A 129,606-nucleotide genomic window follows, 5' to 3' on the forward strand; every position below is an offset into this window, starting at 1 on the left:
AGACCTCAGGGCCTGCTCCCAGGGCCTCAATTTCCGAGTCACACCGTGTATCTGCCTGCACGCTGGGGGCCTTGCAAACACATTCCTAGGTCAGCACAGTCCTGCCCATGTAGAAGGAGGCTGCGGAATGCGTCTGAGGAGGCTGGGTGCCATGCCATTGTACCTGCCCGAGGGCACCTCACAACACCCAGAGGACCCTAATGTAACAGTAACCTTTACTCTTACCCCTAATCCTAACCCTAAACCTAACTCTAACACTAAACATAAACCCTAACCATACCCCTAACACTAACTGTAACCCTAAATACTAAACCTAACCTTAACCCTAACACTAAGCCTAACCCAACCCTAAATATAAGCCTAAACCTAACCACAGCCCTAGCCCTAGCCCTGACGCTAACCCTAAGCCCTAATCCTAAACCTAACCCTAACCCTTACCAGAACCCTAACCTTACCCAAACCCTAACCCTAACCCTAAACCTAACTTTAATCCTAACCCTAAACCCTAACCCTAACCCTATCCCTAAAGCATAAAACTAAACCTATCCCTAAAGCATAACCCTAACCCTAAGCCTAACCCTAATACTAACCCAAAACACTAACCCTAACCCTAACCCTAAACTTAACCCTAACGCTTACCAAAACACTAACCCTAAAGCTTAACGCTAACCCTACCTCTAACCCTGTAAACCTAACTCTACCCTAAACCTAACCCTATTGCTAACCCAAAACCCTAACCCTAACCCTAAATCTAACCACAACCCTTACTAAAACACTCACCCTAACGCTTAACCCTAACCCTATCTCTAACACTTACCCTAACCCTAACCCTAACTCTACCTCTAACCCTAACCCAAACCTTTCCCTAACACTAACCCTAAACTTAACCTCTAACCCTAACCCAAACCCTTCCCTAAACCTAACCCTAACCCTAACTCAAAGCTTAGTCTTACCGTAACTCTTACCCTAACCCTCATACTACCCTAACGTTAACTCTAACCCTAGCCAAACCTAACCCTAACACATTCCTAGGTTAACGCAGTCCTGCTCATGAGGAAGGAGGCTGCAAAGTGCATCTGAGCAGGCCGGGTGACACACCAGGGTCACCTGGCCGAGGGCACGTGGAACCTCAAATGGGCCCCTACTCTAAAACTAACCCTATCCCTAACCCTAAACACTAACCCTAACCCTAACCCTAACTTTAACCCTAACACTAAATGTAACCCAAAACCTAACCCTAACCGTAACCCTAACCCTAACCTAATGCTAACTCTAACCTTAACCCTAACCCTTAACCCTAACCATTACTCTAACACTTACCCTAACCCTAACCCTATCCCTACCACATAACCCTAACCCAATCCCTAAAGCATAGCCCTAACCCTGACCCTAACCCTAACCTTAAACCTAACCCTAACCCAAACCTTAGTCTAATCCTAACCTTTACCCTAATCCTAACACTACCTTAACGTTAACTCTAAATCTAACCCTAAACCTATCCCTAACAAATTCTTATGTTAGCACACTCATGCCCATGAGGAAGGAGGCTGCAAAGTGCATCTGAGCAGGCCGAGTGATATGCCAGGGTCACCTGGCCGAGGTCACTTGCAACTACCCATGGGAACCTACTCCAAACCTAACTTTATCCCTAACCCTAAACGCTAACCCTAACGCTACCCTAACTTTAACCCTAACACTAACACTAACTGTAACCCTAACTTCTAATGCTAACACTAACCATAACCCTAATGCTAACCCAAAACCCGAACCCTAACTCTAACCCTAAACCTAAACCTAATGCTTACCAAAACCTTAACCCTAACCATTAACCAGAACCCTAACTCTAACACTTACCCTAAACTACCCTAACCCTAACCCTAAACCCCTAACCTAACCTTAACCCTATCCCTAAAGCATAAACCTACAACTATCCCTAAAGCATAAATCCAAACCTAATCCTAACCCTAACCCTAACCAAAACACTAAGCCTAACACTTAACCCTAACCCTATCTCTAACACTTACCTTAACCCTAACCCTACAATAACCCTAACCCTAACACTAACCCTAAACTTAACACTAACCCTAACCCTAACCCTAACTCTAACATATTCCTAGGTTAACGCAGTCCTGTCCATAGGGAAGGAGGCTGCAAAGTACATCTGAGTGGGCCGGATCACATGCCGGGGTCACCTGGCCGAGGGCACTGGAACTTCCCATGGGCCCTTACCCTAAACCTACCCTATCCTTAACCCTGACCGCTAACCATAACCATAACCCTAAACCTAACCCTAACCCAAAACCGTAACCCGAAACTCAACTTAGCCCTAACCCTTGCCAAAACACGAACTCTAACCCTTAACCCTAAACCTAACTCTAACACTTACCCAACCCTAACCCTAACCCTATCCTAACCCTAACCCTTACCCTAACCTCTATCCCTAACCCTAACCCTTCCCTAACCCTAACCCTAACACAAACCTTAGTCTTACTATAACCCTTACCCTAACCCTAACACTATTCTAACGTTAGCCCTAACCCTATCTCTAAACCTAACCTTAACACATTCCTCAGTTAATGCAGCTCTGCCCTTGGGGAAGGAGGCTACAAAGTGCATCTGAGCCGTCTGGGTGACATGCCGGGGTCACCTGGCAGAGGGCACGTAGAACCTCCCATGGGCGCCTACACTAACCCTAACCCTAAGCTTAACACTAACCACTAATCCTAGCCGTAATACTAACCCAAAACACTAACCCTAACCTTAACCCTAAACCTAAATCTTTCCAAAACCCTAAACCTAACCATTAACCATAACCCTAACTCTAACACTTACCCTAAGCTACCCTAACCCTAACCCTATCCCTATCCCTAAAGCATAACCCTAACCCTATCCTTAAAGCATAACCCTAACACTAACCCTGAAACTAACCCTAACCCTAACACTAACTCTATCACCTAACCCTATCCCTATCCCTAACCCTAATGCTAAACAAAACCCTAACCCTCACCCTAGTCAACACGGTCAATAACCCTAACCTCTAACCCTAATCGTAACCCTTCCCTAACCCTAGCCCTAAACCTAACTCTAAACCTTACCAAAACACTAACCCTAACACTTAACCCTAACCCTAACTCTAACACTTACCCTAACACTAACCTTAATGCTACCCTAACCCTAACCCTAACCTCTAACCCTAACCCTAACTCTTTCCTAACCCTAAACTTTACCCTAATCCAAACCTTAGTCTGATCCTAACAGCTACCCTAACCCTAACACTACCCTAACGTTACTCTAAACGTAACCCCAAACCTCACCCTACGAAATACCTAGGTTGATGCACTCATGCTCATGGGGAAGGAGGCTGCAAAGTGCATCTGAGCAGTCCGGGTGACATGCTGGGTCACCTGGCCGAGGGCACATGGAACCCCCCATGGACACCCACCCTAAACCTAACCTTATCCCTAACCCTAACCACTAACCCTAACACTACCCTAACTTTAACCCTAACACTAACGCTATCCGTAACCCTAAATTCTAACCCTAATACTAAACATAACCCTAATGCTAACCCAAAACCCTAACCCTAACCCTAACCTTACCAAAACCCTAACCCTAACCATTAACCAGAACTCTAACTCTAACACTTACCCTAACCCTAACCCTAATACCCTAACTCTAACCCTAATACTATCCCTAAAGCATAAACCTAACCCTATCTCTAAAGTATAACACTTACCCTGTCCCTAGCACTAACCCTAAACCTACCCATAACCCTAACACTAACCCTAATACTAACCCTAACACTAACCCTAAACCTAACCCTAACCCTTACCAAAACACTAACCCTAACGCTTAACCATAACCTTAGCTCTAACACTTACCCTAACTCTAACCCTACTTTAACCCTAAACCTTACCCTAACCTTTAATCCTAACCCTTACACTTCCCTAATACTAACCCTAACCATAAATCTAATCTTACCCCAAACTTCAGTCTTACCGTAACACTTACCCTAACCTTAACACTACCCTAACGTTAACTCTAAACCTAACCCTAACACATTCATATGTTAACACAGTCCTGGGAAGTTGGCCATGAAGTGCAACTGAGCAGTCCAGTTGACATGCCAGGGTCACATGGCTGAGGGCACGTGGAACCTCCCGTGGGCACATATCCTAAACCTCACCCAATCCCTAACCCTAACTGCAAACCCTAACCCTAACCCTTACCGTATCCCTAAAGCATAACCCTAACCCTAACACTAACTTCTAACCCTAACCCTAATGCTAACCCAAAACCCTAACCCTAACACTAAACCTAACCCTACCAAAACCTTAACCTTAACCCTTAACCCTAACCATAACTCTAACACCCTAACACTAACTGTACCCTAGCCCTAACCCTAAACCCTAACCCTAACCCTATCCCTACCGCATAACCCTAATCCGATCCCTAAAGCATAACCCTAACCCTGACCCTAACCCTAACCCTAAACTTAACCCTAACCCAAACCTTAGTCTAATCCTAACCCTTACCCTAACCCTAAAGCTACCCTAACATTAACTCTAAACCGAACCCTAAACCTACCCCTAACAAATTCCTAGGTTAGCGCACTCATGCCCATGGGGAAGGAGGCTGCAAAGTGCATCTGAGTGGGCCGGGTGACATGCCGTGGTCACCTGGCTGAGGACACGTGGAAATATCCATGGGAACCTACACCAAACCTAACTTTATCCCTAACCCTAACCGCTAACCCTAACCCTACCCTAACTTTAACCCTAACACTAACACTAACCATAACCCTAACTTCTAACACTAACCATAACCCTAATGCTAACCCAAAACCATTACCCTAACTCTAACCATAAACCTAACCCTAATGCTTACCAAAACCCTAACACTGACCATTAATCAGAACTCTAACTCTAACACTTACCCTAAGCTACCCTAAACCTAACCCTAATCCTATCCCTAAAGCATAAATCTAACACTATCCCTAAAGCATAACCCTAAACCTAGCCCTTACCAAAACACTAAACTCAACAGTTAACCCTAATCCTGTCTCTGACACTTACCCTAACCCTAAACCTACACTAACCCTAACCCTAACCCTAACCCAGAACCCTTAACCTAACCTTAACCCTAACCCTAACTTTAACCCAGAACCCTTAACCTAACCCTAATCCTAACCCTAACCCTAACCAAAACACTAACCCTAACCCTAACCTCTAACCCTAACCCTAAGCCTTTCCTAACCCTAACCCTAACACTACCCTAACGTTAACTCTAAACATAACCCTACACTTAACCCTGACAAATTCCTAGGTTAGCACAGTCATGACCATGGGGAAGGAGGCTGCAAAGTGCATCTGAGGGGGCTGGGTGACATGCTGGTATCACCTGGGCGAGGGCATGTGGAACTTCCGATGGTACCCTACACCTAACTTTATCCCTAACCCTAACCGCTAACCCTAACACTAGCCTAACTTTAACACTAACGCTAACCTGAACTCTAACTTCTAGCCCTAACACTAACCATAACCCTAATGCTAACCCAAAAACCTAACCCTAGCCCTAACCCTAAACCTAACCCTAAATCTTACCAAAATCCTAACCCTAACCAATAACCCTAACCCTAACTCTAACACTTACCCTAAGCTACCCTAATCCTAAACCTAGACTCTAATCCTAACTCTATCCCTAAAGCATAAACCTAAGACTATCCCTAAAGCATAGCCCTAACCCCTAACCCTAACCCTAAACCTAAACCTAACCCTAACTCAAACCTTAGTCTGATCCTAACTCTTACCCTAACCCTAACACTACCCTAACGTTAGCTCTAAACATAACCCTAAAACTAACCCTAACAAATTCCTAGGTTAGCGCAGTCATGCTCATAGGGAAGGAGGCTGCAAAGTGCATCTGAGCGGGCTGGCTCACATGCTGGGGTCACCTGGCTGAAGGCACGTGGAACCTCCCATCTGCCCCTACCCTAAACCTAACCCTATCCCTAACGCTAACCACTAACCCTAACCCTAGCCCAACTTTAACACTAACAGTAACTCTAACTTCTAGCTCTAACACTAACCGTAACCCTAATGATATCCCAAAGCCCTAACTCTAACCCTAACCTGAAACCTAACCCTAACACTTACTAAAACCCTATCCCTAACCATTAACCCTAACCTTAACTCGAACACTTAACCTAAGCTACCTAACCCTAGCCCTAAACCCTAACCCTAAACCTATCCCTGAAGCATGAACCTAACACCATCCTTAAAGCGTAACATTAACCCTAACCCTAACACTAACACTAACCCTACCCTAACCATAACCCTTACCCTATCCCTAACCCTAACCCTAACCCTAACCCATAAACCTAACTGTATCCCTAAAGCATAACTCTAACACTAACCTTAAGCCTAACCCTAATCCTAGCCCTAATAATAACCCAAAACCCTAACACTAACCCTAAGACTAACCCTAACCCTATCACTAACCCTATCACCTAACCCCAACCCTAACCCTAACCTCTAAACCTAACCCTAACCTTGAATTCCCGAGTCAGAGTAGTGTGTTTCTCTGCACTCTGAAAGGCTTGCAATCACATTCCTATGTCAGCGTGGTCCTGCCCATGGGGATGGAGGCTGTGCAGTGCGTCTGATGGGGTCGGGTGCCATGCCACTGTCTCCTTGTGAAGGGCACCTGGCACCTCCCATGGGCCCTACCCTAAACCTAACCCTAACCCAAACCCTAACCGTAACCCTAACCCTAAACCTAATCTGAACCCTAACCCCTAAGCCTAACCCTAAACCTAATCCCTAAACCAAAACTGCTGGGAGCCAGTTCATGAGATCCCACCCATGACAGAGTCATGAGGAGAAGGCCTGATGAGCAGAGCAACTCAGGCCTCAGGGATTCTCAGAAGGCTGCCTCAGCGCTCATCTTAAAGATGATATCTATCTTTCTAATAAGCCTCTTCTTATTTTCTGTGACTTAGGTAGAAGGCCTTTCCTGATATCTTCCTAAATAGATCAGTCTGAAACCCTGATTGATAGGGCCCCCGAACGGTGGCACCCTATTAGATTATCTAGGATACAGAGTATTTTAATCTAAACTCCTCTTGCTAGCATATTAGTTTGTTTAATAAATAAGCCTGTGCCTTTGGAGCTAATGTGCATGACTGCTCCTTAATAATAAAACAGCACTGAACGCCTCTGCGCAGAAAGCCCCAATGGGCACAGAACCCTTCATAGAAAAAAAGCCTTGTTAGGAAATATAAGAAATATTGCTTTATGAAACTGTTACTTAGTCTATATTTACTCACTATGTTTTTACTCTTAACGTTTCTAGCCTATATAATAAAAGCATAATAGTTAGAAATTTATATAAATAAAAGTTTAGCTTTAATATAAATAATAAGACAATTGATGATTCTTACTTAGAGCTGACCTTCAGCTTGCTGTACTATGACTTTATGGAGCCACATTCTTTTCTGTTAGGCTCAAGGTGTAGGATAGATTACCAAAGACAGGTTTTACTTTGTACTTTGAAACTTTCTGTTAATGAATTCTTTCTTTGTCATAATCTACTGTGCCTGATACAAAAGTGTTCTGGCTGATCAATCCTTATCAATAAAGAGTCACAAGATGTTAGCAGGCCTCCAGGCCGGAAGATGATGTAGATAACTTGAAACTTTGGTAATTAGGATATGCAAATAGTATCCTGGTTTTGATAAAGGTCAAAATTGCTGACCCATTAAACTGATTTGGTATGACTCTACACTTTACATTTGCTTCTATGTACCACTAAAAATATAAAAGCTGTCTTAAAAACAATAAAGTCGGGAGACACTTGGAAACGCTAAGACTCGCTGTGTCTTCTCATTCACATCGCCAACGCCGTCCATCCTGAGGGAACTCTGGACCAGCTGGAGCAGGACTCCAGCACAAAACCTAACCCGAAACCTAATCCCTAACAGTATCCCCAAACCTAATCCTAAAACATAAACCCTAACCCTAACCCTAACTCATAACCCTAAACCTAACTGAAACCCAAACCCTAGTCTAACCCTAGCACTAACACTAACCCTAACCCTAACCCTGGCCCTAACCCTAACCCTAAACCCTAACCCTAACCTCTAACCCTAAACCTAACCCTAACCTCTAACCCTAATCCTAACCCTTCCCTAACCCTAACCCTAACCCTACACCTAACCCAAACCTTAGTCTAATCCTAACCCTAACTCTACCCTAAAGTTAACTCTAAACCTAACCCTATCCCTAACATTAACTGCTAACTCTAACCCTACTCTAAATTTAACCCCAACATAAACTGTAACTGCAACCCTAACTTCTAACCCTAACACTAACCATAACCCTAAAGCTAACCCAAAGACCTAAACCTATCCCTAACCCTAAACATAACCCTAAACCTTACCAAAATCCAAACCTAACCCTTAACCCTAACCCTAACTCTAACATTCACACTAAGTTACCCTGTCCCTAACGCTAACCCTAAACCCTAACCCTAACCCTAACCTTAAAGCTAATCCTATCACATAACCTTAACCCTAACTCTAATGCTAACCCAAGACCTTAACCCTAAACCTCAACCTAAACCTAAGCCTCAGTTCAGTTCAGTTCAGTCACTCAGTCGTGTCTGACTCTCTGCGACCCCATGAATTGCAGCACGCCAGGCCTCTCTGTCCATCACCAACTCCCGGAGTCCACCCAAACCCATGTTCATCGAGTCGGTGATGCCATCCAACCATCTCATCCTCTGCCGTCCCCTTCTCCTCCCGCCCACAATCCTACCCAGCATTAGGGTCTTTTCCAATGAGTCAACCCTTCACATGAGGTGGCCAAAGTATTGGAGCTTCAGCTTCAACATCAAACCTTCCAATGAACACCCAGGATTGATCTCTTTTAGGATGGATTGATTGTATCTCCTTGCAGTCCAGACTCTTGAGAGAGTCTTCTCCAACACCACAGTTCAAAAGCATCAATTCTGCGGCGCTCAGCTTTCTTCACCGTCCAACTCTCACATCCATACATGACCACTGGAAAAACCATAGCCTTGACTAGATGGACTTTTGTTGGCAAAGTAATGTCTCTGCTTTTAAACATGCTATCTAGGTTGGCCATAACCTTCCTTCCAAGGAGTAAGCATCTTCTAATTTCATGGCTGCAGTCACCATCAGCAGTGATTCTGGAGCCCAAAAAAGTAAAGTCGGACGCTGTTTCCACTGTTTCCCCATCTATTTCCCATGGAGTGATGGGACCAGATGCCATGATCTTAGTTTTCTGAACGTTGAGCTTCAAGCCAACTTTTTCACTCTCCTCCTTCACCTTCATCAAGAGGCTCTTTAGTTCTTCTTCACTTTCTGCCATAAGGGTGGTGTCATCCGCATATCTGAGGTTATTGATATTTCTCCCGGAAATCTTGATTCCAGCTTGTGTTTCTTCCAGCCCAGCGTTTCTCATGATGTACTCTGCATATAAGTTAAATAAGCAGGGTGACAATATACAGCCTTGACGTACTCCTTTTCCTATTTGGAACCAGTCTGTTGTTCCATGTCCAGTTCTAACTGTTGCTTCCTGACCTGCATACAGGTTTCTCAAGAGACAGGTCAGATGGTCTGGTATTCCCATCTCTTTCAGAATTGTCCACAGTTTATTGTGATCCACACAGTCAAAGGCTTTGGCATAGTCAATAAAGCAGAAATAGATGTTTTTCTGGAACTCTCTTGCTTTTTCGATGATCCAGCAGATGTTGGCAATTTGATCTCTGGTTCCTCTGCCTTTTCTAAAACCAGCTTGAACATCTGGAAGTTCACGGTTCACATATTGTTAAAGCCTGGCTTGGAGAATTTTGAGCATTACTTTGCTAGCATGTGAGATGAGTGCAATTGTGCGGTAGTTTGAGCATTCTTTGGCATTGCCTTTCTTTGGGATTGGAACGAAAACTGACCTTTTCCAGTCCTGTGGCCACTGCTGAGTTTTCCAAATTTGCTGGCATATCGAGTGCAGCACTTTCACAGCATCACCTTTGAGGATTTGAAATAGCTCAACTGGAATTCCATCACCTCCACTAGCTTTGTTCATAGTGATGCTTTCTAAGGCCCACTTGACTTCACATTCCAGGATGTCTGGCTCTAGGTGAGTGATCACACCATCGTGATTATCTGGGTCGTGAAGATCTTTTTTGTACAGTTCTTCTGTGTATTCTTGCCACCTCTTCTTAACATCTTCTGCTTCTGTTAGGTCCATACCATTTCTGTCCTTTATCAAGCCTATCTTTGCACGAAATGTTCCTTTGGTATCTCTAATTTTCTTGAAGAGGTCTCTAGTCTTTCCCAATCTGTTGTTTTCCTCTATTTGTTTGCACTGATCGCTGATGAAGGCTTTCTTATCTCTCCTTGCTATTCTTTGGAACTCTGCATTCAGATGAGAATATCTTTCCTTTTCTCCTTTGCTTTTCGCTTCTCTTCTCTTCCCAGCTATCTGTAAGGCCTCCTCAGACAGCCGTCTTGCTTTTTTGCATTTCTTTTCCATGGGGATTTTCTTGATCCCTGTCTCCTGTACAATGTCACGAACCTCTGTCCATAGTTCATTAGGCACTCTGTCTTTCAGGTCTAGTCCCTTAAATCTATTTGTCACTTCCACTGTATACTCATAAGGGATTTGATCTAGGTCATACCTGAATGGTCTAGTGGTTTTCCCTACTTTCTTCAATTTAAGTCTGAATTTGGCAATAAGCAGTTCATGATCTGAGCTACAGTCTGCTCCCGGTCTTGTTTTTGCTGACTGTATAGAGCTTCTCCATCTTTGGCTGCAAAGAATATAATCAATCTGATTTCGGTGTTGACCATCTGGTGATGTCCACGTGTAGAGTCTTCTCTTGTGTTGTTGGAATAAGGTGTTTGCTATTACCAGTGCGTTCTCGTGGCAAAACTCTATTAGCCTTTGCCCTGCTTCATTCTGTACTCCAAGGCCAAACTTGCCTGTTACACCAGGTGTTTCTTGACTTCCTACTTTTGCATTCCAGTCCCCTATAATGAAAAGGGGCGGCGGCCGACAGGGGCTAGGCCGGGCCGGGGGCCGGGGGCCGGGGGCCGGGAGCCAGGGGCGACAACCGAGAGGGGCTAGGCCGGGCCGGGGGCCCAGTGCCGGGGGCGGCAGCCGACAGGGGCTATGCCGGGCTGGGGCCCGGGGCCGGGGGCGGTGGCCGAGAGGGCCTAGGCCGGGCCGGGGGCCAGGGGCTGGGGGCAGGGGTGGTGGCCGACAGGGGCTAGGCCGGGCCGGGGGCTGGGGGCCGGGGGTGGCGGCCGAGAGGGGCTAGGCCGGGCTGGGGGCTGGGGGCCGGGGGCGGCAGCCGACAGGGCTAGGCCGGGCCGGGGGCCGGGAGCTGGGGGCAGCGGCCGACAGGGGCTAGGCCGGGCCGGGGGCGGGGGGCCGGGGGCGGCAGGCGAGAGGGGCTAGGCCAGGCCGGGGGCTGGGGCCGGCAGCGGCAGTGGTGGCGGCAAGAGGAATTACCCAAGGCCCAAGGTAAGAGAAACCCAAGTAAGACGGTAAGTGTTGCGAGAGGGCATCAGAGGGCAGACACACTAAAACTAAAACTACAGAAAACTAGATAATCTGGTAACATGGACCACAGCCTTGTCTATCTCAATGAAACTAAGCCATGCCATGTGGGGCCACCCAAGACGAATGGGTCATGGTGGAGAGGTCTGACAGATTTTGGTCCACTGGAGAAGGGCATGGCAAACCACTTCAGTATTCTTGCCTTGAAAACCCCATGAACAGTATGAAAAGGCAAAAGGATAGGACACTGAAAGATGAACTCCCCAGGTCAGTAGGTGCCCAATATGCTAATGGAGATCAGTGGAGAAATAACTCCAGAAAGAATGATGGGATGGAGCCAAAGAAAAAACGATACCCAACTGTGGATGTGACTGGTGATAGATGCAAAGTCCGATGCTGTAAAGAGCAATATTGCATAGGAACCTGGAATGTTAGGTCCATGAATCAAGGCAAACTGGAAGTGGTCAAACAGGAGATGGCAAGAGTGAACGTTGACATTCTAGGAATCAGCGAACTAAGATGGACTGGAATGGGTGAATTTAACTCAGATGACCATTATATCTACTACTGTGGGCAAGAATCCCTTAGAAGAAATGGAGTAGCCATCACGGTCAACAAAAGAGTCCAAAATGCAGTACTTGGATGCAATCTCAAAAACGACAGAATGATCTCTGTTCGTTTCCAAGGCAAACCATTCAGTATCACGGTAATCCAAGTCTATGCCCCGACCAGTAACGCCGAAGAAGCTGAAGTTGAACGGTTCTATGAAAACCTAAGCCTAACACTTATCAAAACACTAAAACTAAACCTTAACCCTACCCATAACTCTAACACTTACCCTAACCCTAACTGTACCCTAACCCTAACCCTATCCCTAAAGCATAACCCTAACCCGATCCCTAAAGCCTTAACCCTAACCCTGACCCAAACACTAACCCTAAACCTAACCCTAACCCTATTGTTAACCCTATTACCTAACCCCAAACCTAAACCTAATCTCTAACCCTAACCCTAACCTTGGATTCCCGAGTCAGAGTAGTGTGTTTCTCTGTGCTCTGAAAGGCTTGTAGTCACATTCCTATGTCAGCGTGGTCCTGCCCATGGGGGTGGAGGCTGTGCAGTGTGTCTGATGGGGTCGGGTGCCATGCCACAGTCTCTTTGTAGAGGGAACCTGGCACCTCCCATGGGGTCTAAACAAAACCTAACCCTAACCTAAACCCTAATCGTAACCTTATTGCTAATCCTAACACTAACCCTACCATAACCATAACCCTAACCCTAAACCTAATTTGAACCCTAACCCTTAAGCCTAACCCTAAACCTAATCCCTACCCAAAATCAAACCGAAACCTAATCCCTAACAGTATCCCCAACCCTAACCCTAAAATGTAAACCCTAACCCTAACCTGTAACCCTAAACCTAACCTAAACCCAAATACTAGTCTAACACTAGCACTAACACTAACCATAAACATAACAATAACCCTAACACATTCCTAGGTTAACGCAGTCCTGCCCATGGGGAAGGAGGCTGCAAAGTGCATCAGAGCAGGCCGGGTCACATGCTGGGGTCACCAGGCCGAGAGCACGTGGAACCTCCCATGGGCCCTTACCCTACTAAACCCTATCCCTAACCCTGACCGCTAACACTAACCCTAACCTTAACCCTAACACTAACACTAACCATCACCCTAACTTCTAACCCTCACACTGTCCGTAACCCTAATGCTAACCCCAAACCCTAACCCTAAACCTAAACCTAACACTAACCCTTACCAAAACACTAACCCTAACTCTTAACACTATCCCTAACTCTAACAATTACCTAACCCCAACCTTAACCCTATCCTAACCCTAACCCTAACGTCTAACCCTAATGCCTCCCTAACCCTAACCCTAAACCTAACCCTAACCCAAAACTTAGTCTAAACCTAATCCTTACCCTAACCCTAATGCTATCCTAACGTTAACACTAATCTTAACCCTAAACTTAACCCTAACAAATTCCTAGGTTAGTACAGTCCTGCCCATGGGGAAGGAGGCTGCAAAATGCATCTGAGCAGGCCAGGTGACATGCCGGGGAAACCTGGCCGAGGGCACGTGGAACCTCCCATGGCCCCATATCCTAACCCTAACCTTAACTTAACCCTAACACAAACACTAACTGTAACACTAACTTCTAACCCTAACACTATCCATAACCCTAATGTTAACCCCAAACCCTAACCCTAACCCTAACCCTACCCCTTACCAAAACACTAACCCTAACCATTAACCAGAACTCGAACTCTAACACTTACCCTAAACTACCCTGACCCTAAACCTAAACCTTAACACTAACCCTATCCCTATCCCAAAAGCATAAACCAAACCCTATCCTTAAAGCATAACCCTAACCCAATCCCTAAAGCATAACCCTAACCCTGACCCTAACACTAACCCTAAACCTAACCCTAACCCTATCTCTAATCCTATCACCAAACCCCATCCCTAAACCTAACCTCTAACTCTAACCCTAACCTTGAGTTCCCGAGTCAGAGTAGTGTGTTTCTCTGCACTCTGAAAGGCTTGCAATCACATTCCTATGTCAGCGTGGTCCTGCCCATGGGGATAGGGGCTGTGCAGTGGGTCTGATACGGTCCGGCGCCATGCCACAGTCTCCTTGTGAAGGGCACCTGGCACCTCCCATGGGCCCTACCCTAAACCTAACCCTAACCCAAAACCTAACCCTAACCCCAAACCTAATCTGAACCCTAACCCCTAAGCCTAACCTGAAACCTAATCCCTAACCCAAAGCCTAGTCTAACCCTAGCACTAACCCTAACCCTAATCCTAACACATTCCTAAGTTAACAAAGTCCTGCCCATGGTGAAGGAGGCTGCAAAGTGCATCTGAGTGGCCAGGGACCATGCTGGGGTCACCTGCCCAAGGGCACATGGAACCTCCCAAGGGCCCTTAACCTAAACCTAACCCTATCCCTAACCCTGATCGCTAACCCTAACCCTTAACCTTAACCTTGACACTAACACTCACTGTAACCGTACCTTCTAACCCTAACACTCTCCATAACCCTAATGCTAACTCAAAACAATAACCCTAAACCTAAACCTAACCCTAACCCTTATCAAAACACTAACCCTAACCCTAACTCTAACATTAACCTAACCCTAATCTTAAGCCTACCCTAACTCTAACCCTATCTTCTAACCCTAACACTTAACTAACCCTAACCCTAATCCTAACCCTAACCTAAACCTTAGTCTGAACCTAACCCTTAGCCTAAACCTAATGCTACCCTAACAATAACTCTAAATCTAACCCTAAACCTAACCCTAACAAATTCTATATTAGCACAGTCCTGCCCACGGGGAAGGAGGCTGCAAAGTGCATCTGAGGGGGCCAGGTGACATGTCGGGGTCACCTGGCCTAGGGCACGTGGAACATCCCATGGGCACCTACACTAAACCTAACCCTAACCGCAAACCCTAACCCTAATACTAACCGAAAACACTAACCCTAAACCTACCCCTAAACCTAAACCTAAACCTTTCCAAAACCCTAACCCTAACCATTAACCCTAACCCTAACTCTAAAACTTACCCTAAGCTATCCTAACCCTAACCCTAAACCCTAACTCTAAACATATCCCTATCCCTAAAGCATAACCCTAACCCTAACCCTAACACTAACCCTAAACCTAACCCTAATCCTAACGTAACACTATCACCTAACCCTAACCCTAACACTAACCCTAAACCTAACCCTAATCCTAATGTAACACTATCACCTAACCCTAACCCTAATGCTAACCCAAAACCCTAACCCTAATGCTAACCCTAAACTTAACCCTAACCCTTACAAAAACACTAACCCTAACACTGAATCCTAACCCTATCTCTAACACTGACCCTCACCCTAACCCTACCCTAGCCATAACCCTAACCTCTAACCCTAACCTTAAGCCTTCCCTAACCCTAACCCTAACCCAAACCTTAGTCTTACCATAACCCTTACCCTAACCCTAACACTACCCTAAAGTTAACTCTCACCCTAAACCTAAACATAACCCTATACATTCCTAGGTTAATGCAGTCCTGCCCATGGGGAAGGAGGCTGCAAAGTTCACCTGAGCGGGCTGGGTGACGGGCCAGGTTCACCTGGCCGAGGGCACGTGGAACCTCCCATGGGCCCCTACCCTAAACGTAACCCTATCCCTAAACCCTACCACTAACCCTAACCCTAAATTTAACCCTAACACTAACACTAACCATAACACTAACTTCTAACCCTAACACTAACAGTAACCCTAATGCTAACCCAAAACCCTAACCGTAAACTTAACCATAACCCCTACCAAAACACTAACCCTAACCCTTAACCCTAAACTTAACTCTAACATTTACCCTAACCCTAACCTTAAGGCTACCCTAACCCTAAACCTAACCCTAACCCTAATCTTAACACTAACCCCTAAGCCTAAACCTAAACCTAATTCCTAACCCAAAATCTAACCCAAAACCTAATCCCTAACAGTATCCCCAACCTTAACCCTAAAACGTAAACCCGAACCCAAACCCTATCCCATAACCCTAAACCTAACCTAAACCCACACCCTAGTCTAACCCTAGCACTAACCCTAAACCTAACCTTAACCCTAACCCTAACCCTAAACTTAACATATTTCTAGGTTAATGCAGTCCTGTCCATGGTAAAGAGGCTGCCTAGTTCATCTGAGCTGGCCAGGTCACATGCCAGGGTCACCTGGCTGAGGGCACGTGGAACCTCCCATGGGCCCTTACCCTAAACCTAATCCTAACCCTTACCAAAACACTAACCCTAACCCTTAAACCTAACCCTAACTCTAACACTTACCTAACCCTAACCTTAACCCTACCCTAACCCTAACCCTAACCTTAACCTCTAACCCTAACCCTAACCCTTCCCTAACCCTAACCCTAATCCTAACCCTAACCCAAACCTGAGTCTAAACCTAACCCTTACCCTAACCCTAATGCTACCCTAATGTTAACTCTAAATCTAACCCTAAACCTCTGTTCAGTTCAGTTCACTCGCTCAGTCATGTCCGACTCTTTGTGACCCCATGAATCGCAGCACGCCAGGCCTCCATGTCCTTCACCAACTCCCAGAGTTTACCCAAACTCGTGTCCATCGAGGCGGCGATGCCATCCAACCATCTCATCCTCTGTCGTCCCCTTCTCCTCCTGCCCTCAATCCTTCCCAGCATTAGGGTCTTTTCCAATGAGTCAACTCTTCGCATGAGGTAGCCGAAGTACTGGAGTTTCAGCTTCAACATCAGTCCTTCCAATGAACATCCAGGACTGATCGCCTTTAGGATGGACTGGTTGGTTCTTCTTGCAGTCCAAGGGACTTGCAAGAGTTCTCCAACACCACAGTTCAAAAGCATCAATTCTGCAGCACTCAACTTTCTTTATAGTCCAACTCGTACATCCATACATGACCACTGGAAAAACCATAACCTGGACTAGATGGACCTTTGTTGGCAAAGTAATGTCTCTGCTTTTCAATATGCTATCTAAGTTGGTCATAACCTTCCTTCCAAGGAGTAAGCGTCTTTTAATTTCATGGCTGCAATCACCATCAGCAGTGATTTTGGAGCCCAAAAAAATAAAGTCTGACACTGTTTCCACTGTTTCCCCATCTATTTCCCATGAAGTGATGGGACCAGATGCCATGATCTTAGTTTTCTGAATGTTGAGCTTTAAGCCAACTTTTTAACTCTTCTCTTTCACTTTCATCAAGAGGCTCTTTAGTTCTTCTTTGCTTTCTGGCATAAGGGTGGTGTCATCCGCATATCTGAGGTTATTGATATTTCTCCCGGAAATCTTGATTCCAGCTTGTGTTTCTTCCAGCCCAGTGTTTCTCATGATGTATTCTGCATATAAGTTACATAAGCAGGGTGACAATATACAGCCTTGACGTACTCCTTTTCTATTTTGGAACTAGTCTGTTGTTCCATGTCCAGTTCTAACTGTTGCTTCCTGACCTACATACAGGTTTCTCAAGAGACAGGTCAGATGGTCTGGTATTTCCATCTCTTTCAGAATTGTCCACAGTTTATTGTGATCCACACAGTCAAAGGCTTTGTCATAGTCAATAAGGCAGAAATAGATGTTTTTCTGAAACTCTCTTGCTTTTTCAATGATCCAGCGGATGTTGGCAATTTGATCTCTGGTTCCTCTGCCTTTTCTAAACCAGCTTGAACATCTGGAAGTTCATAGTTCACGTATTGCTGAAGCCTGGCTTGGAGAATTTTGAGCATTACTAACCCTAAACTTAACTCTAACAAATTCCTAGGTTAGCACAGTCCTGCCCATCGGGAAGGAGGCTGCAAATTGCATCTGAGCTGGCCAGGTGACATGCCGGTGTCACTTGGCCGAGGGCACGTGGAATATCCCATGGGAACCTACACTAAACCTAACCCTAGCATTAACCCCAACCCTTACCACTAAACCTAACCCTAATGCTAACTGAAAACAGTAACCCTAACCTTAACCCTAAACCTAAATCTAAACATTTCCAAAACCCTAACCCTAACCATTAACCCTAAACCTAACTCTAACACTTACTCTAACCCTAACCTTAAGGCCACCCTAACCCTAAATCTAACCTCTAATCCTAACCCTAACCCTTGCCCTAACCCTAACACTACCCTAACATTAACGCTAAATCTAACCCCAAACCTAACCCTAAGAAATACTTAAGTTAGCGCACTCATGCCCATGGGGAAGGAGGCTGCAAAGTGCATCTAAGCATGCCGGGGGACATGCCAGGGTCACCTGGCTGAGAGCACATGGAACCTCCCATGGGCACGTACCCTAAACCTAACCTTATCCCTAACCCTAACCGCTAACCCTAACCCTACCATAACTTTAACCCTAACACTAACACTTATCGTAACCTTAAATTCTAACACTAACACTAACTGTAATCTTTTAAAAAAAAAAAATTCACATTTTATTTAGGTTGAAATAAACTATACAAAATTTATTTTCTTCACCAAAAATAACAGCAATATTTTCTGTATTATTCCTAGATAAACTACAAAACACTTATTTTTGTAGGTTTTCTAGGCTTTGCTTGTAAATCAAGATGAGGCAGTAGATACAGTCATGGAAAAGACAGAAAAAAACAAGACAAATCTGTTGTCAGTATCCATGGCCTCTGATCCTTCCTTGACCATGAAACTGAAGTGTTCAACGTATACCTGCCAAAAAGCTTACGAAGATGTAGGCTCAATAAAAGAATGTAAACAGCAATAACCAGATGTGGAAAAATGACAGGCTCTTCCATTCAAATTTTAACTTGTTGCTTTAACTTCATTTGATAAAGAGAAAACCTACACTGAAATCCTTGTTTGACAAGCTTACAAGTTTCTCTTATAGTCTGATAATTTTCTTAACTGTCCTTTGAAGATTTTTAATAGCTTACTTAAAACTCCTACTATTTAAAAGTCAGTCATGAGCTTCACTGTAACATTTTACAAAATGCATTCCTTCCTCCCATACCTCCTCTAATTTTATTTTTTCAAAGATCTGATAACTTAATACCTGACAATTGGATCCACAGTGATAAACATAATGTCTAAAATCACTTAACTAAAACAATTCCAAAGTGCCATTAGCAGAGATAACATACAACTGTAACACGGTACTTTCAATGCTATCTTCTGGAAGAACAGTTAGATCTCCAAAGCATGGGCATTAGAACAGGCCATTTAAACAGGCAGATTATCAATGACTAATGTACTCAATGGGAGGCCTACAGGTCAAGATATTCAGTGATTAAGTGGCCTACCCTTACAACTTTTCTTTAAGATATTTTTAAATTTCTTACAATTTTTTTTTCAAATATCAAATATAAGAGAAAGTCTAGGTTAAAAGTCTCTTAGGTATTTTCAATGGTTTCTGAATTATCTGTAGGAAGCTCTGACTTACTTGTATAGAGTTTGATATATGTATCCACCATTAAATCCAAATCATGTTTTATATCAAAATTTATGTTAAGCAAAGCCAAGTTACTTGACCTCTGATCTGTCAAAGTGTTCCTCAAGTATGCTTTGAGATGCTTTTGCCCATTTTCATAGCATTCATTCTCAACTTTCATCACAGGAAGAATACATAGGACCTTCAGCAATGCATAAACATTAGGAAAAAACTTGATGTCTGGTAGATGAAGGGCTTCATAAATAGTGGATGGAAGTTCTATATCTTTCCCTCTGTGTTTCCATTTGATTCTCCAACAATGCAGCTCAGCAGAGAGTGTGTCAGGATTAGGTAAGTCACTTCAGTACATGTCAGCATGGTGCTCCTCTGACGTATTGAATTTGAGCTGTCCCATGACAGAGGGTACCAGGGATAAGCACTTAAGAGCTCTGAGGTGCTGTTCTGAGAATATATCTTTCAGTTCCTGAATAATGTGTTCCACAGTTGGAACACTGAGAGTTTCTTTATAGTAACTCTCAGAGGTTAGCTGAGATTCCAGGTTACTGTGCTGAGCTCTGCGAAATTTCCCTGGGAGTTTCATCTGAATATCAAGTTTGGTTGCCAAATTTGTGGCTTCCTCAAACCAAAATTCATGATAAACTTCAATATTTTCCATCACTTCATTTAGTGAATGTAACACTGCAGTCAAGCTACTGGCTGCAAAAAAGACATCAGAGGTTTGCCCTTGAAGAATTTTCCCAAAGGCTCTTGTAAAAGACAAAACATTTTTAAGAACAACAACAGTAACGATGAAATCAAAATCTGTTACCACATTACAGAGCACAAATGCTCGGCCAGCTATATAGTTTTTCCATCTAACATTTGTATCACTATTTATACCATCTAAACATAAAACAAGTGCTTGTAGGAGGTCCACTAAGATTTCAAAAGCATCATGCCTGCCTGTCCACTGAGAATGGCAAATTTCCTTCAGTTCTTTGCCCCTTTCTTCACTGTTCTGAAAGAGGACAGAAATTACATTTTCAAGCTCTAAAAGCAGTTGTGGTGATCGATGAAAAAAAGAACAAACTTCCTCAATTATTCCTAAAGCGACAGATACTCCCATAGCAGGCACTGATTTTGCCAACCACATATTTAAGGCACAGGAAGAGCAGAGTGTGTAGATAGCTTGGGGATATTTCTCTAAAAGTCTAGAAGCAACAACTCTCCTTTTGTATGAAAATCCACTAGACACAATGTAAGCCTGGCCGCCACAGTACTCTATGTTTAATCCCCATTTCTCAGTTATTGTAGTGTGAAATTTCACAGCCAAAATTTCTGCATCAGCTTCATAAGGCAGGAAGCCTACAAATTCCTCTCTCAGGTTGTGAGCTTCGTCGACAAACCTCACCAACACAGGCAGGTGCTCTTCCCCTGCTATGTCCACCACATCATCAGTGATGATGGAAAAGAAGTGAGAATCTCTCACTTCCCTGAGGGTTTCTTCCTGAATGCAGCTCTCACAGATTTCCAGCATCGGTTTCTGCTGTGTTTTGGAACAGAACAATGTGTTAACTGCTGTTGTCTCAAAGCGCTTTCTCAGAACCTCTTCCCCAGAATTGATTCGGCACTCCAGCAGTGCTTGGAAGTTATCAGGAGTAAAAAGGCCTTCTGGGATTTCATCAGCTTCATGTCCATCCAGAGGTATGTTTTGTTTTCCCATAAGAATCAAAATTTCAAATAAAGATTTTAAATATTTTTTATTTTCCTTCTCTTCAAGAGTTAAAGGTAAAATGTCTTCATCCTGCTCTTCACCCCCTTCTTCTGCGCTGGGATTCTGAGCATTGCTGTTGTTTATTTCCTTATGTTTTGGTTCCTGTTCAGAAGTTTCATCAATTTTTTTCTGTTTCAGTGTCCTGATTTCATCTTCACTCAATTCTTTTATTCGTTTTCTGTGTCTACTATGTGGATTATTCAAATGGCTGGTAAGATCGAATATTGTTGGTATGGCATTATCTCGAAGAACTGTCCTGTAAGGACTAGTTCTGCAGATCATAGAAGTTTCAAAGTGTTTGGCATACAATCGATAATGTTTATTTAGTTGATCAGGTGTTTTATCTTCTAGATCTGCTCTCCTACAGTTCTCCACCCACTTCTGGCATCTGGCCGGATCCCGCGGGAACCTGAAGAAAGCCAGGTCCGACTGCGTGCTCTTCCGTGTGCGGTTGGGGGCCGCGCAGAAGTTCGGCATCATTGCCCGCCGGCCGACCCAGCCCTCCCCTCCCTGCCTCCTCAGGGCAGCCTGCCCACCCATCAGGGCCGGGGAGGGGAGCCTAACGGTAATCTTAAGGCTAACCCAAAACTCTAACCCTAAACCTAAACCTAAACCCTAACCTTAACCATTAACCAGAACCCTAACTCTAACACTTACCCTAAGCTACGCTAACCCTAACCCTAACCCTAAATCCTAACCCTAACACTATCCCTAAAGCATAAACCTAACCCTATCCCTAAAGCATAACCCTAACCCTAACACTAACCCTAAACCTAGCCGTAACCCTAACCCTAATACTAACCCAAAACACTAACCCTAACCCTAAACCTAAACCTAACCCTAACCCTTACCAAAACACTAACACTAACCCCTAATCCTAACCCTATCTCTAACACTTACCCTAACCCTAACACTTCCCTAACACTAACCCTTACACTAACCTCTAATAATAACTCTTAACCTTCCCTAACCCTAACCATAAGCCTAAAGCTAACCTTAACTCAAACATTAGTCTTACTGTAACCCTTGCTCTAACCCTAACACTACCCTAAAGTTAACTCGAACCCTAACCCTAAACCTAACCATAAACCTTACCAAAACCCTAACCCTAACCATTAACCAGAACCCTAACTTTAACCCTAAGCTACCCTAACCCTAATCCTAAACTCTAACCCTAACCTTAACTCTATCCTTAAAGAATAAACCTAACACTATCCCTAAAGCATAACCCTCACACTAACACTAACCCTAACACTAATACTAACCAAAAACACTAACCCCAAACCTAACCCTAAACCTAACCCTTACCAAAACACTGACCCTAACACTTAACCCTAAGCCTATCTCTAACGCTTTCCCTAAACCTAAACCTACCCTAACCCTAACACTAACCCTAAACCTAACCCTAACTCTAAACCTAACCCTAACCCTTAGCAAAACAAGAACCATAACACTTAACCCTAACCCTATCTCTAACACTTACTCTGAACCTAACCCTTCCCTGACCCTAACCCTAACCCTAACACTAACCCTAAACCTAACCCTAATCCTATCGATAACCCTATCACCTAATCCCAACCGTAATCCTAACCCTAACCTTGAATTCCCGAATCAGAGTAGTGTGTTTCTCTGCACTCTGCAAGGCTTGCAATCACATTCCTATGTCAGCGTGGTCCTGCCCATGGGGATGGAGGCTGTACAGTGCATCTGATTGGGTCGGGTGCCATGCTGGGGTCATCTTGCCGAGGGCACCTGGCACCTCTCATGGGCCACCGGCGAGGTGTGGCACGCCTGCCCTGGGCCTGCCCAACTCTGATGCGGGGAGCAAAGCTAGCTCTGGCAGAAAGAAACAAACAGCCACGGGATGCCATGAAGGCAGTTGCTGGGCCACCCCGCATGAGGCCTACCCAGGGGAAAAATGCCAGTCGGGGTCCCTAGGCCCGGGATCCAGGCAGGCGCCCAGGGTGTTCTCCCTACAGGATCTGCGCACAGTGCAGACAGGCCTAGTCTCCCGGGCTCAACCCTGCAGAGCATATGTGATGGAACAACCGTGTGGAGGGTGCCTTGATGTTCCCTGGGAGTGTGGGAGCCCTCCATGTATGTGGGGCCGTTGGGGCCCTGGCCACCGAAAAATGGCCTCGCAGCTGGTGCTTCCCAGCCGTAGGTGACTCTCAACCCGCAGGCGGCTGGGAAAGCTATCTTCCTTGGAGGCACGAAAGGCAGCCCCAGGGAGTGGGTTTTTCAGGCCTCTCTCGTGAAGCAAGTGTGGGGCTCCTCACACGCCAGACCTCTGGGCCTGCTCCCAGGGCCTCAATTCCCGAGTCAGGCCAGGGTGCCTGCCCACACTCTGGGAGCCTTGCAAAGACATTCCTAGGGCAGTGCAGTCCTGCCCATGGAGCAGGAGGCCGCGCAAGTGCGGCAGAGGGGGCCAGGTGCCATGCTAGGGTCCCCTGGCCGAGGGCAGCCAGTACCTCCCATGGGCCCCCGATGAAGGGTGGTGGGCCAGCCCTGGGCCTATCCCGTGCCACCGCGGGGAGCAAAGCTAGCTCTGGCAGAAGGAAGCAAACAGCCTCGGGATGCCACTGCAGGCATTTGCTGGGCTGCACCGTGTGAAGCCTCCCCAGGAGAAAAATGCTGGTAGGGGCCCCTAGGCCCGGGATCCAGGTGGGCGGCCTGAGGGTACCTCTCTTTTTGCCTCTGGGAAGTCCAGGCATCCTTTGGCGTTGCCAGGGGGCAGCTGGGGTTCCCCTCAAGTCCCTGCAAGGGAATTGGGCCCCATGTGCGGTTGGTGTTTACTCAGTGACCTTTCATCTTGTGGCCAGATCTGACGTCTTGGGGCCTCCTCTCGATCCTCAGTAGAGGAGACAGGCCTCCTCTTGTGGTGGGAGGGAATGTAGGGATTTCCGTTCAGTGGAGGCAGGGGAGGCGGCCCCCTCTCGACAGGAGGGAGGGAAAGTGGGGCTCTACTCCAGCTGCATCTGGAGACTTGGGATTCCACTACAGTGGGGACAAGCATATCTCGGGGAACCTCTGGGGCCGCCTAAAGGGAATCAAGCCTCCTTTTAAGTGCCAGAGGGAACTCACGATTTCTCTCGGGGTACCACAGGTGCAAAGGGCCCCCTCTCGCATTGAGGGGAATCTCGTGGACACTCTCGCATTGTGGCATGAAGATCAGTGTTCTCAGATTGGCACGGGTATCTCGGGGGACACCTGGGTTGCACGCGAGGAGTCAAGCCCCCTTCCAAGCCAGTAGAGGGGCTGGGGGATTGCTCTCAACGCCATGCAAGGGAAAAGGGCCTCATCTTGCGATGGGTGTGGAATCACGTGGGTTTTCTCGAGTTGCAGTGGGGGGCTCTCGAGTTGCAGCAGATACCATGGCCAGTCTCCCCTGTTACCCCAGCGGGGTCGAGGTGCCTCCTTTCGAGCAGTGAGGGGACGGGGAAGCCTCGGGATTCCTTAGGAGTTGCTGCAGTGCCCTGGTTCCTCGTCAACCATTGAGGCAGGACACTCGGGTTTCCCCTCAAGGGGGGACGGGTATCTCTGGGAACCACTGGTGTTTTATAAAGGGAGTCGAGAGGACTCAGCCTTTCTCTCAGGTCACTGCAAAGGGAAATCGGGCTTCATCTCACGTGGAGGGTCGAAGCTCGTGCTTTTCCACAAGTTGCAGTGGGAAGCTGGGTGTGCCTGTCTCTCGCGTTCCAATGGGGGGCACCTCAGGGAACCTCTCTTGCCTCTAGGAAGTCCAGGCCTCCTTTGGCGTTGCCAGGGGGCAGCTGGAATTCCCCTCGTGTCGCTGCAAGGGAAGTGGGTCCCATGTGCCGTTGGGGGGTTACTCAACGTCCTTTCGTCTTGGGACCGAAACTGGTGTCTTTGGGCCTCCTCCTGAGCCTCGGTTGAGGAGACAGGCCTCCTCTTGAGGTGCGAGGGAAAGTAGGGATTCCCGTCAAGTGGAGGCAGGGGAGTTGGCCAATGTCTCGAGAGGTGGGGGGGGATGCGGGGCCCCTCTCGAGCTGTGTCTGGAGACTCAGGCTTCCACTCGAGTGGGAACAAGGGTCTCTCGGGGAACATCTGGGGCCGCCTAAAGGGAGTCAAGCCTCCTTTCAAGTGCCAGAGGGAACTCAGGATTGCTCTCGAGGTGCTACAGGTGCAAAGGGCCCCATCTCGCATTGTAGGGGAATCTCATGAATGCTCTCGCGGTGTGGTGCAAAGCTCGGCATTCTTCTCAGGTTGGCACAGGTAACTTGGGGACACCTGGGTTCGCACGAAAGGAATCAAGCCCCCTTTCAAGCCGGGAGAGGGACCGGGGGATTGCACTCAACACCCTGCAAGGGAAAAGGGCCTCATCTCACGATGGGCGTGGAATCACATGGGTTTTCTCGAGTTGTGGTGGGGGGGGCTCTTGAGTTGAAGCAGGTACACGGACCAGTCTCCCCTGTTACCCCAGCAGAGTCGGGGTGCCTCCTTTCGAGCGGCAAGGGGCAGGGGTAGCCTCGGGATTCCTCAGGCGTTGCTGCAACATCATGTGTTGCAGCACATGTGTGGCTCCACATCAAGCATTGAGGCAGGACACTCGGGGTTCCCCTCGAGGGGGTACTGGTATCTTGGGGCACCTCTGCAGTGGCATAAATGGACTCAAGGGGACTCAGCCTTTCTCTCAGGTCACTGCAAAGGGAAATGGGGCTTCATCTCGCGTGGAGGGTCAAAGCTCATGCTTTTCCACCAGTTGCAGCGGGAAGCTGGGGGTGCCTCTCACGTTCCAATGGTTGGTGTATTAGGGAACCCCTCTTGTTGCCTCCATGAAGTCCAGCCCTCCTTTGGCATTGCCAGGGGGCAGCTTGGGTTCCCCTCGAGTTGCTGCAAGGGAATTGGGCCCGATGTGCCGTTGGGGGGTTACTCGGTGACCTTTCATCTTGGGGCTGGAACTGACGTCTTGGGGCCTCCTCTTGAGCCTCGGTAGAGGAGACAGGCCTCCTCTTGAGGTGCAACGGAAAGTAGGGATTCCCATCGAGTGGAGGCAGGGGAGTCAGCCCCCCTCTCGAGAGGAGGGGGGAACCTGGGGCCCCTCTCGAGCTGCATCTGGAGGCCCAGGGTTCCTCTTGAGTGCAGACAAGGGTATCTTGGGGAACCTCTGGGGCCGCCTAAAGGGAGTCAAGCCTCCTTTCAAGTGCCAGAGGGAACTCAGGATTGCTCTCGAGGTGCTGCAGGTGCAAAGGGCCCCATCTCGCATTGAGGGGGAATCTCGTGAATGCTCACGCGGTGTGGTGCAAAGCTCAGCGTTCTTCTCAGTTTGACACGGGTAGCTCGGGAGACACCTGGGGTCTCACGTGAGGAGTCAAGCCCCCTTCCAAGCCAGGAGAGGGACCGGGGTATTGCTCTCAACGCCCTGCAAGGGAAAAGGGCCTCATCTCGCGATAGGCATGGAATCATGTAGGTTTTCTTGAGTTGCAGCGGGAGGCTCTCGAGTTGCCACGAGTACCCCAGCCAGGCCCCCCTGTTACCCCAGCGGGGTCGGGGTGCCTCCTTTTGAGCGGCGAGGGGCAGGGGCAGCCTCAGGATTCCTCAGGAGTCACTGCAGCACCCTGGGTCCTCGTCAAGCATTGAGGCAGGACACACGGGGTTCCCCTCGAGGGGGGATGGGTATCTCGGGGCACCTCTGGAGTGGCATAAAGGGAGTCGAGAGGACTCAGCCTTTCTCTCAGGTCACTGCAAAGGGAAATTGGGCTTCATCTTGTATGGAGGGTCGAAGCTCGTGCTTTTCCACGAGTTGCAGCGGGAAGCTGGAGGTGCCTCTCGCGATCCGACGGGGGGCGCCTCAGGAAACCTATTCTGTTGCCTCTGGGAAGTCCAGGCCTCCTTTGGCATTGCCAGGGGGCAGCTGGGGTTCCCCTCAAGTCTCTGCAAGGGAATTCGGCCCCATGTGCCATTGAGGGGTTACTCGGTGACCTTTCGTCTTGGGGCCAGAACTGGCATCTGGGGGCCTCCTCTCGATCCTCAGTAGAGGAGACAGGCCTCCTATTGAGGTGCGAAGGAAAGTAGGGATTCCCGTCGAGTCAAGGCAGGCGTGTCGGACCCCCTCTTGAGACGAGGGGAGGAACGTGGGGCCCCTCTCGAACTGTGCCTACAGCCTCAGGGTTCCACTCGAGTGGGGGCAAGTGTATCTCGGGGAACCTCTGGGGCTGTCTAAAGGGAGTCAAGCCTCCTTTCAAGTGCTAGAGGGAACTCAGGATTGCTCTCAAGGCACTGCAGGTGAAAAGGGCCCCATCTCACCTTGAGGGGGAATCTCGTGGATGCTCTCGCGTTGTGGCCAGAAGCTTGGGGTTCTTCTCAGGTTCAGACGGGTATCTCGGGGATCACCTTGAGTTGCTTGAAAGGAGTCAAGCCTCCTTTCAAGTTGCGAGAGGAACCCGGGGATTGCTCTCAAGGCCCTGCAAGGGAAAAGAGCCTCATCTCGTGATGAGCATGGAATCATGTGGTTTTTCTCAAGTTGCGGTGGAAGCTCTCGAGTTTCAATGGGTACCTCAGCCAGGCTCCCCTGTGACCTTAGGGAAATCAGAATGCCTCCTTTTTAGCTGTGAGGGGCAGCGTTGATACTCCTCAGGAGTCGCTGCAGTGGAATGGGTCCTCATCAAGCATTGAGGCAGGACACTTAGGGTTCCTCTCGAGTTGCAATGGATATCTCGGGGAACCTCTGGAGTGGCACAAAGGGAGTCAAGCTTCCATCCAAGTTTCGAGAGGGAACTCAGCGTTTCTCTCAAGTCACTGCAAGGGAATCGGGCTTCATCTCGCGTTGAGGATCGAATCTCATGGTTTTTCACGAGTTGCAGTGGGAAGCTTGGTGTTCCTCTCGAGTTCTGACATGGGACCTCAGGGAACCTCTCTTGTTGCCTCTGGGAGATCAGGCCTCATTGGAGTTGCCAGGGGCAAGCTCAAGCATATTGCCATATGGGCTTTTCTGTCCAAAACTGATCAAGGCGTCAGACAACTCAACCTCCAAAAGAGAAACAACCCCCGATGAGTAAAGTGGGCAGGAGGCCTGAACAGACACCTTCATTCAAAATAAAGGTAGAACAGACAGATACACAGAAGCACAAGGTAGACAACAAATCAGTGGCAGGGCAGGGCTGGGCTGGGCTGGGGCTGCTGGGGGTGGGGGAGGAGGTGGGGGACGGGCTCTTCTGCAGCTGAGAAAAATGTTGGCAGACTCAGAGATATCAGATCTCCTCACCTGGCGCCTCACAGAGAAACCACATCCCTAGGGAAAAGAGTCCTGTGATTCCCTTGGAACACTCCACCAAAGATTTCCCATTCAACCCAACCCAGCAACTCCACGGAGTGCCCACAGAGGAGGGGACAGAGAAGATATGAACGTGTGTGTGTGTGGTATCTACACCTATACCTAGGTAGACATCCATACAAACACAATGACAGAACTCTCTGTGTGCCTACGCCTGTATCTATTTATGTGTGCACACGCAGACACCCACACACACACCCACACCCACACACACACCCACACACAGGAATGGGACTCAACCCCCAGAAGGAATGAAATCTCACAGTCTGCAGGAACTTGGAGAGACCTTAGAGGGTATTATGCTAAATGAAATACCTCAGATCAGTCGTTTCCATGCAGAATCTATCAAACGAGACAAACAGAACAAAACAGAAGCAGGCTCATAGATACCACAAAGGAACACATGGGTGGTGGCCAGAGGAGGGAAGGGGGGAAACGATGGTGGGGGTGGGGTGGGGGAGGGAATGAGTGAGTGCCACTGGTGAGGGCGACAGATGAAGTGGTGCAACCTTCCACTTATGAAATAAATGAGTCACGGGCAAGTCATGATACCAAATGTCATTTGCTGTGACACCAAGTAGTGATGGACAGTCACTAACTAGACGTATCCTGGTGATTGCTGTGTCATGCACGACACTAAAAAGTCGTCTGTACACCTGAAAATTAATTGGGGGGGGGAGGGAAGAAAGAAGGAAGGAAGGAAAGAAGGCAAAAGAAAACGTTGTCAATCAGTTAGACGTCAATTTGAGAAGAGTGGACTAGGGAGGGAGAGAAACTAGGGTGAGAAGGAGGAGGAGGAACAGGAGGAGGAGGAAGAAAAAGAGAGATTGCTTTGAGGGGGAGGGGGAGATATAGGATCCAAAGAGTGGTCAGGACAGTCAGGTGAGTGCCATAGGGAAAGGAAATGAAGCCAATGAACACACCCCCCAATGGTGGTTTTGTTCAGTCCAAGATCAAGATGTGGATAGCATGGTGTCCTCCAGCACACAGCGACACACAGGCCTCACTTGGTGGGGGAGTTCAGGATAACCCTGAAAGCTGAAGCTGAAAAAAGAAGCCGTCACGTTCATCCATGGCTGAAAAGTACCACGGTCTCACAACATTCAACAATCCTATCAAGCCATTGAAAGACTCTCTCACTCACTCGCCGTTAAAAATGTAGAGAACAGAAAAGGAGCGAAACAATGGTGGATGGATGGATGGATGGATGGATGGATGGATGGATGAATTTCCATGACAGTCTGATTATGGAAAACATTGACAGAAAAGCATCCAATTCACTTTTGGAAATAATCTGTCTTGCCTTCTGGGCCTGGTGTCTTTCCTATATCTGAATGATTCCCTCCCCCACCCCCACTACCGGCTTTAAGATCAGCCTCCAAAAGGAAGCCCTTTGTGCTCTCAAGGTCCCGCCGGAGCTATCTCTTCAGAGCGCCCTTCTGAAGGGGAATGTTTTCACCCAAGTCATCGCCCTGAAACAGCCTCAGCCTGTACCCCCCTCGCCCCACCCCGCCGCCTCCCTCCTGCTCCTCCTCCTCCTCTGAACTCTTGAGCTATCCTCCCACTGGCCTATCACCCCAGACGGTAGCAGTGTTGGCCTAGGAATGCGCAGGTGTCTCCTAACCGCATCCAAGTGGACTTCCACTGTTTCTCGGCTGCATCGTTCTAGGACAATTTTTTCCTGGTCTTTTCCAAGAGTGAGGGAGATCCGGACAGGCCGAGGCCAGGCGGGGTGGGGGTGGGGGAGCGTGCATGTGGGGTGGAAGGGTGGGGGCAGAGAGGAGGAGGAGGAGGAACACAATTCCCCAGTGCCAGTGCATACCTGAGGCCTGGAAAACAGATCACACACCAGGCTGGCTCCGAAAAGGAGATCGGTCATGAGACCGGGCACGTTTTTTCTTTACAGAGTCACTGCAGATCGAACAGGCAGTGGCAAGTTTTGGGCTTCCCACAGTTAGACCTGTTCACCCATCGTGGAAACAGGTGTCTGAAACACCGGGGTTAGGCTCTCGGTGCGAGGTCCACAAGCCGTAGCCATTGAAATGCGTGCACACTGGAGCCGCTGCACAGAGGGAGAATTCAACCGGCTCCATGTGTTCTTCCAGTGAGTAGGCCGGGATCTCAGGAAGCACAGAAATCCAGAGAGTTGAGTGAATCTGGCCGTCACGCTTTCAGAATCCAAGTGAACCAGAAATGAGGTTCACTCACGTGTGGATTTGTCTTTCCATAGGGTGAATCCTCTCTTTGAGCAGATGAGGGTTCTGGGGGCAAAATGGAGCAGAGAGGACAGAGAGTTCCCTTAGGTCCCCTGCTCCTCCTGCTCCCGCTCCCCAACGGTCCTAGGAACATCTTGCACCAGATGCGTGTGCTGGCCACACCCCATCTACACCGAGATGTCAGTGTCAGTCCTCCTCGTCCTGAGTCCCCCTGTTTGCCCTCACCTTCATGCCTGGCATTGTCCGTTCTGTAGGTTTGTATTGGCATCTTCCCTATAGAAGATCCAGTGGCATCTTCCCGGATCAGGGATCAATCGAAAACACCCTGTCCCCTGCCTCATTGGCAGGTGGATTCTTCACCACTGGACCACCAGGCAGGGAAGTCCCTTCACGGCCTTCGAAAATCATCCACCCTGAAACATTAAATGTCGTCATCCAAATCATTGACCATCACGACTGAAATGAAGGAAAATATGTTAGTTAAAGAAAGTCTTTAACTCCTCAATGCTTGCCTTAGAACCACAAAGGCCCCCCCCCTCTCTCTCTCTCACACACACACACACGAACAGAGGTGGGCTCCATAGTCCAAAAGAAACCAACTTTTGTGTTTATCCATCCCACTTGTTGTGGCTGTCGTGCCGTCACTAAGTCACGTCCGACACTCGCTCTGTGACCCCGCAAGAGAGTTCTGGAAAAACATCGACTTCTGCTTGATCAACGATGCCAAAACCTTAGACTGTGTGGATCACCACACACTGTGGAACGTTCTTCAAGACATGGGAATACCAGACCCCATGACCTGCCTCCTGAGAAATCTGTATGCGGGTAGGTCAGAAAGCAAAGAAGAACAAACGAGCTTCTGGGTGAAAAAGTCAAAGAGGAGCTCGAAAACATTGGCTTCAAACTCAGCCTTCAGAAAACTAAGGTCATGGCACCCTGTCCCATTCCTTCATGGCAGATAGATGGGGAAACAATGGAAAGAGTGACAGGCTTTCTTTTCTGGGGGCTCCAAAATCACTGCATATGGTGACTGTGGCCAGGAAATGAAAAGACGCTCACTCCTTGGGAGAAAAGTCACGATCCACTTAGACAGCATCTTCAAAAGCAGAGACATGACTTTGCCAACAGAGGCCCATGTCGTCAAAGCTTTGGCTTTCCCAGGAGTCACGTATGGATGTGAGAGTTGGACTCTAAAGAAAGCTGAGCGCCGACGAATCAATGCTTTTGAACTATGGCGTTGGAGAAGACTCTCAAGAGTCCCTCGGACAGCGAGAAGATCCAACCAGTCCATCCTAAATAAAGGCGACCAGTCCTGGATATTCATCAGAAGGACCGATGCCAACACTGAAACGCCAATCCTTTGGCCACATGACATGAAGAACTGACTCATCGGAAAAGACCCCAATGCTGGGAAAGATTGAAGGTGGGAGGAGAAGGGGACAACAGAGGATGAGATGGTGGGACGGCATCACCCACTCAAGGGACGTGAGTCGGAGTGATCTCCGGGAGTCAGTGATGGACAGGGAAACCTGGCATGCTGCAGTCCATGGAATCACAAACAGCTGGACACAAGTGAGCGACTGAACTGAACTGAACTGACCTGACCTGAAGCGTCTTTCAGACGTTGATATAGAAATCAATGGGGCTCTGCCAGGTGTGGGATGATAGGCATCCAGGATTCCTTCACCCAGCCCTCCCTCCCTTTGTTCTCCTACTTTGGACGTTTCAATGGATCGTCCATAGGTTCGATTCACCAGCAAGGAGAGAAGCGAAGCGTGCATCGTTTCTGTTTTCCAAGTTCAACATGACACATGACACGGCGGCAGGCGAGGGGCGAGCCCTCTTCACGAAACCAAGAAACTGTCGGAGACGTGGCAAAACCTAAAGTCTATTTTCCTATTGGTTTGAGGACATAGAGGCCATCTAGAAAAGCAACTGTACTATTGGGAAGGTGTGGGGTGGGGGGTGAGGGGTGGAGGAAGGGGAGCACCTAAAAAGAGGATGAGAATATTGGCAATCCTTAGACACAGAAACATCACACGAATGGGGGCCCATTCCTATCGTTTTCCCCTGGGTGTGAAAGATACTTTGCCTCCTCTCTCCTGGGATTTCATCTCCCCAGCAACAACGGTTAGGCAAGCTTTCAGGTGTGTGTGGCGGGGGGCGGGGGGGGGGGAGAAGAAAACTTTCAAGTGAAAGGAGGGAGAGCAAAGGTCACTGAACAATCTGACAGCTGCCTTCCTTTTTCCAGACCAGTGACACGTTCTCCCAAGTTGCCTGGTTCCAGAAAACGCCTTTTGGAAACAGAATCCTTGAGGCTTGCAGAATCCTTAGGAATCCTTTGATGAGCTTCCCAGCCAAGCTATAATATAGGCAGCATTCTTCACCTGAAGCCAAAGCAACAGACTCCAAAGGGTCATGTCAAAGAAGCTGATCTAATACGGAACCCAATGTCTTCTTCTCTAGGACACTTCTAGAAGCAGCAAGAGTGCCAGTTTGTAAGAACCGAAGGTCAAACCGGCATGATGTAAACCCAATGATGTGTGTGGTCAGAGGCCCATCTAGATTCGAACTCCAGTTCACGGAGGGGAGCAGTGGGAACAGGAGTGTGGACTGCGAGTCCACACTCCTTTTCCCACTCCTCCTGTCAATATCTGTCCCGTTGAAGGTGTATAGGAACCTCATGACCTGACTTGCGTGGTGAACTGTCGCCAAAGACAAAGAATTCCTACAGCCAGACGTTTGCAACCACGAACCCTGTCCCTCCATCGTCTGGCCTTTCAGAATGCTACGTGGAACACTTTCAAGAAGTTTGGGGCCTGGAGGTGTGGGCCCCTGAATCCTCCTCGCTCGACCCTGCAAGAAAACATTCTGTGCCTGCCCCACATGCTGACTTTTCGGTGGATCGGACCTCCCAGGGTGCCCCTGCACCTGGCACCCTGCGACATCCCAAGAGATCCTATGGAGAAACATCTCCGGCCACTCACATGGCATCTGCACCTCTGGTGAGTGACCCTTCAAACCTCCACAGAAATATGTGAGAACAAATGCTTCTTCACAATCTGGGTCACCTCATAGGATCTGTGAGTTCCTCCGGTTCAGCACTCCCTCGACTTAGCTGTGGTTTTGTTTTTTGTTCTGTTCTGTGTCTGCTTTCTGACCCGCATGATCTCTCTGGATAGGGCACCCAAGAAAAGCTAAAAGAAATCGAGTCTGTGTGAATACTATTCATGCATCAAGTGGGCATATCAACGACCTCTAACGTGGATCAATAAAAATGGCCATTTGGTGTTCATGAATGTAGATGACAGCACCTACAGGGTAGAAAGATATATGAAGGATTCCTTTATTCTTGGGGGAGGGCAGGGACAGATTGTCACTTCCCTAAACTCCCTCCCACACACACATGCACAGGGCTGGCTCCTTATCTCACCTGCCTCGGATGTATTGGCATGTGCACTTTACAAGACGAGGATTTGGAATGTAGTGGGAAACAGGAAGAGCAATCCTTAGAGCATGGAGTTAGATTGAGGACTATGTGAGCTTAGAACATGGTGCACTGAGCGACCCTAAAAAGGTCAAAAGATGATCCAGGACCTGGGCAGGATCATGAATGAATGTCCATGGCCCCATGTCTAAATCACGACACTAGTTCACCTCTGTTAAATAGGATGTGTTCTCTTCTCCTATCTTGACAAACACAAATCTTTATACCTGTCTAGGTACAATGATGGTTTCTGTATAACTGTCAGCAAAACATCACCATGGACTTAGATCTGGAGTTTTGCATGTCAGGCAATGCTTATGTGAGTAATACAGTCAGGTATAACATCCATATCTGTATTTGTATATATCTATAATGATACTTCATATAACATATTTATTGATTTCATTTAAAAAAATTACTAACAAGCTGTTAGACTCAGTGTCTTCACATAGGGTTTCTGTGTGTCCTATTGGCAGGACAGCATACTCAGTCTGTATCATAGAAGCAGAGATACCGCAGGAGTCCCAGGAACGTGAACCTTGTTCCAGGAACTGGACCTTCCAGAAGCCTGGGAGCATTGAGTAGGGCTGGGCTGCAAAGGAGGGAGGGGAGAGAAAGCTATTTCTCCCAGTCCTCTGAACACCCAACTTGGATCAGTTCTCGCAGGAAAAGGCAGCCACCCATGAGATGTGGGACTACAGTAGAGCCATAGAGAGACTCACAGGATTGTGTTTTAGTCCATTTCATGTGAAAATCTTTATCTGTTAGGCCAGGGGCAACTGGAACATTCAGTCAAATTCCTAAAGCCCCACTCAGACTTGGAGGCAAACAACAAGTTTGACAGGATATATTTGAGATGAAATAGAACTGCACATGGCCAACTAGCATCCTCACGGAAGTACCACAAAGCCAGTCATCTAGCTCCTAGATGACTGTCTCCTAGACTGAGATTTTAAGCATCTCAGAAATCCACACCTGGAGCTCCCTGGTGACATCAAGACTAGTGTACTGTCCTTGGCCCTGAGAGGGTTAACAGCTAGGCAGGTCTCCTGAGGGAGGCCAGAGTTCCCCAAAGGCAAGAACAAGCATTTTCTACATTCCATTGCTTTAGCCCTATAGGAGGCTTCTTTTGATCCTATGTTGCTATGACAATTGGTTCTATCAAAAACTTTTTTCCAAACCTTGAGCTGATAATTGCCCAACCAAACAATACTAGTCAAGTGGGGATATCAATGATCTCTATGTGGATAAATAAAAATGGCCATTTGGTGTTCAGGAGGATCATTTTGTTTTCTTACTTACATCTTACTCATGGAAATGCTTTTCTTAAGCTATGTCAATGAATACTATGTATCTCCTTTGGAGGTCTGTATTCCTTCAAGACTTATGTCAACTGTTTTATGGATACAATATATCTCACCCAGAGACATCTCATCCAGAGATGACTCCCCTTGTACAGATATGTATGTTGTGGGAGAGAAACCTCATGCAATTCTCTCAGTCTTGGGGTGTTTATATCTGATCAACAGCTTGCTAATGAGTATAAGATGCCTTGCTAAAAACTGGGTATCTTTTCTGCCCCCTTCTGATGTCTATGTCAGAAGCTTTCCCTTTCCCTTTTATACTTTAATTAAACTTTGCTACACAAAAGCTCCAAGTGATCAAGCCTCATCTTGTCCAGGATGAAAATTCTCTCCTCCAAAGGCCAAGAATCCTGGTGTCACTCACAGCTCACAGCAGCAACCTTTCCCCCCAGCCCTCAGTCCCTCTGCCTGGATGTGCACATGGGCAAGAATGGGAGTGGCCATGTGAAAAGTTGGCAAGGCCAGCTCTTGCTGTCCATCCTGCTCAGCTGTGAGACTGACAAACTGACTCCAGGATCTGTGGAACCACCCCAGACACATAAGAGCAGGAAAATGGATGCAGGCATTTGTGGCGGGATCCTGTGCTTGAGCAGGTGTCCCTTGCCCTCTGCCAACAGGAAGGCACAATGCGTGGCCTGGCCTCACTCGTCCTTCCCCAGGACTCCCACTCTGCTCTAATGCCCCACTTCACAGTGGGGTTTGGTACCACCCTACACAGACCCAGAACCTTCACAGTATTTGGATGCCATTCCCTCTTATCTGGAGGACAGAGGGCAAATAAGAGCTGAGATCAAGATCAGAATTTCCCCAGGACTTGATTCAGTGTTTCAGGGTAATGATGATATGTCACCAGTGGGCTGAGTACCAGATCTTGGGGACAGAAGCAGCTTAAGGAATGTCTTTCTTTGTGTGTTGGTGACATGCAGACCCTTCTAGAATGTGGGTCCCATGGGAAGGGCCCTTTTATGCTGGATCTGGAGTGAATTCCAGGGAGCAAAACCTACTCTTTGCTTTGTATTTTGCCATGGAGTTTGATGATGTTTCTGAAGAATCTCACCAGGATACCAGGATCTGCCAATACTGTAAGCTAAGTAAGGTCCTGACCCATCCCCTGTCTCCACCCTCCTCCACTTCCTTCACTCAGACTGCCACCATCTCTGCCCTGACTAGGCATTTAATGACTTTTCTGGCCTCTTCACTGGCCCTGTTCACTTGGTTTCCACGCTGCTTATAGTGCCACCTTCCTAAAAGGCAAATCATCACCTTACTCCCTTATTGGTATCTGCATGGCTCCTCCTGGCTTCAATAATAACATTGAAAGTACATACAAGTTGTGTCCTTTTTCCAGGCCTGATGTTTTAGAAACTCTCCAATAAAAAGTGGTGAAGTAAATACATCAGTCAAGAGTTTGGGATTAGGGTTTCCCTTGTGGCTCACTGGTAAACAATCCCATGTCCATGCAGGAGACATGGGTTTCATCTCTAGTCCATGAAGATCCCACATGCTACAGAGCAACCAGGCCCATATGCCTCAGTTATTGAGTCTGTGCTTTAGATCCTGGCAACTGCAAGTGTTGAGCCCACACCCAGCAACTACTGAAGCCCACGTGCCCCAGTGCCCATTCTCCATGAAAGGAACCACAGCAATGAGAAGCCCAGACACACAACCACAGAGCAGCCCTCTCTCTCCACAAACAGAGAACAGCTTGCACAGCAATGAAGACACAGCACACCCCAAAATAAATGAATAAACAAAATGATTTTTTAAAAACTACAGTCTAAGATTGGATGCAATTGGCCAATACCTAGTACTGTCACTTGGGAAACTTACTGAATCTTCTGTAGATAAAATAGAGAAACCATAGCTCACTGTGCCATCTGAAGTGTGAGAAGCTCTCTGTAGAGTGCTGAGAGCACATTTGAGGTGTAACCAGAGGTGACTGTGAACTTTACTGTTATAATTAAGTCCTTCACAGTTTGGGATCTGGAGATCGGCCCATGAGGACCGGCAGACAATGTGTGTCCATCCCTCTCAGCTCACTGCACATTCACTGGTCCAGTTGTACTGTGCTCCCAGCATCTGCCAGCATCTTCTAGGCCTGTATCCCCCATTTTGCTCCATTAACTTTGAATCATCCTCACCTCTTTTCTGACATGTTCTCTTTTCTGTTAGAATATTTCTGGCTCCCCAGGCACAACTTAACATCTTTCTTCTCTTCTAATAGCACTCGTCTTGCTGAAATAATTATATTTTTCTCTGCTTTGTTCCCTAAGTAGTCTGTAATCACTCCATTCATCTGGGGATTGACTGCCACATAGGCAAGCCCGGTACATGAAAACTTTTGTTAAGTGTTTATTGAATGACTTGCCAATTGCAGGCGGCTTGTGGAAGTTTATGAGCCATGGAAACCTGGCACTGTGGCGGACACACCCTCCGGTACCATAGTGTTCATGGGAGTGTTTTTGTTGCAGTTTTAGCTGTATTCCCTAATACATATGCAGTAGCTTTGATTCAAATTGCATATATTTGAAAATAATGAATAATTAATTGGATAACCTCAGAAGGACTTAGAAAATAGTAGTGGTTAAAAAATTATTGATCCTTCCAACAATCTCACTTCTGGGTATACATCCAAAGAAAACAAAAATAGAATGTCAGAGAGATATCTGCACTCCCATGTCCATTGCGGCATCATTCACAATAGTCAAGATACGGAAACAGCCTAAGTGTCCATCAAGGGAAGAATAGATAAAGAAGATACATGATACAGATAGAGATAGATTAATAGGTAGATATAGATGTAAAATTTAGCAACACTAATGAAGAAAGTCTTATAATGTGATAGCATGAATGTTACTTAGGGAGTGATGCCAAATGAATAAGTCAGGTAGAGAAAGAAAAATAGTTTCTAATGTCACTTACATATGATTGCAATCTAAAAAAATCAAAACTATAATAACAGAGCAGCTGGGGGAGGGAGCAATGGGAAGATTTGATTTAAGGGGAAAAACCTTCATGTATAAGGTAAGTATGTACTGTATAAGTAACAAATAGTATTGTGATTATAATTAATAGTATTATTATTATTATAGTATTATAATATTAGAAAGTTGCCATGACAGTTGACATTAATAATTCTCTTCACCTACAATTGAAGAAGGAAATGGCAACCCACTCTAGTATTCTTGCCTGGAAAATTCCATGGATGGAGGAGCCTGGTAGCTACAGTCCATGGGGTCGCAAAGAGTCGAACACGAGTGAGTGACTTCACTTTCTTTCACATAAAAAATGATATTTATGGGTTGTGATAAAGCTATTAGCTACTGCTTTGATGGTAATTATTTTGCAACATACAAGTGCATCAAGTCAACATTCTGTACACGTTAGAACTAAGGATGCTATATGCCCTTAACTAAGGAAACTATATTTCAATACACGTGGAAATTAAAAAAATAAAATCACCTAGTTTTATTATCTTTCAATTAATAGTTTTACTTGGGGGCCTTAGATATTGCAATTCAGGGACACAGATTTCAATAAAACCAAGAGAGTGTTCCACAGGAAAGAGTCAAGTGCTTAGAAAACAGAAACTCATGAGACTGTAAAGCCACCTGAGAGCAATTATGATTTGCTGTCATGCAAAAAAGGAAATATTTCTTCTTAAAGGGTAGACTGTCACAAGTTATTTCGGGAAAGGGGAGGGTATAATAGGTATTTTGAATTTCTGAAACACTGTTTAGATGATCTGGAGGCCTCTGTTAACACAGTAAGTGCTCAAAGTTTACCTTCCATCCAGACTGAGACACAGACCTCTTCCTCAATGGCCTCCCCTTTCTATTTTGGGAAGCTCTCTTAGAAATGCTGATTCCATTTTGATTTTTCTCTCACATGTCATACTCTTTTGCATTTAAAGACATCATTAAATAATTTTATAAAGAGATCTGGTTTATATTTTGAGATTATTAGAACTAGACATTATCACTATCTGTTGTGTGGTTTCAGGCACTAAAAACCAATATGGGGATAAATTCAAAATCTCTCTTTGCTATAGAGAAAGGCTGTGTATGGCAAATGATGCCACAGTGCAGTCTAATTGGGAAGTCTGAAAAACAGATGGTATATTTCATGTTCTCTAATAACCTCAGCTTAACATGAATGAAACAATGAAAATACAGTAGAACTTTCCAAAGATAATGGATAGCATTTTATTCAGGTAATACTACATGTGAAAGTAATCCACATAACTGGAAATATAGCACTTTCATGTTTTTTCATTATGGTCTATTTTCCAGATGTTGAAGATGACCTTGATGCAAAATACGAAGTCATGTGCCTGAAGCATGGTGAACATACCAAAATGTCAGTTTAAAGCAAATAAAAATTTATTGCAGGGCTAGGCAGAGATGATGGGTGACACAAGCCCAAAATACATGGAACTTCTTGAAGCATTTCATCAAGTATTTTTCTAGGCAATGTCCGAGAGTGGCCTGGTTAGCTGTTGCAAACCTCTTGGTGTGGGAACAATTTATTCCTGAAGTTTCCACATACGTCAGGTCATGATATTCCTGTAAACCTCCAACAAGATAAATATTATTCTCCATTCTGCACATTTCTATCTGTATATGAATGGAAATGTATTAGACTCTTAAAAGTCTGAGCCTTGACAATGGGTGTGCCCTGTATGTCTCAGGCTATAGGCAGCATACAGAAACTGAAGACATCAGGGATAGTGTATAAAGGTTAAAGTAAAATAAACAGACCTAATACAGAGGCAGACTTATTCTTCTTTGCTGCAGCCTCAAGGTAAATGCTGGGGGTACCCAGTCTATTCTTGAGAAGAGGAAGTGTTTACTTGAACTGTTGCCAGCAATGCAGCTTCTCCTCTACTGGAGTTGAAACTGAGATTTAGTTCTTGCAGCTAATTAGTTCTATTTCAGAACATCTATCAGGAAGTATCTTAATAGGTTTTTTTGTCATGTTCCTGAAAATATGCTAGAGAACATTTGGTGCAGTTCTTGTACCCAGTGACTGGGAAAATTAAGGTGGCACTAGAAATTATACCTTTGGTTATATAGTATCTTTCCTGGAAAATAAGATGCTCTTAAACTCTAATTGTATCAAACAGTAGCATGGATAAGAATTGCATTATCCACAAGTCTCAGTAAAGCTGGCTTTCCTTCTCCTTTATTATATACATTGTTAACAAAATTTTAGAATTAGACACTTGATTGCAACAAAGAGGCATTCTATGTGGGGTTTCTTTGGACTGTGGCCAGCAGAGGAGCAGAGCTGATTGGTTCGGGCCCTGGTCCTGCTTCTCCTAGGCCTTTCCTCACACTTGATCTTGGATGCTCTGGGGTAGGTTGTATCTGCAACAAACACTAGATTTGTCTGGAAGCACTGAATCCTCTGGTCAATGACTTTGTTTCCAGGAGTGTCTCATGAGTTGACAATGATTTCCCATGGGGGAATCTGTGTCACAGGCTTACCAACCATACTTTTCACGTGGTTCATGAAAAGCTCACCTGTCACCTGTCAACTCACCACCCATATGAGAGTCAGCACCAACACCCCCAGAAGAGCTGAGAGTCAAGAAGGGGTTGCATGGAAAGAGATTTGTGTGCTTGGTCCTGGTCATGGTTATAGACAGAAAGTATCAAGGAGGAATAACTCCCAGAATAAGTAGGCTTGCTCTGAGTGCAAAATAGTGAGAAGAGGCTTCACACTTGGAGGATGGGTCAGAGCTTTAGCCACAGGAGAGTGAAAAGGAAAGCCCTGGGAAAGGGCCATGGGGCAAGGGACAGTCTGAGCCCAGCACCAGTGGTGAAGGACAAGGAGGCACCTTGAAAGAAAGTGCTGTTTGGAGGTTTGTGGTAAAAACACAGGGTGCTGCTAAAGATGAGGCTTGTGGAACCCAAATAGTAAAGAGGAGCCAGAAACAGTCCAGGAAGGATGAGAATCCTGTGTACTGAGGACCTGCACTTCATCAAGCCCACAGCAAAGGATGCTGTCTAGATTAAAACCAAGTCACTAGTGCAAATGCCACTCAGCCACCTCCTCATCTACAAGGCCGACAGACAAATGGTGGGTGAGGTGCGTTTAAAGTCTAGGTGGACAGCACTCACATATCCGGCAACCACACAGCAAATACATGCTTTGAAAGAACCAACAATGAGCTGATAGCTTTTTCTGGATCTGCCTATAACCAAAGATACCGCTGCATACTATGGATCTGGACTCCTGTCTCACATATCCATTAAGCCATCAAAAAAGTACTGTTCATGCTACCTCTCAGGCCAGAAATGACACTTAAAGTGTAACGTGCTCACAAAGTCCTCAGAGATTCATGGATTTGAATCGAGAATTTCCATTTACCTTCATGATTCATTCATGCTCTTACCACTACTATCACACGGGTCAGACACGAGGAAGTTCAAGTGAATTAACTTGCACACGTGGGGATGGAGTTAGCTTTCAGCACATGGATATTTAGACATTTCATGGTAGTATGCCAGGTATTCACATCATATACCAGATATTGACCTAATTTGATAATAAGAGAGCTCAGGCCTCAAGCATAACTTCAGGCAGAATTTCCCTCCAACAAAAATAGTTCAGATGAGCTGGCAGCCCAAGAAAATGAGCAACTGCCACTAACAGAGTGGGACAGCTATGGACTCCCTCCACGGGTAGACCTCCTGCCAAGCCTTCCTCCTCAAGGGCCATTATCCAGCCTGTGGGCATCAGCTGAGGAGAAGGGGAGGTGGGCGCCCCAGAAACCAGCCACACTTGAGTCAGTCTCCCAGGAGCTCTAATTCCAGCTCTGGACACTCACTTCCAGGCACGGATTCTCACTCCAGCTTTCATATGGATCCCAGGCCCTTCTTCAGAGAAGTTCTTCCAGATGAGTCCCCAGATACCACTGGGCCTCGTTCGACCTTGCTGGACTTCCCTTCCCTTCTGAAGCTAGGTTCCGTCTCTTTCTTTACAAAACTTTAGGTCCAAAATAGATTTTTAACAATGACTTTCCATTCCCCTTTGTTTTCACTATTACTCTGACTACTTGCATTTAATTCCACACACCTTTAGATTGCTTGTGACACTCCAGGCCACTGAAAAAAGAGAATTTCCATTCTGAGCTCAAAGATTCTCAGGCAGCATTTGGACCTTGCCTCTGCTGGAGACAGGAAGGTGGCAGGTGACCAGGACCACAGAGAGCACCAAGGGCAGAGCAGACGCTGTGCCCCTGAGCAGTGGTGCCCAGCTCTCTCTCATTGTCTGCAGAGGGTCTGCAAGATTCGGGGGGATTCCTGATGCCCCCACCATGCTGGTGAGCTATGTCATCTCATCAGGAATCTGACCTCTCATCAGTTCAGGGTTCCAGTGATTAAGACCCTTTGCTTTCATTGCAAAGGGTACAGGTTCATTCCTCGATAGCAGAATCTAGATCTTGTATGCCTCACAGTGTAGCCAAAAAAGTATATTTTAAATATAAAAGGGCCAAGCATAAACCTATTACTTTCCCTTTTCATTATTATGATAATCTAATTCTCTTCGAGGCAACACAAATGTTTCTTACTAACTAGAAGAGTCATGTTGCAGAAATTATAAAGAGAAAGAAAGGGAATTACTGCATGATATCTCACTACATCCATCTCTAATCCAACGTATGAAAAATCAAGGAAGTCCACACAGAGTATCATATTTAGATAGAGCTTTCTACTTTGAGACAATAGAATTAAACTCATTAGAACTAAGTTTTCCAGTATGTGGCTCTTTTGAAATCATGCATCCAGACAACAATTCTGGAAAATATGATAATTCAGAATTGAGTAATCAATGAAACCAACATTCTATCAGTCAGGGGGACTTTTTGGATTGCCTAAGTCGGAGAAGGAAATGGCACCCCACTTCAGTACTCTTACCTGGAAAATCCCATGGACAGAAGAGCCTGGTAGGCTGCAGTCCATGGGGTCGCGAAGAGTCGGACATGACTGAGTGACTTCACTTTCACTTTTCATTTTCATGCATTGGAGAAGGAAATGGCAACCCACTCCAGTGTTCTTGCCTGGAGAATCCCAGGCATGGGAGAGCCTGGTGGGCTGCCGTCTATGGGGTCGCACAGAGTCGGACATGACTGTAGCCACTTAGCACTTAGCAGTTCTAGGTTCTAAATGTTATCAAGCCAGACACAATCTTCACAAATTTTCCATAAATCTTGTAATATCTTTTTTTAAATTTCAACTTTTTTGAGGTATAATTGACATATAAAATTGCAAGAAATTAAAATATGACTGTGGTGATTTAATGTGTTTATGGTGTGAAAGGATTCCTCACCCAGTTAATTAATATCATCACCTCACATATTTCATTTTTTTTTCTTCCTTCCATGTTTCCTATTTAGATTTTACCTTCTTAAGATTTCATTTATACAAAACATGTCAAAAATATTGCCATGTTTTATATTAGATCCTCAGACTTTATTCATCTTATAGCTGAATATTTGTTCCCTTTTACCAACCTCTCCCCATAGCCCTAGTAACCAATTTTCTACTCTCTGTATGAGTTTTACTTTTTCATGGATGCAATATCAGAGCCAGTCCTGAAATTTCCTCCAATTACAGTTCCTTCTCAGAGTCATCAGTCCATTTTGTGTTATCTTTCATGTTTTACAAAATTACTCCCAACCAGCAATGGAGCAGGTGTGGCAGGCAATGAGCCAAGATTTACAGGGTGGCATCCATTTACTGTGGGAATTAACCATGGCATTGATCAGTCTATCAACCTAGAAAGAGATAACTAGACATTGCACAAAAATTTGCTTATTTATTTGTAGAAGTTTGGCGTTAAACTAAACCCATAGAACTGGTATATAAATTCAGTCACAAAGGGAAATTACATGTTTCCAAGAACATATGGGATATATTTTTGAAGGGTAACATGGGGTTTTTTAGAGCCTAATGACTTCTTTCTCTTTCCTAAAACACCAGTCTCCAACTGTGCCCTTTATGGTATAAATAGACATAACAGACCATCACCATGGTAACAAACATTCCAATGGTGGCCTGTGTTAAAAAGGAAGCTCTGGTCATAAGAATTAAAGTATAGAAATAAACAGAACAGTGATGCCAGACCTATGATCTTACTTAGCATATTTTTTGTTTTAGTTATGTTGAAATTTAATGACAAAAACTTTATATTAATACAATCTTTAACAGAACGCAGGCTTGTTTAATCTCATTACTTGATCATTACGACAAAGTCAAAGTGGAAATCCTGTGCACTCTGTGAAGTACATTTGATGGAATATTTAAAAGGTCACTCATCCAAGAAAAAAGAGCTTTGAACCACCAAGACATGATGTGCAAGATCAAAAACAGCCAGCAGTTATGGCCATGAATGGCTTTGTGTGAGACCCTCGGGGATTCACCACTAGTAAGTAGATGCATTTTTCATTCTGATCTCAGCTGTGAGAATGTGATTGATCCTTCCCATCATCTAGTTGTTGTCTGAGGAGCTGGGTGAATCTAAGCATGTGTTGACTCTGTCCATTGGGTGGAAATCACAGATCTCAGTGAGGTTATGAATGGGAGCAGGGGCTCCTTTGATGCAGTGAAACAGAGAACACATTGATGATCAACTTAAAGATCAATAGAAAGGGGTTTGAAACCTCCCAGAAGGCAATTACAATACTTTGTAAAAATTTGGTGTAATTATTTGTTCTGGCATTGAGTCACCAAGTTTAAATGGTTCATCTCTGAATGCTATTTCTGTAGTTTGAAAATGTATCTTCAATCTAGCTGCATTCCCTCTGTTAAAGTGAGAAAATGGGCCCCAAATCGGGTTGATTATGTTAAGCCCCATGTCAACAATCTGAGATTGAACTTACGTAGAGATTCAGTTCTCTCAGAAATGAAATCTTCAACCACTCAATCAGCAATCTCCTGATCAGCACTTGTTAGGTTATCTGAGAGGCCACTTCCCTCCCCTAAACGAAGGTAAACTTGCATTACTAACCAACTTGCTGCCTAGTGTAGCTTCTTTGCTTCTCCCTTTTGCCTATAAAATCTCTTGCCTTCTTTAGTTCTTGGAGCTTCTCTCTGTCTGCTAGACACAATAGTGCCAGACTCGTGAATCACTGAATAAGGCCAACAAGATCTTTAAAATATACTGAGTTGAATTTCCTTTTTAAACACCTTGAAAATATTCAAATAATTTTTAAAGGTACAAAGCATTGCTATATAAGTATGTGTGAGAAAAAAAAATCTGTAAAAAAGCTACAGGTTAAGTGTAATTAATCTGCTGCAGCACTTTTACATGAATGAAGGCTCAGGACAAGTCTTGGGAAAAAACAAGATATGAACTTGGCCTCCTGGGGAATGATGACCAGAACACAGGAAGCAGACAGAAAAGCTGTCCGTGTTAACCATGAATTCCCAGAACACAGACCTTGTTGAAATAAAAAGGCCTCTGTTCAAGGCTTGTTAGAATTGCAGCCCAAGGACTTGTTGTTTAGTCACTAAGTCATGTCTGATTCTTCTGTGACCCTATGGACTGTAGCTCACCAGGCTCCTCTGCCCATGGGATTTCCCAGGCAAGAATACTGGACTGGTCACCATTTCTTTCTCCATGAGATCTTCCAGACCCAGGGATTGAACACATATCTGCATTGGCAGGCAAATTCTTTAGCACCGAGCCTCAGTGGAAGCCCCTAAGAAGTTAATACAAGTAAGCTGCATACTGCCATACTATACAACTAATTGAGCCTCTGTGATTCACCAGGAGGCAGACAGACTGAGACCACGGTGTCCTCAGCCAGGACCCTGACCTGGCCTGCCCTGAGCTGTCCGGGCACCCCTCTCCCATCCTCTCCACTTCTCTCTTCTTCCGTGACTCCTTCCACACACACTGCTGTGCTTTGTATCCATCCCAGCTGTGTGTTACCACTTTTTCCATAACTGAGTGGCCACAGAACACATGGCTCCAGGTATTCTCAATGTCAGACTGGATTCACTGATTTAGGGTGAGGAACTGCTGTGTCTTTGACACGTAGGATGTCCCAGGGAGGCAAGGGGACAGGCAGAGTCAGGGTGAGATGACAGGAGACAGTCCTTGAGGAGATGCTGACAGGGCACAATGGCTGGCCCCTCTTCCAGGGAAGGTTGGCACCCTTGTTGACTGAAGCAAACTAAAGCAACCTGGGTCCTGGGTTCTGACCTCCAGCAGGTAATGACCTCAGACTTTGTCTGTTTTGTTAGAAGTTTTCAATCAGGTTGTGGATGGGGCTAACCTGGAGAGGAAAAGCTTGTGAGAACAAAGGGGGACCCGGCTCCCTTCTCCTCATCCACTCACACACTCTGACCGCACCAGCCCCTTTCCTGTTCTTTGAAATCTCGGAGCACTCTTCTGCCCAAAGCATACCCATTTTTTTCTGTGTCTTGCTGAAATGTGCTTCTCCTCCAGCAATAAATGGCTCATTTATTCCCTGTTTTCCTGGCATCTACCAAAGTTTCCCCTCCCTAGAGGAAATTTCCACACCACCATGGAAAACATCAACCCTGTCTCTCTCTGTCTCCTGGTCCTGTTCAGTCTTTTCTTGAATCTCTGCCAGTCTCCAGAGGGGGAATCTTAAGGCCAAGGCGGGGCTGTGGGTGAAGGGGAATGTGTGTGTGTGTGGGGGGGGTGCCAGTGGAGTGGTAAATTCTCTCCACAGGCTTTGCTACAATGGAAGCTGCTTCCCTTCAGAAACAAGGCATAAATATCAATTCCAGGTCAATTGAAGGTTAAAGATAAATATATAATTGGAAGCCTACCTAAGATAATATTGAAGGGAAATGTGCCATCAGTAAGAACTTTTCCAGATAATTGCTGGAGGATTCAAAAAGACATAAGCGAGAATTTCATGTAAAGTGAAAGATGGACGTCCAGTGAAGATTTTAAAAGGTGTTCGATCTCATTAGTAGCCATTTTACATACAAACCAAAGTCACGGTGAAACACCATTTCACACCTCACAGCTAGACATATATTTAAGAAAGGCGATGAAGCACTGTTTACAATAGCCAGGACATGGAAGCAACCTAGATGTCCATCAGCAGACGAATGGATAAGGAAGCTGTGGTACATATTCACAATGGAATATTACTCAGCCATTAAAAAAATACATTTGAATCGGTTCTACTGAGATGGATGAAACTGGAGCCCATTATACAGAGTGAAGTAAGCCAGAAAGAAAAACAACAATACAGTATACTAATGCATATATATGGAATTTGAAAGATGGTAACGATAACCCTATATGCGAGACAGAATAAGAGACACAGATGCATAGAACAATTTTATGGACTCTGAGGGAGAAGGTGAGGGTGGGACGTTCTGGGAGAATAGCATTGAAACATGTATATTATCATATGTGAAACAGAACACCATTCCATGTTTGATGCATGAGACAAGGGCTCAGGGCCGGGGCAATGGGATGACCCAGAGGGATGGGATGGGGAGGGAGGTGGGTGGGGGGTCCAGGAAGGGGAACACATGTAAACCCATGGCTGATTCATGTCAATGTATGGCAAAAACTATTACAATATTGTAAAGTAATTAGCCCCCAACTAAAATAAATAAATTTATAAAAAAAAAAAAAAAGAAAGGCGATGAAATGGGTGCTTGAGATGAAAAAATTGCAGGACCCATCCCTATGGGGTAATGGCGCTATCAGCTGGGGGCATTACCTTGTGCAGCTGGGTGCGGGCAGCCCCAGAATTTATTCATCCTCTTCAAGGCATCGAGCAGGCACACATGAATCGTTTCTGTGAGTTAAAGTGCCAGAAACACGCAATTATTCATTAACAATATATTGGATTGATTCCGATATATTTAAAGTACAGACTGTTAAATAGCAAAGATAAATAAGCTGCATGAAGTAACATGGAGAAATCGCAGAAACCAAAATTGGAAACAAAATGACAATCACATGACAAAAGGATAATCACTATGTGATTCTACTTATACAAAGTACAAAGAGAGGAAAAGCCGAATATTGCTTAGGAATGCATATGCGTGTGGGAATCTCTGCTCAAAGCAAGGAAATGTCAGAGAGTTGAGATACACAGAGGAAGTAGAATGTTTTATTTCTGATTGTGCATAGTGAGAATATTTTTTTCTATACAATTTATCTGTGTACCTAGGTATAACATAGATATCTCTTAAAAGTCATGCCATATAGAACATAAACTCCAAGTGGTGTTTAACTATAAAATTTGATACCATAAACTTCAAAGAGAAAATATAAATTTGTATATGATCTTGAGATGGGGAAGACCTTTCAAAACTGCTATGAACTGATCATGTCCCCCACATCCATCTGTTGAAGCCCTAATCCCATTTTCAGAATGTGACTGGACTTGCAGATGGGCTTTAAAAGGGGAACAAATTAAAATGAAGCTATTAAGGTGGCCTCTAATCCAATCAGACTGTGTCCCCATGAGAAGAGAACATTTGGGCCAACACGGAGAGCCAGGGCTGTGTGCCCAGGGGGAAGACACACTGAGGACGCCGCTGTCTGCAGGGCAAGGGGAGAGGCCTCAGGAGGAACCACATGACCAGACATTGGATCTTGGGCTTCCAGCTTCCAGAGATGTGAGGACATAAATTTCTGTTGTTTCGCTCCCCTCCTTCCTCCCATCCCAGTCTGTCCTATTGTTATGGCAGCTGCAAGAAATGATACATTATCATTATTTGGAATGTCAAACACCAAAGGAAAGATTAATGGGTTTTATCACACAGCATAGTTCAACAGTTACAAGTTGTGGGGAGAGAGCAAATTAGCCCAAACGGCATGGTCAGGCTCTCACACCCACCGGTTGTAAATAGTGACCCTGTGATGGCTAAGATCATTTACAGCACTGTGTGTGCACAGCAGGAGGTACTTGCTTGGCCATGGGGCTGCTTCGTGCAGTGCACAGACACGTGCTCCACCTGAAGAGCGGACACATTACTGCTGCATTATGGCTGCATCCACTGGGTCAACCACGAGAGGAGACAATGTAGTGTGTCTGCTGCTGTGGCTGCCACACCAGCCAGGAGAAAAGAAACACATCTGCATTTCCTAAGGCTCCTTGAGTTTCCTTAGAGCATTTTAGCTCACAACTTGTCTACCATGGGCTCAGCGAACAGTGCAAACAGTGTGATACGGAAAGACAGTTGGCACTGTGAACAGGATCAGCAATCAGTTCAGTTCAATTCAGTCCCTCAGTTGTCTCCGACTCTTTGCAATCCCACGGACTGCAGCACACCAGGCCTCCCTGTCCAATACCAACACCTGGGGCTTGCTCAAACTCACGTCCATAGAGTCAGTGATGCCATCTAATCATCTCATCCTCTGTCATCCCCTTCTCCTTCTGCCTTCAATCTTTCCCAGTATCAGGGTCTTTTCTAATGAGTCAGTTCTTTGCATCAGGTGGCCAAATTATTGGAGCTTCAGCTTCAGTGTCAGTTCTTCCAATGAATATTCAGGACTGATTTCCTTTAGGATGGACTGGTTGGATCTCCTTGCTGTTCAAGGGACTCTCAAGAGTCTTCTCCAACACCACAGTTCAAAAGCATCAATTCTTCGGTGCTTAGCCTTCTTTATAGTCCAACTCTCACATCCATATGTGACTACTGGAAAAAACCATAGCTTTGACTAGAGGGACCTTTGTTGCTAAAGTAAAGTCTCTGCTTTTTAATATGCTGTCTAGGTTGGTCATAGCCTTACTTCCAAGGAGCAAGTGTCTTTTAATTTCATGGCTGCACAGTCACCATCTTCAGTGATTTCGGAGCCCAAGAAACTAAAGTTTGCCACTGTTTGCATTGTTTCCCCATCTATTTGTCATGAAGTGGGACCAGATGCCATAATCTTAGCTTTTTGAATGCTGGGTTTTAAGCCAACTTTTTCACTCTCCTCTTTTACTTTCATCAAGTGGCTCTTTAGTTCTTTGCTTTCTGCCATAAGTGTTGTGTCATCTGCACATCTGAGGTTATTGATATTTCTCCCAGCAATCTTGCTTCCAGCTTGTGCTTCCTCAGCTCTACCTTTCTCATGATATACTCTGCATATAAGTTAAATAAGCAGGGTGACAATATACAGCCTTGACGTACTCCTTTCCCAATTTGAAACCAGTTTGTTGTTCCATGTCTGGTTCTAACTGTTGCTTCTTTAGCTTCATATAGATTTCTTGCCACATCCAGCACAGCAGGTGAGAAAGACCTGAAATGGCGGGAGTGCGTAATGAAAAGACAAGCACATATAACCTGGCAAGTGGGGGAATCAGGGAGCCCTTCTACTCTCCATAGCAGGAAGACAAAATGGCTCATTTCAGCTGCACTTTTATTGGTAGAAGTCACATGAGACCATTAGGGAATAGCTATACTGGTGAGTTTGATTAGTGCAGGCTCTGCTGTTAACCAGGAATATCATGTTTTGTTTCCCTGGAGATGTATGCAGGGGCAGGCAGTGAAGCGGAGCAGGGAGCACACCCCACCCCAAGAATGTCTGTCTGCATGCCTACTAGGACAGTCACGAGGGCGCAGTGTGCACACCCTTGAGTCATGGGGCAGGTTCTGGTCTCTGCTCCACCAGGCTGCAACAATTTCTCAGGAGGTAGGTTAGGGGGTCTGGTATTCCCATCACTTTAAGAATGTTCCATTGTTTGTCGTGATCCGCACAGTCAAAGGCTTTAGCATAATCAATACAGCAGAAGTAGATGTTTTGCTGGAACTCTCTTGCTTTTTCGATGATCCAACACATGTTGGCAATTTGATCTCTGGTTCCTCTGCCTTTTCTAAATCCAGCTTGAACATCTGGCAGTTCTCAGTTCACATACTGTTGAAGCCTGGCTTGGAGAATTTTGAGCATTACTTTGCTAGTGTGTGAGATGAGTGCAATTGTGTGGTAGTTTGAACATTCTTTGGTATTATTTTTCTTTAAAGATAACTGTCAACTCAGAATGCTATTTATAATATATGTGGCAGAAATCTGATATTCCTAATAAATAGCATCTACAAATCTGTAATAGAGTGAACATTCCTGCAGAAAAATTGGCAAGATAAACTGGAAAGTTGAAATTAAAAAAATACAGTAAATAGAAAATAAAAAAAGAAATCTATACAAATTAAGACTGGGACATAATTTCCTATTCATATTTAGACAGAAAAATTCTAATATAATATCACACCAGTTAGCAAAGACTATGGCTTTCATCCATGCAGATCTGTGCACTATGCCTTTTCCCTGCTTGCCGCCCTCCCCCCGGCCTTACCCAGCTGACATCGCAGGATCTGAAGTTGCATTTCCTGTGGGTGGAGGGTCACTTTCCTGGAGGATGGCAAGGATGGTGTGGATTCCTCTGAGGACCTGACCCCTGATTAGCTCTGGGATGGGTCTCTGCACCCTGAAGAAGCCACCACATGATGGAGAGGAGCTGGAATAGTAGCTCTGCACATGGATGAGGATGGAAAGGTGGCTTCCCTCCCTCCAGGAGACACAGTAGGTAGTGGTGACTTGGTGGATGATGAACTGTGCCCAACTAATAATGCTGCTCACAACTAATGGGTGCCCTGCATGTGGCAGGACAGGGGGCACATGGATAGAACAGTCTCATTCACTGCTGGTTGCTGGGGACACCAACATGAAGGCAGTGTGTATGCATGGAGGCTGGGCATCCTGGGCGGAACCTGATTCCTTCACACCTTGGGCAGCACTCCATAGTTTGTGCTCTGTTTTGCTTTTGTTTTGAGTTTTCAGATTTCTGTCATGTGTCTAGTACAGTTTGTTTTTGAATGTTGGTTTCTAAGAAGGGTCAGTTCCATTATTGCTCTCTAGAACCTGTCATGGTTTCCTGCATCCCAAGGGTCAAATTCTGACCACAGCCTGTGCTAAGGGCCTGCAAGCTAGAAATGGTTTTCATAATTTTAATTTTTTTTAAGAAAATATTTCATAAGGCATAAGAATTATATGACAGTCAGATCTATAAATAAATATCTATAAATAAAATATCTTTTTGGCCCACAGCCATGCTCCTTGATGTATCTTTTATCTGTGGCTGTTTTTCTGCTACCATAGCAAAAATAAGTATATGCAAAACAGGTCATGTGGCAAAATCTTAAATGTTTACTATTTGCCTTTAAGAAAATTTTGCCAGCCCTGACTAAAGAACTAGTAGTATTTTCTTAACACTATATGATGAGACATTTGTTAAATAAGCAGTTAATTTTTTAGTGAATTTTACCATTTGAAATAAACCTTTTTGGGTAAGTATAAAACTGGTTACATTACTCTCAGTAATCTTCATTAAAATAAAAGCTAAGACACAAGAATTGCAATTATTCTTGTGCTGGGGAGGGAATCTACCTGTTGCCTGCTTTCATCTAAGAAAAAATTGTTACCAAAAGAGTATGTGGGGTCCGGCTGCTCACCACTCAAAAGACAATAAACAGGCCAGTTTGGTGAAAAGAAAAGTTTGCTCTATTTCTAATCTGGCAATTGAGGGGGGGGGGTGTTGGCGGACACTTCTCCAAAGGCTGACACGTACGCCCCTCACCCCCAGCAAGCAAGGGGCGACAGCTTTCATGGACAGAGCACAGTCATCTCTGACAGTCATCTTCAAATTGGCCATTAGTGGTCTGAACAGCAGTATCTTAGTTGTTTTAGGTACAGTTAATCTTCATTTCCAGGGTCCATCTCTTCCCATTTCTCTGTGGCCAATTCTCTAAATTGTGGAAGCTTATATGTTGGATACAGTCCGGTCATCATGCAGTTAACTTCTCCACCTGATGTTCTAGTATCTGTAAGACAGCTCATAGGATGTGGCTCAGAATATTATCTATAACCCTTGAGAAATAAATAAAGATCCTTGACTATGCTTAATGACTACATTATTACTATTTAGTCTCCTTTGACTGTTTTCCTTTGTTTCAGCATTTCTCACTTCTCTGGTTAAACTTACTCTTTGATTAAAGTTTCCCACAGACAAAAGGCAGGCAAAGGACATAGTGGGTGGCAGGGGCAGGGTGAGGTGGGGGCAAGGACCATAGGGTCCTGCCCCGTTTGAATCCCCCCTTTTCTTTGATACTCCTCAATCTTGAGGAGGGACCAATACAGAGTAAGAAAGGGAATAAACTTTCATTATACCCAAATACTTGAAAATTACTGGACCTATTACAATGAGGATAATAATCAAAATGCCTCTTTGTATTATTCTGTCTTAATGAATAAAGCAGATGTAGAGTGTATGTTAAATAAGCCACAAACAGGCTGTTTTGGTTAACCTAAAGTTCATATTCAGAGCAGGCAATGGCACCCCACTCAGGTACTCTTGCCTGGGAAACCCCATGGACGGAGGAGCGTGGTAGGCTGCAGCCCATGGGGTCACGAAGAGTTGGACACAACTGAGCAACTTCACTTTCACTTTTCACTTTCATGCACTGGAGGAGGAAATGGCAACCCACTCCAGTATTCTTGCCTGGAGAATCCCAGGGACGGAGGAGCCTGGTGGGCTGCTGTCTATGGGGTCGCACAGAGTCGGACATGACTGACGCGACTAAAAAGCAGCAGCAGCAAAGTTCATATTAAATGATGTATAGGCCAGAATGACTTCCCCATACCTCAATATATGAAAATCTCTTCCATCATTTTCCCCTTTTAGTTGTAATTCCTTCCATAGGAAGCAATGATAATCAATATATTTTTCCAACATTGCCAGAGTGGCTCTTTGGCTGCTCTGGGTCCATCCATGTCCCTTGGTTCTAGGCCTCTTTTTTGTTTATAGATTTGCCTAGTTGTCCAGTGGGAGAAAATTAATTATATATCATGAACAGGCTCAGAAGAATGTTGTTAATAGGGAAATGTTTTATAGGCCATATATTTTATCATCTATACCCAATTGTCACACAACAATATACATGTGCTTTAAGCAGTAAACATAAAGCCAGCAGTGCTACACATCATGAGTAGTTATACTTTGTGACAACTTCAATGGACAATTTTTCCACCCTGAACATTAAGGTCAAAACTATGACTAGAAACCAATTACTTTCCATTAGAAGTCTCTGTCACCAAAATCAGATCAATATTCCAGGAGAATTCTGCTCTCTTAACAGAGAAAAAGAACAAATTCAGTCTTGCATCAGTTTACTGCTAATAACAAAATTCATATACCTAATTAAATTCAGTCTAATCTTAATCCTGACAACATACAAAAATCTTTTCTCAAAGTTTCTTTTTCACAAGCCTTTTATCATTTCCTACATCCAAACAAATTTGTCCTGTATTTCTTCATCCAGAAACCAACAACTGTAGGAAAAAACTATCATTTTTCTTTAATAAAAATATCTTTTCTTTGCCACCAACACATATCTTACTTGTTTTACACATGGAAATGTTTCCCTTATCATTTTTACATATCACAATCTTTGCCCCTTGAAGCCTTAATGAAACCAAGTGATTCAAATATTACTCCAGCATTTTTTTATTGGCAAACTCAAGAACATATTCTATAATCACTAAAAACAGACATGTTTTCCATAGCATAAATTTTCTTCAGTAATACAACATACAGGTTTAATAAACCAAAACATCTTTAGTTTCCCTCTTGTCTTACAAAAGTAAGTAAATTTAGATTTCTTTGACTTGCAAGTGCTCATATTTTTAAGGCCAATTAAACAGAGCTTCTTTACAAATTAACCTCAGCAATATTATACAAAGACAAACACACATGTTGAGACACACAAACATTCAGACAGAGATCTCTTTGTTTCATCTTTTAACATTTCATGAATTAGGCATTGCAATTAAACTTATCAGTTTATGGATAATAGAATAACCAAATTTACATACTTATTCTTAAAAGGCTTCCTTCCTTTTTCTTTTTTTTTTAACTTGAAGTTTTACCCGATTAACCAAAGGCCAAAGTCCCAGGCAAAGTGAGCTGTGTTTGTATTTCAAGGAGTTGATAAGAGTTAACTTCAAGATTTCTCCTAGGCATATTTTTATTTTCTCAGGAGCTGGGAAAACTGTTTTATCAAGCTAGCTTTCCCTAACTGCATATATAAAAAAAGAACCAGTTTTTGTGACTTTCAAGAGTTTCATCTTAGCCAATTTTCTCTGAAGTTTAAAAAATAATGTTGCCATTTTGTTGTTGCTCAGTCACTCAGTTGTGTCCTACTCTTTTTTGACCCCATGGACTGCAGCACACCAGGAGTCCCTGTCCTTCACTATCTCCTGTTGCCATACCTTAACCCAAAAACTCATCTTTCTTTTTCTTAGATATAATTTTGTAGCTAAAATTTTTCTTAATTAATTGAATCTTAATGAATTGCCATTTTACATAAGGCAGCAAGAATACCAATTGCACAAATGAAATACAGTCTCACACACTGAATGACAGATCAGTCACAAACCCTCTCTGAGGGAGACCAGTACGGAGTCCCAAATGAACAGTCCTCACGGGTAGCTATGTTACTGAATTCACAAGCCCATGTGCCTGGCGCACAGTGAGGCCCATCAATACTAAACATTATAATGAGCTTGGAACAAAGAAAGGTTTATTACAGATTCATACAAGGAGATGGGTCGCTCATGCCCTAAGAACCCCAAAGTTACTGAAACCTTTCAGCAAGCACCTTTAAAAGAAAAAAGTGAGGGATGGATGTGGTTAGTTGTTGCAGGCTTGTTGGGGTCAGAACCTTTGTTCTGAGGTCTGGTCATGGTCAGATAATTATGTTCCTGTAAATCTCTACCAGATGAATGTTATTCTCTGTCCTGACAAGAAAGGACAAGGTCCCAAGGCACATCTTTCACCCTCCAAGGTCCCAGTCCTGGTTAAGAGGAAGCAGATCTCAGTTGGCAGCTCCTTCAGGGCCAGGTTTCCACAGTCTGCTCAGCTGTCACCCCTGAGGGAGCCAGGCACCCAACCCAACTGGCCCTCAGTCTCCTCAGCTGCCCAAATGGGGAGACCAGGTCCCACAAAACTGACTCATATGGATGGCCACTACTATTAGGTTACAGAGACAGGGGTGAGGGAGATGTTCACCACTGCCTCAAGAGCTGGGCCAAAGCCAGTGGAGGCCTTAGTGAGGGCTCTGGAGCCCTGCAGGGTGTAGCCCTTACTCTGTTTATGGGCCCTTCAGCTCACCCACGGACCCAAGGCTGGGGAATCTGGAGGGCCTACTGGAGAAGGCCTGAGTCTACCTCTTACCTCACTCTCCACTTGGTGACCAGGACCCCACTGACCCTTGACTGAATCGCTTCCCCAGTGGTCCCTTACTGACAGTTACCAGTGGGCAGGGACCGCTGTGGTGCTGACCAGTAGCTGAGAAGGACAACTAACAGTCACTCGTTGACAGTTGACAGTTGGTTGCTTGTGGGCGGGGCCCACTGAAGCACAGAACAATGGCTGTACAAGACCTGTTGCCTAGTAACAGGGTTCAGAGTAATGAGGCATAGCAACGGTGACCTGCTAAGGGCTGCGTTCATCCTGCTCTGTGTGTTGTCAGGCGTCAGAACCAACTGGTAAAAACGCCTAAATAGCAATCAGTGCTCACAAATGATCCTCAACATCAGACACACATCAGAACCAACTGGCAAGAAAGCCCAAATAACACTAACACTCACACATGGGAAGGTTGCACGCATGCACACCAGTGCACAGTGGACTTACCCACTCTTGGGGCTTGTCAGCTCCTCCCAAATGCAAGTTTCCATTTCGCCAATAAAAAGCATAAATTGGCTGCCAGTGCCAAGCAGGGGAGAAACAGAGAGGATTTTCAAAACAAATGCTTTTGATAGCTGCTAGGAACATCCCCCAAATCCCCTACTAGGGGCTAGCTAACCACAGGCAGCAGACTCATACACTGTCATGGCCATAGATCTCCCCTGGAAAACCCAGGAGAGCCAGGTGCCCTGAAAGCACAGGAGCCAGCAGCAGCCAGCCCCATCCGGGGTGCCAAAATCTGTTACAAAAGAGTAAGTATGGTGTCTGGTTGCTCGCTTCTCAAAAGCCAATAAACAGGCCATGTTGGTGGAAAGTAAAGCTTCTCTATTTCAGATCTGGCAACTGGGATGGGGAGAAGGTGGCAGACAATTGTCCAAAGGCTGACATCTCCCCACCCCCAACAAGCAGGGGTGAGAGCTTTTATAGATAGAATGGGGTGGGACTACAAGTAGAAAGAGCACAGTTATGTCTAACAGTCATCTTCAAATTGGTCATTAGTGGTCTGACCAGCATAATCTTGGTTGTTTTAGATACAGTTAATCTTCAGTTCCAGGGTCCATTTATTTCCATTTTTTTTTGTAGCCAATTCTTGGAATTATGACAGCTCATGCCCTGGGTACAGTCTAGTCACCATGTAGCTAACTTCTCCCACCTAGTGTTTTAGTATCTATTGGACAGCTCACAGGATGTGGCTTGGAATATTATCTATAGCCCTTGAGAAAGGTCCATCTAGTCGAAGCTATGGTTTTTCCTGTAGTCATGTATGGATGTGAGAGTTGGCCTATAAAGAAAGCTGAGAGGCAAAGAATTGATGCTTTTGAACTATGGTGTCGGAGAAGCCTCTTGAGAGTCCCTTGAACTGCAAAAGATCCAACCAGTCAATCCTAAAGGAGATCAGCCCTGAGTGTTCACTGGAAGGACTGATGCTGAAGTTGAAACTCCAATACTTTGGCCACCTGATGTGAAGAGCTGACTCATTGGATAAGACCCTGATGCTGGGAAAGATTGAAGGTGGGAGGAGAAGGGGACAACAGAGGATGAGATGGTTGGATGGCATCACCGACTCAATGGACATGAGTTTGGGTAAACTCCGGGAGCTGGCAATGGACAGGGAGGCCTGGTGTGCTGCAGTTCATGGGGTAGCAAAGAGTCAGACATGACTGAGCGACTGAACTGGATTGAACTGAGAAAGAATTAAAGATCCTAAACTATGCTTAATGACTACATTTAGTCTCCTTTAACTGTTTTTCTTTGTTTCAGCATTTTTCACTTCTCTGGTTAAACTTATTCTTTGATTAAAGTTTTCCATAGACAAAAGGCAGGTCAGAGGACATGTTGGGTGGGGGGCAAGGACCATAGGTTCCTGTTCTGTTTCATAATAGCAAACTCCTGTAACTGGATTACAGCTCACATTTGGATTAGCATCAAACTACAGAAACTGCCAGGGCTTCCCTGGTGGCTCAGTGGTAAAGAATCCATCTGCAAGGCAAGAACTGCAGGAGTCGCTGATTCGGTCCCTGGGTCATGCCCCCTGGAGGAGGGCATGGCAACCCACTCCAGTATTCTTGCCTGGAGAATCCTATGGACAGAGGAGCCTGGTGGGCTATAGTCCATAGGATCTCAAAGAGTTGGACATGACTGAAGCAGCTGAGCATGCATGTACACACAGAAACTGCCAGATACTTCTGAGAAGCATCACATCCCTTCAGTTTCCTCTGGGATGCATCTGGTAGAGCCTTCCTTGTTGGATGAGTCCACAGCCTCATCCTTGAAGGTCACTGATTCCTACAAACATGGTGGATGTTCTGGCTTGAGTGGCACCATTGTTCATAGTATGCAGAGGTGACGGTTGATGGTGACAGCACTAGGGAAAGAGAGCTGTGTGGGTCAAAACTAAACTCTGTTTGAAGGCAAGTCCAATATATCTCTGGGTGACTGCTCATATGCCTTTCAGATACATCACAGACATGTGCACACTCTGAATCCACAATAACTTTCATGAAGAAGAAACATCACATGAAGAGTAGTTTGAAACATCTGGAAATTCCACAGCAGAATGATAATTTTAACTTCCTGACTGGTGATTATAAAATTTGTACCTGGGAGTTCATAAATATGCTCTATTCCCCACAAAGTTTAATTAAATTCACAGACTAAGCACGAGGCAAACAATATCCGTGTTCTGCCACTTAGCTGTGACTGTGAGCAAAATTCCTCAGTATAAGCATCAGAATTCTCAAGTGTGAAATAGCTTCACAACCTCTTGAGACACTTGAGTGACTGAATGATCTAATAGGTAAGAGCTTCTTACATAACAAAACCCAGTTAAAGCCACAGGTATAGTAGTCTCAAGGTTCTCACCAGAGAACCTCGATGTGATGTCTAATGCTCTGCAGGATGGAGCAGGCTTTCTGCGGGTCTGAACTTGGGAAGTGCTGCCCTTATCACTTCAACACACATCAGTCATTCTTCACAGACAGTCATTCAACAGACAGATTTTCCTCCTCAAGCCAGTGATCCTGGGGCTGCAGAACTGAAGGGGGGTCCCAGCCTGACCTCTCCTGTGAACTGAGGGCTCTTTTCCCTTCTGTTCTCTCTGGAACCTACAGCTCTGATGATCCTTTTTCTCCTGCCACTTCCCCATCTCCCTACTTGGAGTAACAGGAGATTCTAGTTGGTTCAGGAGATATTTTCTGCATTAGCACTTGCCCACCCCACAATCCTCCCAGAGATGCTGAATGTCTGAGCTAGTGGTCAGAGCCTGGAATGCCTCCTGGATACACTTAGAAGACTCGGTACAAGTGGAGATACCTTTCTAACCACTGAAACGAGAGTTATCATTTCCGGAGAAAGAGCAAGTCCCCAGTCACACAGAGATGCATTGCCAAGAACTTAGCTGTTAGCTGTTTCCCTCTGTATCTTATCTCAGAGTCAGTATGTTCTCTAAGCAAGTGAACCTGCGGAAATAGAAGAAAGCCATGAGACTTGAATCTTATTTGTAAATTCCAGGCCTAAAGTCATGAATTCTGAAATCTTTACCAGGGTGTGAACTACCAGTGGGGCACCAGCAAACGTGAAGTTTTCTAAGAGGAAAGGGGAGAAATCTTGTTTCCCAGAGTCAACACTAAGAAGGGTTTGGCTACTGCTTCTCACAAGGGAAATAGTGAATCAAATTTATGTATGGGGAAACAAAAATCAAAGAGCTTTTATAAAAGTAATTAACTAAAGCTATTTGAAGTTCTTACTCAGGTTCTTACCTGACCCCAAATGCTTGGAAAACCTCGATTGAATTGATTCCACTCCCTTAATATCTGTGTCAAATTCATGTTTATGTCAAATTCAATGAATTAAGTCATTTCAACATATAGTTATGAAGACTAACACTTTTCATATACTCCTGACCTTTTATCACATCTGCTGATCAAGATTCCAGTCCTGGATGACTTCACATACCTGCTTTTCCATGGCTGAATCTAACTAGCATCTTAAACCTGGGGAAGCTCACAAACCTCCCAATACCTTTCAGACAGCTCTTGCCACTTTACCAAATCTGGATAATTAAATCTTCTTCTATGCTTCACAAATATTTCAGAATTTTTTTGCATATCATCCAATTTTTAAACATTCTCAGTACTTCCCTGACTTTCCACAAAAGGAATCACTTCTACTGCACAGGTGAATCAGATAATTTGAGGAAATTCTTCAGTTCATTGTCACAAAGTTGACAAATATGCCTGAATTCAGACTAAGTCCACTTTCTCCTATCTTACTCTTTTCTCTCCTCCATCCTTGAAACTTTATAAATGAATTGTATTTTAAGTATTATTTACTCTGGGACTAAAATATAAACATTTCAGAACTCTCAAAAATATCTTCCTTGAAGAATTAATGTTAAAACATTAAATAATGACTTTATGAATTAATTAACAAACCAGTTAATAAAATGTTCTATATTTTCAATATATTCATTGTACTTTAATAAGCATTTATAATTTATAATTGCCTATGAGATCCTTTACACGAGTTTACATAACTTCAATAAGCTTCTAGTATGGAAGAGAAATGTGTACGGTAGACAGATGTAGAAGATCTGAGTGACACTATTCATCTTGATATAGTCAACATTTATAAAGAACTCTAAGAACTGCAAAGTAAAATAGCATTTTAGAAAGATATTCTGGCCCACAAAAAGGCTCAATAAATGTCAAAGCATTGAAATATTACAAATTATTCTGAGGGTTAAATAAGATCTTGACTTGAAGGGCTGTGGGGGCAGGCACAGAAGAAAGCTGCTTGCCACTCACCCCTCCAGCTATGTACAAGGGAAGGTAGATTCATTTGGAATCATTGGGTCTGTGTGGATTGAGGAGCATGGAGAAATAGAAACAGGCCATGAGAAATGAAAAGGATCCAAAGCAGGACCAGAACCCAGCACAATGAGTGACCACTCTGGGGCCCATTTAAACAACTGACCTAATAACTGCAAATCACATATTGGGATTACTGGGATTGCTATGTGACTACATATATGCGCTGATACATCATTATCTCATGCAATTCTCCACATAGTGATAGATGTGATAACATTGCTGTCTCTGCTTTAGCATAGTGAGGCTAGAGATGGTTATATGGCCTATTCACCACTACACAGGTAGGGAAGTGCAGAGCTGGGATGGGAATGTGTGTATAATTCAGAAACAGCTTGTGTGTTTCCTATCAGCAACCTCATGTCTGAGTAGATAAACCACAGCTCACACAAGTACCTTCTAATTCAGGTTTGGGGAAGGAACAATGAAAAGTCTCCCACTTACTACTCTTCTTGCCATCTCTTCTTAATATCTTTCTGATTCTGTTAGGTCTATACCATTTCTGTCCTTTATCAGGCCCATCTTTGCATGAAATGTGCCCTGGGTATCTCTTATTTTCTTGAAGAGATCTCCAGTCTTTCCCATTCTATCGTTTTCCTTTAATTTCTTTGCATCGATCACTGAGGAAGACTTTCTTATCTCTCCTGGCTACTCTTTGGAGCTCTGTATTCAGATGGGTGTATCTTTTCTTTTCTCCTTTGCCTTTAGCTTCTCTTCTTTTCTCAGCTATTTTTAAGGCCTCCTCACACAACCATTTTTGCCTTCTTGCATTTCTTTTTCTTGGGGATGATTTTGATCACCACCGCTTGTACAATGTTACAAACCTCTATCCATAGTTCTTCAGGCACTCTATCAGATCTAGTCCCTTGAATCTACTTGTCACTTACACTGTATAATCATAAGGGATTTAACAAGTCATACCTGAACGGCCTAGTGGTTTTCCCTACTTTCTTCAATTTAAGTCTGAATTTGGCAAATAAGGAGTTCATGATCTGAGCCACAGTCAGCTCCTGGTCTTCTTGGTGACTGTATAGAGCTTCTCCATCTTTGGCTGCAAAGAAGATAATCAGTCTGATTTCGGTATTGACCATCTGGTGATGTCCATGTGTGGAGACTTCTCTTGTGCTTTTGGAAGAGGATGTTTGCTATGACCAGTGCATTCTCTTAGCAAAACTGTTAGCCTTTGCCCTGCTTCATTTTGTGCTCCAAGGCCCAAACTTGCTTGTTACTCCCTCTATCTCGTCTTCCTACTTTTGCATTCCAGTCCCCTATAATGCAAAGGACATCTTTTGGGAGGTGTTCTAGAAGGTCTTGTAGTCTTCACAGAACTGTTCAACTTCAGCTTTAGCATTAGTGGTAGGGGCATAGACTTGGATTACTGTGATATTGAATGGTTTGCCTTGGAGATGAACAGAGATCATTCTGTCGTTTTTGAGATTGCACCCAAGTACTGCATTTCATGGGACGGGCATGTCCTTTCCTCGGGAAGACAGCTCAAATCTCACGGAGAGAAGGGCTGCACCCATGCAAGCTGGGGCTAGGAGCCCTTGATGGGGATGATTGGTATGAGTACCCGCACTGCTTAATATAAAAGGAGAGTACGTGGAAAACAACCATTAAAAGGAACTAGGTAGGTAATTTCTAGTACAACTACACAAGGCAATCATCAATTTTTGTGGCTGGGGGTGGGGACTCCCCGATTAAGGAAAGAGGTCAGGAAGTCCGGGTCTGGGGAGTGGAGGTTACTACACCTCACCCCCTGGTTCCGGATCTACATGACAGAGACTTTTAGAGGCTGGGATGACAGCGAGCAGCCTGGAGGTTGTAGCAGGAGAGGTGCCCACCTTTATTTCTAGAGACACTTATCTTTCTGATTCCAGAGTCCCAGTCACAGGGAAGCTTGTTTTCTGCGTTTTTTTTTTTTTTTCCAAAATTCTTTTAGCTGTTCTAGTATCTTTGCCTTTCCATCTAAGTTTCTTCAGAAGATAATGCATATTATTTTGAAAAACACCATTGGAAGTTCTACAACTTATTATCATTGAACAGTTTCACTGTCAACTTCTTTGCAGTACCTATACATCTACTTCATTTAATACCAATAACAAACACAAATTGATAAGACTGCCTTGTGTAGTTGTACTAGAATTTAACCAACCTAGCTTGTCTTAATAGTCGTTTTCCAAATACGTTGCTTTTACATAAAGCCAAGTTGACCTCAATTTTTTATTGGGCATACGCATTTGCAAAAATGTTCTCTAGGTACTTATCATTGGACTCCGTGAAATATGTAAAGATCAGTTTGTAGTCGTTTCTTCTCTTCTGTATGATTTCTGGACTTAAAAGTTCTTTGCAATAATCAAAACCACAATGAGGTATCATTTCACACCAGTCAGAATGGCTGCTATCCAAAAATCTACAAGCAATAAATGCTGGAGAGGGTGTGGAGAAAAGGGAACCCTATTACACTGTTGGTGGGAATGCAAACTAGTACAGCCACTATGGAGAACAGTGTGGAGATTCCTTATAAAACTGGGAATAGAACTGCCATATGACCCAGCAATCCCACTGCTGGGCATATACACCAAGGAAACCAGAATTGAAAGAGACGCGTGTACCCCAATGTTCATCGCAGCACTGTTTACAATAGCCAGGACATGGAAGCAACCTAGATGTCCATCAGCAGACGAATGGATAAGGAAGCTGTGGTACATATTCACAATGGAATATTACTCAGCCATTAAAAAAATACATTTGAATCGGTTCTACTGAGATGGATGAAACTGGAGCCCATTATACAGAGTGAAGTAAGCCAGAAAGAAAAACAACAATACAGTATACTAATGCATATATATGGAATTTGAAAGATGGTAACGATAACCCTATATGCGAGACAGAATAAGAGACACAGATGCATAGAACAATTTTATGGACTCTGAGGGAGAAGGTGAGGGTGGGACGTTCTGGGAGAATAGCATTGAAACATGTATATTATCATATGTGAAACAGAACACCATTCCATGTTTGATGCATGAGACAAGGGCTCAGGGCCGGGGCAATGGGATGACCCAGAGGGATGGGATGGGGAGGGAGGTGGGTGGGGGTCCAGGAAGGGGAACACATGTAAACCCATGGCTGATTCATGTCAATGTATGGCATAAACTATTACAATATTGTAAAGTAATTAGCCCCCAACTAAAATAAATAAATTTATTTAAAAAAAAGAGAGAGAGAGAAAAAAAAAAGTTCTTTGCAAGGACTCCACTCTGAAACTGCAGAATATAAATTCACGCATGCTTTTCCCAGTACTTTCATGGTTGCTGCTTCACAGTCCACTCTGTCCCGTGAGCAGGGACCAGGCACGATCCCTGGGCTGCCTGTGCGCCCGCTCCGCCGGGATCACTGGGGCTCGTCTCCTTCGCGGGAGCCTCCCGGCCAGGCACTTCCAGCTCCCCGATGGGCGCGTTTTCTCTGCGGCCCAGGTCGCGCAGCCGCGGCGTGTTGTGCGGGCTGGGAGCCGGCTTTGAGGCAGACGTCCGGGGAGGCGCTCAGGCATCTGAGCGGCTCGGGCTGTTCCCTTCTCGACAACAAGCCCACGACCGGGATCCGTCCCGGGGACGTTCCGGCCGTGATCCGGAACCACCGGACGCCGCCTTGAACTCGTTCCTTCCCACCAGGCTTCCCTGGTGGCTCAGACGTTAAAGCGTCTGCCCGCAATGCGGGAGGTCCGATCCCTAGGTCAGGAAGATCCCCTGGAGAAGGAAATGGCAACCCACTCCAGTACCCTTGCCTGAAAAATCTCATGGCTGGAGAAGCCTGGAGGGGCACAGTCCATGAGGCCGCAAAGGGTCTGACACGACTGAGAGATTTCACTTTCTTCCCGCTGGAGCTTCGGCGCTCTGCGCGAGGGCTGAGCCTTCGCCGCCCGCCCGGAGGGAGCGTTCCGGGAGCCGGCGGCGAAAGTCCCGGGAGTGGCAAGAACCGGGACACCTCCCTCCTGTCGCTGGAAATTGAGTTGGCAGTTCCACGGGGAGGGATCGCAGCCATTTTACGGGTAGTAATTGTGGCCACGTTCCTGAGTTAGGTGATGGCACCCGCCCGGGGCGGCCAGTGCTCCTCGCCTCTCTGCCAATGCGACGCTCTCCTCCTGTGATCACAGGCCTGTCTGCCGGGTGTCCCGCTGGCAAGTGGCCCAGAGAAAAGCAGTGAGGCGGACGTACACATCCTTACCCTGTTTGTTTCGTCTATCCTAACCCCCGTCGTTCACCTCTCCCCTGGAGCGGGGACCGGCCCGAATGCGAAACTAGGAGGGACTGGAGATCGATCCCAGACCCCCGTTCTCCTTCCCACGGGACCGCGGCGCCCCGACCCGCAGGTGGCCCAGGGATGCGCCCTCGCCCCTTGGGGGCCCGGGTCCATCCCGGTGCCATCCTGGAAGTTCACTGGCAGGCACTTTGGTTTTTCCAGCTCGACCAGAAGCGTTCTCCAGCTCCGCAGACAGGACGCCTCGCATCTCCGCTGGGAGCGCCCCCCGTCCCCTCTCCCTGGGGCTCCCTGGGCCCGACGCTTGGGCGCCAACCACACACACAGGCCCCCTCGACGCGGGTGACAGCGCGGGCTAACGGGGGCGCTCACGGTGTGCTGGCGGTTCTGCCGGGGCCTGTGGTCAGCTGCTCGGATGTTGGGGAATCGGAACGGGTCTGCACCGTTCCTAGGATGGTCGGCAAGAGAGCTGAGTCCGCCGCGATCCTGGGCGGGCACGGTCGGCAGAGGTGTCGGCAGAGGTGCCTCCAGAGAAGCTAGGCTTTCTGGAGAAGGGGAGAAGCCTCCATACGCGTGAGTGGATGTCACACACTTAGGATCATGATTTTGAGCTTCATCCGTGTTTCAGCCTGTGATTGGTTTCGCTCATCTAGGAAGTGTCAATTTTGTCATTAACACAGACAAAAATCTATCTTTAAAAATGAGCTACAGAGAAAATTTACTATCATGATAATTTTATGCATTGCTGGTCCACGGCCTCACACCCTGCTTTCCTGCAGAGTCTCAACTCGTCTTACCACCCTAGCGCCACCATCAAGCTCCGTGGACACAAGCTCTGCGCTGCTGCCTTTTCTCAAAACCCCACATGCCATCCACCCTGACCAGGACACCAATGGGTGCCTCATGACGGCGGCTAAAGAAAAGAGCTCTTACGCAAGGAGTTGAGGGATGATAGTGGCAAGTGGAGATGAGAGAGGTGGCAAAAGTCTGAGCATCCAAGTCTTCTAACCAGGTATCCTCCAAGTGGTGTGGCCATTGATGCCACCAGGCTGGGAACCCTGCCAGCCAGGCTTGACTGCCCAGTGTGCTCTGGACCCTGGCCTCCCCAGGTTCCTGTGTGTGGGCTGCTCCTGACACATTTTTAGCCCTGTGTGGGCTATACCCTCAGCCTGGGAGTTTTTAGCCCCAGGGAGTTTGTGCTAACTTTTAAAAGGAGAACATTGAGAACTGTGAGTTGGTTTACTGGAGCAAAATGAGGACACTAGCCCAGGAGCTAGCATTTCTGAAGGCACTTAGAAACTGCTGCAATGAGAAAGGGGAAGGTCAGTAAGTGACCGGTGGAGGGGAGTACATGCAATCAAGCTCATTTATTGGGCAGGTTTCAGCTAGTCTCATGGATTACTGCTAGTCACCAGAACTCACCATGAAGGATTTTTGTGCTTTTCTGAATGAGACACAAGAATGGGGCTCATAAAATTATCTCTTGAAAATGTTCTGAAGACAAGTTCTGCCCGCTTTTCTCCAAGCACAAAGTACCTCCTTGCTCCTTGTAGAGGTACAGGGCAAGTGCCAATCTGTAGCTGACAGTGCACATTCCGGGGATGTGGCCCTTGGTGTCATTCTAGGACCACCCACCCTTTTCCCACTCCAGCTTCCTCCATCAACATTCTTCCTCCATGTTGCGGAGTTGGGGGTTCATGGACAGTGTCAGGGGACAGCAAGAGCTGTAGTATCTTACAGTGGCCAGAACTCAGCCGAGTTTCCCTTCTGGAAGGCTGTCTGGCAGAGGAAAGCTGTCAGATTTAGGAACTGAGGCTCCAAAGGGACAAATTACTTGTCCTGAATCGTTAAGAGGGCTTAGAGCTGAAGTCTGGTGGCCTCTAAATCTGTCGCCAAAAGACAGCCCATCTAAGGACAGACCTTGAATTATAACTATCAGGTGTACTTACCAGGTAGATTAAATACAGGGCTCAGTGGTAAAGAATGAGCCTGCCAATGCCAAAGCCATGGGTTCAATCCCTGGGTCAGGAAGATCCCCTGGAGAAAGGAATGGCAGCCCACTCCAGTATTCTTGCTTGAGAAGTCCCATAAACAGGCGCCTAGTGGGCTATATAGTCCATGAGGTTGCAAAGTATCAAAGACAACTGAGCAACTAAACAACTTGACTAAAAAGTCACCAAAGATTTTGCTTTGAATTGTTGCAATACAGTATGCTAAGTACAAGAGATTGGTAACCAGACTTTAATGAGCTACTTAAGTGAAACTAAAAAGCAAAACAGACTAAAAAAATCTAAAAACAGACTCTCAACACTTAGCCCACTGTGTCTCCAGTGCACTGGCACTTGTTCTCTCAGCCCACAACACTCGGCCATCTCCATTGCTTAGTCCCTAAACTAAAATTTGTTTATACTTCGTGATTTTCTCCAAGAAGCATGTTACCATCGGACTCTGTGTACATTTTCCCTGCCTTTCTGTGTCTGTTGCTTAAGAGTGGGGATCTCTGGGCTCCTGTTTCATCCACTGTTGGGCCCTGATGTCTCAAACAGGCCATGAGCTCAGTGGGGCCTCTGTGGATGTTCTCTGGGGGAGGGAGCCCTGAGTTTTCAGTGGGACAGCTGGGTGTCATGGAGCACTACTGCAGGTTGTATATGAAGAACAAGGGGATAACCTGCTGAAGGTCCTGTCTCTATCTATCTCGCTATCATGAAGTTTGAACATCAGGCCCAGGGAAAGCAGCTGCTCTGATGGGGGAACAGTCATAAATACAATAACCCATATCTCCCAAGCTGAGGACAAGGGAGTGGGCATCAGACCCCAGATTCTCACGGCACTCTTCTTTCCTCCCACGTCTCTGAGTCTCCCTGAGGAACCCTACACTCAGGACCCCTTTGACTACTCTTCCCATTCTGTAGATCGGTTAATGCTTCTAGCGCAGAGAAGACTGTGCTCTGGAACTTGGAAAGCTGTTTCCTCCATCCTTGACACATCTGAGCCTCAACTATCCTGGAGCCACCCCACTGCACCGGGGATTAAAGGTCTTTGTTCATCAGGTGAGACCACGCAGAGGGCAGGCGGTTCTCCAGCCACCATGATCACCCACACCTCTGTGATGAGCCCTCAGCCTCTGCGTGGATGGGGTCCCCCCTCCATGGGTGTCCCTGGGACTGTGAGAGAACCACTTTCCTCTGGGAACCAGCACACAGATGACTTGTCCATCCCCGTGAGTTGGGGAAGGGTGAGAGTGCGTGAGTGGCCCAGAGGGTCCCTTGCTCTCTGATCCCAGGGGTGGGAGCAGCCAGAGAGGAGGGCCGGCAGAACAGCTCGCCTGGTGTGGGGGCTGGGATGGGGGGCTGTGTCCACGCTGTGGTCGCACCTGCCACAGATGCTGACGGTGACAAACTGCTCCTGTGTCTGTAGGAGCCACAGTCACTCAGACAGCTCTCTCAGAACCAGCATTTACAATAAACACCCGTGCTGATTAGCAATGCTGAAGGGCTGCCTGTGACCCAGGAAACTCTCCCCTAACCTCCAGGAAACTTTCTAACAAGGTCTCTGAGGAAGTGAAAAAAGTCTGCTTTGGTTAAAGAGTCACTGGCAAGTTTGAGCATTGGCTTCAAGGGTACATTTTTGGTGTGAAATACAAAAACTGCATTATTTCAAAATTAAAAACCTGTATTTAGAACTACATTACTTAGATGACTGTTTTATGCAGGCATTGGTGAAAAAAATAAAAAGCTAAATGATTTTAACATCAATTTGTATTTTCCTAAAGTTTAAATTATAGTCTAAACTGAGCCCTCTCTCGCTCACCCTGTAGTTTTAAGTTGGATATCACCAGTAGGTGCCAGTTCCACACCATGTGCACGTTCTTCTTTAGGAGAAATGGCAACATTTGTTCATATATTGTACGTGAGGAAGCAATGCGCGAACCTGCTGGCACCACTGGGATGTGGTGAGGAAAAGGAGACGGTTGATCAGGAGAGTGGACCTGGCCCCTGGGCTCCTACTTTGCCCAGACACTTGGGGGCCCTGGTTCAATCTTGATCCAGTAACAGGGCCAAGAGGAGCACTGTGGGAAGTCCTAGCTGACACCTTCCATACTCTCCTCTCCATTACATCGTGGGTGTGGAGTTCTTGCAAAATTCTTTAGTTGTGAGTTCTTTGGGTCTCACCAGGGATGTCACTAAACAAACGTTAGTTTGTCACTGAACAAACATCCTCAGCATTAACAATTATGGAAATACTGTTGTATTACAATCATAATAAATTAAGAAATAGAAACTGGTATGAAAATATTTTAAGTTTCAGTGTCAGGCCTTCATTGCCAGGGTGGTCAGCTCTACCCACATGTTGTTTGCCCCCAAAAGTGCAGAATTGAGGCCAATGTGAAATGTGAGGAAGAGGCAGGCAGGAAAGAGTCAACCTGAAATTACGAGGGAGACACCATGACTGAATATCACACACAGGAAGCATGAAGTGTGTTCTTGGCCAACTTCGCAAGGGGAGAGGCTGTAAACTCCTTTGCCTGGCCTGTGCACCCATGCGGAGTGGTAGAGGAGGAGGAGGAGGAGGTGGTGTCCTCCATGTCTTTCTTCTCTGGCTCGTCCCCCAGGACTGTTTGCCTCAGTCACTGCTGCTACCACTGTCTTGCCAACTAGAGGTCAGTTTATCGCCTCCACTGTTCTGAATTCCCCAGTGACAGGATGATTGATTCGAGGTTGTTAACAGCTTCTCACATAAGTATAGGCACTGTGCTGGTTGAAGCCATAGCCTGCAAAAAAAGAATTACAAGGGTTAAATATTTGCATGCACACATTCGAGCACTATTTCCTTTATTTTTATCACAGGTTCGTAACTTTTACTCTGTTCTCCAACATTGGCCAATGGGGAATTTAGTAGGTGCTATTTGGTTTCAAGATGGCAGACTAAACAGGGGCACACATGCAAAATAAGGTAATTTGGTCAAAATTGTTTGAGTACTTGAAAAAGGTTCTGGTATAACCTTTCAGAGTAGAAGTAGAGGCCTCATTCTGGTCAGCCAGAAGGTTACAGTGAGAGGAGGTGAGGAAGCTGGTCCAGGGTGAGGGGGGACCAGGGAGTTCAGACCTCATGGAAGGCAAATGTGGTGGGAGCTTGGCCATGTCCTCTGTGAGATTGGTGTCTTAGCTCCCAGACAGGCAGCTGGGGTCCGTAAACTCAGGGCAAGGTGATCAAGCTGCCTATTGGGCACATCTTTAGAGCACACAGCCACACCCTCAGAGCTGGAAAGTTTATGAATTAGAGCATTTGTCAGATTGGTATCCTCCATGCCCTCCTCCAGGGTATAGTCAGTGCACCAAGACACCCTGATTGGTTTTGCAGTACATCCTGTGAACTTGGGGCTCTTTGAGTGGACCTACCCTTGATGTGGTGATAATAGTGAGTCTTCAGTACCACAATAGGTAGTGACTATTAGGAAAAAAGAATCTAGTTGACACTAACAACTCAAATTTAATTTTACCGATAATGGCACTCTTTGCCACCAAAATCCAATAATACAGCTTGCTACGCTTGGGGCCTGTTGAAAAGACAAATAATCCAAAGAGGTCTCCCACTTCTACCTTGTATCCTACTGAGCCCCAGTTGAGGTAAACATCTCTATGCCTCTGACACCCCTGGCACAGAAAACACTCACTGCCCACCTTCTGGATGTGCCATCTGCAGACAACTTTCAACCAAGAGCTCCTTGAAGCAGCCTCATCCCTTGATGGGTCTCTGCTGGGCTGCTGCATCCAATGGCCAAGTTACAATGGGGACACTGGAAGAATTGTGAGGTCACAAATGTTGCAGAAGCTCCCCCCCCCCCGCCCGCCATGGTCTGGGCGAGGCTTTGTTGGGACTGCCTCACAGCTCAGTTTTGCCATCTGTCCCATCCTGCTTTCTCACTGTCCTGTCACAAAAGTTGACACTTCACACATAAATCCATCCCAACATCTGCTTTCAGAGAAGTTTGTGACAAGTGGAACTGGGAGCAGAAACGATGAGAGGGATTTACATTTCTCTTCAGCTGGCTGGTGACCAGGGTGCCCCCTTCTGGGCCAGGAGGAGCACCTGATGCCCAGCCCATGTGCAAGTCCAGGTGCTGGACTCTAGTGGAGATGGGATGGCTCTGAGTCAGGCTACAACCTAAAACTAGGGCTCCCTCAGCTCTAGGTTTTTACAGTGAGCATTAAAGGAATGAGTTGAACTTAACACTCTGTTAGAGAGCCTGAGAATTGTTCTAAAGAAACAGTAAGGATCAATGGTACAGAATTGGACATCTTCTAAAGAGACTCTTGAAAATAAGATAAAACTTCTGTGAAGCTACTTTAGCCCTGCCTCCTTCAAGGATCAGAGTGGACGTGACACATGGTATAGATATATAATCTATGCTCACTAATGAGTCCTTGATACTTCCTGCTGCATTGTCTGCATGGTACAAAGGTGTTTTCAGAAATGTCTTCCCAGGAGTCAGCTTCATAAAGACAGGGTGAAGTAGAAACTGTGTCCCATGCTATGGTCTGGAGCCCACAGAATGAGTGGTCAATAAAACATTTCTGTAGAGAAACAGTAAAAGCAATCAAACTACTGCATGTAGCAGCACTCCACCCTCTAATGTAGTAAGTTTGTATAAGAGGACAAAAAAAAAACAAAACAAAAAACAAAAAAAAAAGTACTTTTAGAATAGATAATGCAAAATGAAATCTGGGACTTTACCACACTGGAGAGATTTTTGTAACTAGATTATTTTTCCTTTAAAAATTCTTTCATTTTTTCCTGGAATGACTTCACCTGAAACCAGCTGCCATTTCTGGGAGGATACAAAGTAACCAGCACATTCTCCAGTGAGGACCACCTTCCCTCTCAGAGGACTTGAACTGGCCTTTGTGACATGTGAGCTCTAAGAGGACGAACAAGGCCATAGAGAAAATGCATTTTGTTTAAAACAACAAACCCTCCTAAGTGCTATTCTGGGGAGCAGGATTTTGTACAGGCCACAGGGGCTGAACTACAGCCCAAGCTGTACTGTATCCAACAATGGGGAGCTGGGCTCTGCCTTCTTGCCTGGTGTCTGACCTTCCAGGATCTAAGCATCTAAATCATGTTTTAAAACTTAAAATGAAAAACACTTGAGCCTCCAAATGTGCACAAGGTGACATATTCACCAGCAACTTTAGTTTTCCCCAAACTATTTGTGAACGGAGTTGAAAGCTGTGTTGGGATGGGAAGGAAAGGGAGGATATTAGCCTGGCTTTAAACTTACAAGTAACAAAATAAAAAATCCACTCCGGGAAAAATTTAGTTATCTGAAAGAAAGATCCCTTAAGAACTATAGTCTGGGGACTGTTTGGGAAGATGGAGCAACAAGGTTCTGATATTTTAGTAGCCAGTTGGCAGCTCTCAGCTGACATCACCCTCCCTGTGAGCGTCTGAAACAGGGAGAAGAGAGCCTCTTCTGGTCGACCCGCGGGTCCTGGCACCTGGAGGCCAAGTGGCTTCTTGGCCTCAGTCACAGAGGTCCTCACCCACCAGTCCTGTGGCTTCAAAAACGTCATGGTATGAACTGACTCAACAACTGTCTTTTACCATCAGCGTGTTGGATATTTTTTATTACAATTAATCTGAAAATGGTTCTTAACATCGATATGAGTAACAGAATTGGTTTCATTACATACCTACTAAAGTAGCCCAAGTTCAACCTGAACTTTACAATGAAGTTTTTAACTCAAAATTGTAAGGAATTTGAGACACGACTTGACCGTGTTAAGACACCATGCAAACTGCCGGGCGATTGGACGTTTTTCACTTTATAATAAAATTTTTCCTTGGATTTATTCATACTTGATTAGCATGGTAAGTGAGGGATAGAAACAAATGATGAAACTGTATGCTTATAGCAGAGTTGTGTGGTTCTGGAAAATGTTTTGCCCTATGATGAGCAACAGAAAATCCACCAAAAAGAGATATTGTGATGAAAGTCATATTGTTACATGAAAAAAGCAAGTTGCAAAAAAGCATCACACCTTATTTAATGGAACTGAAATAAATCGATGCAATTTATGTGTAAGTGTAGGCTTGAGGAAAAATTTTCAACAGTTTGAGGAATTATAAAATAAACAAGGGATACCAGAACAGGAGTGAAAGGAAGATTCTAAAATATTTCAATATCTTAAATATTTAAAATATTTCTTTTACTTTTTGATTGCCCTGGGTATTTGTGCTGTGCGTGGGCTTTTCTATAGTCTCAGTGAGTGGAAGCTACTTTCTAATTGTGTTGTGTGGGCTTTTCTCACTCTGGTGGCTTATCTCCTTTCAGAGCATGGGCTCTGGAGCACACAGACTTCAGTAGTTACAGCCCTCCAGTTCAGTAGTTGTGGTACACAGCGCTTAGTTGCCTTGTGGCATGTGAAATATTCCTGTGTCAGGGGTGGAAACTGTGTTCCCTGCATTGGGAAGCAGATTCTTCCCAATGGAAGGAAGGATTCTTCCCACTGGACCACCAGGGAAGTCTTTAGTTTTTTTTTGTTGTTGTTTTGTTTTTTAAGTAAAATGTGCACTGCTTGTGTTAAAAAAACAAAAAACCTTTACCTCTAATGTTATAAAACTAGCATACCTGTCATAAAGTCCAGACAATGCATCTCAGAATCAAGCAAGTGGTAAGTTTATTATGTAGAAGAGAATCTTAAATATTTAAAATATTTCATTTACTTTTTGATTGCCCTGGGTGTTTGTGCTGTGTATGGGCTTTTCTATAGTTTCAGTGAGTGGAAGCTACTTTCTAGTTGTGTTGTGTGGGTTTTATTTGAGAATTGAAGACAGAACACAGAGCCAGCACAATGAAACCCTGGCAACACACAGTTGTATGCTCTACTCACTAGAACAGTTTTGGGCCTGCTCTATCTGGAGTTGTTACATTAAAAATGAAATAAACATTAAAAGACATTTTTGCATACCTGCTGGCCCCTTCCAATTTAGATCTTTCTTTTCTGTCGTGTGTCAAATGCCGTTTAAAATGAAGAAGTCCAACCTACAGAAAGAGCCTCCCCGCCCCCCGCCTGCTGTGCTGACAACTTGGAAGCAGTGACTCAGGCTCTCTGGCTTCAGTCCTGACCAGCACTGAAGTAGCAAAGAGCATTTTTGCTTCAGAACCCTAAAGGCAATTTATTATTGGATAATTTGGATCTGCAGAAGGCACAGGAGAGATGACGGAGGGAGAGGCTCCATGACTCCAGTGTTGTCAGTTCTGACAGTCATCTTGAAGTTAGTCATCGGTGATCTGACCAGCATCATCTTGATTGTTTTCCATACAGTTAATCTTCAGCTTCACGGTTAATGTGTTTCCATTTCTTTGAGGCCATTCCTTGGAACTTGTGGCAGTTTATGTCATGGCTACAGTCTATTCAGCACATAGGTAACTTGTCCACTTCGTTGTGGTTTCAGAATCTGTAAGACATCACCCTAGGGCTCAGAATGTTATCTACAACCCTTCAGAAGGAACTTAAAGATCCTTGACTAGGTTTAATGACTACATTATTATTTATTCGGTCTCCTTCAATTGTTCTCCTTTGTTGCTGCTTGTTCTCATTTCTCTCATTTCTCTAATTAAACTTATTTTCTGACTGAAGTTTTTCACGAAGGGCAGGCAGAAAGACATGGGGGGCAAGGACCCTAGAGTCCTGCTTCCCTTTCAGTATTGGTTTTTACATCTACCACAATTTTAAGTCACATGCAAATTTATTTTAGGCAGTCAGAGATGGGAATTCTGGGGACAGGATAAAAATATAACTACATAATTCAGTGTAAATAGAGTATAATTAGGAAGGCATGTGAATCTAACTTACCTTAATATCCTAGGTACTGTGGCTCTCAGTAGGGAAGGCTCATCTACACGGGCATTTCTACAGAGTGGAGAGCAGGTGACACCTTTAGTCCATAAAAATATATACTTGAGTTCTTTGGTTTTTGCATTTCTTTTTTCATAACCTCTATTTTGGCCACGAAGTGGGGCATGTGGGATCTTTGTTTCCCGACCGCGGATTGAACTCATGCCCCCTGCATTGGGAGCACAGAATCTTTACCACTAGGGACCTGGAAGATTTTTAAGCAGCCTGCCCAACTTGGGACAGAAGCACAAATATTTATGAACATATTAACCAGGAGTAGTTTCAGGAGAGCACACAGCCATCTAGCTGACCTCTGTGGAGCACCATAGTCAACCACAGAAAGGCACTGTGTCCTGTGATCCTGGCCGCACTCACAGGCCTCAGAAGCTGGGCTTTTTGTGTACAAAACAAAGCAGACTTGACCTAGCTGCTCATAAATGGAAAACTATTAGATCTTAAAATTTTGAGTACCACTCATAGTCCAGGTGCGAATTACTGCAATTCTTAGTACTTCACAGAGTGCTCTACACATTTTCAACCCACCGGTCTCCCCTGATCTTCAGAAGCTTACCTTTACTTAGTTAATGACAACTTTCAGCTGAAATACTGTAGCTATGTGTTCTGGGAAAAACACATAATGTCTAAAAACTAGAAATGCTGATAAAATATTCTGGTGAGGCTCGACCCAGAGCAGTTAATCTACCTGAAGAAAGCCAGCACACTCACACATTTGATACTTGACTTCAGGAGGGCCCAGGCTTCCAGGCTTTTACCTAAACTCTGCAGAGTAAGAACTCCTGACCTGGGAGGTAAAAGAGGACAAAGGCACTGTTATCTTCCTCCCCATTTAGACCTTAGGTCCATCACAGCCACACCCATGGGAAGGAAGCTGGGCGTTCAGGACACAGCATTCCAGCTGCAGGGCAGTCAGGCGTGTTATAAGGAAGGGCAGATTTGACACTACATAGATGTCTCTTTTATTTCAGCCTTTATTCTATTGCCTTTGCTTTAAGAATGTAGCTTGTAGCCTGCAATACAGGAGAGCCCACTCTCAACACAGAACTTTTGAGTTCAACGCTTTCCCATGCATATAGAGGTAAGGTACAGAACAGAGACTAACATACTTGTCTTGTCAGAGGTTTATAGGAACATCGTGGCCTTACCAGTGTGGACAAAGGGTCTTTGCACCAAGAAGCTTGCATCCACCAACCTCACCCCTCCCCCACCTGACTTTTACAAATGCTCTGCTATTTAACCCTTTAGGGAGCTCAGGCAATTTGGGACACCTGCCACCTGTCTCCATGCGTGGCCCTGCAAAAACCTTTTTCTGCATCAAACTATGATTTTTCTGTTTGCTTAGCCTCACTGTTGATCAAACACATAAACTTATGCTCAGTAATAGGAGTAGACCTGCCACACTGCTTCAAACATTCTGCTGGACATTATGACATGGCCCAGAAGGAGATTTAGACAAAACACAAAAAGGAGCACCAGTTCATTCATCAGCCTACATGGTCTGCTTCTCTCCTGGTGCAACTACACTAAATTTTTAAAAATAGTATTTAGTATTTTTGGCTGTGCTGGGGTCTTTAGTGCTGTGTGGGCTTTTCTCTGGTTGCAGCAAGCAGAGGCTACTCTGAGGTTGTGGTGCCTGGTTTTCGCATTTCAGTGGCTTCTCTTGTTTTGGAGCGTGGGCTTTAAATATGCAGGCTTCAATTGTTGTGGCACATGGGCTTAGTTGCTCCAGTGCATGCGGGATCTTCCCAGATCAAGGACTGAACCTTTCTCCTGCATTTGCAGGTGGGTTCTTTACCACTGAGCCAACAGGGAGCCTTAAACACTAACCTTTTGACTGAGCACGTGACTGCTTAAGTCTAGAGATGTTCCCAGCCTCCTTCGCAAAGAGGTTGTTTGTGAGCTCCCTCCAGGATGGAAGAAAATCAAACTGTGTAACTTCCAGGATATTTTCTAGGAGGGAGAGGAAGGCCCTTTCTCCTCCCCTCTTTTGCTTCAGGGGATGTAAACCCAGAAATGGTAGCTCTATCCTACCCCTCATCCACCCTGGGTGACAGAGAAGCTCTCTGGAACAGCCCTGCAAGACCAGCGCTGGGCTACCTGCCTCCAGATCCGGATGGGAGACAGAGGCACACTTCTCTTTGCTGTGATTATGCGGGGACTTTGGTTATTGTAGGCAAGCTGAACCAGCACAGCAGGCTTTGTGTAGTGCCCTTGTCAGGCTTCTCCAAGAACCTCAGCTGTCTGGCATTTTCAGCCAGCATCTCCTTCACAAAGGGTGACAGCCAAGCTCAGATCCAATCCACTCTCCTCTCTAAGCACTTCTCTGAAAATCTAATGTGTGAACATAGATGCTCTTAACTCCAAGAATCAGGAGCTGATCCCTTCCATGGATGTGGACATGCTCTCTCCCCTACACTGTGCACCCCCCCACTCTCCTAAAGACACAGCTGGTTTTGAAACATGTGCTCTTTCCCTGCTTATATGGACAGTTTCTAACTGCACACCTCAAGGAACAGGCATCTCAAATGTGGTGTAACTTGATTATCGCAAGAAAGATGAGTTTGAATCTGGTAGGTTCTCTGTTAAACTGATGCATTGAAAAGCTTAATTTGAAAAACCATCTGAATTTTCTATTTGCAGTAAAAAGCTAGAATGTGGACTTTGGATAGAGTTCTCAGTTCAAGGAGACATATTTAGGACTTCCCAGGTGTTGGATCTGGTCCATATAATAATTTCTTATATGCCCTCCATCCTTATGGAACCTGAAATTTTATGGAGAAAGAAAGTCTAATAAATAAAATATTAAACTGGGAAAGTTATAAAAAGTTTTACAATTCCTTTTTCCTTCATTTTATCATAGATAATTTTCTACAAAGTGTCTTCTCATTCATGGCTAATTTAAAATATAGTGTAGTAATAGAGTATTTCCTTCTGGTGATGTAAGTGTTATACCAGTGTATACAAGTCAGGTTGGGAGATGAGAGTGGACTCTGGGGAAGCTGCTGCTGGACAGGAACATTCCAAGGATTCAGAGCCATAGTTTCTTCCCTTACCTTAGATTTTACAGTGGAGAGTTTGTTTTGTTTTTCCACCAGAAAACTCCCAAATGAAACAAGTCCATATCTTCCTGTCTGAGGAGGTGTAAGATGATAGTAGACGTGGTCAGAGTCCCATTTCCACTACGTGCTCAGACTCCAGGGGCATGTACACCCCTTCATTCAGACACAAGGGCCTGTCCCCTCCCCTGCCATCCATGTGTGTGTCTGCCTTCCCGGGTTTACTCTTCGCTCTAGCTGATAGGTCCTAAAAGAGAAAGTGCTGGGAGAAAAACCAACCTTGAGAGCATGTCTTCTTTGGAAGTTAAACCTACAAGAAGTCTAGTTAGGGAGCGGTGGGGCCTGCATTGTACATTCTGGTCTCTCTTTGGTTTAATCGCATTCTCTTTGTTGCCAAACAGGCATCAGATGCTTGAGGTCTTTGATGTTCAATGGCTTAAATCATGGTTTTCAAGATGACTAATTAGCATGTAATGTTCGCTGCAACATTCCCGTGTATTTGCGTGTGTGTGTTTGCATTCCCACATGCTTGCACATACACTCACACACACATAAACAAGGAAAAGCAAGGAAGAGAGTGTATCATCTTTCTTATCCTTAAAGGAAACTGTGAGTCCACAATCAATGAGACAAATGTGTCATGCAGGAGAAGATTGTCTAGATTACTATTCTTTCACTAATTAAAATTTTAATTATTAATAAATATTTATGAAGAACTTCTAATATTTTAGAACTTTAATATTTTAGAACTTTGTTATGAAGAGTAAAGTGTGAATAATACAGTGTCCTTCCCTTCACAGAAATCTGCAACCTAATGCAGATAATAGAAATACTCTAGAAAATAAGATCTTGATATTAAAAGAAGACAAAATGTCTATCATTGTCTAATTACAGGTTGTTTACAACTAATCTACAAGGATACATGGGCACTTTATAAAATAAAAAAAAATGTTTAAAACATTGCCAATTGTAAGACTTTGAAAGATTATATATTTTTAGAATGATTAGGTTACTACAAATATTTTACAAAGTTCTGAAAACTTGGAAAGGTATTCTGTAAGATGTGAGCAGAGGAAAGTTAGATTTCCTTTCCTAAGAGTCAGATTTCCTGTTTACTATTATAAAAATGTGTTAGTCACTCAGTCGTGTTCAACTCTTTGCAACCCCACAAACTGTAGCCTGTCAGGCTTCTTTGTCATGGAATTCTCCAGGCAAGAACACTGGAGTGGATTACCATTCCCTTCTCCAGAGGATCTTCCTGACCCAGGAATCAAACCCTGGTCTCCTGCATCGCAGGCAGATTCTTTACCATTTGAGCTACAGGGAATTCCTATATTATATTATGCAGGACTTATAAAATAAGTACTCTTAAATATAATTCTTTGAATTCTAAATTAGGTTTTTGAAAAAAGCTGTTTTTTATAAGAAAAGAAAATATTTTCTACATGCACCTTAAAATTCCACATATCAGCTATTTTACTTGAGATTCAGTAAGTTTCCATTTTAAAGATTAGTAGACAAAAGGATATCTATTTTGATTATTGTATTGGGGTCCTAATTTCCTTCTAATTTAATTGTATATAATTCAAAACAACAACACAATAAAACATTTTTGCTATATAAACTATCAATAAATTTAAACAAAAATGTACTTATAAATAGTTAAGAAAAACTCAAAATATCTTTATCTATGTGTTTTTATTATGAAGAATGCATTTCAAGACAGAAACAGTGCACCAGATGGAACAGTATACCTGGAAGTTGCATGAAAATGCATTTTATTTCATAACAGAAAATGATGTGATTCTCATATTACTTTAATAAAGTTTTCATAAGTGTATGTAATTTTTGTATTAATCATGTCACCAGTGTGACCATTTTAGCAGTTGTCTTTTCTCCAGGTATAATAAATAGAACTAAATAAATTCTGATAGTTTTCTATCAATGATTTTTTTTTAAAAATTTATGTTCAGTGTACTTTAGCAAACACTGCTATAGTCAAAACAGATGCATCTAAACCAAAGTTCAAAGTAGATTTATGGTTTACTCTTCCCCAGTTTGAAGAATGGGAATACTGACAGTCTTTGTAGTTGATGCTAAATCAGATGGGAGTTGTATTCCACCTATACTGATTTGTGATGATTCTTGGGTGAAAGAAGGCAACAGGTGAATTCCCTTCTCAGTGCAGTAGTAATAGCACATTTGGTGTCTAGGGTTTATTCTGAGATCTATTGGGGGCAAAATTCACCGAAAGTTTACCTGTTTATTAAGTAAAATCCTCATCATATAGTTTTAAGAAAATACTACTTTTCTTGAGAAGGGGCTGGCAATTTTTTCTAAAAGGCCAGAAAGTGAATCTATTAAACTTTGCCACATGACTTTGGCTTATCCATCGACTCTGCCATTGCAGCAGAAAAGCAGCCTTGGCTAAAACGTTAGTGAAGGGCCATGCTGTTGCCCAATAAAATTTTATTTATATACACAAAACTGTGAATGTCATACAATTCTCATACATTGTTAAACAGTATTTAAATTTTTTTTCAACACTTAAAAATATAAAAACTATTCTTAAGTTGCAGGTCTTACCAGTACAGTATTGGGGTTGAACCTAGTCTGTGGGTTGTAGGATGCTATGGCTGGGTCTATAGAACCACCACGTAACTGAGAGAGCAGCATGTCTTCTTTGAGACCAGCATTCCACAACAAACTGATTGCACTGACTGAAACTGAAAGTGTTGGTTACTCAGTCGTGTCTGACTGTTTGAGACCCCGTGGACTGTAGTCCACCAGGCTCCTCTGTTCATGGGATTCTCCAGGCAAGAATATTGGAGTAGGTTTCTGTGCCCCCTCCTCCAAGGGATCTTCATGACTGAGAGATTGAGATGTAGCAGAAAATATGAACACAAAGCACAACAAAAACCAAGTTACCAAGCTCCGCCCAAGGTGTGAATGGATCAAGTTCTTCACCCAGGAGGCCTGCCCCCTGCTCACACACAGCCCCCTTGTGCTGGCACCCCCGGCCCTAGCAGTGAATGAAGGCTGTCCTGTCCCTGGCATGCAGGGTGCTAGTTCGTTCTGAACAGCAGTTCTTCCCTGGGCCCAGTCCATCATCTGTCAGGTCCTCACTGCCTACCCTGGGAGAGGCAGAGAGCTGCCTCTTCATCCTCAGGCTCTGCGCTCAGAGTCCACAAACAAGACTGCAGCTTCCCTGACTGGTGATGGCCCAGGGGAGTCCAGCAGCTATTCTGGGCTCTGTGTACCTAAAAGGAGCCAGGACTAGGACCTTCCCTGGCTGCTCACAGCCAATGCCTATGGATGACTCTGGCAATTTTAGTTTACTTGACACCTTACTTTGGCAGAGAACGAATGTCTTCTGCAAACATTTGTAAAGAATAATTTTTGCCAAGAATGGGAAATCTGGACTCTTTCACACCAGAGATGAAGGCTCAAAAAAGAAGCATGCCTGGGCATGTGTATTTGGCTGCCACCTTGTTGCCCCACATGGGCCCTGTGTGCAGAAAGACAGACAGCAACAGGGGCCTGGGGTACTCCCTCATCCTACTCTGTGGCTGTAGCCTGGAAGCTGGCAAAGCAAGAAGTGCAAGTGCTCCTGCCCCCTGACTGGGCTTGGCCCAGAGCCCAGGCAGACAGCAGATGTGAGCAGAGACAGATGGCCAGGGCCAGACTGTGGCCCAGCACACATTCTGTAAACAAGTGGGGCTTTGGGCAAAGAAAATCAGGAACCTCTGGAATTACAGGAAACCACACATTTTGGGGTGATAAATGTCTTGGAAGCAAACAGAAAGCTGGAAAAAGTGGAAATCTTGGGTGTCTTACTGTAACTTTTGCTCATTACACACTCATTACAATAAAATTAGCTTTGCAGATAAGTTCTCATCAGGCACTGAAGCTCTGACTTAAACTCCCATCATCCCCTTGGGAAGGTAGACCTGGGTTGAAAATTTTAAAAATGTGGCTCCAGTCTTGAATGGTTGCCTGGTTACAAGCGAGGATTTTGAGACTGTAAGGTTCCAGGTGGCAGCTGGCAGTAGACACTGTTTTGAGAATGACGGATAGTGTGCTTGCGTCTGATGCTGTAATAGGGAAGAACAAATCTGACTGTTTCTTTTACTCATCTTTATACTCTATGGTTTCACTTTGAGTTAAGAATGTTGTCTCTAGCCTGAAATATACAGGACAGCCCATTCCCAAGGCTCTGATCTTTAAGAGTATAACACTTATCCATTCATGGACATAAAATTTTCAGACTAGAAAGTTACATTTATTTTGTGGGACGTTTCCAGGAACATGGTGACCTGACCTTCAGGGACAGAGGATTCCTGCACCAAGAAGTTTGCAACAACCAACCTCACAGCTTGCTTTTGGAAAAGTTGTGCTGAGAGCTTTGGGGGAGTTCAGGGTTTTTGTGGGGACATGATCCCTCCATTCTTCTTACATGGCTCCAGCAACAAACTTTTCTCTACTCCAAACTCAGATGTTTCCATTTGTGCGGTCTCGCTATACATTGGAAATATAAACTTGCCTTCACTAACAACAAAGGTCAGTTAATTCAAGCACTCAGTAATCCAAGGATGTGTCTGAAACTACATTCATAGTGGCCACCTGGCTCCATTTTGAATGCCTAGCTGGACCGTAGTTGCCTCATTTGATTTTTAAATGCACCACTGCCCCTCCCCACCACCTCCCCACCCCCCAACCCCCCCACCCCAGTGGTTAAAGCCAAAGTACAGTGCATGCTTAATAGGCTGTAAACAGGATGTTAGGGGTAGCCAGAATTCAAGTTAAGTCGTATATAAGCCAAAATGACTTCTCCATCCCTTGATATGTGAAAATTTCTCCCATCTGTATAAAATAATTTTATTTCAATTTATGCAGAAAAGGTAGTGAAGTAAACAGAATAATGACCCTTCAAAAATTTGCTAATTCCCCAAAATATGAATATATTACTTTACATGGCAAAGGAAACTTGTGTTGATGTGCTTAAATTAAGAATATTGACTTGGGCAGGCTCTCAGGAGTAGTTGTGTGGGTGCAAGAAAATCCAAGCATCCTAGACAAGAAAGAAGTGGGACAGAGGGTCAGAGCCAGAGAAAGAGGTAAGAGGACTGGGACAGAGACAGTGATGTGACTGCAGATGGGACCAGGAAGCGAGGAAGTCATGTGGTCTCTGGAAGCTGGTGAAGACAAACATCAGACCCTGCCCAGTTCCTCCAGAAGAGGCCTACTGACGCTGTAAGCTAGTCCAGTGAGACTCATTTTGGATTTCTGACTCCAGAACTGTAAGAGAAGGGACTTATGGTAATCTGTCACATCAGCAACCAAGAACTAATACAGGCAAAGAAATGTACCTGTTTTTCAAAAGAAATGTATAACACAGGTAAGTGGGATTATTTTGCATCAGGGAGTTAGAATGAGAAAGGGTTATGGTAATGTTGCTCAGGAAATCAATGGAGAGGCCACTGTCCTAAGGGAGGAGCTGTGGGCAGAGGCTCAGGCCCCTCCCTGCGGGCATGGGAGCTGTAAGAAGGGGAGGTTCCGGCAGCCGAGCAGGGAGGGACTGTGTGCTTAGAGCCTCTGAGAGCATCTGGGCCGGAAGACGGAGGCCTCCCTGAGACCTGTGCTTTGGCACCTTAACCAGCAGCTGAGCACAGCTTCCAAAAGATGAGAAGTGGAGAAAAGAAATGAGCCATGGGAATTAATCAATATATTAATTAATGAAAATATGTTTCAGTTATGTTTCTCTCTTCCTTATTACACTTAGTAGAAAGTGAAAGCAGAATTTTATTTAATGCTTTAATAAACTTTTATTTTTTTACTTTTCAAAAGATTCAGCATAGTAATTTCCTTCCCCAAACCTGAATTAAAAGCTGCTTGTGTTACATGTGGCTCATCCATTTAGACGTGAAAATACTGATAGGAAATATACAAGCTGGTCCTGAATTACACAAACATTTGCATCCTAGCTCTACCCACTCCCTGTCTGTGAGGTTGGAGAGGCCGACTAACCACCTCTAACCTCTCTTTCCTTACTTCTAAAGCAGAGAAAACAATGTTATTATATCATATAGGTGCATGGAGAATTGCATGAGATAACATGTGTGTTAGTTCATATCTGAGGTCACACTATAAAGTAAGCTGAGTGCCAAAGAATGGTGTTCGAGAAGACTCTTGAGAGTCCCTTGGACTGCAAGGAGATCCAACCAGTCCATCCTAAAGGAGATCAGTCCTGGGTGTTCATTGGAAGGACTGATGTTGAAGCTGAAATTCCAATACTTTGGCTACCCGATGCGAAGAACTGACTTGTCAGAAAAGACCCTGATGCTGGGAAAGATTGAAGGTGGGAGGAGAAGGGGACGACAGAGGATGAGATGGTTGGATGGCATCGCCAACTATAGACATGAGTTTGAGTAAGCTTCGGGAGTTGGTGATAGACAGGGAAGCCTGGCGTGCTGCAGTCCGTGGGGTCGTAAAGAGTCGGACACAACTGAGCAACTGAACTGAAATGAAGTCACACAAGCACTTCCCAAATGGCTTGGTGGTAAAGAACCTGCCTGCCAATATGCAGGAGACATGGCTTCAGTCCCTGGGCTGAGAAGATCTCCTGGAGGAGGAAATGGCAACTCATTCCAGTATTCTTGCCTGGAAAATCCCACAGACAGAGAAGCCTGGCAGGCTACAGTCCATAGGGTCGCAAAGAATCACATGAGACTGAGTGAGCCCTCACATGCAAGGTCGTATACCAATCCCAATAATCCCAATGAATGATTTGAAATAATTTGTGTTACTTGTCTACATGGTCCCCAGGGTGATCACTCTTAGTGTCAGACTTTGGTCATGCATTAGGCCCTTCTCATATCCCACGGGCTGTTTCTACTTTTCCATTTTCAGCCATCCACACTGATGTAATTACTTTCAGCTGAAACTCCACCTTCCCTTGTATGTGGTTGGAGGGGTGGGTGGGAAATAACCTTCCTCTGTGAATACTGAGCCCTTAAATTCAAGATCTTATTTAATCCTTATAATAAGCCTCTGACATAGCACAGCTATTCTTATTTTCCAAAACACAGAGCTGAGACTTGGTGCTTTTAGGAACTTGGCCAGGATTGATCTTGTATGGTCTCTACCTGCAGCGATTTGAAACAGGATTTCAGTTCCTTAACCAGAGATTGAAGTCAGGCCACAGCAGTGAGAGCACTGATCCTATCCACTAGACCACTGGGAGCCAGTGGCCAGTGAAAAGGTCCTCGTCAGTCAACGTTGTAGAAATGAAATCTGACAAAAAAGGTGGAAAATATTGAAACGAACCAAGTGCTTATTAGAAGGAAGAAGGGTACGCTTGGACACACACACAGGATGGCTCAGAGAGAGAGTTGCACCCTCAGTCTGAGTCCCTTACATGGGGTATTTCTCCCAGGTTCCCTCTGACCAGTCACCTTGCTTTGCTGAGTTCCGAGCCTGTGTTGGGTGTATCTCATGGTCCTCCCCTGTGTGCGCATGCACATCTCATAGCCAAGATGGGTTCTAGTGAGGAGGACTAGGGTAGGTTGACATCACCTACTGCGGGGTGGTGCCTCCTCCTTTTGACTTCCAAGGAACCTTTCTCTGAATGTGTATTCAGGGAGGTGTCCTTGACCTGGAGAATGAGAAATACATGGTCTCTTTACCTGGGCAGTGCTCAACTTCTCCTTTCTCCTGTTATTGTCTTCATCTTGCAGTCTGTACACAGGGGACAAACTCCAGCTGCTCAGCTTGGGACCCACGTTTCTGGTGCCTCAGAATCACAGGGTGAATGAGTTAGTGAGTGAGAAACCAAGACTTAAACTCAGACAAGTCTGATTCCTGGGCCCTCATACCCACAGGAAGTTCTCTTCCTGTTCTATTCAGAACAAAACCACAACAGTGGTTGCACTTTTTTTTTTTAAGTAGCTCCTATAGATTTCTCTTGTTGCCAAAATATTGTCTGTCTATTTATTTATTTATTGTAGCCAGATTTGAAAATATTTATAATTGTGAAAGAAGAAATTTTTATTCACCTGTAACCCACAATCCCCCAAATCTGTCTATTAGATATGATCTCTCTTGGCTTACTTTCTTTCCATTTTAAATATTTCCTGATATAAAAATTACTATTGCCTAGCTAGCTCAGTTGGTAGAGCATGAGAGTGTTAAAGGTACTAGCTTTGTTCCACCAAATTGTTATTGTTGAGCTTTTAAGATTAGTTCTCACTTTAGAATAAATATTCTAACAGGTAAAACTTTGTACTTTATTATTTACTTGGTATAAATCCCCAGAAATGAGAAATGAAATTCCTAGGCCAAATAGGAAACATTTTAAAGGGTTTTTATTTGTATGTGCCACCAAAGACCCAAACAAGACAAATTGTAGAGTACACAGATCTTCATGAATGAAAGCTATAGTCTTTGTTAATGGGTAAGATACTATATTCAAAGATTCTTATCTCTTTGTGGGGAAGAGAATATTATTTCACTCTTAATTTGGCTTCTTTTTCTATTTTCTGGCAACAATTTATATTCTTCATTTCAATTTTTTCACTTATGTATCTTGCCAATTTTTCTGCTAAAATGTTTACACTGCTATATATTTATAGGAATTATTTGTTAGGAATATCAGTGGTGCTGGAGCAGCGAGCAGCCAAGACGAGATACCCCACATCCAAGGTCAGGAGCAGGGGCCATGAGGAGATACCCTACGTTCAAGGTCAGCAAAACCCCAGTAAGGTGGTAGGCACTGAGGGAGGGCATCAGAGGGCAGACAGAGAGAAACCACAGTCACAGAAAACTAACCAATCTAATCACATGAACCACAGCCTTGTCTAACTCAATGAAACTATGAGCCATGCCATGTAGGGCCATGATGGATGGATCATGGTGGAGAGTTCTGACAAAACGTGGTCCACTGAAGAAGGGAATGGCAAACCACTTCAGTATTCTTGCCTTGAGAACCCCATGAACAGTATGAAAAGGCAAAAAGATAGGACACTGAAAGATGAACTTCCCAGGTCGGTAGGTGCCCAACATGCTACTGGAGATCAGTGGAGAAATAACTCCAGAAAGAATGAAGGGATGAGCCAAAGCAAAAACAACACCCAGTTATGGATGAGACTGGTGATGGAAGCAATGCCAGATGTTGCAAAGAGCAATGGTGCATAGGAACCAGGAATGTTAGGCCCATGAATCAAGGCAAATTGGAAATGGTCAAACAGGAGATGGCAAGAGTGACCATTGACATTTTAGGAATCAGTGAAGTAAAATGGGCTGGAATGGGTGAATTTAACTCAGATGACCATAATATCTACTACTGTGGGCAAGAATTCCTTAGAAGAAATGGAGTAACCATCATAGTCAACAAAAGAGTCCAAAATGCAGTACTTGGATGGAATCTCAAAAATGATAGAATGATCTCTGTTCGTTTCCAAGGCAAACTATTCAATATCATGGTTATCCAAGTCTATGCCCTGACCAGTAATGCTGAAGAAGCTGAAGTTGAATGGTTCTATGAAGACCTACAAGACGTTTTAGAACTAACACCCACAAAAGATATCCTTTTCATTATAGGGGACTGGAATGCAAAAGTAGGAAGTCAAGAAACACCTGGATTAACAGGAAAATTTGGCCTTGGAGTACAAAATGAAGCAGATCAAAGGCTCATAGAGTTTTGCCAAGAGAACGCACTGGTCATAGCAAACACCCTCTTCCAACAACACAAAAGAAGACTCTGCACATGGGCGTTACCAGATAATCAACACCAAAATCAGATTGATTTAGTCTTTGCAGCCAATGGAGAAGCTCTATACAGTCAGCAAAAACAAGACCGGGAGCTGACTGGCTCAGATCATGAACTCCTTATTGCCAAATTCAGCCTTAAATTGAAGAAAGTGGGGAAAACAACTAGATCATTCTGGTATGACATAAATCAAATCCCTTATGACTATACAGTGGAAGTGAGAAACAGATTTAAGGGACTAGATCTGATAGAGTGTCTGATGAACTATGGACGGAGGTTTCTGACATTGTACAGGAGACAGGGATCAAGACCATCCCCAAGAAAAAGAAATACAAAAAAGCAAAACGGCTGTCTGAGGAGGCCTTACAAATAGCTGTGAAAAGAAGAGAAGTGAAAAACAAAGAGAAAAGGAAAGATATATCCATCTGAATGCAGAGTTCCAAAAAATAGCAAGGAGAGAGAAGAAAGCCTTCCTTAATGATCAGTGCAAAGAAATAGAGGAAAACAATAGAATGGGAAAGACTAGAGATCTCTTCATGAAAATTAGAGATACCAAGGAACAGTCCATGCAAAGATGGGCTCAATAAAGGACAGAAATGGTATGGACCTAACAGAAGCAGAAAATATTAAGAAGAGGTGGCAAGAATACACAGAGGAGCTGTACAAAAAAGATCTTCACAACTCAGATGATCACGATGATATGATCACTCACCTAGCGCCAGACATCCTGGAATGTGAAGTCAAGTGGGCCTTAGAAAGTATCACTATGAACAAAGCTAGTGGAGGTGATGGAATTCTAGTTGAGCTATTTCAAATCCTGAAAGATGATGCTGTGAAATTGCTGCACTCGATATGCCAGCAAATCTGGAAAACTCAGCAGTGGCTACAGGACTGGAAAGGGTCAGTTTTCATTCTAATCCCAAAGAAAGGCAATGCCAAAGAATGCTCAAACTACTGCACAGCTACATTCATCTCACACATTAGTAAAGTAATGCTCAAAATTCTCCAAGACAGGCTTCAACAATACATGAACCGTGAACTTCCAGATGTTCAAGCTGAATTTAGAAAAGGCAGAGGAACCAGAGATCAAACTGCCAACATCTGCTGGATCATCAAAAAAGCAAGAGAGTTCCAGGAAAACATCTATTTCTGCTTCATTGACTATGCCAAAGCCTTTGACTGTGTGGATCACAATAAACTGTGGAAAATTCTGAAAGAGATGGGAATACCAGACCACCTGACCTGCCTCTTGAGAAATCTGTATGCAAGTTAGGAAGCAACAGTTAGAACTGGACATGGAAAAAAGGACTGGTTCCAAATGGGGAAAGGAGTAAGTCAAGGCTGTGTATTGTCATCCTGCTTATTTAACTTTTATGCAGAGTACATCATGTGAAATGTGGGCTGGATGAAGCACAAGCTAGAATCAAGATTGCTGCGAGAAATATCAATAACCTCAGATATGCAGATGACATCACCCTTATGGCAGAAAGTGAAGAAGAACTAAAGAACCTCTTGATGAAAGTGAAAGCGGAGAATGAAAAAGTTGGCTTAAGGCTCAACATTCAGAAAACTAAGGTCATGGCATCCAGTCCCGTCGCTTCATGGCAGATAGATGGGGAAACAGTGGAAACAGTGTCAGACTTTATTTTTGGGGGCTCCAAAATCACTGCAAATGGTGATTGCAGCCATGAAATTAAAAGACACTTACTCCTTGGAAGAAAAGCTATGACCAACCTAGACAGCATATTTAAAAGCAGAGACATTATTTGCCAACAAAGGTCTGTTTAGTCAAGGCTATGGTTTTTCCAGTAGTGATGTATGGATATAAGAGTTGGACTATAACGAAAGCTGAATGCCGAAGAATTGATGCTTTTGAACTGTGGTGTTGGAGAAGACTTTTAACAGTCCCTTGGCCTTCAAGGAGATCCAACCAGTCCATCCTAAAGGAGATCAATCCTGAGTGTTCATTGGAAGGACTGATGTTGAGGCTGAAACTCCAATACATCCACCTGATGTGAAGAACTGACTCATTGGAAAAGACCCTAATGTTGGGAAAGATTGAAGGCGGGAGGAGAAGGGGACGACAGAGGATGAGATGATTGGATGGCATCACCGACTCAATGGACATGAGTTTGGGTAAACTCTGGGAGTTGGTGATGGACAGGGAGGCCTGGCATGTTGCAGTCCATGGGGTAGCAGATTCAGACACAACTGAGTGACTGAAGTGAACCAAACCAATCAACTGTTAGAAATAACATTCTGGGACGAAAAAGCAATAACATTCTGAGTTTGTAGTTCTCCTCTTACTTTTTGACAAATAAGAGTTTAATAATATTGTGTAGTAAAACTCTTTAATTATAAAAACAAAAGAAGAAGGGGGAAAAAAACTCTTTAAATTTTGTCTGTGTCGTTTGGCATTTAGGATAATACATATTTATTATTTTCTTGTAGCTGCCATAACAAATGACCAGAGGCTGGAGGGGAGTAGGGAAGGAATCTTAAGCAGCAAAAATGTATTTCCTCACAGCTCTGGAGGCTGGAAGCCCAAGGTCAAGGCATGATGAGCTGTGGTTTCTCCTGAGGCCTCTCCCTGGCCTGGCAATAGGGAGCCTCCTCAGTGTGTGCTCACATCATCTGCCCTGTGTACACACAGCCTGTGTTCTTTGTGGCTCCAAATTTCCTCTTTTATAGGGAAGGTGCACAGTCTGATTGTATTAGATCCCAATTTAACAGCCTCATTTTACTCTGTTTAACTCTTTAAAGGCCGTAGTTATAAGTTTAGTCACATTTTGACATACTGAGGGTTAGGGCTTAAACATGTGAACTTGGGGGGCAAAATTCAGTTCATGTTGCTGCTGCTGCTAAGTCGCTTCAGTTGTATCTGACTCTGTGCGACCTCATAGATGGCAGCCCACCAGGCTCCTCCATCCCTGGGATTCTCCAGGCAAGAACACTGGAGTGGGTTGCCATTTCCTTCTGCCATTCAGTTCATAACAGTTTATAAATATCTTCCTTGTCTCATGATCATAGAAATATTTCTATTTTCATTTTGAAATTCATGGCATCATGTTTTCTATTTAAATTCCACTTGGGATTTATTTGGTAGTGTGGTACTTTATTTTGGGGGGGATACATACAGAAAGTGCATAGGTAATATAAATGTATTTAAATATAAAAGAGTAAGCAAGAAATCATATTCTCACCACCAGTCTTCAGAAATAGGACAGTCTAATTCCTCTGTATCTCAACCCCCTGACATTTCCCTGTTTTTAATAGAGATTCCCACTTGCATATGAATTCCTAAAAAATACTTTGGATTTCCCTTTTTCTGGTCTTTGTATAAGTAGAATCACACAATGATTATCCTTTTGTGGTGTGACTATTATTTTGTTTCCAATATTGGTTTCTGAGATTTGTTTCATGTTATTGCATGCAGGTGATTTATTTTTACTATTTAGTGGTCCATACTTTAAATATACCTGTGGTGGTGGTTTAGTCACTATGTTATATCCGACTCTTGCAACTCCATGGACTGTAACCTGGTAGGCTCCTCTGTCCATGGAATTTCCCAGGCAAGAATACTGGAGTGGGTGGCCATTCCCTTCTCCAGGGGATCATTCTAATCCAGGGATACAACCTTTGCCTCCTGCATTGCAGGTGGATTCTTTACCACTAAACTACCAGCCATGGCCTTTTATTAATGATATTGTAATGTTTCCTGTGCCCATTACTATTGTAGACATAGTTCACATGTGTCTGCTCTATGGCTTGGGTAAGAATTAATAAAGCCTAGGGAATGAACACAGTTGATATACCTATTAACCAAAAACAACAGTTTACGTCATTCTATATCTGAGCCAATATTTTTACTGCCATTTTAAAATGTTTACTCAACTGTGGCATGTGGAAAAGTGTTTGACTATGATTCCAATTTGCATTCAATTTATTACCAATGAGCTTGACCATCTTTTAAATTTTTCATTGGATATTCATATTTTACCTTCTGTGAAATAACTGCTTATGTCTTTTTCACATCTTTTATTATTTAGTTTTGGAACTTCTTTATATTGATGGCACATATCATCTACTTCATGTCTTTTCTTTCATTCTTTTTATGATGTCTTTTAATGGGCCATTCTTAATCATAACATGTTTTATATCTATCAATCTTTTCTTCATGGTTTCCACTTTGTCTTTTAAAGTTCTTCATTACTCTGACATCATAAGAGCATTTTTGTGTATAGTTCTAAAGGTTTTGTGTGTGTGTTTCACACAGTCACCCAGTTGTGTCTGACTCTTTGCAACCACATTGACTGCAGCATGCCAGGTTTCCCTGTCCTTCACTATCTCTTGGAGTTTGCTCAAACTCATGTCCATTGAGTTGGTGATGCCATCCAACCATCTCATCATACTTATTATTTATTTTATATTTTCACTGTGAAATTAGAGATGCTTTACTAAAGACATCCTGATGACTGAACTGGGTACATAGATGGGTTTTCTTTACTTCGTGGAATGAATCCCCACATCAAGCAGCCTCATTCCATTTTAGTCCTCTCCATCTTGGTCTGCACTCTTGGTATCATCTAGTTCCTCTTTCCTTTCCCCTTTCAGTTTTTGATGTGTCTTAAATGTTGAATTTTGTCTCCAGTTGTGGCCAGTGTGAAATGTTAGGCATCCACCACTGGGTACACGTGAAGAGGAATAAATCATGTGGGGCCCAACCATCCTGTAAACAAGGAGATTTCAGAGCTCCCTTTCAGTTGATGATAGTTTTAAATCCATTTAAAAATCAAAACAGAGTAACTATGCTTCAGGGGTCCATATAGACTTGGGTGCCCTTTATGAATGAGGTTTCAAATAAATCCCTGAGAACTTGAGTTTCCTAAGCTGCATCAAACTCAAAGGCATTACTAGTCGTTCTCCAAACAGCATCTGCCCAGCAGCCACCAGTTACAACCCTGTAGTTTCAAAGTTTCCCACCTTCAAAACTGTATATTCATTTTAAACTCAAATCAGTCCTTGTTTAACAAGTCCCTTCTTGATAACTTCTTGACAACGTATGTAACCCTGGAGGTTTTTGCCTTTATAAACTTTCCCCATTTTGTAGTCTGGCAGAACACAAGTCACGTGCTTCTTGGATCCGTGTCTCTCAGGCTGATTCTTAAAAAAACTCCAGACAAAAGCCTTTTTATTTCAAACAGGACCACAGGACTGTTTTCTGGGAATTCATGGGTAATAAAGGGTGGCTTTTCTGTCTGCTTCCTGTGTTCAGGGCACCATTCTCCAGGAGGTCAAAGTTCACACTGTTTCTTCCCAGGACCTGTGTTGAGCCTTTATTCACATAAAAGTGCTTCAGCTGAATAATTTACGCTTAACATGTAGCTATTTTACAGATCTTCTCTCACATGTACTTACATGACTTGATGCTATATACCTTGACAAATTATTTGAATTTTTTCAAAGCGTTAACAAAGGAAATTTAACCTAGCAAAATTTAAGAACTTGTTGGCTTTAATCAGTGATTTATGAGTCTGGTACCATTCCATCTTGCAGACAGAAAGGAGCTCCAAGAGCTGAAGAATGCAGAAGGGAGCAGAAGCCAGGAAGTTACACTAGGCTTGTTGGTAATTGCAGGATTACTTTCTTTTACAGAGAGGAGGGGGTCTCTAAGACAGGTGACTTAACTAGTGCTGATCAGGAGATTCCTGATTGAGTGGTTTGAGATTCCATTTCTGGGAGAACTGAAACAGTACAACAATTCAGTCTCAGTTGGGCTTAAAAGTTACCCCATTTGGTTCAGTTTTTCTATTATTAACAGAAGGTAGTAAATAGAGATTCATCTTTAAGGCAAAAGAAGTTAACATTCAGAGCTTAAACATTTTACTTGGTGAGTCAATGGCAGAGCCAGTAAGTGAACCAACATTTGCTACCCAATCATTTTCTTCTGAAAGATCTCAAAGCTTCTCCCGATTGATCTATAAGTCACATCATTGATACACACACACACACACTCTCTCTCTCTCTCTCTCTCTCACTGCAGGATCGCAGCCCCTGCTTTCATTCATAAACTCTAAAACTGGTGATCTCCACCACTCAAAGAGTGAGTGAGATGCTGTAAGTTAACCCCACATCTTGCACAACAGCCAGAAATTTGGAAGGAAATTACAGAAATCACAGATGGGACTCAAATGAAAAGTTCATCCACTTATGGTGAATCCTTGAAAACCTCAAACAAAGCCATTCTTGGCTAGAACTGCTTACTATTTTTGATTGGGCAAATAGTGCTTCCTGCTTCAAAGCTTTTTTTCCTGTGGAGAATTGATTATTAAGTGTTCCATCAAATGTACTTCACCATATATTTTCACTTTGGTCTTTTCATAATGAGCAAGTAATGGAAGATGAAACAATCTTGCCTGAATTACTAGAGGCTGATTCTGTAGAAGCATTCTCATTGAATCTCAGCCACATAATTAAAAGCATAAACTATAAAATGAAGCCATAGCTCTGGCATCAGAGTTCTTTGTATTCCTATACTTAAAAAATAAATCTTGGAATTTCCCTGGTGGCCCAGTGGTTAAGAGTCTGCCTTCCAATTCAAAAGATGTGAGTTTGATGCCTGGTCAGAGGACTAAGATCCCACATGCTGCAGAACAGCTAAGCCTGTAGGCTGCAACCAGAGAGTAGACCACATGCTGCAACTAAGATTCAGGCAAGTTAATTAACTAGTTAAAAAATAAAAAATAATTCATGTGACCAGAGTTTCCTTTCAGCATAGGTCATAATTGGAACATTTGTTGCCATGGTGATGGGCTGTTGGGGCTGTTTATACTAGACTAGGGTCACAATTTAAGGCTAGTCTTTTCAACATAAAAAGAACTATATAGGTGCAGAAGCAACCCATGTTATCCTATAAAAGTATATCCCATCTGTTTCTGACAATACGTAATTTCCCTTGGTGACAAGTGTTACATATCAGTATATGGGTTTAGTTTAAAATCCACCTTCTAACAGTAAATAGAACTCTTTTTGTGTGGTGTCAAATTAATTGATCTAAGTTGAGAATGATCAATCCCATGATTAATTCTCAGATTAAGTGGATGCTACCCTGTAAGTCCTCTGGGAGATGGCCTGCTAACCTGATCCATTGTTAGTTGGGAATGATTTTACATAGCATGGAGCTATATACCATGCATGTTTCCAATAACACACAATTGGAGGTATGACCTTGAGAAAGCAACTTTGTGACTGAGGGAACCTTCAGAACTTCAGGGCTTCCCAGGTGGCTCAGTGGTAAAGAATCTGGCTACCAATGCAGGAGACTCAGGAGATGGGAGTTCAATCCCTGGGTTGGGAAGATCCCATGGAGGAGGAAATGGCAACCCACTCCACTATTCTTGCCTGGAAAATCCCATGGACAGAGGAGCCTGAAGGGCCATAGTCCATGGGGTCACAGAGTCAAACACGACTGAGCATGCATTCACACAGAATCAGAACTGCCTCAGATATTACATCCATAGAAATAGAGAAAAAGATGATGATTTCCTGGATGGGGGAAACAAGAAGAGGCTGGTAAAAGGGAACAAGGATTCAATTATAAGATGAATAAGTTCTGAGGATCTAGTGTAAAATGTGGTGACTATGTTTAATAATGCTGTTTTGTATAATTGAAATTTGCTAAGAGGGTAAAATCTAACTGTTCTCACACACATACAAAAAGATATATGTGAGGAGATGGATATGTTAATTCACTAGATGGGGGATATCTTTTCACATTTATATGTATTTCAAATCAACCTGATGTACACTTTAAATATCTTACTGTTTTATGTCAATTATATGTCAGTAAAGATGAAAATTTTTAAAAGATAAGGTTTGCTACCCTGATGCACATCAAGCTAAAAATGGATGCCACATTTTTCAGCTGAGTAAAAGTTTATTCATGAAACAGCCAAGTGAGGAGACAGAAAAACAAATTTCAGATCCACCTTCTTGAAGGTAAAGGGCCCAAGATATCTATGGGATAAAGAAGCAGCCTGGCCTTAGGCAAAAGGTAAGGTGATTGACAGGTAGAGGAAAAGTGAGGTAATCAGTGTTCTTTCCAGTCATATCTGGATCACAAGTTTCTTCTTGAGGTGCATGTTCAATAAATGGAGGCACTTAGCGTGATCAGAGAATGGAGCTTTAGGCCCTCTGACATCAAAAGGTAAGTCATCAAATCCAGTTTTAGGGGTGATGGGTCCCAACCAGTCTTGGTTGGACTTGAGCAGGATCAAACTCAAAGTTCCTGGAAATAAATAAATTTAGCCCCTCCTATTACTACAGTGACCCATAGACAGAAGCTTTATCTACAGAGGTGGTTAAGGAGCCTTGTGATATATTATCTAGGCTATATGAAGCTTAGAGTGTACACAGTTAAATACAGAAAAAATAACTAACCCCAGTTTCATCAATGGAAACATCTTCTCAACAAGCAGAGAGGTTTTCAACATGTTTTTCCTTATCTGCTGCTCTGTAAGGCAAACTCATGGCAGTCTGTTAGTCACCAGTTTCTGTTAACCCAATGGGGCATAGCTTGAAGATGAGCTCTGTAACCCTATGACTTGTGGTTTCAATATTACTTCCGTGAAAAGTAGGAGGTTCTTTGTGTCTAGCTCCATACACCTAGGATTCTAGAAGCTGTGTCAAATATCACATGATCCAAAAAGTCCCCCTGATGGGTTGAATGTGGACAAGCTTTGAAGCGAAAGTCACTCAGTCGTGTCTGACTCTGCAACCCCATGGACCATAGAGCCCATGGAATTCTCCAGGCCAGAATACTGGAGTGGGTAGCCTTTCCCTTTTCCAGAGGATCTTCCCAACCCAGAAATTGAACTGGGGTCTCCTGCATTTCAGGCAGATTCTTTACCAAGTGAGCTATGAGGGAAGCCATGACAAGCTTTATTTATTACTAATTTCTGAATTGTCATGTTTGTCAGCATTGTTGGCATGATTTACAAAGAGCTGCAAGTGTCTGAATCATGGATTTAAGAATTCAAGTTTTTCCCTTTCTTGAATACTGATTATTTGTTGGAAGTAAGAGAATATGAAAAATTATTTTACACATATCTTGATACCACACAGATTCTTAGAGCAGAGTTTATTGTTGAGCCTACAAATAGACTGAAGCAAAACCAGACTCATGAATCCTGATCAGTCTTTCCATTGCTCTGCTTTCATTTTCCTGCTTCAGGCTTCTCTCCTGGCTGGAGCAGTAGTGATGTAATATTTTAATGATGTATTCAATTGACCAAAATTTTCATTCAGTTTTTCTGTAAGTAGTGCTTTGTTGTCTTTAACTTCATTCAAAACAATTTTTATTAGATTGTATTGTGACAACTATCACATCAGTGTGCATTTAAAATAAACCTTTTAAAATTGGTGAATTTTTGTGTGGCCATTCTAAGATTGAAGATGGGGAGGGGGAGACAACATTTACAGGGTGTTATGTGTCATCATTTCAAGAAAGATAAAACTGCAAATAAAAGGCAAAAAAAAAAAAAAAAAAAGACAGTGCATTGTACAGAGATGTTGTGATTCATCAAATGTTTCCAAAGTGGGTTTGCACAGTTTTATGCTGGAGATTTCTTGATGGATGATGTTCCATGGTCAGATAGACCAGTCAAAGGTGATAGCAATCAAACTGAGACATTCACGGAAAACAAGCAATGTTATACCCTGTGAAAGATAGCCAACGTACTCAAAATTGAGTTGAAAATCATTTGCACCAGCTTGGGTATGTTCATTGCTTTGATGTTAGGGTTCTGCATAAGTGAAGTGAAAAAAATCTTCTTGACTGTATTTCCACATACAATTCTCTACTTAAATATAATGGAAACATTCCACTTTTAAACAAATTGTGAAGGGCAATGAAACGTGGAACTGAAGAGATCATGGGGCAAGTTAAATGAACAACCACCAACCGCACCAAAGGCCAATCTTCAACCAAAGAAGGTGTATGTGTATATGGTGGCTTTGGAAAAGAGTCTCCTATTATGAGCTCCTTCCAAAAAAACAAATGATTAATTCCAAGTGCTGCTTCCAATTGAGCCAACTGAAAGCAGTATTAACTGAAAAGTTTCCAGAATTAATCAGCAGATAATGCTTAATCTTCCATCAGGATAACACAAGACCAAATGTTTCTTTGATGACCAGGCTTGATGACCAACTTCCCAGCTTGGCATGGAAGTTCTGATCCATTCACACGTAGCTTATTCATCTTAAGATATAATATTCACCAGGCATTTTATCTTAAGATTTCCATTTATTTCTTTAAGAAATTATTCAAATGGAAAACAATTTAATACCTTGGAAGACTGTAATAAAAACACTGGGAAGAGTTCTTTGTTCAAAAAGATAAAAAGCTTTGGGAAGATGAAATTATGAAGTTGCCTAAAAAATGGCAGATGGTATTGAAACAAACAGTGAATATGCTGTTCATTAAAGTTCTTGATGAGAAAGAAAATTGTGTCTTTTATTTTTACTTAACAACTGTTAGGGAGCATTTAACAGGAGGCTTCCTGAGTGCTGATCTGTCATGATTCCTCTCTTCTGTTCCTTACTAATCCTTGAATATTCAAGGATTAAGAGGAGCTGGCAAGCCGCTTCTGGGGACTGAGGAATGCGTGCATTTCCTTTGTTAGCTTTTCCATACAGTGAAAAGTAACTATTTATGACCCTCTTCCTTTCTGATATGGAAAGTGATTATTTACAACCCTCTCTCTTTGACATGAATTCTAGCCTTGTGTTTCCCTGATACTTTGTAAGATTTTTGATCCTTATCTCTGCTGAAAAAGCTACCTTGTAAAACAGTATATATACCCCCACTATGTTGAATAAAATACCCTTGTTCCATCAGAGCTTGGGTCCCCATGTCTTTCTTCATCTCTCTCTCTCTCTCTCTCTCCTTTAGGCTAGTTCTTTGGAGTGCAGAGGCCCGCCAAAGCTTATTTACTTGCCCAAGCTTTCAAGACCTCCTCAAGAGGGCCCCTGAGCCTACATAAGTGGTGCAAACCTTTTGTCTTAGGGTTTTATTGGTTTTCTGCATAAACCAGAGACTATCAGCCTCTTTCTTTCTTTTACTTTCTTATCTTTGACTCCATACCACCAGGTTCTGGTCCATTAAAGGACCTCAACAAACAACCAAAAGAACTTTCTGGCCAATCCAATAGTTTCACTGGTTCAGTTCAGTTCAGCAGCTGACTTGTCCAACTCTTTGAAACCCCATGAACTGCAGCACACCAGGCCTCCCTGTCCATCACCAGCTCCCAGAGTTTGCTCAAACTCATGTTCATTGAGTCAGTGATGCCATCCAACAATCTCACCCTCTGTCATCCCCTTCTCCTCCTGCCTTCAATCTTTCCCAGCATCAGGGTCTTTTTTTTTTTTTTTTTTTTATAAATTTATTTATTTTAGTTGGGGGCTAATTACTTTACAATATTGTAATAGTTTTTGCCATACATTGACATGAATCAGCCATGGGTTTACATGCGTTCCCCCTCCTGGACCCCCCACCCACCTCCCTCCCCATCCCATCCTTCTGGATCATCCCATTGCCCCGGCCCTGAGCCCTTGTCACATGCATCGAACATGGAATGGTGTTCTGTTTCACATATGATAATATACATGTTTCAATGCTATTCTCCCAGAACGTCCCACCCTCACCTTCTCCCTCAGAGTCCATAAAATTGTTCCATGCATCTGTGTCTCTTATTCTGTCTCGCATATAGGGTTATCGTTACCATCTTTCAAATTCCATATATATGCATTAGTATACTGTATTGTTGTTTTTCTTTCTGGCTTACTTCACTCTGTATAATGGGCTCCAGTTTCATCCATCTCAGTAGAACCGATTCAAATGTATTTTTTTTAATGGCTGAGTAATATTCCATTGTGTATATGTACCACAGCTTCCTTATCCATTCGTCTGCTGATGGACATCTAGGTCGCTTCCATGTCCTGGCTATTGTAAACAGTGCTGCAATGAACATTGGGGTACACGCGTCTCTTTCAATTCTGGTTTCCTCGGTGTATATGCCCAGCAGTGGGATTGCTGGGTCATATGGCAGTTCTATTCCCAGTTTTTTAAGGAATCTCCACACTGTTCTCCATAGTGGCTGTACTAGTTTGCATTCCCACCAACAGTGTAAGAGGGTTCCCTTTTCTCCACACCCTCTCCAGCATTTATTGCTTGTAGACTTTTGGATAGCAGCCATTCTGACTGGTGTGAAATGATACCTCATTGTGGTTTTGATTTGCATTTCTCTAATAATGAGTGATGTTGAGCATCTTTTCATGTGTTTGTTAGCCATCTGTATGTCTTCTTTGGAGAAATGTCTGTTTAGTTCTTTGGCCCATTTTTTGATTGGGTCGTTTATTTTTCTGGAATTCAGCTGCAGAAGTTTCTTGTATATTTTTGATATTAATTGTTTGTCTGTTGCTTCATTTGCTATTATTTTCTCCCATTCTGAAGGCTGTCTTTTCACCTTGTTTATAGTTTCCTTTGTTGTGCAAAAGCTTTTAATTTTAATTAGGTCCCATTTGTTTATTTTTGCTTTTATTTCCAATATTCTGGGAGGTGGGTCATGGAGGATCCTGCTGTGATTTATGTCGGAGAGTGTTTTTCCTATGTTTTCCTCTAGGAGTTTTATTGTTTCTGGTCTTACCTTTAGATCTTTAATCCATTTTGAGTTTATTTTTGTGTATGGTGTTAGGAAGTGTTCTAGTTTCATTCTTTTCCAAGTGGTTGACCAGTTTTCCCAGCACCACTTGTTAAAGAGATTGTCTTTTCTCCATTGTATATTCTTGCCTCCTTTGTCGAAGATAAGGTGTCCATATGTGCGTGGGTTTATCTCTGGGCTTTCTATTTTGTTCCATTGATCTATATTTCTATCTTTGTGCCAGTACCATACTGTCTTGATGACTGTGGCTTTGTAGTAGAGCCTGAAGTCAGGCAGGTTGATTCCTCCAGTTCCATTCTTCTTCCTCAAGAATGCTTTGGCTATTCGAGGTTTCTTATATTTCCATACAAATTGTGAGATGATTTGTTCTAGTTCTGTGAAAAATACCATTGGTAGCTTGATAGGGATTGCATTGAATCTATAGATTGCTTTGGGTAGTATACTCATTTTCACTATATTAATTCTTCCAATCCATGAACACGGTATATTTCTCCATCTGTTTGTGTCCTCTTTGATTTCTTTCATCAGTGTTTTATAGTTTTCTATATATAAGTCTTTTGTTTCTTTAGGTAGATATATTCCTAAGTATTTTATTCTTTTTGATGCAATGGTGAATGGTATTGTTTCCTTAATTTCTCTTTCTGTTTTCTCAATATTGGAGTATAGGAATGCAAGGAATTTCTGTGTGTTAATTTTATATCCTGCAACTTTACTATATTCATTGATCAACTCTAGTAATTTTCTAGTAGTCTTTAGGGTTTTCTATGTAGAGGATCATGTCATCTGCAAACAGTGAGAGTTTTACTTCTTCTTTTCCTATCTGTATTCCTTTTATTTCTTTTTCAGCTCTGATTGCTGTGGCCAAAACTTCCAAAACTATGTTGAATAGTAGTGGTGAAAGTGGGCATCCTTGCCTTGTTCCCGACTTTAGGGGAAATGCTTTCAATTTTTCACCATTGAGGATAATGTTTGCTGTGGGTTTGTCATATATAGCTTTTATTATGTTGAGATATGTTCCTTCTATTCCTGCTTTCTGGAGGGTTTTAATCATAAATGGATGCTGAATTTTGTCAAAGGCTTTTTCTGCATCTATTGAGATAACCATATGGTTTTTTTCTTTCAATTTGTTAATGTGGTGTATTACATTGATTGATTTGCGGATGTTAAAAAAACCTTGCATTCCTGGGATAAAGCCCACTTGGTCATGATGTATGATCTTTTTAATATGATGTTGGATTCTGTTTGCTAGAATTTTATTAAGGATTTTTGCATCTATGTTCATCAGTGATATTGGCCTGTAGTTTTCCTTTTTTGTGACATCTTTGTCTGGTTTTGGAATTAGGGTGATGGTGGCCTCATAGAATGAGTTTGGAAGTTTACCATCTTCTGCAATTTTCTGGAAGAGTTTGAGTAGGATAGGTGTTAGCTCTTCTCTAAATTTTTGGTAGAATTCCGCTGTGAAGCCGTCTGGTCCTGGGCTTTTGTTTGCTGGAAGATTTCTGATTACAGTTTCGATTTCCGTGCTTGTGATGGGTCTGTTAAGATCTTCTATTTCTTCATGGTTCAGTTTTGGAAAGTTATACTTTTCTAAGAATTTGTCCATTTCTTCCAAGTTGTCCATTTTATTGGCATATAGCTGTTGGTAGTAGTCTCTTATGATCCTTTGTATTTCTGTGGAGTCTGTTGTGATCTCTCCATTTTCATTTCTAATTTTGTTGATCTGATTCTTCTCCCTTTGTTTCTTGATGAGTCTGGCTAATGGCTTATCAATTTTGTTTATCTTCTCGAAAAACCAGCTTTTAGTTTTGTTGATTTTTGCTATGGTCTCTTTTGTTTCTTTTGCATTTATTTCTGCCCTAATTTTTAAGATTTCTTTCCTTCTACTGACCCTGGAGTTTTTCATTTCTTCCTTCTCTAGTTGCTTTAGGTGTAGAGTTAGTTGATTTATTTGATTTTTTTCTTGTTTCTTGAGGTACGCCTGTATTGCTATGAACCTTCCCCTTAGTATTGCTTTTACAGTGTCCCATAGGTTTTGGGTTGTTGTGTTTTCATTTTCATTCGTTTCTATGCATAATTTTATTTCTTTTTTGATTTCTTCTGTGATTTGTTGGTTATTCAGAAGCGTGTTGTTTAGCCTCCATATGTTGGAACTTTTAATAGTTTTTTTCCTGTAATTGAGGTCTAATCTGACTGCATTGTGGTCAGAGAAGATGGCTGGGATGATTTCAATTTTTTTGAATTTACCAAGGCTAGATTTATGGCCCAGGATGTGATCTATCCTGGAGAAAGTTCCATGTGCACTTGAGAAAAAGGTAAAATTGATTGTTTTGGGGTGGAAACTCCTGTAAATATCAATTAAATCTAATTTGTCTATTGTATCATTTAAAGTTTGTGTTTCCTTGTTAATTTTCTGTTTAGTTGATCTATCCATATGCGTGAGTGGAGTATTAAAGTCTCCCACTATTATTGTGTTATTGTTAATTTCCCCTTTCATACTTGTTAGTATTTGCCTTATATATTGTGGTGCTCCTATGTTGGGTGCATATATATTTATGATTGTTACGTCTTCTTCTTGAATTGATCCTTTGATCTTTATGTAGTGTCCTTCTTTGTCCCTTTTCACATCCTTTATTTTAAAGTCTATTTTATCTGAAATGAGTATTGCGACTCCTGCTTTCTTTTGGTCTCCGTTTGCATGGAATATGTTTTTCCATCCTTTCACTTTCAGCCTGTGTGTGTCTCTAGTTTTGAGGTGGGTCTCTTGTAGACAGCATATATAGGGGTCTTGTTTTTGTATCCATTCAGCAAGCCTTTGTCTTTTGGTTGGGGCATTCAACCCATTTACATTTAAGGTAATTATTGATAAGTATGATCCCGTTGCCATTTACTTTGTTGTTTTGAGTTCGTGTTGAAACATCCTTTCTGTGTTTCCTGTTTAGAGAAGATCCTTTAGCATTTGCTGGAGAGCTGGTTTGGTGGTGCTGAATTCCCTCAGCTCTTGCTTGTCTGTAAAGCTTTTGAATTCTCCTTCATATCTGAATGAGATCCTTGCTGGGTACAGTAATCTGGGTTGTAGATTATTCTCTTTCATTACTTTAAGTATGTCCTGCCATTCCCTTCTAGCCTGAAGGGTTTCTATTGAAAGATCAGCTGTTATCCTTATGGGGATCCCCTTGTGTGTTATTTGTTGTTTTTCCCTTGCTGCTTTTAATATTTGTTCTTTGTGTTTGATCTTTGTTAATTTGATTAATATGTGTCTTGGGGTGTTTCGCCTTGGGTTTATCCTGTTTGGAACTCTCTGGGTTTCTTGGGCTTCTGTGACTATTTCTTTCCTCAATTTAGGGAAATTCTCAACTATTATCTCCTCGAGTATTTTTTCATGGCCTTTCCTTTTATCTTCTTCTTCTGGGACTCCTATGATTCGAATGTTGGGGCATTTCATATTGTCCCAGAGGTCCCGGAGGTTTTCCTCATTTCTTTTGATTCTTTTTTCTTTTTTCCTCTCTGCTTCGTTTATTTCCATCATTCTATCTTCTACCTCACTTATCCTATCTTCTGCCTCCGTTATTCTACTGTTGGTTCCCTCCAGAGTGTCTTTTATCTCCTTTATTTCATTATTCATTCTATATTGATTCCTTTTTATTTCTTCTAAGTCCTTGATAAACATTTCTTGCATCTTCTCAATCTTTGTCTCCAGGCTATTTATCTGTAACTCCATTTTGCTTTCAAGATTTTGGATCATTTTTATTATCCTTATTCTAAATTCTTTTTCAGATAGATTCCCTATCTCCTCCTCTTTTGTTTGGCTTTGTGGGCATTTCTCATTTTCCTTTACTTGCTGAGTATTTCTCTGCCTTTTCATCTTGTTTAGATTGCTGTGTTAGGCGTGGCCCTTCTGTATTCTGGTAGTATGAAGTTCCTCTTTGTTGTGGAGGTTCCTCACTGCGGTTGGGGTTGGACAGGTGGCTTGTCAAGGCTTCCTGGTTGGGGGAGCTTGTGTCGGTGTTCTGGTGGGTGGAGCTGGATTTCTGCTCTCTAGAGTGTAATGGAGTGACCAGTATTAATTTTTGAGATGTCTATGGATTTGGTGTGCCTCTGGGCAGCCTGTATATTGATGCTCAGGTCTATGTTCCTGCGTTGCTGGAGAATTTGCGTGGTATGTCTTGCTCTGGAACTTATTGTCTCTTGGGTGGAGCTTGGTTTCAGTGAATTTATGGAGGCTATTGGATGGTCTCTTATTAATTAATGTTTCCCCTGGCTTTCAGTCTTATTCTTGCAGTAGCCTCAAGACTTCTCCTTCCATACAGCCTCAATAATAAAACTTTTAGGTTAATGGTGAAAAGATTCTCCACAGTGAGGGATACCCAGAAAGGTTCACTGAGTTACATGGAGAGATGAGGTGGGGGGGTGGGTTGAGGTGACCAGGAGGGGAAGAGGGGAATTCAAATGTGGAGAGAGCAATCTAGCCAGTAAGCACTTCCCTCTGTGCTTTCCACAGTTTGGAACCCTCAGAGTGATTCACAGAGATACATAGAGAGGGGGGAGGAAGGTAACAGAGGTGAGCATGAGTAGAAAGGGAGGAATTAAGAGGGGAGAGAGAGATCTGGGCAGTATCCTGTTCCTGAAGTGTTCTCCGGTACCCAGAACACCCTCCGAGATTCACAGAATTGGGTTGAGAAGAGAAGGAGGAGGGTGGGAGATAGAGGTTCCCTGAGGGAGAAGAAAGAGCATCAATAGGGGGAGAGAGTGATCAGGCCAGTGATCACACTCCTGAGTAAAAATGGGTCCTAAAGATTGGGTTCTTAAATGTACAAAGTTGATATCAAATATGTAAAACAAAGATTAAAAATCTAGAGTAGAGGTTAGACTCTTATAAAACTTACAATCTAAAAAAAAAAAAAAGAAAAAAGGAAACAGTGTAAAAAGAAAAAAAAACAGTAAAACAGTAAAAAAAGAAACAGTAAAAAAATGTAGAACAGAAAAAAAACATTAAAAAAAAAGAAAACACAAAAGGTATAAGGTATAAGATATATGTATGTAGTTTGCTTCAAAAATAGGGTTTTTTTTTTTTGCAAGTTAATAGTGGGTTATGAAAATGAAAGTTAAAGGTGTAATAGAGGACTTGAAGAAAAAGGAAAGAAGAGAAAAAAAAATTTTTTTAATTAAAAAAAAATTAAAAAAAAAAAATAATAATAGTAAAAAATATATATATCCCGGACTTTCTCTGGAGCTGTTGTGAGCAGTGTGGGATCTGCTCAGTTTTAGATAGATCCTTATTCCTGCTTATACTTTTCAAGATCTATAGGTCCTTTTCAATGCAGTCGGTATTAACTACAGGGATCTTAATCTGTTGGCCTGTCCCTTCCAAGGCGCTTCCCTCTGTTTATTTGGCTTCTGTTTGGAGATCTCTTCAGTATCTAATTTCCGCCCTGCAACAAAGCGGTGGAGGTGATCTCTTTAGGTTCGCTTGTTCAATCGTGCTGTGGGGAGGAAGGAACACTGCAATTCTGGCGTGTGTGTGGTAAGCTCGCAGTGTCTCGGCCGCACCGGGTTCGCCCCCGCTCACGGCGTGTGTGCTTTCCCCCTCTACCCTGCTCAGGCTTCAGGTTACTCGGCCGGGGAGCGGGCCCTGAGCTGCGTGCACTTCCCAGGTCTAAGCCGCTCAGGTTCAGGCTCCCGGTTACTCCACAAAGGCGCAGACTCGGTTTCGCCCGCGGCTTGTGCCGTTCCCGGTCGGAGCTGCCCAGGCGGCCAGGAGTTTGGCGAGGGCACTCTCCCCTGTTGGGGCGGTGCGGCTTATCACCTCCCTGGTCCCCGCCTCGGTTTACGGGCGCGCCCAGCTCCAGTGTGCTTTGTGTCGGTTCTGGGGAGCTGGTCTCTGGCTGCGACCCTCCCGGCGGCTGTCGACCCTCCAGGATCTCAGGCAGTCTTTGCTTAGAAACTGGGAGCCTGTTTGCAGTTTGGTAGGGGGTGCCCTCTCTGGAGCCGAGTTTGCCCCTTTCCGGCTCTGGCGGGCCCCGCCTGCCCGCTGTGTCCGGCGGGGGATGGGGCGGTCCGCAGCCGGCTAGCTCTCCTCTGGTATCGCTCAGTCCTTTGTTCTGTGAGCGGGCCGGCAGTGCCTTAGAGTTGGGCTTTTCGCGGGATAGTTCTCTCTCTCTCGCTGTCCCACAGTTTAGGTTACTATCTCACGTTAGCTCCCTCAGATTGCCCTCGGGGCACTCGGGCCCGGTCCTTACCCTAGGCAATGCCGCCCGCTCCTCTCCGTTCAGCCCCCACTTGCTGGTGGCGGATGATGCGAGCGTCTGGGGTTCTTTGCTGGGAGTTGCTTTAGGCACGTAATCTCTTTTGAAGATAATGCGCAGTTTTTGTGGAAGCCTGACGTCCTCAGCCAGCCTTCAGAAGTAGTTTTGTGAAGTTTGGTCAGCGTTCAGATGTTCTTTCGATAAATTTGTGGAGGAGAGAGTGGTCTCCCCGTCCTATTCCTCCGCCATCTTAGCCCCGCCCCCCAGGGTCTTTTCTAATGAGTCAGTTCTTTATGTCAGGTGGCCAAAGTGTTGGAGTTTCAGTTTCAGCATCAGTTCTTCCAATGAATATCCAGGATTGATTTCCTTTAGGATTGACTGACTTGATTTCCTTGAAGTTAAAGGGACTCTTCTCCAACACCACATTTCAAAAACATCAATTCTTCAGCACTCAGTTTTCTTTATGGTCCAACTCTCACATCCATACATAACTACTGGAAAAACCATAGCTTTGACTAGAAGGAACTTTTTCAGCAAAGTAATGTCTCTACTTACTAAAGTAATAGTTTCATATACATGGATTTTTCGGCTATAGCATAAACAACCATGTTTTGATCTATTCATAACCAAATTTGCTCTGAAGGAAAATTAACATGGGTTGGTTTTGTCAACTACAAATTGGCACCTACCAAGAGCATTGCCAATGACTGAACAACAAAGGCATTTGCCATCTGTCTCTATGGAGATTGAACCCCATGCTGCTATAGCTGTTCACCTTCAACACCCCTGAGGGAGTTCAGGGTGGAGTGAGGCACTCTGTTCTCCAGGGAATCTGGTGGGATTCCACCAGACTCCAATATCATTGGATGTTTTTAGGAACAGATTTTATGACCTCAATCCTTGCATCTCCTCATATTTAAAGAATCACTAAATCCCTTCATGGTGACATCAGACCCTCATGACTAACAAAAACCTTTTGTAAATTGAGTGCTTCATGGTATTGAACTCCCCCTTCACCAAAATCTTATATATTGACTTTCCCCCACTGCTGCTTTGGAGAAGTCTCTCAGAGCTACCTGAGATGCTGCCTCCCAGGCTGAAGTCCTCATTTTGCCCCAAATAAAACTTAACTCACAGCTCTCAAGTTCTACATCTTTTTTAGTTGACAGTTTTCTGTATATTTACACCTTTACCTATAAGTCTATCAAACACAGAACTCTCTTGACTTTGCAATGTTAGTGAGGCACTTGGCTCATGTCCCCACTGTACTGCAAGTTCTTTGAGGGAGCATGGATATGAGTCATCTTTGCATCCCTCAGGGCATCTGGGTTTGGAGTTGATGGTAAGCACTGCCAACTACAAATTGTCACTTGCCAAGAGCAATACCAATAAATGAACAAAAAAGGCATTTGCCATATGCTTCTATGGAGATTGAAACCTGAGCTGCTATAGCTGTTGACCTTCAACACCCCCTGAAGGAGTTCAGGGTGGAGTGAGGCACTCTGTGCTCCAGGGAATCTGGTAGGACAGGTCTATAGATAGTTGGATGTTTTTAGGAACAGATTTTATGATCTCAGTCCTTGAATCTTCTCATATCTAGAGAAGCACTAAATCCCTTCATGGTGACATCAGATCCTCATGACTAGCCAAACAAAACAAAACACACACACACACACACACACACACACACACACACACACACAAACCTTTTGTAAAATGAGTGCTTCATGGTATTGAACACCCCCTTCACCGAAACCTTACAGGCTGAACTTCCCCCACTGTCACTTTGGAGCTGTCTCTCAGAGCTGTCTGAGGTGCAGCCTTCTGGGCTGCAGTCCTCATTTCACCCCAAATAAAACTTCACTCACAGCTCTCAAGTTGTGCATCTTTTTAGTCAACAGCACAAGCAGGAAGACAAGGAGTTTCTAGGGCAGGCTCAACTGAGAATTAATGATAAAAAAAATACTGAATTGTGCACCAACATGCATCACTGGAATAAAAGAAAGTGTGTTGATAAGACTGCATGGAAGTAGAGAAAAGATCAGCAGATTAACAAAAATTTCAGTAAGGGCATGAGTGTCAATGAGTGCAATGCCATTTCTTGGCAAACTTTATATGCTCCTGGGGCAAGTGATCTGCTGAACGGGACCACGAGAGACTACAGACAGTGCTGGTGAGTTCACAATCCCCAATGGGGATTACTCAGTGGATACAGAAGAGAATCAATATTCATTGTCCACATAGGACATTTTTTTTTTATAAATACAGCTATATTTTTTGCTGATGTGGCAATGTTTACCAAAGCAGAGCAATAAGATAAATAGGAATATTTTATTTCCTAATGTATTTTTACTTCATATATACTGTTTGTTATATAATAATAGTAGCTACCTAGGTTATTGTACTATGATAAGCTACCTGGTCAACCTTAGCTCTGATCTTCCCTTGCTCTGTGACACAGGACACATTAACTTAACCTCTCAAACCTCCTCCTTTGTAAAATGTGTAAACACATGTGTAAAAATGAGTAAACACATTTACAAACCTCCTCCTTTGTAAAACAATCGTGATGTAACCTAATACACGGGGCTATAGAGAAGAGTAGAGAAAATCAAGGATATGAAATTTTTACCATATGGCCTAAAACAATAATTTTACACACAGACCACTATCATTGTAAACAACACATTAGGAAGAGGAAAATGATGAAATTCTGAGGAGATAATCTCAGACCTGGATTCTACAGATCATTCTTATAAATTCTACCTTCAAAGTATCACTCAATTCTCTCACTCATAAATTCATTATCTTTCACAATATTTCAACACACTCCTAATCACTCTGACTCTCCCCTGTCTATCCTCATGCAATCCACCCCTCACATAGCTTTGAGACTGTTCTTCTAAACCGAGAGGCTGATCGTACTGTCTTCCTGCAGGAGACACTGAGTCCCAAGAGAGGAGTCTGATGCTTGCCAGCCATCCAGGGCTCCCTGTCTCACAGGCTCACTGTGACCACTCTGCCCACCCGGGAGCACCACACTGCTCACCAGGGAGCACTGCACTGCTCAGTCCACCGTGACCAGAGTGCAGAATTCCCTCCACGAGGACACTTTATCAAGAGATCCCCGCTGCCTGTCACGCCCCCTTCATGTCTCTGCAATCAAGTCTCAGTTAAAGTACCACTTCTTCCAACATTTTCATCACCCCTCTAACCCTTGATAATATTAATCAGTCTTCTCTGTGCTTCATTTCATAGCTAGTTTTGCATATTGTTACTGGTTGTTGTTTTTCCTCTGCTAGACTAGAATATGAATTTCTTTAGAATCAAACCATTTTATACTTACCTTTGAATTTTTCAGTGACCAACACAAAACTGCTGACTATGCTCAGGTACAGATTAGTTGAATTCAATTAGTTGAGTTACCTATGTGGATGTCAGTTTTCTTTCCCCAACTATAAAATGAGGATGTTGATCTACTGCCACTTTGAAGTTATCCAAATAAAATCCCAAGCAATGTAGTTTGTAAAAATGTCTTTATTGCTCCAAAAAAAAGGCAAAGTAAAATAACTCAAAATCAGTTGCTCTAGATGTAGCAGGGGACCCTCTACCGGGGGCAGTGGCTCTCAGGCGGGGTCAGGCGGCACCTCTGACTTAGGTGTTGCCAGGAGCCTCCACCCCACCTCTGAGACCTGTTTCCACAGTGAGGATTCCTGCTGTTCTTGTTTAGTTGATGACTTTGCAGACAGGAAGTGAGCAAAAGGATAAGTGTGGCTATTGAGCCTTTGAGAGAGAGTCCCCCATGGACAGTGAGTGTGATCTCCTGAGAAAGTCCTGGAAACAAGGCCAGTGAGGGGCTCAGCTGTTCTAGATGAACTTGACAGGTGTTACCTGACATGAGCCAGACCCTAACAATCCAAATGCCAAGTGGGGATAAAGCTGCCAGTGATACCAAGGGATCCTCTAATAAAAGCAAATAAGAACATGAGAAAAATATTTGTCATTCTGTGAGGCAAAGCACATCCGAACATCGTGGACCTAGCTGATCTTGGTGAGGCAGCAGCAAGGGGTGGTGTGAAGTGAGATCTTAATTCCCCACCCAGGAATTGAACCTGGGCAGCCTGGATGAAAACTAGGAATCCTATCCCCCAGACCAGCAAGGGCTAGAAGCTAGAAGCTCTTTCTCCCTGGATATTTGCCCCTAGTGGAAAATGCAATTTTCATGGAGGCAGAAACTGTAAATGCAGGTTCAAAGTTTATTTTTTAGAGACATAGCACAATAACAAGTGGGAGAGCACATAGGGAGACAATTTGTTTAGTTAAGACAGAAACGAGACAGAGCTGCACACCCAGAAAGAAAGGGTGTGGGTGTCCCCCCACTAATGAGGAGGAGCACAGTGAAAAGGCAGTTAAGCCATCTGTAAAGGTCAGCTCTTCCAGGTGGTTGTCTTCCTTTAGGGCAATTATCTGGTTTCTTTTTCCATACCTGACCTACTGTGGGACTCTCCCCTGGGGTTCACAGGCACCCCTCAGCCAGGATGGATCTCGAAGTGAAGGCTTCTGGGAGGAGCAAGACCCATTATGATCCGGCATTATCGCCTGAGTTTTGATCCACAAGGAGCCTTTCTGCATATGTGTAGTGTCCTCCTTGTCCCCAAAGTGGGGGGCAGGGGGAAGCAGAGATCCCTTAACCCTTTACTCAAAGAGAGTTTTGCCCCTCTTTGTCCTTGCCACGACTATTACTTTAAGGCATATACAAGGGACAAACACTGGCTATTTACCCTGTTTATGTAGTTATATTCATTTCAGAGGCAACCAGAAGGCTGAGTGTAAATGCCTTAACTGGAGCCCACCTATCTCTTGTCTCAGGAAATGCTAACAGTTTAAGTATCCAGCCTGAATCCCACTCCTTCATACCCCATGAAATGTAAGCAGAAGGCCAGCTGTAAGTGTCCAACCTAGAGACCATCTGTCTCCTACATCATAGTGACAATGCAGAGGTGAGCATGAGGGTTCAAATAAGAGCCAAGAGGAACCTCAGTGAAGGTACAGAGGCTGCTTTGGCCAGTGTGGTTAGTGGAGAAATTGGAGTTCTGAATACAGAGCCTGATGGTGCAGGAGGCAAATTAAACAGGAGGAGCAGAAACAGTAGCTCTGAGCCGCCTCCCTGTGTGACAGGCTCAGGGAGGTGAGGCAGCAGGAGGGATTGGGGCAGTGTGGGGTGGGGGTGGGGGGACCTGGAGTGTGACAAGGGCAATGAAAACAGTGGAGGGGGCTAGGGGTCAGGGCAGAGGTCAGCTCTCAGAAGGGGCTCCTGGGAAGATGATTCCAGACCGCTGCAGCCTGGAGGCTGGCCATGCCAAAATGAGAATCCACCAAGGCTAGAGGGACAGTCAAGTCAGAGTACGGCTTGGATAGACAGTGAAAGTAGCTGAGATGTTACGTGAGATCCCACCTCCAAGAATCCCAAGGAATGGTGGAGAGGGTACGGAATCATGGACCATGAGAGCTGAGAGCCTGTGCTGGGCATGGCCAGTGGATTGAGAGCTGCAAGGATCAATAAAACTTACTTTATTATTATAGCAGTAAAGCCCAGACAACACTCAGATTATACCCATAAGCTAAAAAATATCTGGTTAAAATTTGTCCACTTTTCCCATATTTTTTCTGGGTAAATAAACATACTAAGACATCAAGAGTAAAAACACATATATTTTTGAGGGTATTTTTTTTCTGATTCAATTGGCACTAAAACACCCAACCTGAGTCTTTTAGTCTCCAAGGCAATCAATTAATTGGTGAATACAAAAAGTATTTTGAGACTCTATTGAAATTCTAAAAAAAAAAAAAAAATCCACAGAAAGTAATATTTAAGCTTCTACAAATTTGGACTTTCCTACAAAGGAGAGGTGAGGTCTGTGGTTCTCAACTCTGTGCAATTTAACATACTCAGGTAAAAGTTTAAATATGCTGCCATCTGGCCCCATTGCCTCACACTTTGCCCTGGCTGTGAGATGGGACATATATATATATATATTTTTCATTTCCTTGGGTGATTTTAATAGGAAGACAAAGATAATTATCACTAAGCTCTGGAGCAAGAGGCTAAGAGAAGTACAGCTGATCTCAGCTTTAAAAGCTCATCTCTGTTCTGCCCCTTCCCATCTCCAACAGACTCCCTGGTCCTCACCAAGAATCCTCACTCCAGACTTGACTGTATTGTGAAGTCTCCATTCCAACAGCAATGCTGAATCCCAGTGGTTTTCTCTGACTTCTCTCTCCCCTCATCCTCTGCTGGGTTCCTCCCCTGGTGCCCCCTCCTGATTTCCACCAGAGCCCAGGGCTCTGACCGCTCTACTTGGGATCCCACTTCCTGTCTCACACGTGGGCCTGCCCAGACAAAATCTTAATTATTAGCTGAACTGAGGGATTGGATTGGCGATTTGTGATTTGTGGTGTCTTACTAGCTGCTTTGTCTCCTTGCTGGGAGGGTGGAGTTTTGTTCTCATTTTCTGTTCACTCTTTCCTCGAACCCCCAGGTTGCAGGCTCAGAGTGTGGTGCTGTCTCTTGCATATGCGCAGATGTATTTTCCTTATTCTTCTCCCTAATTTTGCTCCTATCTCTTTCATTTAGCAATAGAAGATAAGCATTCAAACAGACACACGAGAATAATATCCTGAAAATGAGAAGACACAGTACCCACAGATCCTGATAGCATGGTGCCAGTGGGGCTCCTACCCAGCTCTGCTTCCCCTCCCTGTGACCCTCTCCCATTACTCCCTGCATCCAGTGACACAACGTCCTCTCAGACCATGGAACACACCAGGCTCTTTCCGACCTATGCTCCTGTCTTTTCTGCCTGGATTACTCTTTCTCCTGCCCATCACCTACACATCCTGCAAGTCCCTGACTGATCTCATCCCCTCAAGGAGATGTTCCAAATGCCCCTTTGTGGAAAAAAGAGATTCATCAACTGAGGAGGAAGCTCAGAAATCTCTCTGACCTTTGAGCTGACAGCTCTGCAGACCCTCTCTCTACCGTGGTGCTTTATTTATTTATTCATTTATTTTTCTGTTTATTTATTTGTTTATTCACTTATTTTTCTGACAGTGTTTAGATTATAAATTGATGTGCACATTGTGTGTGGATAACAGTGCCTCCAGAGGCTGTGAACAGAAGAACCAAGTGAAAGTGTAAGTTTTAATTTTTTGGTATTATATTTAGTGTTCTAAAAATCTTAAACATAAGGAGCTCTGTTACCCCTCAAAATGATCTTCAGGTATATTAGCAGTCAAAGGAAAACAACCAAAGTAAAGGTTGTCAATATTTTGAATTGAAGGAAAGGCTATATTTTGAAAAGAAAACTGAAGTTGGCAAGTGATCAATGTTCTGTTCTTTCTTAACAGTAATAGAAAAGGCATGTTAGGAATATTGCTTGAAAAGATGAGGAAGTGAAGTTTCATAAATTTCTTATAATTGCTTGCCTTATCCTCATTTGGAAATAATGACATTCTGAAGAGAATTAGGGTTTTTAACACTCAAACATTAAATATTAATCACCTTATAGATTATAATAAATCAGTCAATAAACCAGTTAATAAACTAGTCTATCTTTTTAATATATTCATTGTGCCTGTGAAATCCTATAAACGAATTTATATAGCTTCAAGAAACTTCTAGTATGGAAAATAAATGTCTATGGTAGGCAAAGACATTGAAAAAATTAAAATATATCATTATAATGAACTTTGCTGTTAGAGCATCTAGATTTCCCACCCCCAAAAAATCAGTTAAGTATATAGAAGATCTGAGTGACACTATTAATCTTGATATAATGAACATTTATAGAGAACTCTGCCTAATGACTGCTGAATAAATAACTTTTTTTCCTACTAAACATGAAAAACTTATTAGCAAGATCTTCTGGCCCCCAAAACTGGCTCAGTAGATATCACAGTATTGAAATATTACAGGTTACATTGAGGATTAAATAAGATCTTGGATTGAAAGGCTTTGTGGGGGCACAGAACAGGACTGCTTCACTCCCCACCGCTCCAACCCCAGACATGAGCCCCTAACCCTTCTCCTCCCTCATTCAGAGCCAACTACTGTTTTAAGATGGTGAGTGGGGATGTCACACATGAAAACTGGGAGGTGCATAATGCAGACTATTTTTCCAAGTCACAGCTGAGGTGGGGTGGGTCAGGAATTTTACTTGTGAGTTGTTAGTCTGATGTTTTAACAAAAAATTGCACACTTTACGAACTCCCAAGTACAAATTTTATAATTGCCATGCAGAAACTCAGAATTACCTTTCTCATGTGCATGTGGAAGCTCCGGGTTCTTTCTCAGCACTCCTCAACTGGTATTCTCCTGCAATGAGTTCGCCCTGTGTCAGGAGTGTGCATGTCTCTGTGATGTACCTGCAGGGCATGTGCCAAGTCAGCCCAGGAAGTATTCAACAGCGCCTCGGTGTCTGAGCTTGTGATAGACACAACTGTCTTTCCTGAGTTTTGTCATCTTGAACATCACCCTTGAACATTGTGGGAATGGTGCAGACTGAACCTGAATATCCACCGTGTTTTTTAAAATCACTGACTCTCAGGGGTGTGACCTTCACTCAGGAAGACTGAGCCATGCCCAGCGCATTGCTGGGGAATTTATCTAGAGCTGTGCTACTGGGATAATGTCAATTATCCCATGTCTGGGGGTGAGTCTGTCAACAGTCATTTATTTGACAAAACATTATACAGAGGAGTTTTCCATATTCTGCTCCTTGCCCCCATACACTGAATTGTGTTCACTTACACAGCATCTACATCTACCTGCAAGGATTGTGCTTCTTTATTTATTTATTTCATTTTCTGAAAGATCCAATGAGGATGGACAATTACTGGCCACAATCACATCTTCCTTTACGGTCCATATCTAGCCCCCAAAGCAGTGCAGGACACTCACTGCATGTATGCATTAAATGGGTGAATCAATGTGTTAAATGTTTACTAATCCACTCCTTTGCTCTTGAAACCATGACTGAGTTTGGCACAACAGTCACAATCAGAGCAGACATTGTCCCTTTAAGATAGATTTCATGAGTTCTGATGGAGCTTATTTTATTGATTTTTTTTTTTTTTTAATAATGTTCAATTCACTCTGGAAAAACTGATTAACTCTCCTTAGTAAACAAAGACTCTGTAGTCTGTTTCTGATCTGGAGCCTGCCTAACAGCAGACAGTCGCTGATCATCTGAGCCCGAGGGCAGGTCCCCCGCTGTCGGGAAGGCTGGGCCAGGCCAGGCCCCCAGGGCCCAGGACACCCTTCCCGGGGGCTGCTCTTTAGTGTTCACCTGCTCCTCCTCCTGACGTGAACGTGAGAACCACACATACATCTCATCTCAGAACTCCAGATCCATGTACATTTTCCCCATGAAGCATCTATTGACTATTCAAGTCAGATGTGCTCCCACAGCTGGACCAGGAAGAGAGGTGGGGAGGATAAAGAAGGATTTCCCAGAGTCCTGAATCCAGCTGGGCTGTAGGCTCATTAGAGTCAGTGTAGAGAGGAGCCACGTCGTTAGCGAAAATGATCAGGAATGCCAACTACAGGGATTCCCCAGGGGCTCAGCAGTAAAGAATCCACCTGCAAAGCAATGCAGGTGATGTGGATTCTACCCTTGGGTCAGGAAGATCCCCTGAAGAAGGAAATGGCAACCCACTCCAGTATTCTTGCCTGGAAAATCCCATGGACAGAGGAGCCTGGTGGCCTACGGTTCATGGGGTCCCAAGAGTCAGACACGACTTAGCAACTAAACAACAAATAACAATGCTTAAGTGCACATTCTCTTGAGGAAGTTGTCTTCCTGACATCTTGTGAGAATTCCCTCCATGTGCACATCTTTATAAATATCAGAGAATTCACAAAAAATAAAAATGCTGCATCTGAAGTCAATGAGGTAGAACCTTCAGCCAGAAAGTTTCCTCTTTAAACCAAAGAAAGTCATATAGTGAGAGCCCATCTCCCTCTAATCATGGTGGAAGAACCTTCAGTTGGAGCTCCAGCTCAACACACACAGAGAACTCAGAGCAGGTGAGTCCCTAACACAGTAAGGAAAGCAGCAGGAGCTTTACCAGGAGAAGGGCCCCCATGGGTACACTAGATGGAAATCCAATGAATGCGTGAATTCCATTCCTCATGGAGAGAGAGCACTTGTAGGACATGAGAGAAGACACACTGAATGAAATAATCTCAGTAATGAAGGAAGGCTATCCCTCAGTTATTCCTTGTTCCTGAATGACAAGGAAGTCCTCACACTGAGGAGATGTCAATCATAAGTCAACATGGAAAATCTTTCACCTGGTGTTCATATCAGAAAATGAGCACTGGAAAAATAGTCTATGGATAATGAGTTGGTGTGCAACTGAGACAAGGTTCAGACCTTTGGATACTCTCTATTATTACAAATATTTTGAGAAATGTTGGATGCAAAATTTGCTAACAAAGTAACCAAGTAACCAGTACTTGGACATATGCAAGCACTACTGAGCGAGTGTGTGTCTTTCAAAACCATGAAACATTGTGCTGAGTAAGAACAGGCCAGTTTTTTCAATATGGTCACTATTGATCAGTTAGCGACTTTATATTTTTATGAACTTGGAAATGTAATTACAAACACTAGAGTCAATCAGGAATTAATTCTGAATTGTAACTAAAAAGGTAAAACACAAATAATGTGTCAGCTGTTACACTAGTGTTCAAATATGTGTGCACATATCAAGGACTGATGGCCAAGAGAATAAACTTGTGCTCTGTGATTAAACTCTCATGCTTTAATTAATTCTATTATTTTTAAATGTACTTGATATTATCCTCACAAGTGAAAAAAAGAATTAATCTTTAACAGGAGAGCTAGGTGTAAAGAACTGTGTGTATCTGGACAGGAACATTCCAAGAAGTCGGAATCAGGCATAGGTTCATCCTTTACATTACATTTTGTAGCGTTTTATTTTTTCCACCAAAACAAATATCCAGGACTGTGATGGTGAAAGATGATTGCAGAAATGGTAAGAGTTCCATTTTCAGAATGCATTCAGACACTAGGGGTGTGTACCCTCATTCACACAGACACAACACTCTACCCACACCCCCCAAATCCATGTGTACATCTACCCTCCAGAGGTTTCCCCTCATCTCTAGCCCATCAATCCTAAAAGAGAAAGTAATGGGAGTAGGCAACATTGAGAGCACACCTACTTTGGAAGTTTAACCTGTAAGAAGGCTAGATAGGGAGAGGGTGGGAGATTCTAATGAGTTCTGGCCCCTCTTCAGCTCAATTGCTTTTACTTTGTCAAAACAGGCATTATATCTCTGAGATCAATTGAAGTTGACTGAGTTGAGGCATGGTGTTCAAGGCAGCCATAAAGCAGATGATGCTGGCTGCAAAATTCCTGTGCATGTGTGCCTATATGGGTATACAATCCTGTGTACCCACAGATACGCACTCTCATACCCACAAACTCAGAAAAGCAAGGGAGAGAGTGTATGATCTTTCTGATCCTTAAAGGAAAATGTGACTCCATAATCAATGAGATAAATGTGTCATGCAGGAGAAGGGTCAACTAGATCACCTTATTCATTCATTTATCAAATTCTCAATTTTTAACAAATATTTATGAAGCATTTCCAATAGTTCTGAACTTTTATTTTTATGAAGATTAAAGTATAAATAATACAATGTCTTTCTCTTCATAGAACTCTGCATCATAGTACAGACAATAAAAATACACTAGACAGTAAAATTTCTAATATTAAAAAAAGACAAGTGTCTATGCATTGTACAAGATGTTTGCAACTAGTCTACTGTAAGTTGCTTCTTTATAAAATAAAAATCACTTTGAAAGCAACGTCAACTCTAATACTTATAAAGTTTATATATTTTCAGAATGGTTGGCTTATTCCAAATATTTTGCAAAATTCTGAACCCTTGAAAAGCTATTCTGCAATATATGTGGAGAGGAAAAGCTATATACCTTTTCACAGAACCAGGTTTACTGTTGACTGTATAATAAAATAAGTACTTGTAAATTTAACTCTTTGAATTATACATGGTGTTTTTGAAAATAAGTATCTTTATAAAAGTAGAAAATCTTTTATACATGCCTCCTAAAATTCCATTATCAACTATTTTATTTGAGATTCAATAAGTTTCCCTTTTATGGGATATTAGACAAAAGGAATGTGAAAGTCGGAAGTTAAGAGATACCTGGAGTAACTGGCAAGTTTGGCCAGTTACTTCTACTCTGAAAAGTTATATACCAGAGAACATTTTTAAACTATTTGAATAATTTTGCCCAAATTACCTTATTTTGCATGTCTGTCCGCATTAGTCCCTCTTCAGTCTGCCATCTTGAAACCAAATAGCACCTCCTAAATTTCCCAGTGGCCAATGTTGGTGAACAGGAGTAAAAGTCACAAACCTGTGGTAAAAATAAAGGAAATAGTGTGGGAATACGTGCATGCAAATAATATTTAACCCTTGCAATCGGTTTTTTTTTTTTTTTTGCAGGCTATGGCTTAACCCAGCACACTGCTTGTGCTTACGTGAGAAGCCATTACCAACCTCGAATCAATCATCCATCAACTTAGGGGAATTCAGAACAGTGAGGGCGGTAAACTGACCTCTAGTTGGCAAGACAGCAGTAGCAGCCATGACTGGGGCAGACAGTCCTGTGGGACGAGCCGGATAAGAAAGACATGGAGGACACCTCCTACTATTCATCCAGCACTCCACTCGAATGAGTTTACAGCCTCTCCCCTCACTACGTTGGCCTATAGACCATATTTCATGCTTCTTCACTTATGTGATTCAGTCGTGGCATCTCCCTTTTATTTCAGGTTGGATCTTCTCTGCCCACCTCCTCCTCACGTTTCACTTTGGCCTCAATTCTGCACTGTAGTGGACAAACAAAAAGTGGCTCAGTGGGCAGAGCTGACCACTCTGGCAATAAAGGCCTGACACTAGGCTGAATATATTTTCATGTTAGTTTATATTTCATTTATTTTATAATAGCATTTCAATAGTACTTGATACTGAGGATGTTTAGCGACAAACAGGTTTGTTCAGTGACATCCCTGGCGGAGACTTGTGAAAACTGAAGAAATCCTAAGAACCCACAACTTTTAAGATTTTTGTGAGAAACTCCATGCCCACAAGGTAATGGAGAGGAGTGTATGGAAGGTGTCAGCTAGGGCTTCCCATGCTGCTCCCCAAGTGTCTGGGCAAAGCAGGAGCCCAGAGGCTGGGTCCGCTCTCCTGCCCAACCATCTCCCTTTCCTCACCACATCCCAGGGGCACCAGCTGGCCCCTGCATGGCGTCCTCACCTACAGTATATGAACAAATGTCACCACTTCTCAAGTGTACATGGTGCGGAACTGGCATCTACCAGTAACACCCAACTTAAAACTACAGGGTGAGCAAGGGAGGGCTCAGTTTAGACTATAATGTAAAATTTAGGAAAATATAAAGTGATGTGAAAACCATTTAACCTTAAGCTTTTGTTTTTTCACCGATGCCTGCATAATACAATTAGTCATCTAATGTGGTTCTGAATATAAGGCTTTTAATTTTGAAATAATGCAGCTTTGTATTTCACACCAAGAATGTACCCTTGAAGCCAGTGTTCGAATCTACCAGTGTCTTCTCAACCAAAGCAGCGTTTTCACATCTTCAGAGACCCTGTCAGAAAGTTTCCTGGAGGTTAGGGGAGTGTTTCCTAGGTCACAGCCAGCCCTTCGGCATTGCTAATCAGTGCAAGTGTTTATTGTAAATGCTGGTTCTGAGAGAGCTGGTGGAGTGACTCTGACTCCTACAGACACAGGAGCAGTTTTGTCACCATCGGCATCTGTGGCAGGTATGGCCACTGCTTGGACACAGCCCCCCGCGCCAGGCGAGCTGCTCTGCCAGCCCTCCTCCCTGGCCACTCCCACCCCTGGGATCAGAGAGCAGGGGACCATCTGGGCCACTCACACATCCTCACCCTTCCCCACTCAGGGGTATAGACAAGTCATCTGTCTGCTGGTTCCCAGAGGAAGGCAGTTCAGTCAGTCCCAGGAAGCACCCATGGAGGGGGACCCATCCACACAGAGGCTGAGGGCTCATCACGGAGGTGCAGGTGATCATGGTGGCTGGAGGACCTAAGTGCCTGCCCTCTACATGGTCTCACCTGATGAACAAAGACCTTTAATCTCCGGGGCAGGTGAGGCTCAGATGTGTCAAGGATCGAGGGGAGGGCTTTCCAAGTTTCAAAGCAATAAGTCCTTTTTGCACTGGAAGCATTAGTAGATCTGCAGAATGGAAAGATTGGTCAAAGGGTTTCTGAGGGAGACTCAAAGAGACATGGGAGGAGGGAAGAGTCCCATGAGGATCTGGGATCTGACGCCTCTCCTGCCCTGCTTGTCCTCAGCTTGGGAGGTACAGGTTATTGTACTTATGAGTGTCCCCAAGTCAGAGCAGCTGCTTTCCCTGGGCCTGATGTTCAAGCTTCATAATAGTGAGACAGATGCCAAGTAAGAGACAGGACCCTTCAGCAGGTTATCCTCTGTACTTCATATATAATCCACAACAGTGCTCCATGACACCCAGCTGTCCCCACTAAACACTCAGGGCTCCCTCCCCCAGAGCACATCCACAGATGCCCCGCTGAATTCATGGCCTGTTTGAAACACCAGGGCACAACAGTGGATGAAACAGGAGCCCAGAGATCCCCATTCTTGGGCAACAGACACATAGAGGCAGAGAACGTGTACACAAAGTCCCATGGTAACATGCTTCTTGGGGAAAGTCAGAAAGGAAGTTTAAACAAATTTCGGTGTGTTTAGGGAATAAGTAATGGATGGCAGAGTGTGCTGTGCTGAAAGAACAATTGCTGGGACACTGAGGCCACAGTGGGCTGCATGTTGAGAGTCTGTTATTAGTTAGATAAGTATGTTTCACTTTAGTTTTACTTAGGTAGCTCATTAATAAAAGTCTAATTAACAATCTCTTATACTCAGCATATTGTATTGCAATAATTCAAAGGGAAAACTTTGGTGACTTTTGAGTCAAAAGTTGTTTAGTTGCTCAGTCGTCTTTGATGCTTTGCAACCCCATGGACTTACAGCCTGCTAGGCTCCTCTGTTTACAGGACTTCTCAAGCAATACTAGAGTGGGTTGCCATTCCCTTCTCCAGGGGATCTTCCTGACCCAGGGATTGAGCCCATGACTCCTGCACTGTAGTTAGATTCTTTTCCACTGAGCCACATGGGAAGCCCTGTATTTAATCTACCTGGTAAGTGATAGTTATAATTCAAGGCAAAAAGAGGATGATCTCTTTTGGAAACAGATTTAGAGGCCACCAGATTTCAGCTCTAAGCCTTCTGAATGACCCAGACAAGTAATTGGTGCCTTGGAGCCTCAGTTTCTAAATCTAAACAGCTTTGCTTTCCCAGACAACCTTCCACAGGGGAAACCTGGCTGAGTTCCTGGCCACTGTAAGATACTACAGCTCTTGCTGTCCCTCATCACTGCAGTCCGTGAACCCTCACTCCACAATATAGAGGGAAATGTCTTGATGAAAGAATGCAGGAGTGGGCAAAGGGTGGGTGGGGGAAGGGCGGTGTTGAAATACAGGGAACTGGACTGTGGCCACTTCCATCTGGTCTCAGCAGGACACCGAGTGTGCACTGTCAGTTAGATTGGCGCTTGCCCTCTACTTCTGCAATGATTACATCATGAGTTGCTGTGGCTGCTGACCTTCAACACCCCTGACATGAGTTCAGGGTGGAGCAGAGCAAGAATGCACTTTGTGCTTTAGGAAAAGCTGACAGAACATGTCTTCAGATAGACATTTTCAAGAGATGATTTTATGAGCCCAATTCCTGTAGCTCATACTTAGAAAAGCACAAAAATCCTTCTTGGTGACTTCTGACTAGCAGAAACCCGTGAGACTAGCAGAAATCTGCCAAAAAATGTGAGCTTCAGTGCATATACTCCCCTTCACCAAAGGCTCATGTTTACTGACCTTCCCCTCTTCCTCTTTGCAGCAGTTTCTAAGTGCTGTCAGAAATGCTGTCTCCTGGGTTATCGTCCTCATTTTGCCCCAATGAAACAGCTAAATTCTCAATATTGTGCGCGTTTTAAGTTAGCAGCACAAACTCCCTGGGGCTAAAAACTCCCAGGCTTAGGGTATAGCCCACACAGGGCTAAAAATGTATCAGGAGCAGCCCACACACAGGAACCTGGGGAGGCCAGGGTCCAGAGCACACTGGGCAGTCAAGCCTGGCTGGCAGGGTTCCCAGTCTGGTGGCATCCGTGGCCACACCACTCGGAGGATACCTGGTTAGAAGACTGAATTCTGGATTATCAGGCTTTTGCCACCTCTCTCATCTCCATTTGCCACTATTACCCCTCAACTCCTTGCACAGGAGAGCTTTTTTTTAGCCGCCATGATGAGGCACCCATTGGTTCCCTGTCAGGGTAGATGGCGTGTGGGGTTTTGAGAAAAGGCAGCAGGGCAGAGCTTGTGTCCACTGAGCTTGATGGTGGCTCCAGGGTGGTGGGCTGAGTTGAGGATCTGCAGGAAAGCAGGGTGTGAGGCCGTGGGACAGCAGTACATAAAATGATCATTGATAGTAAATTTTTTCTATCATTTTTAAAAACGGTAGATTTTGCCTGTGTTAATGACAGAATAGACAATCCTTAGGTGAGAAACCAATCACAGGCTAAAACACGGATGAAACTCGAAAACATCAAACTGTGTGATATCCACCTGCTCCTATGGAGGCTTCTCTCCGTCTCCAGAAAGCCCAGCTTCTCTGGAGGAGTCTCTGCCAACCGTGCACCCCCAGGATCGCGGCTGGGCTCAGCCCTCTTCCCCATCATCACCGAGAGGTGCAGGCCGGTCCCCGTTTCCTGACATTCAGGCAGCTGACCACCAGGCCCCCGGCAGAACAGCCAGCACACCGTGAGCGCTCTCGTTAGCCCGCGCTGTCACCCGGCGAGGGGACCTGCGTGTGTGGTTGGGGCACAAGCGCTGGGCCAAGGAGCCCCCGGGAGAGGGGTCGGGGGCGCTCCCAGCGGAGATGCCACACGGGCGTCCTGTCTGCGGAGCCGGAGAACGCTCTGGCCGAACTGGAAAACCGAAGTGGCCGCAGGTGAATTTCCGCAATGTCACTGGGACGGACCTGGGACCCCAAGGGGCAAGGGCGCACCTCTGGGCCGCCTGCGGGCTAGTGCGCCGCGGTCCCGTGGAAAGGAGAACGGGGGTCTAGGATCGCTCTCCAGTCCCTCCTAGTTTCGTATTTGGTCCGGTCCCCGATCCAGAGGAGAACTACTGGGATTATGATGGACGGGACCCACGGGGCAAGGACGCGGAAACCTGGCGCCGTTCGTGTATGTCCGCCTTGTTCCTTCTCTCTGGGCCCCTTGCCAGCGGGACCCACGGCAGACAGGCCTGTGATCAAAGGCGGAGAGCGTCCTATTGGCAGAGGGGCGCCAAGGAGCGCTGGGCGCCAAGGAGCACTGGCCGCCCGGGGCAGGCGCCATCACCTGACTCGGGAAACGTCGCACTCCCTCTCCCTAAAGCTGCAAACTCAATCTTCAGCGATAGGAGGAGGTGTCCGGTCCTCGCCATTCCCGGGACTCGCCGCCAGCGCCACTGGCTCCCGGAACGCTCCCTCCGTGAGGGCTGCAGAGGCGCAGCCCTCGCGCTGGAGCGCCAGCGGGAAGAAAGTGAAGTCGCCCACTTGTGTCAGACTCTTGGCGGCCCCATGGACTGTAGCCCAGCAGGCTCCTCCGTCCATGAGATTTCCCAGGCAAGAAGACTTGAGTGGGTTGCCATTTCCTTCTACAGGGGATCTTCCTGACCCAGGGATCGAACCTGGTTCTCCCGCATTGCGGGCAGACGCTCTACCGTCTGAGCCACCAGGGAAGCCCAGCGGGACTTCCCCGGAACGTCCCCAGAACGGATCCCGGTCGCGGGCCTGCTGTCGAGAAGGGAACAGCGCGAGCCGCTGAAACGCCCGAGCGCCTCCCGAGATGTCTGCCTCAAAGCCGGCTCCCAGCCCGCACAACATGCCGCGGCTGCGCGACCTGGGCCGCCGAGAAAACGCACCCATCGGGGAGCTGGAAGTGCCTGGCAGGGAGGCTGCCGCGAAGGAGACCCGCCCCGTTGATTCCGGCGGGGCGGGCGCACAGGCAGCCCAGGGATAGTGCCTGGTCCCTGCTCACGGGACTGAGTGGATTATGAAGCGGCAACCATGAAAGTACTTGGAAAAAGCATGCACGAATAATTTATATTCTGCAGTTTCAGAGTGGAGTCCTTGCAAAGAACTTTTATTAAGCCCGGAAATCATAAAAAAAAAAAAAAAAGAATAAACGACTACAAACTGATCTTTACATATTTCACGAAGTCCAATGATAGAGAACATTTGTGAAAATATATGCCTAATAAAAAACAGAGGCCAATTTTGCTTAATGTAAAAGCAAAGTATTTGGAAAACTACTATTAAGACGAACTAGGTTGGTAAATTCTAGTACAGCTACACAAGGTAATCTTATCAATTTGTGTTTGAGTTATGGGTATTTATTAAATGAAGTAGATGTATAGGTACTGCAAAAAAGTTGACAGTGAAACTGTTCAATGAAAATAAGTTGTAGAACTTCCAATGGTGTTTTTCATAATAATAATATGCATTATCTTCTGAAGAAACTTTGATGGAAAGGCAAAGATACTAGAATAGCTAAAGGAATTTTGAAAAAAAAAAAAACTGTAGAAAACAGGCGTCCCTGTGACTTAAACTCTGGAATCAGAAAGATAAGTGTCTCTAGAAATAAAGATGGGCTGTCCCTCCTGCTACAGCCTCCAGGCTGCCTACTGGCATCCCAGCCCTTAAACATCTGTTTCATGTAGAAAGTGAAGTCGCTCAGTTGTGTCCGACTCTTTGTGACCCCATGGACTGTAGCCTACCGGGCTTCTCCGTCCATGGGATTTTCCAGGCAAAAGTACCGGAGTGGGTTGCCATTTCCTTCTTCAGGGGATCTTCCTGGCCCAGAGATTGAACCCAGGCCTCCAGCATTGCAGGCAGATGCTTTACTCTCTGAGTCACCAGGGAAGCCCCATGTAGACCCAGACCCAAATGTGTGGTGTGTGGGGAAAACCTCCACTGTGCAGACCTGGACTCCCTGACCTCTTTCCTTAACCTGGGAATCCCCACCCCCAGCCACAAAAATTGATAAGATTGCCTTGTGTAGTTATACTAGAAATTACCTACCTAGTTCCTTTTAATGGTTGTTTTCCACATACTCTGCTTTTATACTGCATTATATATATAATCAATGCAGGTACTCATACCAATCATCCCCATCAAGGGCTCCTAGCCCCATCTTGCATGTGTGCAGCCCTTCTCTCCATGAGCCTTGAGCTGTTTTCCCGAGGAAAGGACATGCCCTTCCCACGAAATGCAGTACTAGGGTGCAATCTCAAAAATGATAGAACGATCTGTTCATTTCCAAGGCAAACCATTCAATACCACAGTGATCCAAGTCTATGCCCCTACCACTAATGCTAAAGAAGTTGAAGTTTAAACGGTTCTATGAAGACCTACACGACCTTCTAGAACTAACACCAAAAAAAAAATGTCCTTTTCATCATAGGGGACTGGAATGCAAAAGTAGGAAGGCAAGAGATACCTGGAGTAACAGGCAAGTTTGGGTCTTGGAGTACAGAATGAAGCAGTGCAAAGGCTAACAGTTTTGCCAAGAGAACGCACTGGTCATAGCAAACACCCTCTTCCGACAACACAAGAGATGACTCTATACATGGACATCACCAGATGGACATCACTACATGTTCAGTACAGAAATCAGACTGATTATATTCTTTGCAGCCAAAGATGGAGAAGCTCTATACAATCAGCAAAAACAAGACCGAGAGCTGTGGCTCAGATCATGAACTCCTTATTGCCAAATTCAGACTTGAAGAAAATAGGGAAAACCACTCGACCATTTAGGTATGACCTAAATCATTCCCTCATGAAGTGGAAGTGAGATACAGATTCAAGGAATCAGTTCTTATAGAGTGTCTGAAGAACTTTGGATGGAGGTTCATGACATTGTACAGGAGGCCATGACCAAGACTATCTCCAAGAAAAAGAAATGCAAAAAGGCAAAATGGTTGTCTGAGGAGGTCTTACAAATAGCTGAGAAAAGAAGAGAAGGGAAAGGCAAGGAGAAAAGGAAAGATATACCCATTTGAATGCAGTTCCAAAGAATAGCAAGGAGAGATAAGAAAGCTTTCCTCAGTGAACAATGCAAAGAAATAGAGGAAAATAATACAATGTCTCTCTCACGACTAAAGATCTTTCAAGGAAATTAGAGATACCAAGGGAACATTTCATGCAAAGATGGACACAATAAAGGACAGAAATGGTATGGACCTAACAAAAGAAGAAAATCTTAAGAAGAGGTGGCAAGAATACACCAAAGACTAGACAAAAAAGATCTTCATGACCCAGATAACCATGATGTGTGATCACACACCTAGAGCCAGACCTCCTAGAGTATGAAGTCAAGTGGGCCTCAGGAAGCATCACTATGAACAAAACTAATGGAGGCGATGGAATTCCAGCTGAGCTATTTCAAGTCCTAAAAGATGATGCTATGAAGCTGTTGCACTCAATATGCCAGCAAACTTGGAAAACTCAGCAGTGGCCACAGGACTGGAAAAGATCAGTTTTTAATCCCAAAGAAGGGCAATGCCAAAGAATGTTCAAACTACCGCAATTGCACTCGTCTCCCACACTAGCAAAATAAAGCTCAAAATTCTCCAAGCGAGGCTTCAACAGTATGTGAACTGAGAACTTTCAGATGTTTAAGCTGGCTTTAGAAAAGGCAGAGGAACCAGAGATCAAATTGCCAATATCTGTTGGATCATGTCTTGGGGTGGAGGGCTTATGGAGACTGGGGCACAGCTGTTGGTTTTGAGGTGCCGGGACCACGATCTTTACAGCGCCCAGTCCCCGCTGTCACAGAGGGCCCTGGAGCTGTCACCCTGGGTCTTCTGAGTGAGGATGAGTCTGTAGGTCTGAGGCCCAGAGACACATCAGCTCAGGGACAGGCCCCTGTCCCTGGAGGAAGATGTGGCCTCTGGGCCAGGAGAAGTTGCACCCATGAAAATAAGCAATAAACACTCTACAATCAGAAGGGAGAAGCATTTCATTTGCACCAAACTGAGGCCCACGGCCCAGAGGCCAACGCTTCTCTGCAGACGGCGCCCCTCAGTGACCCCAGGAGAGGCGGCCCTCCACCCACCCTTGCGCTCCAGCGGCTCCCCCCAACCCTGGGCTCCGAGAACCAAGGGCCTCCTCCCGGGTGTGCTGGCCCAGCCGCAGGCTGAGCAGATGGGCCCCGGCCCGGAGGCGGCTCGGGCTCCGGAGGGGCTGCGGACGTGGGGGCCTCGCCATGAGATGCCGTCTGCTCTGCGCACAGGGCAGCGCTGGGACAAGGCAGGACAAGGCAGGAGCCAATGACAGTGCCCAGGCCACCTCCTTCTTTGTCCCTTCATCTCTGTTGTAAGGAGCCCAGATTTCCCATCGCGGTCAACAATCCTGTGTGTGAATGTGTGTGTGTAGGGGAGGTGGGGGTGGGGAGAGGTTTTTCCATAAAGTTAAATGTATTCCATTTCAAGAACTGCCTCTTAGTATGAGATTCAACTTTTCCTATATTTAATTGCTAAACTGCCCCTCCATTTTTTTTTTCCCTGGGAGGTGATGATAAAAGAAATTTTGACAGATTAAGATATGGGTAAGTCATT

At 44.2% G+C, this 129,606-nt stretch overlaps 3 long non-coding RNA genes and 1 pseudogene across 7 annotated transcripts; 2 read left to right on the top strand and 2 right to left on the bottom strand.

Moving 5' to 3' along the window:
* Positions 1-19,022: 19,022 nt before the first annotated feature.
* On the bottom strand, positions 19,023-57,821 carry LOC145508608 (52 kDa repressor of the inhibitor of the protein kinase pseudogene; annotated as a pseudogene). Of its 4 annotated transcripts, XR_014055470.1 has the most exons (7): positions 56,914-57,821; positions 51,979-53,503; positions 48,412-48,489; positions 31,059-31,246; positions 30,440-30,878; positions 27,591-27,748; positions 25,521-26,706 (listed from the first exon to the last, which is right to left on the bottom strand). The product of XR_014055470.1 is annotated as a 52 kDa repressor of the inhibitor of the protein kinase pseudogene, transcript variant X3 (transcript). The 4 variants fall into 4 exon arrangements; XR_014055468.1 differs by having other exon boundaries at positions 19,023-27,748; XR_014055469.1 differs by lacking the exons at positions 25,521-26,706; positions 27,591-27,748; positions 30,440-30,878; positions 31,059-31,246 and adding an exon at positions 44,491-46,974.
* On the top strand, positions 36,670-40,455 carry LOC145508610 (uncharacterized). Its single transcript, XR_014055473.1, has 2 exons — positions 36,670-36,775; positions 39,977-40,455. It is a non-coding gene; the product is annotated as an uncharacterized LOC145508610 (long non-coding RNA).
* LOC145508611 (uncharacterized) lies at positions 40,489-121,297 on the top strand. Its single transcript, XR_014055474.1, has 3 exons — positions 40,489-45,119; positions 114,871-114,953; positions 120,323-121,297. It is a non-coding gene; the product is annotated as an uncharacterized LOC145508611 (long non-coding RNA).
* Positions 70,337-72,921, bottom strand: LOC145508609 (uncharacterized). The gene is made up of 4 exons (XR_014055472.1): positions 72,792-72,921; positions 72,472-72,631; positions 71,738-71,853; positions 70,337-70,827 (listed from the first exon to the last, which is right to left on the bottom strand). It is a non-coding gene; the product is annotated as an uncharacterized LOC145508609 (long non-coding RNA).
* Positions 121,298-129,606: the final 8,309 nt, after the last annotated feature.

Source organism: Giraffa tippelskirchi, chromosome 6 (genome assembly GCF_054371585.1).
Source record: "Giraffa tippelskirchi isolate mGirTip1 chromosome 6, T2T-mGirTip1v1.2.pri, whole genome shotgun sequence".
NCBI lineage: Eukaryota > Metazoa > Chordata > Mammalia > Artiodactyla > Giraffidae > Giraffa > Giraffa tippelskirchi.